This window comes from Nomascus leucogenys, chromosome 20 (genome assembly GCF_006542625.1).
Source record: "Nomascus leucogenys isolate Asia chromosome 20, Asia_NLE_v1, whole genome shotgun sequence".
In the NCBI taxonomy this organism is placed as follows: Eukaryota; Metazoa; Chordata; class Mammalia; order Primates; family Hylobatidae; genus Nomascus; species Nomascus leucogenys.
The window spans coordinates 37465353-37609531 of NC_044400.1; the positions used below are offsets into that span (position 1 = coordinate 37465353).

Genomic DNA, 144179 nt, shown 5'->3' on the forward strand with positions numbered 1-144179 from the left:
GAATTCACACATGGCAAAGCCTTTTCACAGACAGCTACTTTATAGTTTGTATTGTGGGATATTTGATTTTTCACTAAAGGCCTGAATGGGTTCCCAAATGTCCTTTGCAGATTATACAAAAAGAGTGTTTCCAACCAGCTGAATCAAAAAAAAGGTTTAACTCCGTGAGGTAAATCCACACACTGCAAAGCATTAGCACAAATAGGTTCTTTCTAGTTTTTTGAAGGTAATATTCAGTTTTTCACTATAGGCCACAATGGGCTCCCAAATGTCCCTTCATAGATTCTACAGGACGTGGATTTCAAACATGGCTGAATAAAAGAAAGGTTTAACTCTGTGAGATGAATCCACTCATTGCAAAGCGTTTTCACAATAGCTTCCCTCTAGTTTGTGTCATGGAATATTTGGTTTTTCACTATATGCCTAAATGAGTTCCCAAATGTCCATTTGCAGATTCTACAAAGTGTTTCCAATCAACTGAATCAAAAGAAAGGTTTATCTCTGTGAGATGAATCCACACATCACAAAGCGTTTTCAAAGAAAACTTCTTTCTAGTTTTTTCACGTTATATTCTGTTTTTCACCATAGGCCTCAATGGGCTTTCAAATATCCTTCTTAAATTCTACAAACTGAGTGTTTCCAGCATGCTGAATAGAAAGAAAAGTTTAAATCTATGAGCTGAATCCACACATTGTGAAGTGTTTTCACAGATAACTTCTTTATAGTTTTGATTGTGGGATATTCAATTTTTTACTATATACCTCAATGGGCTCCAAAATATACCTTCACAGATTCTACAAAAAAAGTATTTCCAACATGCCAAATCAAAAGAAAGGTTTAACTCTGTAAGATGAAACCACATTGCATAGTGTTTACACAGAGAGCTTTCTTCAAGTTTTTATCATAGGATATTCAGTTTTTGACTATAGGCCTAAAAGGGCTCCTATATGTCCTTTCACAGATTCTATAAAAAGAGGCTTTCCAACCTGCTGAATCAAAAGAAATGTTTAACTCTGTGAGATACATCCACACATCTCGAAGAATGTCCACAGATAGCTTCTTTCTAGTTTTTATCACAGAATATTCAGGTCTTCAATAAAGGCCTCAATGGACTCCCAAATGAATCCACACATTGCAAAGTGTTTTGTCAGATAACTTTTTCTACTTTTTCTTGTGGTATATTTGGTTTTTCACTCTAGGCCTCAATGGGCTCCCATATGTGCCTTGGCATAATCTACAAAAAAAAAGTGTATTCAACCTGTTGAATAAAGAGAAAGTTTTAACTCTGTGAGATGAATCCATACTTCACAGAGCGTTTTTACAGATAGTTTTTTTCTACTTTTTATTGTGGAATACTCAGTTTTTCAGTATAGGCATCAATGGACCCCAAAATGTCCCTTCACAGATTCTATAAGAAGAGTGTTTCCAACATGCTGAATGAAAAGAAAGGTTTATCTAGATTTGACTTATCCACACATGGCAAAGCATTTTCACAGATACATTCTTTCTAGTTTTTATTGTGGGATATTCGGTTTTTCAATATATGCCTCTAAGAGCTTCCAAATATCCCTGCACACATTCTACAACAAGAGTGTTTCCAATCTGCTGAATCAAAATTAAGGTTTACTTCTGTGAGGTGAATCCACACATCACAAAGCATTTCCTCAAATAGATTTTTTTGAGGGTTTTTTTTTGGCAGGGGGCGGAATATTCAGTTTCCCTGCAGGGCTCTATTGGCTCAAAAATGTCCCTTTGCAGATGCTGAATCCTTTGCAACCTGCTGGATCAAAAGAAAGGTATAACTCTTTGAGATGAATCCTCACATCACAATCATTTTCACAAATACCTTCTTTCTAGTTTTTACACAGAATATTTGGTTTATCACTATAGGCCTCTATTGGCTTCCAAATGTCCCTTTGCAGATTCTACAAAAACACTGTTTCATACCTGCTCAATCAAAAGAAAGGTTTAACCCTTTGAGATGATTCCACACATCACAAACTGTTTTCACAGACAGCTTTTTCTAGTATTCATCTGGGGATTTTCGGTTTTTCACTATATGCCTCAAGTGGCTCCTGAATTTCCCTGCACATATTCTAAATAATGAGTATTTTCAACCTACAGAATCAAAAGAATGGCTTACCACTATGAGATGAATTCTCACATTACAAAGCATTTTCAAAAATAGCTTCTTTCTAGTTTTTATCATGAAATATTCAGTTTTTCAATATAGGCCTCCATGGGCTCTCAAATGTCCCTTTGTATATTCTACCAAAAACGTGTGTCCAACCTGCAGAATCAGAACAAAGGTTTAACTCTTTGAGATGTATGGCAAAGCGTTTTCACACACAGCTTTTTTCTGGTTTTTACCGTGGGATATTAGGTTTTTCACTATAGGCCTCAATGGGCTCCCAAAATATCCCTTTGCACATTCTACAAAAAGAATGTTTCCTACCTACTGAATCAAAAGAAAGGTTTACCTCTGTGAGACAAATCCACCTATGGCAAAGCATTTCACAATTCATTTCATTCTACTTCTTAATCACAGGGTATATGATTTATCACTATAGGCCTCAAAGGGCTCGAAAATATCTTTCATACATTTCCAAAGAGAGTGTTTGCAAAGAAATGTGTAACTCTGTAAAATGAATCCACACATTGCAAAGTGTTTTTCACAGATAGTTTCTTTTTAGTTTTTATTGTGGGATATTCAGTTTTTCACTACAGGCCTCAGTGGGCCCCCAATTATCCCTGGGCAGGTTCTACAGTAAAAGTGTTTCCAACCTGCAAATAAAAAGAAAGGTTTAACTTCATTACATGGACCCCACATTCTAAAGTCTTTCCACAGATAGCGTCCTTTTATTTTTTTTTTTGAGGAATATTTGCTTTTTCACCAAAGTCCTCAATGGGCTTTTTTTTTTTTTTTTGAGATGGAGTCTCTCTCTGTCACCCAGGCTGGAGTGCAGTGGCATGATCTTGGCTCACTGCAAGCTCCACCTCTTGGTTTCACGCCATTCTCCTTCCTCAGCCTCCCAAGTAGCTGGTACTATGGGCGCCCACCCCAACGCCCGGTTAATTTTTTGTATTTTTTAGTAGAGATGGGGTTTCACCATGTTAGCCAGGATGGTCTCCATCTCCTGACATCATGATCTCCCTTGGCCTCCCAAAGTGCTGGGGTTACAGGCATGAGCTACCACACCCAGCCCTCAATGGGCTTTTAAATATCCTATTGCAGATTCTACAAAAACAGATTTTCCACCCTGCTGAATCAAAGTAAAGATTCAACTCTGGGAGATGAATGGGTAAATTTCAAAGAGTTTCCACAGATAGTTTCTTTTTAGTTTTCGTGTATGTGTGTGTGTGTGAATATTCGCTTTCACTACAGGCCTCAAGGTTTCTCAAATGTCTCTTCACAGATTCTACAAAAACCGTGTTTCCAGGGTGCTGAATCAAAACAAAGGTTTAACTGTGAGATGAATCCACATATTGCAGAGTGTTCTCACAGAGAGCTTCTTTCTAGTTTTTATCCTGGGATATTCACTTTTTCACTATAGGCCTCAATGGGCTCCCAAATATCTTTCCTAGATTCCACAAAAGAAATGTTTGCGGTGGAGCCAAGATGGCCGAGTAGGAACAGCTCCGGTCTCCAGCTTCCAGCCTGAGCGACACAGAAGATGGGTGATTTCTGCATTTCTGTTTGAGGTACTGGTTTCATCTCACTAGGGAGTGCCAAACAGTGGGTGCAGGACAGTCGGTGAAGCGCACTGTGCACAAGCCGAAGCAGGGTGAGGCATTGCCTCACTCGGGAAGCGCAACGGGTCAGGGAGTTCCCTTTCCTAGTCAAAGAAAGGGGTAACAGACGGCACCTGGAATATTGGGTCAGTCCCACCCTAATACTGCGCTTTTCCAACGGGCCTGGAAAACGGCACACTGGGAGATTGTGTACCACACTTGGCTCAGAGGGTCCTATGCCCATGGAGTCTCGCTGATTGCTAGCACAGCAGTCTGAGATCAAGCTGCAAGGCGGCAGCGAGGCTGGGGGAGGGGCGCCCGCGATTGCCCGGGCATGCTTAGGCAAACAAAGCAGCCAGGAAGCTCGAACTGGGTGGAGCCCACCACAGCTCAAGGAGGCCTGCCTGCCTCTGTAGGCTCCACCTCTGGGGGCAGGGCACAGACAAAAAGTCAGCAGGAACCTCCACAGACTTAAATGTCCCTGTCTGACTGACAGCTTTGAAGAGAGTAGTGGTTATCCCACCACACAGCTGGAGATCTGAGAATGGACAGGCTGCCTCCTAAAGTGGGTCCCTCACCCCTGAGCAGCCTAACTGGGAGGCACCCCCCCAATAGGGACAGACTGACACCTCACTTGGCCGGGTACTCCTCTGAGACAAAACTTCCAGAGGAACTATCAGACAGCTGAATTTGTGGTCTCACGAAAATCCGCTGTTCTGCAGCCATCGCTGCTGACACCCAGCCAAACAGGGTCTGGAGTGGACCTCTAGTAAACTCCGACAGACCTGCAGCTGAGGGTCCTGTCTGGTAGAAGGAAAACTAACAAACAGAAAGGACATCCACACCAAAAACCCATCTGTACATCACCATCATCAAAGACCAAAAGTAGATAAAACCACAAAGATGGGGAAAAAATAGAGCAGAAAAACTGGAAACTCTAAAAAGCAGAGCACCTCTCCTCCTCCAAAGGAATGCAGTTCCTCACCAGCAATGGAACAAAGCTGGATGGAGGATGACTTTGATGAGTTGAGAGAAGAAGGCTTCAGACAATCAAACTACTCTGAGTTATGGGAGGAAATTCAAAACAATAACAAAGAAGTTAAAAACTTTGAAAAAAATTAGAAGAATGGATAACTAGAATAACCAATGGAGAGCAGGGCTTAAAGGAGCTGATGGAGCTGAAAGCCAATTTTCGAGAACTACGTGAAGATTGCAGAAGCCTCAGTAGCAGATGCGATCAACTGGAAGAAAGGGTATCGCTGATGGAAGATGAAATGAATGAAATGAAGTGAGAAGGGAAGTTTAGAGAAAAACGAATAAAAAGAAATGAACAAAGCCTCCAAGAAATTTGGGACTATGTGAAAAGACCAAACCTAAGTCTGATTGGTGTACCTGAAAATAACGAGGAGAATGGAACCAAGTTGGAAAACACTCTGCAAGATATTATCCAGGACAACTTCCCCAATCTAGCAAGGCAGGCCAACATTCAGATTCAGGAAATACAGAGAACGCCAAAAAGATACCCCTTGAGAAGAGCAACTCCAAGACACATAATTGTCAGATTCACCAAAGTTGAAATGAAGGAAAAAATGTTAAGGGCAACAAGAGAGAAAGGTCGGGTTACCCACAAAGGGAAGCTCATCAGACTAACAGCTGATCTCTTGGCAGAAACTCTACAAGCCAGAAGAGAGTGGGGGCCGATATTCAACATTCTTAAAGAAAAGAATTTTCAACCCAGAATTTCATATCCAGCCAAACTAAGCTTCATAAGTGAAGGAGAAATAAAATACTTTACAGACAAGCAAATGCTGAGTGATTTTGTCACCACCAGGCCTGCCCTAAAAGAGCTCCTGAAGGAAGCACTAAACATAGAAAGGAACAACTGGTACCAGCCCCTGCAAAAACATGCCAAATTGTAAAGACCATCAAGGCTAGGAATAAACTGCATCAATTAACAAGCAAAATAACCAACTAATATCATAATGACAGGATCAGATTCACACATAACAATATTAACCTTAAATGTAAATGGGCTAAATGCTCCAATTAAAAGACACAGACTGGCAAACTGGATAAGGAGTCAGGACCCATCAGTGTGCTGTATTCAGGAAACCCATCTCACGTGCAGAGACACACATAGACTCAAAATAAAGGGATGGAGGAAGATCTATCAAGCAAATGGAAAACAAAAAAAGGCAGGGGTTGCAATCCTAGTCTCTGAAAAAATAGACTTTAAACCAACAAAGATCAAAAGAGACAAAGAAGGCCATTACATAATGGTAAAGGGATCAATTCAACAAGAAGAGCTAACTATCCTAAGTATATATGCACCCAATGCAGGAGCACCCAGATTCATAAAGCAAGTCCTTAGTGACCTATAAAGAGACTTAGACTCCCACACAATAATAATGGGCGATTTTAACACCCCACTGTCAACATTAGACAGATCAATGACACAGAAAGTTAACAAGGATATCCAGGAATTAACTCAGCTCTAAACAAAGTGGACCTAATAGACATCTACAGAACTCTCCACCCCAAATCAACAGAATATAAATTTTTTTCAGCCCCACACCACACCTATTCCAAAATTGACCACACAGTTGGAAGTAAAGCTCTCCTGAGCAAATGTAAAAGAACAGAAATTATAACAAACTGTCTCTCAGACCACAGTGCAATCAAACTAGAACTCAGGATTAAGAAACTCACTCAAAACCACTCAACTACATGGAAACTGAACAACCTGCTCCTGAATGACAACAGGGTACACAATGAAATGAAGGCAGAAATAAAGATGTTCTTTGAAACCAACGAGAACAAAGACACAACATACCAGAATCTCTGGGACACATTCAAAGCAGTGTGTAGAGGGAAATTTATAGCACTAAATGCCCACAAGAGAAAGCAGGAAAGATCCAAAATTGACACCCTAACATCACAATTAAAAGAACTAGAAAAGCAAGAGCAAACACATTCAAAAGCTAGCAGAAGGCTAGAAATAACTAAAATCAGAGCAGAACTGAAGGAAATAGAAACACAAAAAACCCTTCAAAAAATTAATGAATCCAGGAGCTGGTTTTTTGAAAAGATTTACAAAATTGATAGACCGCTAGCAAGATTAATAAAGAAGAAAAGAGAGAAGAATCAAATAGATGCAATAAAAAATGAAAAAGGGGATATCACCACCGATCCCACAGAAATACAATCTACCATCAGAGAATACTACAAACACCTCTATGCAAATAAACTAGAAAATCTAGAAGAAATGGATAAATTCCTCAACAAATACACCCTCCCAAGACTAAATCAGGAAGAAGTTGAATCTCTGAATAGACCAATAACAGGTTCTGAAACTGGCAATAATCAATAGCTTACCAACCAAAAGGAGTCCAGGACCTGATGGATTCACAGCCGAATTCTACCAGAAGTACAAGGAGGAACTGGTACCATTCTTTCTGAAACTATTCCAATCGATAGAAAAAGAGGGAATCCTCCCTAACACATTTTATGAAGCCAGCATTGTCCTGATACCAAAGCGTGGCAGAGACATAACCAAAAAAGAGAATTTCAGACCAATATCCCTGATGAACATTGATGCAAAAATCCTCAATAAAATACTGGCAAACCGAATCCAGCAGCACATCAAAAAGCTTATCCACCATAATCAAGTGGGCTTCATCCCTGGGATGCAAGGCTGGTTCAACATACGCAAATCAATGAATGTAATCCAGCATATAAACAGAACCAAGGACAAAAACCACATGATTATCTCCATAGATGCAGAAAAGGCCTTTGACAAAATTCAACAACCCTTCATGCTAAAAACTCTCAATAAATTAGGTATTGATGGGACATATCTCAAAATAATAAGAGCTATCTACGACAAACCCACAGCCAATATCATACTGAATGGGCAAAAACTGGAAGCATTCCCTCTGAAAACTGGCACAAGACAGGGATGCCCTCTCTCACCGCTCCTATTCAACATAGTGCTGGAAGTTCTGGCCAGAGCAATCAGGCAGGAGAAGGAAATAAAGGGTATTCAATTAGGAAAAGAGGAAGTCAAATTGTCGCTGTTTGCAGATGACAGGATTGTATATCTAGAAAACCCCATTGTCTCAGTCCAAAATCTCCTTAAGCTGATTAGCAACTTCAGCAAAGTCTCAGGATACAAAATCAATGTACAAAAATAACAAGCATTCTTGTACACCAATAACAGACAAACAGAGAGCCAAATCATGAGTGAACTCCCATTCACAATTGCTTCAAACAGAATAAAATACCTAGGAATCCAACTTACAAGGGATGTGAAGGACCTCTTCAAGGAGAACTACAAACCACTGCTCAATGAAATAAAAGAGGATATAAAGAAATGGAAGAACATTCCATGCTCATGGGTAGGAAGAATCAATATCGTGAAAATGGCCGTACTGCCCAAGGTAATTTATGGATTCAGTGCCATCCCCATCAAGCTACCAATGACTTTCTTCACAGAATTGGAAAAAACTACTTTAAAGTTCATATGGAACCAAAAAAGAGCCCACATCACCAAGTCAATCGTAAGCCAAAAGAACAAAGCTGGAGGCATCAAGCTACCTGACTTCAAAATTTTATTTCTTTAGTAAGTTTTCTATTTCTTCTTGTATCTGTTGTGGTAAACTTTTTTTTTGAGACATTAATTGGTATAAAATTGTTAATAATGTCCTCTTATTTTCTTTATAATGTTTGTAAGATCTATAGTTGTGTCTACCTTTTCATTCCTAATGTTGGTCAGTTTTGTGTTCTTTCTTTCCTTTTTCTTCTGATCAGTCCTACCAAAGAGTTTTCAATTTTATTAGTTTTTTCAAAAGAGTCAATCTTTTCAGTTTTGTCACTTTTTTCTATTGTAGTTCGTTTTCCATTTCATTAATTTCTGGTCTTATCCTTTTTTCCTTTATTCTACTCTCTTTTAGGTTTAATTTTCTGTTCCCTTTTCAGCTTCTCTTGATGGGTACCCATGTAACTGATTTTTAGTCTTTCTTCTTTTCCAGTTCATGCATTTAAGTTTACATTATTTTCCTCTAAACACAAAACTATATCATATAACTTTTGATATGCCATATTTTCATTACTATTTAGTTCAAAATATTTTCTCACTTCCATTGTGGTCTCTTTTTGACCCATGGATTACCTGGAAGTTTATTATTCTATTTCCAATATTTGGGACTTTCCCATTTTCTTTTGGTTATGTGTTTTTAGTTTAGTCTTATCACCATCAGAAAATATAATCCTGTATGAAGTCAATATTTTGACATTTGTTGAGCCTTGCTTTTTGGCCTAGCATATGGTCTGTTTTGGTAAATGTTCTGCAGGCACTTGAAAATAATGGGTAACTTGAAGTTTCTTGGAGCACTGTTCTACATATGTCACTTCGATTAATTGCATTATTCAAACTTTCTCCTTTTTTTATCATTTACTGAGAGAGGTGTATTGAAACCTCCCACTTAGATAAGCTATGGACATAGAAGTTAAGATCCCAAGAGCCTGATGAGTAAGCAGGAGGCTAAAACATAAAGATAGTTAATCTGATTTGCATTAGGATTTAGTAGAAATTTGGGGGAGATATGAACAACTAGAGAAGAAAGTAGGATATTACCAAACTACATGATGTGGAGAAAAGATTTGTAAAGCAACGGAATATCTAATTACCCCCTTTGATATGTTTTGAGTTTCTACCATGTAAACCCTTCTCTATCTTCCCAAACATTCAGTAAAAGATGCTACCCACTAAGACACATGGTTAAGAGTTTTTTATTTGTTTCTTTTGAGGAAGTCAAGAAAACAACCAAACTCTCTGCTTGGCATAGAACAGAGGCAGCTCCTGCTCTCCGTGTGTGGATCTGTCTCCCCAGGCACTAACAATGTGTTTTAAATGCATATCTGCTTGCATTTACCATGCACAGTAGCATGACTCGGGTGTCAGAAATGCAATGAGACCATGTATAAATTGAAATATGATGGTAGAAGGAGATCAGTGAGAGAGATGCCTATAAGAATGTGATTCTTGTCTCCTTCACTTCCCACAATTCACAGAAATCTTAGGAAGACACTCTCTTCTGGCAGGAGTGGAATGGGGGTTCTGGCTGTCTTACCTAGAGCTTAAAGGTAGAGAGACCCTAGTTGGCATGTGGGTTATACAACACTGCAGTATTGTTATCAGGAGATAACATTGGTAAAGCATCTAGCTCAATAGAGGGTAAATAATCAGTAGTTGCTATTCAAGCTGTCTTCGTATTTTCCCATCTCTCATACTTGCGTTTAGGGCAATGTCTTTTTCAGTTAAGTGACACCTCCCACCACTACCACATGCCTAGTACAGTATAATGGATAAAACGGACACTGAATAAACATGTTTGTTGTTGCCAGATTCCCGAAGTTTTTCAAATATAAGTTTAAGGACTGTGTTACTTATATATTGATACAAAACAAATTACCCCATTACATAGTGGCTTAAAACAACAAACAGTTATTATCTGTCCAGATTTGGGACGAATTAAGCTAGGTGCTTAGGGCTCAGGATCTCTCATGAAGTTGTAGCCAACATGGGGCTGAAGTTATCTGAAGTTTTTCTGGGGTTGGAGTTTCCAAATCTAAGGTGACTCACTCCCATGGCTATTGGCACAAGGCCTCAGTTCCTCACCACCTTTCCATGGGGCTGCTCATGACATAGCAGCTGGCTTCTCTCAGAAGCAGACAGTGAGATTAAGACAAAAGCCCCAGTATTGTTTATAATCCAGACTTGGAGTCACAAACCATCTCTTTCACTTTATTCTCTTCATTAGAAGTAAGTCACTAAGTCTAGCCCATACTAAAAGAGAAGTGAATGAGCTTCCACCTTTTGAAGAAACTGCAGGATCATTCATGGATTCATCTTTAAAACTACTATAGGAATTCAGTGTTTTGCATATGGCAATGTGTTCAGTATATGATATTGTTTGGAGTTTGGATGTGTCCCCAGTCAAATCTCATCTTGAATCATAACTCCCATAATCCCCACGTGTCATGAGAGGGGCCTGGTGAGATGTAATTGAGTCATGGGGGCGGTCACCCCCATGCTGTTCTCATGATAGTGAGCTCTCATGAGATCTGATGGTTTCATAAGGGACTTTTCCCTTTTTGCTCAGCACTTCTCCTTCCTGCCACCATGTGAAGAAGGATGTGTTTGCTTCCCCTTCCACCATGATTGTAAGTGCCCTGAGGCCTCCCCAGCCCTGTGGAACTGTGAGTCAATTAAACCTCTTTCCTTTATAAATGATCCAGGCTTGGGCAGTTCTTTATAGCAGCATGAGAACAGACTAGTATGATACACTTTTGTTAAATAGATCTAAGGAATCTCCTTAGATTGTGACATAATACTTCTGGAAACTTTCTTTCTGGCAACTTTTATCCCTGCCCCCAAAAGATAAAGCAGCATTCAGTGTCCTTTCCAGTTCTAAGACCTCACTTGAGTCCATGACCAACATTCAAATCATTATCTTCTGTGGAGATGGTTCTGTTGGGTTGAATTCTCCCCTTTGACTGCCTACTTGATTCTACAGAAGGAAAATCACTTCATGGGACACCTCTGTGTGTTAAGGTATGCTTGCTGACAGCCTGGTGGCCTGACTGATTGGAGGCATCAACACAGTGTGTCATGTACAGCCATGAAGTGATGTAAGTATGGGGAAAAAGATAGACGACCCCTCACAGTTCAGGGAAGGATGGTGATGGGCTGCTGCTTATGTTGTCAGTAATAGCCACATGCACATTATTCTTGTAGTAATTAGACTTAATTTGTTGAACATTTTCCCCAGCTTTGTCCCAAGGAGGGTTTAAAGTGCTTGATTTTCACAAGTAGTCCTTCCAGCTCATCAACAAATCAATGTCCGGCTGGGTGCAGTGACTCACGCTTGTAATCCCAGCAGTTTGGGAGGCTGGTGGGAGGATTGCTTGAGCCCAGAAGTTTGAGACCAGTCTGGGAAACACAGTGAGACCTCTTCCCTACAAAATATTAAACAATTAGCCAGGCATGGTAGCAAGCACTTATAGTCTCAGATACTCCAAAGGTTGAGGTGGGAGGATCACCTGAGCCCAAGAGATCAAGGCTGCAGTGAGCAGTGATCGCACCACTGCACTTTGAAAAAAATCCTATTTTTAAGCCTTAAGGATCAAGGTGGCAGTGAGCAGTGATCACACCACTGCACTTTGCCTTGGCAACTGGGAGAGACTTTGCCTCAAAAAAAGAAAACAAACAAAAAAAATTTCCTATTTCTAAGCCTTAAAAAGATGACATTTTTAATTATTTTAACTCCATAGTGAAACTTTCTTCTATTACCCTACATTCTATTTTTTATCAAAATTTAGGGAAAACAATTTAGAGAAATGTTTTTATTAAGCAACATAGTTTATAAATGGAGGTAATTTCCCACTGCATAGATACCATGTTTTTTTAAGTTGAGGTTCTTCATGTGTATTTTCTCACTTTCATTAATCTCTTCTTTTTATCTTACATACTTTTTTCTTAGATTTGCCCAGCCAATAACTTCTTGTTTTAAATGTTTCATAAAAAGTATTTGGGAGTATTCATATGAAAATGATGGTTGTTTTCATAATTGTGTCCTTCTTTGTAGGATCCAAATCTAAAAAAATAAAAAATAAATAAAAAGTCATTGGCATGTAAAAACCATTCAGAAAGGTATGTTCTTAGGTAAAATTTCAACCATAAAATAAAATAGCAAATGAATAAATGAAAAAGATTCATGCACATGGGAAAGGCAAACTAAAATTTTAACCCCCAAAGTCCTCTTTCCATGGTTATGGATAATTCCAAAAGCACAACTGTTTAAGAATTATTGGCTAACATTGCTGAAAAATAAGTCCAGATTTTCTCTCTCATCTTGAGTTTGAATAATATTCTCTTATAGGCAAAGGGGTCATGAAACCTGAAATATTATTCATGTTACATTTATGCATATAAAAATCTATTTTGGCAGGACTTCTAAATTTTCTACATGTGTTAATGTGCTGCAGATTAACTCTTTACTTTGCACATGAATAAGTAATTAATTATACAGCTCTGGTTGATACGACAGAATACAAAAGGCACTAGGAAGAAAGCTAAGACTTGCACATAAGAGGCCACTTCTTTCCTTTTCTTCATAAGCAACCATAATATCTAACCTCTATAATGTAAGAGACAGGAGATCTGCTTCCTTTGTCATCGTAAAGGAAAAACAATAAGGAATATCAAGTTTAACATAACCTTTGATTCTGCTATTTCACATCTAGAGCTAGACCCTAAGGAAGTAATCAAGGTTATGCTCAAATAGATAAGAATTCCTTAGAAGACTTTTTATAATAATAAAATAAATATGCAAAAATAACAAAATTGATTAGCTAAATGTTGTTGCATCCATACAATGAAATATTATGCAATGATTAAAACATATTTTAAGAAGAATACTTTGTTATGGAATGAAGTTCATAATATACTATTTGGATGAAAGAATTAGATTAGCAATTAGAACAAAAACACATATATACACACAGATATACATACATACATATATGTGTCATACATTTACAAAGGTGGGATAATTTTGTATAGATATATACAAGAGTGATGTCAGCAAGATGGCAAAATAGGACTTTCCAGTGTTTGTCCCTGTAGAAACATCCATTTGAACAACTATCCATGCACAAAAATATCTTCACAAGAGCTAAAGATTTCAGAGGAGAGATTATAGCACTTGAATGTATTAGAGAAATAAGAAAAGGCTCATTGGGAAGGGTAAGAAGGACAACTTCACGTTACTTCTATCACTCCTCCCCCAAGACTAGGTGGCACAGTAAGTAGAGAGACAGATACTCTCTGCATAGGGTAAAATGAGTGAAGTAAGCACCCAACTTTGCCACAGACCCCAGCACCAGGTCCAGGCCAATGAACATTGGCACCAGGGTGGCACCCACAGACCAAGCTTCCAGGCCCACCTAAACACCAGGCCAGCCCCAACAACCCCAGGCCCTAAGCCAGCCCTAGAAAATTCAGGCTCCAGCCCCACCCAAAACTCCAGACTGGCATCAGTGTCAGGCCACCCCTAAAAGCCCCAGATTCCAGGCCAGAACACATGGACCCAGCGTTTAGGCCTACCCCAGCTCCAGGCCAGCCCTGTGGTCCCTGACTCCAGTGCCCATGGACCTGGCCTCCAGAGCAATACCCATAGACCCAGGCTCCAAGCCCAACCCAGTGCTAGGCTGGCCCCTATGCAACCAGCTCCAGGCCACCCCTCATAACCCCAGGCACCAGGACCACATTGCCAGTTCCAGGCTCCAGACTGGCCCTGTGAACCCAGGCTCTAACCCACCCCAGCTCCAGGCCAGTCCCTGCAGCCCCAGGTAACAGAATCTAGGCCTGCTCCAGCAATTCCAGAGTACAGGCCCACAATAGGAGACCCCAGCACTGGGTTCAACATAGGAGGCCCAGGCTCCATGGGTCCAGGTTCCAGGTCTATCCCAATGGATCCAGGCACCAGGTTCATTCCAGCACCAGGGTGGCTCCTGCAGACTCAGACTGAAGGCTTAACCCCACACATCTACCCCAGGAATCAGGTTGGCCCTCATGGACCCAGACTTTGGTCCTTATTAACACAGGCTCCAGGCCCATTCCAATGGACCCCAACACCAGGCTGGCCCCCATAGACCCAGGCACAAAGCCTATCCACTTGCTGACCCAGGCACCAAGCAAGTTGGCCCAAGAACTCTAGCATAAGTCCACCCATGAGCCCAGCTAGATAGCCCCCTGAGAATCTTTGGACCAGCCAACTGGTAAAGGCTTTCCCTGCCAAAGCCAATCTGTAAAGACTAGAAGAGATGCCCACTTTTTCAAATGTACAGATACCAGGGCATGTCCATAAGGATCACAAATAATCAAGGAAACGTGATACCACCAAAGGAACAAATAAAACACAAGTAACTGTCGCTAATGAAAAACAGCCTAATGAAAAATTCAAAATAATCATCTTGAAGCTAAGTGAGCTACAAGAGAACACAGATAGACAACTAAACAAAATAAGAAAAAGAGTACATAAACAGAATGAAAAGTTCAATAAAGAGATAGAAATCAAAAAAAAGAACCAAACAGAAATTCTAGAGCTAAGGAACATCATAACTAAACTGAAAAATTCAATAAAGAGATTCAACAGCAGACCAAATCAAGCAGAAGAATCAGAGAGCTCAAAGTCTGGTCATTCAAAATTACCCAACCAGAGTAATAGAAAAAAGAATGAAAAAGTGAAGATAGCCTACAGAAATCATAGGTCATCATTAAGTAAACCAATATACACCTTATTTGTGTTCCAGAAGAAGCAGAGAAAGAAGAAAAAAGGGGGAGAAAGCTTATTTAAAGAAAAGCAGCTGAACTTTCCAAATGTGGAGAGGAAGAATAACATGCAGATCCATGAAGCCCAAATAACTCCCAAATATATTAAATACAAACAGATTGCCACCAAGACACATTATAATCAAATTTGTAAAAATCAAAGACAAAAGAAAATTTTGCAAGCAGCAAGAGAAAAGCAAAGAGAAAAAAAGTTCAAGGGAACCCCTATAAGACTATCAGTGTGTTTGTCAGTAGAAACCTTGCAGGCCAAAAGAAATTGAGATGATGTATTCAAAGTGCTAAAAGAAAACAACTGCCTACCAAGAATACTGTATAGCAAGGCTGTCCTTCAGGGACAAGGAGAGGTAAGGACTTTCCCAAAGAGACAAAAGCTGCAGGAGTTCATCATCATTAGATGCACTTTATGAGAAATGCTAATGGGAGTTTTTCAAGTTGAAATGAAAGGACATTAACAATCTGAACACATATGAAAGTATAAAACTTATTGTAAAGGTAATAATAGAGTCAAATTCAGAAAACATTAATACTTTAATGCTGATGCAGCATCATTTTTAACACTAGTGTAAGTTAAAAGACAGAAGTATTAAAATAACTATAACTACAAAAATTTGTTAATGGGTACATGTTATATAAAATACGTGAATTGTGACATCAATAACATAAAATGTAGTGGGAGGAAAAGCTAAATCTCAGTTTTTATATGCAGCAGACAAAGTTGTTTTCAGCTTAAAATAAATAGTTATGTTTTATGTAAGACCCATAGTATCTACAAATAAAAAACCTGTAGTAGATACACAGATGATAAAGAGAAAGCAATCAAAGCATACTATTAGCAAAAAAATCATCAAATCATAAGGGAAAAGAGGAAGAATAGAATGAAGGAACTGTAAAACAGTCGGAAAACAATTCTTTAAATGGCAATACTAAGTCCTTAACTATCAGTAATTACTTTAAATGTAAATGGATTAAATTCTCTAATCAAAAGACAGAGTGAAAAAAATAAGTTATAAGAAATTGCTGCCTATTAAAAAAAAACTCACTTTAGCTTTAAGTATATACATAGACTGAAAGTGAAGGTTTGGAAAGATATTCCATGCAAGTGATAACCAAAAGAGCTGAGGGATGGCTCTACTTAGACAAAGTAGACTTTAAGTCAAAAACTTTCAAAAGAGACAAAGAAGGTCATTATACTAAAGGGCTCAATTCATCAATATGATATAATAATTATAAACATATGTGCACCCACCATCAGAGCACCTAAATATATAAAGAAAATATTAACAGAAATGAAGGGAGAACTAGACAGCAATACAACAGTAGTAGGGGACTTCAATAACCCACTTCCTGTCTGCTCTACAGCTCCCAGCATGAGCGATGCAGAAGACAGGTGATTTCTGCATTTCCATCTGAGGTACCAGGTTCATCTCATGAGGGAGTGCCAGACAGTGAGCACAGGACAGTGGGTGCAGCGCACTGTGCATGAGCTGAAGTAGGGTGAGGCATTGCCTCACTCGGGAAGTGCAAGGGGTCAGGGAGTTCCCTTTCCTAGTCAAAGAAAGGAGTGACAGATGGCACCTGGAAAATCGGGTCCCTCCCACCCTAATACTGCGCTTTTCCAACAGGCTTAAAAAACGGCACACCAGGAGATTATATCCTGCATCTGGATCGGAGGGTCCTACGCCCACAGAGTCTCGCTGATTGCTAACACAGCAATCTGAGATTAAACTGCAAGGCAGCAGCGAGGCTGGGGGAGGGGCGCCTGCCATTACCCAGGCTTGATTAGGTAAACAAAGCAGCTGGGAAGCTCCAACTGGGTGGAGCCCACCACGGCTCAAGGAGGCCTGCCTGCCTCTGTAGGCTCCATCTCTGGGGGCAGAGCACAGACAAACAAAAAGACAGCAGTAACTTCTGCAGACTTAAATGTCCCTGTCTGACAGCTTTGAAGAGAGTAGTTGTTCTCCCAGCACGCAGCTGGAGATCTGAGAACAGGCAGACTGCCTCCTCAAGTGGGTCCCCAAGCAGTCTAACTGGGAGACACCCCCCAGTAGGGGCAGACTGACACCTAACACGGCGGCTACTACTCTGAGACAAAACTTCCAGAAGAACAATCAGGCAGCAGCATTCACGGTTCACAAAAAATCCGCTGTTCTGCAGCCACTGCTGCTGACACCCAGGCAAACAGGGTCTGGAGTGGACCTCTAGCAAAATTCAACAGACCTGCAGCTGAGGGTCCTGTCTGTGAGAAGGAAAACTAACAAACAGAAAGGACATCCACACCAAAAACCCATCTGTACATCACCATCATCAAAGACCAAAAGTAGACAAAACCACAAAGATGGAGAAAAAACAGAGCAGAAAAACTGGAAACTCTAAAATGCAGAGCACCTCTCCTCCTCCAAAGGAATGCAGTTCCTCACCAGCAATGGAACAGAGCTGGATGGAGAATGACTTTGACAAGTTGAGAAAAGAAGGCTTCAGATGATCAAACTACTCTGAGCTACAGGAGGAAATTCAAGCCAAAGGCAAAGAAGTTAAAAATTTTGAAAAAGAATTAGATGGATGTATAACTAGAATAACCAATACAGAGAAGTGCTTAAAGGAGATGACGGAGCTGAAAGCCAAGGCTCAAGAACTACGTGAAGAATGCAGAAGCCCCAGGAGCCAATGCGATCAACTGGAAGAAACGGTAACAGCGACGGAAAATGAAATGAACGAAATGAAGCGAGAAGGGAAGTCTAGAGAAACAAGAATAAAAGGAAATGAACAAAGCCTCCAAGAAATATGGGACCATGTGAAAAGACCAAATCTAAGTCTGACTGGTGTACCTGAAAGTGACAGGGAGAATGGAACCAAGTTGGAAAACACTCTGCAGGATATTATCCAGGAGAACTTCCCCAATCTAGCAAGGCAGGCTAACATTCAGATTCAGGAAATACAGAGAACACCACAAAGATACTCCTCGAGAAGAGCAACTCCAAGACACATAATTGTCACATTCACCAAAGTTGAAATGAAGGAAAAAATGTTAAGAGCAGCCAGAGAAAAAGGTCGGGTTACCCACAAACGGAAGCCCATCAAACTAACAGTGGATCTCTCGGTAGAAACCCTACAAGCCAGAAGAGAGTGGGGGCCTATATTCGACATTCTTAAAGAAAAGAATTTTCAACCCAGAATTTTATATCCAGCCAAACTAAGCTTCATAAGTGAAGGAGAAATAAAATACTTTACACACAAGCAAATGCTGAGAGATTTTGTCACCACCAGGCCTGCCATGAAAGAGCTCCTGAAGGAAGCACTAAACATAGAAAAGAACAAGCGGTACCAGCCACTGCAAAATCATGCCAAATTGTAAAGACCATCAAGGCTAGGAAGAAACTGCATCAACTAACGAGCAAAATAACCAGCTAACATCATAATGACAGGATCAAATTCACACATAACAATATTAACTTTAAATGTAAATGGACTAAATGCTTCAATTAAAAGACACAGACTGGCAAATTGGATAAAGAGTCAAGACCCATCAGTGTGCTGTGTTCAGGAAACCCATTTCATGTGCAGAGACACACAGGCTCAAAATAAAAGGATGGAGGAAGATCTACCAAGCAAATGGAAAACAAAAAAAGGCAGGGGTTGCAATCCTAGTCTCTGATAAAACAGACTTTAAACCAACAAAGATCAAAAGAGACAAAGAAGGCCATTACATAATGGTAAAGGGATCAATTCAACAAGAAGAGCTAACTATCCTAAATATATATGCACCCAATACAGGAGCACCCAGATTCATAAAGCAAGTCCTTAGTGACTTACAAAGAGACTTAGACTCCCACACAGTAATAATGGGAGACTTTAACACCCCACTGTCAACATTAGACAGATCAATGAGACACAAAGTTAACAAGGATATCCAGGAATTGAACTCAGCTCTGCACCAAGCAGACCTAATAGACATCTACAGAACTCTCCAACCCAAATCAACAGAATATACATTTTTTCAGCACCACACCACACCTATTCCAAAATTGACCACATAGTTGGAAGTAAAGCTCTCCTCAGCAAACGTGAAAGAACAGAAATTATAACAACCTGTCTCTCAGACCACAGTGCAATCAAACAAGAACTCAGGATTAAGAAACTCATTCAAAATCACTCAACTAAATGGAAACTCAACAACCTGCTCCTGAATGACTATTGGGTACATAACAAAATGAAGGAGAGAATAAAGATGTTCTTTGAAACCAGCAAGAACAAAGACACAACATACCAGAATCTCTGGGACACATTCAAAGCAGTGTGTAGAGGGAAATTTATAGCACTAAATGCCCACAAGAAAAAGCAGGAAAGATCCAAAATTGACACCCTAACAGCACAATTAAAAGAACTAGAAAAGCAAGAGCAAACACATTAAAAAACTAGCAGAAGGCAAGAAATAACTAAAATCAGAGCAGAACTGAAGGAAATAGAGACAGAAAAAACCCTTCAAAAAATGAATCCAGGAGCTGGTTTTTTGAAAAGATCAACAAAATTCAAAGACTGCTAGCAAGACTAATAAAGAAGAAAAGAGAGAAGAATCAAATGGATGCAATAAAAAATGATAAAGGGGATATCACCACCAATCCCACAGAAATACAAACTACCATCAGAGAATACTACAAACACCTCTATGCAAATAAACTAGAAAATCTAAAAGAAATGGATAAATTCCTCAACACATACACCCTCCCAAGACTAAACCAGGAAGAAGTTGAATCTCTGAATAGACCAATAACAGGCTCTGAAATTGTGGCAATAATCAATAGTTTACCAACCAAAAAGAGTCCAGGACCAGATGGATTCACAGCCGAATTCTACCAGAGGTACAAGGAGGAACTGGTACCATTCCTTCTGAAACTATTCCAATCAATAGAAAGAGAGGGAATCCTCCCTAACTCATTTTATGAGGCCAGCATCATCCTGATACCAAAGCCGGGCAGAGACACAAGCAAAAAAGAGAATTTTAGACCAATATCCTTGATGAACATTGATGCAAATATCCTAAATAAAACACTGGCAAACAGAATCCAGCAGCACATCAAAAAGCTTATCCACCATGATCAAGTGGGCTTCATCCCTGGGATGCAAGGCTGGTTCAACATATGCAAATCAATAAATGTAATCCAGCATATAAACAGAACCAAAGACAAAAGCACATGATTATCTCAATAGATGCAGAAAAGGCCTTTGACAAAATTCAACAGCCCTTCATGCTAAAAACTCTCAATAAATTAGGTATTGATGGGATGTACCTCAAAATAATAAGAACTATCTATGACAAACCCACAGCCAATATCATACTGAATGGGCAAAAACTGGAAGCATTCCCTTTGAAAACCGGCACGAGACAGGGATGCCCTCTCTCACCACTCCTATTCAACATAGTGTTGGAAGTTGTGGCCAGGGCAATTAGGCAGCAGAAGGAAATAAAGAGTATTCAGTTAGGAAAAGAGGAAGTCAAATTGTCCCTGTTTGCAGATGACATAATTGTATATCTAGAAAACCCCATTGTCTCAGCCCAAAATCTCCTCAAGCTGATAAGCAACTTTAGCAAAGTCTCAGGATATAAAATCAATGTACAAAAATCACAAGCATTCTTATACACCAATAACAGACAAACAGAGAGCCAAATCATGAGTGAACTCCCCTTCACAACTGCTTCAAAGAGAATAAAATACCTAGGAATCCAACTTACAAGGGACGTGAAGGACCTCTTCAAGGAGAACTACAAACCACTGCTCAATGAAATAAAAGAGGATACAAACAAATAGAAGAACATTCCACGCTCATGGGTAGGAAGAATCAATATTGTGAAACTGGCCATACTGCCCAAGGTAATTTATAGATTCAATGCCATCTCCATCAAGCTACCAATGACTTTCTTCACAGAATTGGAAAAAACTACTTTAAAGTTCATATGGAACCAAATAGGAGCCCGCATCACCAAGTCAATCCTAAGCCAAAAGAACAAAGCTGGAGGCATCACGCTACCTGACTTCAAACTATGCTACGAGGCTACAGTAAACAAAACAGCATGGTACTGGTACCAAAACAGAGATATAGATCAATGGAACAAAACAGAGCCCTCAGAAATAACACCGCATATCTAAAACTATCTGATCTTTGACAAACCTGACAAAAACAAGAAATGGGGAAAGGATTCCCTATTTAATAAATGGTGCTGGGAAAACTGGCTAGCCATATGTAGAAAGCTGAAACTGGATCCCTTCCTTACACCTTATACAAAAATTAATTCAAGATGGATTAAAGACTTACATGTTAGACCTAAAACCATAAAAACCCTGGAAGAAAACCTAGGCATTACCATTCAGGACATAGGCATGGGCAAGGACTTCATGTCTAAAACACCAAAAGCAATGGCAACAAAAGCCAAAATTGATGAATGGGATCTAATTAAACTAAAGAGCTTCTGCACAGCAAAAGAAACTACCATCAGAGTGAACAGGCAACCTACAAAATGGGAGAAAATTTTCACAACCTACTCATCTGACAAAGGGCTAATATCCAGAATCTACAATGAACTCAAACAAATTTACAAGAAAAAAACAAACAACCCCATCAAAAAGTGGACAAAGGACATGAACAGACACTTCTCAAAAGAAGACATTTATGCAGCCAAAAAACACATGCAAAAATGCTCATCATCACTGGCCATCAGAGAAATGCAAATCAAAACCACAATGAGATACCATCTCACACCAGTTAGAATGGCGATCATTAAAAAGTCAGGAAACAACAGGTGCCAGAGAGGATGTGGAGAAATAGGAACACTTTTACACTGTTGGTGGGACTGTAAACTAGTTCAACCATTATGGAAGTCAGTGTGGCGATTCCTAAGGGATCTAGAACTAGAGATACCATTTGACCCAGCCATCCCATTACTGGGTATATACCCAAAGGATTATAAATCATGCTGCTATAAAGACACATGCACATGTATGTTTATTGCGGCACTATTCACAATAGCAAAGACTTGGAACCAACCCAAATGTCCAACAACGATAGACTGAATTAAGAAAATGTGGCACATATACACCATGGAATACTACGCAGCCATAAAAAATGATGAGTTCATGTCCTTTGTAGGGACATGGATGAAACTGGAAATCATCATTCTCAGTAAACTATCACAAGGTCAAAAAACCAAACACCGCATGTTCTCACTCATAGGTGGGAATTGAACAATGAGAACTCATGGACACAGGAAGGGGAACATCACACTCCAGGGACTATTGTGGGGTGGGGGGAGGGGGGAGGGACAGCATTAGGAGATACACCTAATGCTAAATGATGACTTAATGGGTGCAGCACACCAACATGGCACATGGATACATATGTAACAAACCTGCACATTGTGCACATGTACCCTAAAACTTAAAGTACAATGATTAAAAATAAATAAATAAATGTATATTTACACACACACACACACACAAAATAACCCACTTCCAACAGTGGATAAATCATTCAAATAGAAAATCAACCAGGAAACAGTAGACTTGAACAACATTATAGACCAAATCGACCTAACATAAATAGAGAGCATTTCATCCAACAGCAGCAGAGTATACATTCTTTTCAAGCGCAAGTGAAAGGAAAATAAATCTTGGGGCCCCAAAATCACTAAGCTCGAGGGAAAGTCAAGCTGGGAACCACTTAGGGCAAACCTGCCTCCCATTCTATTCAAAGTCATCCCTCTGCTCACTGAGATAAATGCGTATCTGGCTGCCTCTTTCAGAGAGTCTAATCAGAAACCCAAAAGAATGCAACCATTTGTCTCTTACATATGAACTGAAAGCCTCATCCCTGCTTCTAGATGCCCTGCCTTTGCTTCCAGTTGTCCTGCCTTCCTGGACTGAAACAATGTTCACCTCACATATGTTGACTGATGTCTCATGTCTCCCTAAAATATATAAAACCAAGCTGCACTCTGACCACCTTGGGCACATGTCGTCAGGACATACTGAGGCTGTGTCACAGATGTGCATCCTTAACTTTGGCAAAATAAACTTCCTAAATTGACTGAGACCTGTCACAGATTTTGGGGGTTCACACGTTCATGGAACATTCTCCAGGACAAATCTTACGTTAGGCCACAAAACAAGCCTTAACAAATTCAAGAATACTGAAATCATTTTGAGTAGCCTTTCCAACAACAATAGCTAAATTATAAATTAATAAGAGGAAAACTGGAAAATTCACAAATACGAAGAAATTAAACAACACTTTCCTAAACAGACAATGGATCAAAGAAGAAATCAAAAGGAAAAATTTAAGTTATGTTGAGACAAACAAAAATGGAAACACAATGTACCAAAACTTACGGGATGTAGCAAACACAGTTTTAAAAGGGAATTTTGTAGCAATAAACACCTACATTAAGAAAAAATAAAGACATCAAACAACCTAACTTTATACCTGTTGGAGTAGAAAAAGAACAAAGCCTGAAGTCAACAAAAGGAAGGAAATAATAAATATCAGAGCAAAAATAATGAAATAGAGGATAGAAAAATAAAAAAAAAATCTATGAAACTAAGAGTTGGTTTTTTGAAAAGATAAAATGGATAAACTGTTAGCTAGACTTACTAAGAAAAAAAGAGAGAAAATCGAATTAATAAAATTATAAATCAGTGTGGAGATGTTACAACCGATACCACAGAAACACAAATAATCATATGTGACTACTATGAGCAATAATATGCCAAAAAATTGGATAGCCTAAAAGAAAGAAATGGACCAGTTCATAGTAACAAACAATCTACCTAGACTGACTCATGAAGAAATTCAAAATCTGAACAGTTCAATAATGCATAAGGAAATTGAATCAGTAATCAAAAACCTCCGCAGAAGCAAAAAGCCCAGACCCAGTGGCCTCACTGGTGAATTCTACAAAACATCTAAAGAAAAATTAGGTTGACCATAGTGGCTCATGCCTGTAATCCCAGCACCTTGGGAGGCCAAGGCAGGCGGATCACCTGAGATCAGGAGTTCAAGACCAGCCTGGCCAACATGGCGAAACCCTATCTCTACCAAAAGTACAAAAATTAGCTGGGTGTGGTGGCAGGTGCCTATAATCCCAGCTACTCAGGAGGCTGAGGCAGGAGAATTGCTTCAACCTGGGAGGTGGAGGTTGCAGTAAGCTGAGATTGTGCCATTGCATTCCAGCATGGGTGACAAGAGTGAGACTCTATCTCAAAAAAAAAAAAAGAAAGAAAGAAAAATTAATGCCCATCCTTCTCAAACTCTTTCATAATTGAAGAGGAGAGAACACTTGCAAATTCAGTTTATGAGGCCATTATTAGCCTGATACCAAAGCCAGACAAGGATGCTACAGGAAAAGAAAGTGATAGGCCAATAGCCCTAATAAACACACGTGGAAAATCCTCAGCAAAATACCAGCAAACTGAATCCAACAGTACATTAAAAGGATCATACACCCTGATCAAGGGGGATTCATCCTTGGGATGCAAGGATAGTTAAATATATGCAAATCAATAAATATGATACAATGTATTGACAGGGTAAAAGACAAAAATCATATGATCATCTCAATAGATGCAGAAAAAGAATCTGAAAAATTCAACATTTTTTCATGATAAAAACTCCCAACAAATTAGGCATAGCAGAAATAGACCTCATCATAATAAAGGCCATATATGACAACCCACAGCTAACATCATACTCAGTGATTAAAAGTTGAAAGCTTTTTCTCTGGGATCAGGATCAAGACAAGGATGCCCACTCTCAGCACTTCTATTCAACATAGTACTGAAAGTCCTAGCTAGAGCAATTAAGCAAGTAAAAGAAATAAAATACATCTAAATTGGAAAGGAAAAAGGTAAATTGTCCCTATTTGATGACATGATTATATATATATATATATATATATATATATATATCCCTAAAAACTCCACTAAAAAAAACTGAAAAACTGTTAGAATTAATAAATTCAGCAAATTTGCAGGATACAAAAGCAGCATACAAAAATCAGTAGCATTTCTATGTACTACCAATGAACTATCTGAAAAAGAAATCAAGAAAACAATCCCATTTACAATAGCATCAAAAAATACTTAGGAATAAATTTAACCAAGGAGGTAAAACACCTGTACACTGAAAACCACAAAATAATGATGAAAGAAATTGAATACCACAAATTAATGGAAACATATCTGGTGTTCATGAATTGGAATAATCAATATTGTTAAAATATTCATACTACCAAAAGCAATCTGCAGATTCAGTGTAATCCTTATCAAAATTCCAACAACATTTTTCACAGGAATAGAAAAATCAACCCTAAAATTTGTATAAGACCATAAAACACCTCAAGTACCCTAAGCAATCATGAGCAAAAAGAACAAAGCTGGAGGCATCACACTACCAGATTCCAAAATACACTACAAACCTGTAGTAATTAAAACAGCATGGTACTGGCACAAAAACAGATATATAGATCAATAGAACAGAATAGAGAGCCTAGAAATAAATCCACACATTTACAGTTAATTGTTCTTTGACAAAGGTACCCCAAACACACAACGGGGAAAGGACAACCTTTTCAATAAGCAATGGTGGGGGAACTGGGTATCCACATGCAGAAGAATAAAATTGGACTCTTACCTCATACCATATACAAAAATCAACTCAAAATAGATTAAAGATTTTTGGGCTTGAAACTGTGAAACTACTAGAAGAAAACATCAAGAAAAATCTTCAACATTGGTCTGGGTGATGATATTTTAAATATGATCCCTAAAGCACAGGAAACAATAGCAAAAGTAGACAAATGGGATTCTATCAAACTAATAAGCTTCTATATAGCAAAGAAAACAATCAACAGACTGAAGAGACAACCTATGGGATGAGAGAATATATTTACAAACCATATATAGGTTGAGTATTCTTTACCCAAAATCACTGGGACCAGAAGTATTTCAGATTTTGGATTCATTTTTTGGAATATTTGCATTATGCTTACTGTTTGAGCATCCCAAATCCAAAAGTATAAAATCTGAAATGCCCCAAGCATTTCCTTAGAGCACTGTGTCAGTGCTCAAAAAGGTTTGAATTTTGGAGCATTTCGGATTTTGGATTTTTTTTACTTGAAATGTTCAACCTATATATGATAAACGGCTAATATCCAAAATATATAGGGAACTCAAAAAACTTAATTGCAGCACTATTCACAATAGCAAAGAGTTGGAACCAACCCAAATGTCCAACAACGATAGACTGGATTAAGAAAATGTGGCACATATACACCATGGAATACTATGCAGCCATAAAAAATGATGAATTCATGTCCTTTGTAGGGACATGGATGAAACTGGAAAACATCATTCTCAGTAAACTATCGCAAGGACAAAAAACCAAACACTGCATGTTCTCACTCATAGGTGGGAATTGAACAATGAGAACTCATGGACACAGGAAGGGGAGCATCACACTCCAGGGACTGTTGTGGGGTGGGGGGAGGGCGGAGGGACAGCATTAGGAGATATACCTAATGCTAAATAACGAGTTAATGGGTGCAGCAAAACAACATGGCACATGGATACATATGTAACAAACCTGCACAATGTGCACATGTACCCTAAAACCTAAAGTATAATAATAAAAAATAAAATAAAATAAAATAAAATAAAAAACTTAATAGCAAGAAAACAAACTGATTTTTTTAAATGAGCAAATGACATGAATAAATATTTCTCAAAAGAAGACATCCAAGTGACCAGCTAGTATGTGAAGAAACGCCCATCACTAATCAAAGAAATACAAATTAAAAGTGCAATGAGACATCACCTCACACCTGTTAAAATGGCCAGTACCAAAAAGGCAAAAGACAGCAAATTCTGGCAGGAGATGTACAGCAAAAGGAACCCTTGTTCACTGTTGTGGGAATGTAAATTAGTATAGCCATATTATGGAAAACATTACCAAAGTTCCTTTAAAAATTAAAAATAGAACTACCATATGATCCAGCAATCCCACTTCTTGGTGTACATCCAAAGGAAAGAAATTAATATTGAAGAAATATCTGTACTCCCACATTCACTGCAGCATTTTTCACTATAGCCAAGAAATATAATTCACCTGTGTCCATTGACAGATGAACGGATAAAGAAAATGCAGCGATACGCAAACATACATATGTATGGAATAGTGTTCAGCCTGAAAAGAGGAAATCTTGTCATTCGCAACAACATGGATGAACCTAGAGGACATCATGCTAAGTGAAGTAATCCAGGCACAGAAAGGCAAATACTGCATGAGCTCATTTATATGTAGAATCTGAAAAAATTGAACTCGTGGAAGCAAAGAGTAGAATGGTGGTTGCCAGCGGCTGGGGGAGGGGAGGGTTGAGAAGATGTTGGTGAAATGATACGAAGTTTCAATTAGACACGATGAAAAATTTCTGGAGATCTACTGTAAAGCATTGTGACTGTAGTTAATAATAATGTATTGTATATTTGAAAATTGCTGAGAGTAGATCTTAAATATTCTCATCACAGTTTTAAAATTAAGGCATGCCTTCTACTTATGCCTTTACTATTTTCATAATTAAACTGAGTGGGAAAGCAAATCTAGCTCCCTTCACAGTTGGTTTGGATCAATCTGCAGTTGTGGTTAGCCAAAAATATTTTATTTGGATTTCTCCACACTCCTGCTATACGAAGAATAATGACACAAGAAAATCCTTTTCTTCCCTGATTTTTTAGCTTCCATTTAAGAAATCATCTCAATCAGCAAAAGGAGGGAATCCTTCTATTTTACTTCTACCATTACTACTGCAAATACTAATGTTGCTATTGCAGCTACTGTTAAACAATGAGCATTCACTATGCACTATTCTAAGAACTTTTTGTGTCATTCATACCTCACATAGCCTTAGGAAGTAGCCACTACTATTTTTCCCATTTTTAGATGAGGCACTTGAGGCTCAGAGAGGTTAAGCAACTGGCCCACAGTTACCAAACTGTTCACTGGCAAGAGTGAGGATTTGAACCAGACAGATGACCCCAAGGCCAGGGGTTTCCTAGTCACATTACACTTACACAGGGCAAGATCAATACAGGAATTGGAACAAATCTAGACTTGGTGATAACTCTCCTCATATTCATCACCTACACTTTGGTACAATTTTTTCTTGTTGTAAGGAGGGACAAAGAAGAAAAAGAGAATGGAGAGATTTCTCTTCTCCCCCCAAAAAATGAGAAATGTTTATTAGCTGGTAAAAGTGGTAGAAATGTCAAATAATAATAATGTATATGATATGTTCTGTGTTTGGCTTTATGTAGAAGTTTCCTCTCATTATCCAGTCATGGGGGAGAAAAGAGCACACACTCCAACTCATATGTTTTGCTGCAAATAGATTTCTCTTTTAAAAACAAAACAAGGCCAGGCACGGTGCCTCACACCTGTAATCCCAGCCCTTTGGGAGGGAGAGGCAGGTGGATCACCTGAGGTCAGGCTTTCGAGACCAGCCTGACCAATATGGTGAAGCCCTCTCTCTACTAAAAATACAAAAATTAGCCAGGTGTCAGGGTGTGCACCTGTAGTCCCAGCTACTCAGGAGGCTGAAACAGGAGAATTGCTTTAACCCAGGAGGCAGAGGTTGCAGTGAGCTGAGATCGTGCCACTGCACTCCAGCCTGGGTGACAGAGCAAGACTCCACCTCAAAAAAAAAAATTATATTTCACATGGTAATGAATTTTTCACATGTGATGTAAATGAATTATCCATGATCCATAGTCTCAATCCTAACTGCACATTAGAATAACCTGGAAATAATTTTTTAAATTCCACAGCCCAGGTACCACCCCAGGAGGTCCTGATAAATTGGTCTGGGGTGGGGCCCAGGCAGTGGTATTTTTTAAAAGCTGTCCAAGTGAATCTAATGTGCAGCCAAAGCTGAGAGTACCAGCAACCCAACGATGCTAACAGGCTTTCTCCCCACTTATTAGTTCCATCACTGACTAGCCATGTGACCCCAGTGAAGTTACCTCATGTTCTTAAGCTTGAGCTTCCTCATCTATTAAATGGGGATAATAAGAGGACCAACCAATAAGGATTAATTGAGATAACACAAAAAGCACCTAGAATAGGGTCTGGGACATAGGAGCATTCAAATACTAGCTATTGTGGGGGTGGCAGTGATGATGATGGTGATGATGATGATGATGATGATGTGAACTTTTTTAACCTGAGGTTACAACATATTTCTTGATTCCAGAAAGCAAGCACCATAACTTCAACCCAAACCAGATTTTATCATCTTTGTCACAGGCTCCCTTACCTGGAATAAACCTCTAGGACAAAATATAATTTGTAGCTCATTTTGAGGTAATATGTAGGTTCCATAGAGGGATGCAGTAGTTCATAACTGGAACTACAACATAAAGGAACTCACCTGGGATTAAAATGAATTTTCTCAGGAACTTCTCTGTGGTCTATGACCACTTTCTGGTTGTCTCTATAATTAGTGGGGTCATCAGGGATCCTAAATTTTGCCATCTGAATTTCTGAATCACTCAGTTCAGCATGGGAGATTCTTGCATAACCCAACCTGTAGCAAAAACAGAAATGGTTTGTAAAAGTTTTATTATTATATAGAAATCTAATGAGATCCAAGTTATACCACCTTTGTTATTAAGCCAGTTTCCCACTTCTTACTCTACTCTGTGTATCACAACTGGAATTAACTTAAATTGTTAATCTAAATATTGGCAAAATATTGCTTTTATGATATAAATGAATAAAGAATATGTACATTGATTTAATTAACTATTCTTAGCAATCTTACTTTACTTTTTTTATACTAATGAATATTCTAGCCATACAAATTGCCTCCCACACAATCATGTTTTGAGTTAATAACAGGAATTCTTCAGAATGACAGGGGTGTTTGCCTAAATTCTTTCTTACCTTTAAAAATCCAAATGCCACATGCATATTTTCAGCCAACTTTCAAGTCTAAAATCAAAGATTTTATATATCTGAAAAAATTCCATATCCTGTTTTGGCTTAGAGCCGTCAATTCCTGGGGAAATTCAAAGCACTTTGTAGACATTACGCGAAGAGTTCTTATTTGAGAAGCTCACGTGGAAAACACGGGGAACCATGAACAACAAAAAATTCATTTTATTTCATTACATTGTGCTCTTCCAGAAAAACAGACTTAGGTCAGCTTCAGTCGTTCGTTTATTCAATGAAGCACATATGTATATATATGGAGTGCCTACTACATGCAGGCACTGTTCTGGGTGTTGGGGAATAAGTCGTGAATAAAACGAAGTCCTTGCCCTCATGGAACTTTCATTCTAGTAGGGAAGGATGCATTAAACACATACGTATGTTTACAATCAGTCAGGTAGTGATAGGTAAGTAAGCACTGGGGGAATGCAGTGTAAGGAGGACAGGCAGTGATGAGTAGGAGAGGCTGCTATCTTATGGTGGATGGTCAGGGCATACTTCTGCAATAAAGTGACACTACAGCAAAAAATTCAATGAAGGGAGGTATCAAGCCATGCCGATACTGGAGGAATGGTGTTTAGGGAAGGGGAACAGCAAATGCAAAGGTCCTGAGGTGGAAATATGCTTGGTGTTTTGGGGGCCAAATCCACCATGACCGGAGTGAAGTGCATAAGAGGGAGCATGCAAAGCCTTCCTCACAGGCCACTGTGGGGACCTGTTTTTTGTTGTTGTTGTTGTTGTTGTTGTTGCTGCTTTTTTTTTTTTTATTTTTTGAGAGTGAGATGAGAATCCATCAGAGAGGTTTGAAGCAGAGGTCTGTGACAGCTGCCAGGTAGAGAATCATCTTCAGGGAAAGGGTCAAAGCAGGGAGACAAGTTATGAGGCCACTGCAATAACTTAGGTAAAAGATGATGGGGGCTTGGACCTGAGTGGCAGGAGAAGAGAAGCACTTAAATCAAAGCTTATGCCTGTAACTCCATGCAAAATAGAAACAGAAACCCAGAGCAGGACCAGCAGAAGAAGCAAGTCTGCCCACTGAGAAAGGTAAGCAGAGCTGTGACTGAACATCAGATGTGGCTCTGAGCTGTCAGACAGCTTAATGCATTGTCTGGGCTCAAGTCCTAAATCTTTGCACTTCTGTGTAATTCTAGGTCACTGTCTTTAGTAAATCTAGGTTATTTATTCCCAAATCTCTAAGATCAAAGTTCTAACCCATTTAACAGACACTGCCTTCAAAAATACACCAAAAGCCTTGAAACTGAAGAATCTGACAATCCAAATCTTCCATTAAAACAGAGGATCCCCTATTGTTGTCCAATAAGTATTTATTAAGCACCTACTACCTACTACATGTAGAGCACTGAATTTGGTGATTGAGATGAAAGCTTACAAAATTAGTTTTGTGGACAGAAACTGAAAAACCCTAGTTCCTAACTTCATTAATAAGGAAATTTTTTAAATTACCTTCCTATTTTGTGTTCCCCCCAAAATTCATTTGTTGAAGCTCTAACCCCTAGTGTGGCCGTATTTGGAGACGTGTCTTCTAAGGAAATAATTAAGGTTAAATGAGGTCATAAGTGCAGGGGGTCCTGATCCTAAAGGATTAATGGCTTTATAAGAAGAGACACCAGAGAGCTCACTCTCTCTCTGCAGGCACAACCCAAGGAAAGGCCATGTGGGCACGTGGCAAGAAGACAGTTATCTTCAACCCAAGGGGACAGTCCTCACCAGACACCAACCCTGCTGGCACCTTAATCTTGGTCTTAGAATCTACGGAACTGCAAGAAAATTAATTTCTGCTGTTTAGACCACCCAGTCTATGGTATATTGTTATGTCACAGAGTATTAAATTCATACATAAATAAATATATATTTTATATATACAATATCGTATTTTATATATATACTTTATATATACACATATATGTGTGTATATATACATATATATGTATATATATATTTATATATGTATATAAACTCTGCCTTCCCATTCTCCTAAGGGGAGGTAATAAAGGTTTCAGAGCCCAACAGTGAGCTATTATGGGCACCAGTTACTATAAATACCACTGTTCCTTGGTTCCCATCATTTTTTAAAACTTGAAATTAAACCTATTTCAGCCTATATGAAAAGTCATTTTCTAGAATTTCTGATATCTCATTTAAACAATTGCTTTAACAAATATTTAAACAGAAACAGTGTTTTCAATCTGAGATACTTTACAAAACTCACCCTTCAGCACCTTCTGTCCTACCGTAACACTTTGGAAACACCAAATTATAGTCAAGCTATCTGTTCCGCACTATTTGGGCACGTGATGCACCTTTTAGAGTTTCTGAGTTAGTGGTGTAACCGAAACAGTCTTAGCATCTCGAGGGCCTCCTTGGCCCACCTCAGTAAGCATATGGCTCCATGGAGTTGTCCAAGAACCAGTAAAGGTCACTATTTTACTTAGTAATGTCTAAAGTGCTTACTAAGGATCCACAGATCCTTACATGATCTGTTCTCTTCCCTGCCTGCCCACACACTCTCTCCTTCCCTCCTCAGCCGCCCCTCACCCCACTCCACCCCAACCCTTTCCAGCCCCACTAGACTCACTTTTCCTCAAACATATGCAGCACTCCTGCATTGGGGCTTTTGCACTAGCTCAGCCCTCTACCAGGAAGTATCTTCTGCCAGGAGGCCAAACGGCTCCCTCTTTCCAATCTTGGCTGAAATGTCATCTTCTTAGTAAGACCTACCCAGCTCCCTACTTACAATCGTACCCCACCTCTATATTCTGGAAGCTCCTTCCCCTGCTTAGTTTTTCCCACCACTCTCATCATCTACTAAAATAGATCACCCTGCAATTATTTCTCACGAATTTTGTCCACCCTCCCTCCACCAGCATATGGATCCTTCTCTGTTTTGTTTACCGCTTTATCCCTATTGCCTGGCATCCATTCTGCTAGATCAATACTTGTTGAATGGCAAATGGGGTCTAGAGCAAGAGAAACTAACAATTTGCTTTCACTGGACTGTAACTCATAACTGAACAAGCCATATCCCCACTGGGAGAGGAGTCGAATCCATGATTCTATATCATCCCAGAAAGCAACCATTTTCTCTCATAAATGTAGGCCACAGATCTTAGAAGATAAGGTTACTTAGAGAGTGATTCATTAATGTCAGCCCCTATCTTCAGGCAGGCAATGCCAAGACGCCTTTGGGTGATGAACTGCTCTATATGGAGAAAAGACTAAGGCTCAGAGAAGTCTGTCCTAGGAGCCCACACCAGGGCTCCCCACACTGTCCCCAAGATGGCAGTTAGAGGGCTCAGGTCAAATATCTCCAGACAGATTCTGTCCTAACAGGAGAACCCTTGAGTGTTTCAGAGAAGGTCTCCAGCATGTTCCCTCTGTGGAAGAACTTTGTATGTAGAGGAACCTGTGAATCAACCCACTGTGTACATCATCTACCACCACCTGCCATACTCATATCACTTCTCTCACTCTACTCCAGCCACACTGGCCTCCTTGCTCTTACCCCGCAACATCCAGCATCCTGCTCTCAAACTTTCCCTGCCTCCCCTGCCTGAAGTGCTGTTCCTCAGGGTATGCACAGGTGGGGTCCCTCCTTCCACTTGAGGTGCTGCCCAGAAATCATTCCATCATACCCCACCCACTCTTTATAACCTACCACAGCCACCCCGAGCACACCCTGCCTTCTCACCTGGATTTATTATTTTTCTTTCATCATGCGTATCTCCACCTGTCATAGCCTGTCATTTCTTTTTTTTTTTTTTTTTTTTTTGTGAGACAGTCTTGCGCTGTCGCCCAGGCTGCAATGCAGTGGCGCAATCTCTGCTCACTGCAAGCTCCGCCTCCCAGGTTAACGCCATTCTCTTGCCTCAGCCTCCTGAGTAGCTGGGACTACAGGCGCCCGCCACCACGCCCGGCTAATTTTTTGTATTTTTAGTAGAGATGGGGTTTCACCATGTTAGCCAGGATGGTCTCGATCTCCTGACCTCGTGATCCACCCACCTCGGCCTCCCAAAGTGCTGAGATTACAGGCATGAGCCACCGCACCCGGCCAGCCTGTCATTTCTTATCTGCTTATTTTATGTCTCCTTCCACTGCAATGTAAGTTCTACAACAGTCAAGGATTTTGTTTTTTTCCTATTATATTCCCACTCCCGAGAACAACACCCAGTACATAAAGGGGATTTAGTAAATACTTGTTGGATAAATGAATGAAAGAATGGTTAGTCCCTCTTTTTTGGTATTAAACTGTTCCTTGCTTTATTGATACAAATACTGCCTTCAAAACTGATTTATACAGTTACATATTTGAATTTTAAAATCTCAGCTGCATTATTTTGGATCACATATGTATGTATACAGTCATGTGTCACTTACCGACAAGAATGCATTCTAAGAAATGTGTCATAAGGCGATTTCGCCATTGTGTGGACATCATAGAGCATACTTATACAAGCCTGGATGGTATAGCCTACTACACACCTAAGCTATATGGTATGGCCTATTGCTCCTAGGCTACAAACCTGTACTGCATGTAACCATACTGAATATTGTAGACAACTGTAACACCATGGTAAGTATTTGCGTATCTAAACATAGAAAAGGTACAGTAAAAGTATGATATTATAATCTTATCAACTACCATTGTAGATGTGGTCTGCTGTTGACCAAAAATATCATTAAGCAGCACATGACTGTATGTATCCAAATATGTATTATCCAAGTATATCATACACATGCATATGCATGTGTATGATATATTTGGGTAATATTTTTATGTGGAATGATATTTTTTAAATACAATTTACCTAGAGGTATCACTACAGTATAGTAATGGCCCCATCAAATTAGTTAACTTACCCAGGATTATTGATAAGAAGCTGGCAAGGCTGGAACTCAAGCCCAGGACTTTCTCATCCAATGGTCCATGATGTTTCCACTAAACCATACATTCAAAAATGGTGCCATTCCTCCCATGTGTTGACAGCTACATATTCACCGTGCCTAATAGCCTACACAGTATCCTCTTATATAATTAAGCTTAATTTGCTTAGCTATTTCTACTTTTGTAAATTATGAGACTATGCCTTGAAAAAGATGTTAAACTGTATAGTCAAATCAATGTCTATAAACATTGATTGCCTTTTATAAAAAGCAACAAAAATTAATTGCTTCCTATTGTTTTTCCTTCTCAGACAGACCCAAAAGATCACAGTAATAATAGATTAAAAACAAAATCAAACCCCTGTGCTCACCTGATCAGCCCTCGATACATAATGTATTCACACCATCTGTTGTGATCAGTGCTGTCGATATCCTAATAAAGAGCAGAGAGGAGAATGTTTAAAGCATAAAAAACAAAGCTCAATTCCACATTGCCAAAAACTATGTGAGCTACATGATACATATCTCTTTGTACATGCTGTTTTCCTAGCTCCTACTGATCTTTTTTGGTCCAAATTATTTGCTCATTCTACATATATTTATTGAGCACCTACTATGCGCCCATCTAGCTTCTGTACTACATGCTGAGAAAACAAAGAGGAAGGAGGTCTGGAGAGTGACTTAGGTAAATAAACGATTACAAAATTGCCCCTGACTCCTGGCAGCTTTCCAAGTCTCTCATCCCCAGCAGCACTGACCTCACCTTCATTGGTCATCCTGTACAGTACTTCACACACACTAGCTACGCCATCATGCCACATATCTGTTTCTATGTCTCCATCCTTCCACACCTGCACAGAGGGACCCTTAATCACTTTTGGCCAACCTGGCACTTAGCATAAAACCTGGCGTTGAGCAGGTGTGCCATCTGTGTTTGTTAAATTGAATCATGGAAATAAGAACATTTCGGAGCAATCATGAGTCTCTTTGATATTGAGAGCTTGGGACCAGGGTTATTATTCATCAAAGAAAGAGAATAGAAACATATTCTTTTCTATCATGTGTTGGGAAAACTATAAATATGAGGTGTTTATTCTGAAGACAGAAATCTCCATTTTCTTCTGTTTAAACATCTTATAAATAAAAAATATACCTGATTTTTCACCACTTCTGAATTTTACTATTAACATTTAATTAAAAACACATTTTTAGATCACTAAAAGAATACATCACAATTTTATATAATTATTTTTTTCTTAAGCTTAGTGGTATACACATGGATGTCTATTAATTAATCTTTATTGTTGTTTATAGTACACACATGCATATACCTTTTGTATACATAAAAATTATAACAAATTTTTAAAATTAAATTTAAAATGTTGATGAAGGAAATAAAGAAGCACTCTTCTGGTTTGTCTTGGGAAAATAGAAAACTTTAGTATTGGGAATAATAAACTAAATAAATAAATAATAAATAAATCTATTTAACTATTATTTTGTTTATTAGATTTTTTAAAGGCGCTGTAAGACTTGCAAAAAAATTTTTAAAATAAAGATGCTGTCAAGTTTTAAGACTGCAGAATTTAAATACTCATTTCTTTAAGAGAAAAATCTGTTCATCCAAGCATTAATGATTAAAACTCTTCTCCACATTAATAAACTTCCTCCTAGAGAAAGCAATATAAGAATCCACAACCAATTTTGACACAGCTTTTGATCATGACAGTGGAAACCAAGAGAGGATTAGATGGAAATCAAATCAAAGTCTTCTTCCTTAACACCATGTATCTCCCTCACACACACTCACGTGCACATGCACACACACAATATAAGAATGCCCTATTAGGATGCAATTTTTACATAGACTTGCCAAATTTCATCTTATCTAATATTCCTTTGTGCTTTATAGACCATGTACTTACGCGTTTCTCTTATCTGATTTTCAACATACAGCCAGACACACATAATATATGTCATGTAAGTCTGAGGGCTTTGCAGACGTTATCTTCTATTTCATCCTCAAACAACCCTATGATTTCATAGATACCGCTCTCACCACTTTGCAGATGTGGAACTTGAGGCCCAGAAAGGCTAAGTAACTTTCCCCAAGGTCACACAGCTGGTAAATGCAGCATCATCTAGGCTAGTAAATAATGACAGACCATGAGAAGAGAGAGAGGTCCAGCACCACGGCCCAGACGCCTGTGTGGGGCTATCTTAGACCCTCCTGCCGTAAGTAAGCCATCAGCTGACTGCACAGGAGAACCCAGGCAAGAACAGAAAACCACCCAGTCAACCCAAAGAATCATGAGAATATTCAGTTATTACTGTTTGAAGCCACTACGTTTTGAGGTGGTTTGTTACACAGTGATAAATAACTGATACAGTCTCTGTGATTACACACTTTCCAGGTTTTCCTCTTCTGAACTCTCCTCACTCTCTTTCCTGAAATAATCTGTCTTCTCTTCCTTCACCTACACCCCCAGGATAGCCACATTCAATGTGGCCTCATCGGGGCTTTATTTGGTCTTCCTTTTGCACTGCTCTAATTCTAGCACTCTAATTTGCACTTCTCTAATTACTAGCAATATCACCCACTTCCATGGCTTCAACGCTTCCCTACATGGTGGCCACTCCTTAATCTATAACTCTAGTTCTCACTGCCCTTCTGGATTCCAGATCTGTATATGCACCTGCCTATTGGACATCTCCATTAATGTCCCACAGATGCCTCAAACTCAGCCCAAAACTGAACTCATCTTCTTTGTAAAACATTTCTTCCTTTTGTATTCTCTATAAAAATAAATGTCAGTATCATAATCCCTCTGACCAGACCCAGAAATCAAGGATCCATCTGTGGCTCCAGGGCTAAGTTATACAAGGCAATACAGGCTTTTCCTTGTTCTCTTGGGATACTCACCATTGGAAATCACCTGCAAGGCAGAGAGGAAGCCCAAGTAGCCCATGGTGAGGAACCCGGGTCCCTAGCCCAAAGCACCAATTTGCCACCTGTGAATCATCTACTGAGTAGGTCCTCCAGTCCCTAGTTGAGCCTCCTAGCTGATCCTGCATGGAGCAGACATGAGCTATCCCCATTGAGCCCCGTCCAAACTCCAGATTCGTTAGCAAACAGATGACTGCTGTTGTTTTAACACTCTAATTTCTGCCTACCCAAAAAATGCAGAGACTAACTCATCTTCCTAATATCTGCCTTGCCCTTCTTCCAAAATTATGGTATTTTAGCTGTGAATATGGCCATCAGGACTAAACATTGCACCTCTCAGCTTTCTGTACAGCAAGGTATGGCCATTAGACTAAATTTCTGTCAGTGAAATATAAGTAGAAGTGTTAGAGATCAGTTTCTGGGACTTGCCTTTAGAGGGACTGGCATATGCTCTTGGCCCCTTCTTTATCCCTTCCTCTATCCTGCTAACTAGAACCTAAAGGCTGCTGGTTTGGAAATAGAGGCCTTGTCAAATGGAACCACAAGATAGAACACAGATTCCAAACATCACAGAGTGCCATTCCAGTGCTGATTCACCTGCCCACACTTTTACATAAAGAAATACACTCTCTGTTATTTTCTGTCACATGCAGAAAACTCTCATCATGCCATGCTCTTTCACCTGTCTTCCAAACTCTGTAAATAATGTTACACCCTAAGAAGAGTTAAAGTAGTAAAATCAACATAAGATGGATAAGCTTTTTTCCCTGCAGATATTATCTCAAGACATGAAGCTGAAAACAGAATGAAAGGGACCAAGACATCTGCATAGGGCATAACTAAACATAACAATCATATTTCTCATTCTAAATTAATTCATTTGGCATTATAGTATATATATGTATATGAGTCTCCTGAGAATTTGATTTGTGTGGCAGTTCCCCAGAACATGATTATATTCTGGTGCACTGACAAATTCAAGTGTTTTAGATCTGAAAAGGCAGAGTAATTCAGTGTCGTCTGCTGTGGCCCTGTTGGCTAATTAGCCATTTTTTCTATGTGGCATTTCATTTTGTGTTGTACTCTCAATTCTTTTTTTATTTTTATTTATTTATTATTATTTATTTATTTATTTATTTATTTATTTATTTATTTTATTTACATTTTTTTTGAGACAGAGTCTCGCTCTGTAACCCAGGCTGGAGTGTAGTGGTGCAATCTCAGCTCACTGCAAGCTCCGCCTCCTGGGTTCACGCCATTCTCCTGCCTCAGCCTCCCGAGTAGCTAGGACTACAGGCACCTGCCACCACTCCCGGCTAATTTTTTGTATTTTTAGTAGAGACGGGGTTTCTCCATGTTAGCCAGGATGGTCTCGATCTCCTGACCTCGTGATCTGCCCACCTCAGCCTCCCAAAGTGCTGGGATTACAGGTGTGAGCCACTGCACCCAGCCCCATAATTAACTTTCATAATGTGGCAGATTGTGTTTTCTAAACATGCCTACAACAAAATCTCACTTTCCATTAGTATTCTTATCATGTGGTTTTGATATTCCTCCCATCAAGAGTTCAATGTGATGAGACTTGTGATGACAGTGGAAGTAACAGTATATGACTTACAAGGCTGTGCCACACAAAGCAATACAGACTTTTTCTGGTTCTCTTGGGATATTCACTACTGGAAGCCAGCACCATGCAGGGAGGAAGCCCAAGTAGCCCATGGCGAGGAACCAGGGTCCCAAGCCTAAAGCACAACTTGCAACCTATAAATCATCTATGAAGTAGATCCTCCAGTCCTTGGTTGAGCCACCTAGCTGACCCTGCATGCAACAGAGATGAGCTACCCGCATTGAGCCCTGTCCACGTTGCAGATTCATGAGCAAATAGATGATCGCTGTTGTTTTAAGCTTGCATGTTTTGTGGTGATTTTCTAGGCGCAGTAGATACTCAGACTGCACATTAAATTGTTAGGTGAGGTTGGTTTCTTTAAAAACATGAAAGAAAAAAGTGTTTTACTTAATAAATTAGAAATGCTATTAAGATTATGTTACCTTCACATTGCCATGTTCAGTGAGCTGTAGATAATCTCTGGAGCCAGGTGCTGAAGTGATATATCCCAGAAATATCACTTGATTAGAGCTACTTTTCAGTAGTTTTGAAACAGCAATAGCCTGCAGTTTCCTGTCGAGGTCATCTCTAAAAAATGTAAAAATATGGCCCTTTATTGTATTTGTGAAACAAACTTTAAAGTCTTAGGTACCTAAGTTGCCAAAGATTATCTGCATGTAGTGAACAAGCCCAGAGTCATTCCTACTCGGGCAACTGTCTTAACATTATACAAATGAACAAGACCTAGATACAGCACTTCGAATGAATAGGCTGACAGACATTTGGCTAAGAACATGACCTTTCTTCACAAATCATATAGAGTCAAGTCAATTTAAAGATCTACTCTAAATACAGCATTTGTTCAACTTTTCATCAGAAGAAATTAAATCGCTAATGTGATAACTCACCATCAGTATTACAGCTAAAGAATTAGTAGTTTAAAAAAGTAAAAAGAGCCAGGAATACTGGCAAGATGAAGAATCCTGACATTCACAGAGCCCGTCAGGCTTATGTAACCTATGCTCCTTCAACTGAACTTTTTTTTTTTTTTTGAGACAGAGTCTCACACTGTCACCCGGGCTGGAGTGCAATGGCACAATCTCGGCTCACTGGAACCTCCACCTCCCGGATTCATGCAATTCTCCTGCCTCAGCCTCCTGAGTAGCTGGCATGACAGGTGCACACCACCATGCCCGACTTAATTTTTGTATTTTTAGTAGAGACAGAGTTTTGCATGTTGGGCAGGCTGGTCTTTAACTCCTGGCCTCAAGCAATCCACCCACCTTGTTTCCCAAAGTGCTGGGATTACAGGCATGAGCCACTGTGCCCGGCCCAACTGAACACTTTCTGAAAGCCTCCATGGCTCTCCTGCTCAAACACCAGCTGAACATGGTGTTTTATTATGCTAAGCACTGTAAACCTATAACTGAGATACTTAGGTGGGTACATCAAGCTTCTGGGGAGTCAGTCCGTTTGGGGGGAAATAGAACATCATATTTTACACGATCCAGCCAGGAAAACAGAAACACCCTAGATGTTTCAAACAAAGTGAATTTAATATAGGGAATTGGTTAGCTAGGTGATGGGAAGCCAGATAGGAGTCAATGAAGCAATCAGAGATTAACAACAATAAGAAACCAGTACCACCTCTACAGCCACAGGGAAAACAAGAGGAGGTGATATTATCAGGGTCCAGAAGCCAGCACTGACTAGTGGGAGATGTAGCAATGGAAGAGGCTTCCCAGAGGAGCTGGGACCATACAAAGAAGAGCTGTAGCCACAGAAGAGACTCAGCTCCTCCCAGAGACACCAGAGGAAGCAGAGAGAGAAGGAGAGAAATACACTCGCTTCTCTACTCCCTCCAACCTTGCACTAGTGCCTCCCATTGGCCAAACCTACCCAGAAGCCAGAAGGCAAGGGACTGTGGGAAATGCAGTTCTCTGCAATGCATAGCTGAGAGTAAGAGCAAGGAATGGAGCCCAGAATAGATAGGCAGTAGTCAAACACAGGCATTTACATAGGAAGGTAGCTAATACATGACTGTTAAGGGAGAAAATGACAAAGAAAAATAGAAGATCACCAAGCACTGAGAAGACTGGAGAAACCTTGTTGAGTTAGGATCTCAAGACAGGACTGAGTTGGGTAAAAATAGCTGAGGGCTATTAAAAGATGTCTCAAGAAATAAAAGAGTGAAAAGAATGGCCATTTGTTAAACCCCTTTGCTACTGAATTCTCACAACAGAAGGCAGGCGGTAGCTCTATTTTTGAATGAGGCTAATATGCCTATGGTTATTCTTCATCTCCCCAGCCCACATTCATCCTCTGTGTTTCTCTATGCCCTGGAAGGCTGACCCCTGCAGATTTCATCTCCTGGAGATCCTTCTCTGCTGGTTTCCAGTTAGGTTTGGCCAATTGGAGGCACCCATGGGAGATTAAAAGGTGGGAGAAGAGCAACATTCAGGGATTCCTTCCCCAGTCCCTCTGGCAGTAGCTGCATTCTCTGCCAGGTGGTCCCTTGTCCTGGTTCTGGGTCTCACTGGGCTCTGGGAACACTGTTTTCTCTGCCTGTTCCTTCAGCTGTAAGGCAGGTAACGATTCCCCACTGTTACTAGCGTCTGAGTGCTTCGGCCTCTCTTATTTGTTCCATAGGTCCCTCCAGCATCTTGTTAAGTAGTTCTTTCATTAGGTCTGCAGGGAATTCTGTTCCTTCTGATACCTACAACAAGGATTCAAATCCAGGTCTAGAAAATTCCAAAGCTACTGAATCACAGGCAGTGTTTTCAATCCAATATATTTTAGTAACATCTAACTGGAAGTAATCTGTGAATTTGGTTTTACATTTTCTCAGGAGATAAATCTTACCTAGTGAGAGTAATAAAAGCAAAAAGTATATGTATGTGTACAAGGAAAGAGGGCAAGACAGAAAGAGACAGAGCTCACATATGCTTTATGTTTTCTTATCTGTTAATATTTTGTCAGTCCAATAACCCTATAAAGTAAGCTGGAAAAGAGAATTTTATCCCATTTCCAGAGACACGAGAACTGGAACTTACCAAGGTTAACCTGCAACAGTCACATAGTGTCAGATTATGGATTCTGTGTTCTCTCCTCTTTGTATATGATGCATGTTATAGATTTCTTTAAATGGTGATTAGTGGCTCAGTTAATTACCTAAAATAATATCAATTTTCATTATGGTGTTTGCCTGAGAAACTTCTAAAAAATGCTGCTATTTCCTACTTAGTGGTGGTAAAAGACATATTTGTGCAGTCAGTACTTTTAGAAATCTTGTTGAATCAGCTAATAACATGCACAAGCATTAGGAATTATTCATTCCTAATAGGATTTTCACATTTATATGCCATAATCACTGGAAAACGAAATCTCTAAGTATTTATTCACAGTAAGAATTTGTGTATCTAGTACTGTAGAAAACAAAGACAAATAAAACATGTCGTGATCACGTCACAAATTATTCAAGGGTTAACTTTCCTATGTCGCTTGTTGGGAGGCTACAGCGTCCCGGACAGTACTTCTGGGGAGTGGCTCAGAGCAGTGGTTCCTAAAGCAAGGACTGAGTCTAGCTGTGTGCTTGGGACATGTCAGATGCTTGATTCATGTTTGACAAATGAATTATTTTTTAAGCTGCCCAATATACCTTATACTCATAGTTGTCTGATTTGGTTTAGTAATGGCCAGTGTTAATTGAGCACTTACTACATTCAAGTACTTTGCATGAGGTAATATGGGCACAAGAACCCCATGGAATAGGTAGGACTATTGCACCTGATTTACAGATGAGAAAACTAAAGCTCAAGGTAGTTAAGAAACTCAGCAAAGGATACACAGCTAGTTAATGAATTAGGATGCTAACCGGATTGTCTGATTCCAGGTTCCGGAATCCCATGCTCTTAATCATTAAACTACACTGCCTTCATCCCTGGAGTTATGTATCATCAGTAAGTGTTCACTATTATTGTTACTGCTGTTGTTGTCATTATTATTGAATCAAATGAGCAAGACAGCAAGTAAAGGATATGGTGTTATCCAGAGAGCTTTAAGTAGGTGGTTAACAGAAAGTGAGAAAAGGCAATCCTTCCCTCCTCTTTTCCAAGCACATTCCTAGGGCTCTCTTTTATCTTTCTCTTCCTTTTCAAACCTATTCTTTACATTTTGGGACACATTGGAGAGAGTTAAAGGGGATGGGGAAAAAGGCAAAGGAAAAAAGGGAAGGAGTTCAACCGTTTCTTAGGCTGAGAACTTGCAACCTTTAAACATGAAAGTACCTATGTTTTTTTAAACATAAACCCAATGTTAAGTACAACATAAGGTCATGGGAATGATTTCTGAATGCCTGTACTTGCTACATGAAAACCACTGGGAAAAAAAGAAAGCATTTCTTCAAAGAGCCTTCTTAAGAGATATGAACCATCTATATCATCCATCCTCCAAACACTCTTCTTATTTCTAAGGAGGTAAGCAAGAGTCTGGTTCATAAATGGTTCATATTAATTATATTTGGATGGTTTCTTTATATTATTTATGATCTGACTTATTTAAGAAAATATTCAAATATGTTTTCACAGATTCACATAATAGTGTTAGAAACAGTGAGGTAACCAGGGAAATAAGAGTGGCAGACACACCAATTTGTTTAAATAAAACTTATAGTACGACAATGTTGTTTTCCTAAAGTATGTCACTTTAAAGTTCTGTGGCCTCTTGTGTCATTAATGCAGGCAAAGCTTGCATGTGAATGTCATAGCTCATAGCTCTTTATATTCATGTTTAAATTATTGTGGTTTAGTATGGTCGAGTATAAGTTACATACTTTTATGTTTGCTTTTACAATATATTGCTGGGATTATTCATGATTTATTCAGTACTGTCACCAGTTGTAAATGTTATTCTTTGGGGATAAAACTCACTCCCCACTCTTCATGTTGCTTGTAGAAGGACTTCCTTAGAAAACCATCACTGGCCTCTCTCCCCATTCTTTACTTTTTGGGAGGACTTTTCTAATTCAATAGTCTTGAAATTAACTTCATGTGCTTGTCTCAAATCCTTCTTTTCTACTCTCCTTGGAAGCTGCCAGTTTGCAAACAGGCTGTTTTCCATCGTTTTCTTTCCATCAAGGAGAGAGCTTGCCAGGGCAAGCAGGGTAGGCCCACCATTTAGGGGGAGTCAGGTTCGTGTATATTTTGGTATGTATTCACAAGTCCATATGGGCACTTAAGCCAGGTTGTCCAAATAGGCTTATCAGTATTCAAAGTGATATTTTGATCTCCCTCTTCCAGATTCCTCTGCCTATCTGTTGTTTGTGAAAACATGAGGGAGAGAAGAGATGTCATTTAATAACCTCAAATCCCAACAGTACTTCCATTTGTAGCAGTAATCCTGTAGGGAAAGGGAATTTCTTTTTCTGTTGTCTGGTTTATTGTGTGGTTGCAAGCACTTGCAACCTTGGGTTTGGGGCCGCCTATGCCCTGGCTGTGTGCTTGCTCCTGGTTGGATGGGTTGTCTGACCTCTCTCAGTGTGGTTTCTTTACCTGCAAAATGGGGCTCTAATAGTGCTTACCTTACACAGAGTGAAGAGCAAACACAGTAATGCACTTTGGACAGCCCCTGCACAGGGAATTGACTGTACAGCTCAGTAAATGCAGACTAACACGGCCTGTCCCTACACCAGCACTAATGGCTGCCTGCATCTTAAATGCTTCTGTCTGATTTTTAAAACTAGCAACACAGGGAGAAATACTTTGGGAGGTAAAAAAAGAAGAAAATGAGAAAGGTGATTTCATAGAAATCAAAGTACATTGTTAATAACATTTCTTGGCATTTGTGTAATATTAGGTAGGCCAAAGAAACCCACTCGTGGTTCCCAAAGTGTGTCACGACAAAATCCACCAGCTTGCCCGAAATGTTAACGGTCAATGTGATGGCTGGTGCGATCTCGCCCTCTGGTGACGGAAGAAGGTGATGCTCAGATTTCACAATTGGGTATCTTGACAAAGCCATAATCCTGTATTGGAATGAAAAAAGACATGGGCATCATTGTCAGTCCCACTCTACCATGCACTGGGACTAAGCAAATGCATTAAAAAGGGATGTATCCCACTGCACGCATCCCACCAAGGGACATTCAAAGCAATGTGGCAGAGATTTATATGACAGTCCACTTGTCAGATCATTTCATATGCTAGTTAGCACGTCTCACTGTGTCACTAAGGAAACACCATCAACTCTGTTTTAATAAGTGCTATGGACACACGAAAAGGGCAGCATTAGTAATACAAAAAACCCATTGTATTTGCAGTTACTCCGGCAACACATTTGCATAAACAATTCTAATATTAGTCAACACATATGGGAAGGTACAATCTTGCCAGCTAGGACATGGAGTAACAACTTACAAAATTAGAAATGAAAAACTGTCCTATAGGCATATGAAAAGGCATTCCACCTCACTCTAAGCCACAGAGCTCAGTCCTTAGCAGGCTTCTCTTCCCTAGCTAGACGCATTCTCTGTCACCTTCATGGAGTCTCTGAGACAGGTCTATGTCTATATGATGATAGCTGAAGGTACATCTCCAGCCTGGCGTGTCCTTCTCAGCCCTCCAGGCCATACCCAACCGCCTACTGGGCATGGCTTGACTGTCTTGGGGTATCTCACACTTAGCACAAACCTAAAGCTCTCCTGATGGTTCCCATTCCATTAAAGGGTATCATCTCTTAGCAGGTACTCAGGTCAAAAACATAGACATCACCCTTGATTCTTCCTTCCCCTCCCCTGACATCTAAACTATTGTGAGTTCTGTTGGCTCTATTCTAAAATAGTTCCTGAGTTTGTCCTCTTCTCACTATCTCCACTGTTCCCATTGTCATCTCTCATCTGTGCTATTCCACCTATCATCTCTGCCTCCTGGCTCCCACTCTTGCCCCTGAGAATCTGTTCTTCCAGATCACTATCCTGTTTAAAATCCTCCTGTGGCTTCCAACCACAACTGGATAAAATGGAGCCCTCTAGGATCAGGTACCCATCCTTGACTTCCTTTCTTACCAGTTGCTCTTTGGCTCCCCATACTCCAGGCACACCAAGATGGATCCTGCCTCAGTCTTCACCCTGACTGTTCCCTCAGCCCTTCCCAAGGCTTGTCCTGGGTCCTGCTCACCATGACATCTCCACAGAGACCTTCCTGACCACCCTGCCTCTAGTAGCATTTGCATGGCCGCTGTCCACGCACTTATTCTCCCTCAGTGGTTTCTTTTCTACACAGCACTTATCATGATTGTGAAGTACCTTATTTATTTTTTGTGTGTACATGTTGATTTTCTGTCTTACACTGGAAGGTAAGTTCCATGAGGACAGCATCCAGGCCAGACATGTTTGGTGCTGCAACCTCAGCTCCTAGATTGATTGGTTTATAATGCTGAAGAACTGAAAATATCCAGCCACAGAAAAACCATTTGGAAAATTACAGAATGTGCATATCTCCAGCACCTCCTCATCCCCCAGGAAGCATCACTGGGGCACATTCACCAAAGATATGACAATATCAGCTTGCCACTCCAAGCCTATGCAGCCTAGCCTTTCAGGACTATCTTCAGGATTAATTCTCAAGGTATACTCACCCCCAAGTGTGATACCTTGTGCTTGGACCAAAGTCTGTATAGAAACCCAACTTCTCCCCTAGCCACATGGTTAAGTCATTGTTCCCCATATAGGGCTTAGAAGCATCACTCTCCAAAATTGTTATGAAATCTGCACCTGTTCAGAAAAAAAAAAAGTAGCATACAGTGGTGAATCACAGCAAGGCAAAAAACAATTAGCAACACTTTATTCTTGACCCTTAACCTTGTTTACTTTACTGATAAACCCAAAAACAAAGCAATTTTTAGTGAGTCACTAGAGGGAAGTGGCTCAAATCTGAGCTCTAAAGGAATTTTCCCACGTTTAGAATGCAATTAAAACATGAAACACCTCCAGGAACTACCGAGAAGGATAAAAATTTTCAAATGTGCTCAATATCATTCCCAAAATTTCAAATAATCTTAATGCATTTCTCAAATATCCAATTTATGTTCAGAAACAATAGAATGGTGCACCACAGCATTTTATTCCAGGACAGACAGCTCCATAGTACTGACCCAGAACTAAGCTGACTGGCTTTTTTAGATCTTGGCCAGGTGTGCCTTGGAAGCCTGTAATCAGACTAAAAAAGGGCTAAGGGGCAAAGAAATGTCTTAGTGGTATTACATCCATATAGACACTCAGACATGTCTCAGGAGGCACGCTTATCATTCAGAATAACCAGAACAGGTTAGTCCTTTACTAATCCTGCTCCATACACCCGTAGTTGGTCTAAGAACCAAAAACACTCTCATATTTCAAAGATGCTTCAACAGAATGAGCACCCCAGAGCACTGAAACAAATCAAATTGGCCCTAGGTCTGTTGAAAGCAATTTGCTTCTCAAATCAACCTCCCTCTGACCCATGAAGGGGGCCAGCCCCTCCACACCTGTGGGTATTTCTTGTCAGGTGGGACGAGAGACTGAGAAAAGAAATAAGACACAGAGACGAAGTATAGAGAAAGAACGGTGGGCCCAGGGGACCGGTACTCAGCATATGGAGGACCCGCACCGGCCCCAGTCACTGAGTTCCCTCAGTATTTATTGATTACTATTTTCACTATCTCAGCAAGGGGAATGCAGCAGAAGAACAAGGTGATAGTGGGGAGAAGGTCAGCAGGAAAACATGTGAGCAAAGGAATCTGTGTTACAAATAAGTTCAAGGGAAGGTACTGTGCCCGGAAGTGTAAGTAGGCCAGATTTATGCTTCTCTACACCCAAACATCTCAGTGTAGCAAAGAGTAACAGAGCAGCATTGCTGCCAGCATATCTCGCCTCCAGCCACAGGGCGGTTTTCTCCTATCTCAGAATAGAACGAATGTATAATCGGGTTTTACACCAAGACATTCCATTCCCAGGGACATGCAGGAGATGGAGGCCTTCCTCTTATCTCAACTGCAAGAGGCCTTCCTCTTTTACTAATCCTCCTCAGCACAGACCCTTTACGGGTGTCAGGCTGGGGGACAGTCAGGTCTTTCCCTTCTCATGAGGCCATATCTCAGGCTGTCTCAGTCAGGGGAAACCTTGGACAATACCCAGGTTTTCTTGGGCAGAGGCCCTTGTGGCCTTCCGCCGTGCATTGTGCCCCTGGTTAATCGAGAATGGAAAATGGTGATGACTTTTACCAAGCATAATGCCTGTAAACATATTGTTAACAAGGCACATCCTGCACAGCGCTAGATCCCTTAAACCTTGATTCCATACAGCACATGTTTCTGTAAGCACAGGGTTGGGGCTAAAGTTACAGATTAACAGCATCTCAAGGCAAAACAATTTTCTTAGTACAGATCAAAATGGAGTTTCTTATGTCTTCCTTTTCTACATAGACACATTAACAGTCTGATCTCTCTTTCTTTTCCTTACAACCCATTCTGCCTTTTGATCCAAGTCTTCTGGTCCCCAACAGTGGGTCCCTAGATGACAGAAGCTACTAGCAGGGGCATCCCTAAGAACAACAACACAACATGAATCCCCTGAAGATACTCAGTATGAGGAGTTGCTCAGAATCAACTGAATTGATTGCTCTCAAACAAAGACAGGAGTGGTTACAGAAGCTCAGTCCCCCTGCGGCTGCCTGCCAAAGTAAAGCGTTTTTGAGGTGAGTTTATGACCATCTGCTGGTCATAAATTTAATTTAATACCTGTATTAAGTTATGGCTTATGACCCTGCTGAAAATAAAAGTAACAATAATAGTTTCTCAAAACCTGGAACTAATTCCAGGAAGACTTACCTGTTTCATTGAGCAGGTGAGCTGATCTTTCTAGACTAGACCATCCTTCATTGTCATATCCAAACCTGAAAGGCCAGATGGCAGCAGAGACCTCTTTGGCTGGTGCCTGAGGAATTGTTTTAATAGTAGTTTAGGATGACTGTGAACAATGGCAGTTTCAGTGACCCACTTTTCTTCACTCTTCTCTACCAAAATTCTTATTTCAGCAAAGGAATTTCCTTAGACATTTTCCCACATTTAATCCATGAAAATAAGGAGATATTTGCTATATAGCATTCTCAAATTAGTCTTCTGTGAACTTCTAGCTTAAGTTTGGAAGTTAGGAGGGATGTTTGAAAAGTGAGTTTTGTAATAAGCACTGCTTATAATAGTAAAAAGTTAGAAACAGCCTGGCTGTCCATCAACAGGAAAATGAATAAACAAATGGTGCTATGTGGAATGCAACACTACACAGCCCTAATAAATGAATTAGGGCTACATAGGTCCACAAGAAGGAATCTCAGAAAGATGATTTTAAATTTAAAAAAAAAAGTATGTTGCAAAATACATACATCAGATGTCATTTAGAAAAAAAAATATTGTCTAGGGATCTGTCATATATGGTAACAATAGAAAGGAATTCATGAAAGTGCTAAAAAAAAATCACAATACTCAGGGTAGTGTTTACTCTTGCATGGGAAATGAATCACAAAGAGGGATACGGAGGGGCCTTCAACATATTGAAGAAGTGGTCAGCCTATTCTAACCTAGTTATGAATGATGTAACACCCTTGCTGTACTGGAAAGGTCAAGGCCCAGGAGCACAGCCCCCTTTACGAGGTCCTCTCTTAGGTTGTGAGCGAGTCAGATAATGCACTGCCCAACTCTAAGTATCCATCTCAAATGATTACCTACTAGGGTAGTGGGGGACTCAGGGAGGGAGGTGGCAATGGTTAATGAGTCCAAATAAATCAAAAGAATAAGACCTACTATTTGATAGTACAATAAGGTGACTATAGTCAATAATAATTATATATTTTAAAATAAAGAATGTAATTGAATTCTTTGTAACCCAAAGGATAAATGCCTGAGGGGATGGATATCCCATTCTCCAAAATGTGCTTATTTCACATTGCATGCCTTTATCAAAACATCCCATGCGCCCTAAAAATATGTACACCTACTGTGTACTAACAAAATAATTTAAATAATTTTTAAAATGGTAAAAACAGAAAAAAATCAAATGACTACCTAGCAAAGAAAGCAGAACCATCAACAGAGATTTCAAGAGGCATATTATATTTATCATGCTATCCTTTTTCTTACAACTATTCTTCTGTAATTAATTCTAGATGTCATCACTCCAAAACATGTTATTCCTTCATTCTTTCCAGGAAATGCCACCTCCCTTCATCCAGTTGCTCAAACCAAAAACATAGAAGTCTTGATTCCTTCCTTCTCCTCACCCAACAACATCTACCCTCTCAGCCAGTCCTATCAGTTCTACTTTCAAAATATATTCTAAGTCTATCCATTTATCTCCAACTCTACTTCCATTACACCAGCAAAGATCACCATCATCTGTCTATGAGACAGCTGAAGAAGCCTCAGAACTTATCTCCTTGCATCCATTCGCACCCCTCTATAATCCATTTTTCACAGAGCAGCCAAATTGACATATATCATTTTTCTTCACTCTCCTGCTTGAGACACTACAGTGGCTTCCATTGCAAGTAAAATAAAATCAGCATGAGAATGTAAATTAGTACAATCACAATGGAAAACAGTTTAGAGATTCCTTAAAGAACTAAAAGGAGAACTACCATTTGATCCAGCAATCCCACTACTGGGGATCTACCCAAAAGGAAAGAAGTAATTATGTTAAAAAGACACTTGGACACACATGTTTACAGCAGCACAATTCATAATTGCAAAGATATGGAACCAACTTAAGTGCCTATCGACCAATGACTGGATAAAGAAAATGTAGTATATAAATACACCATGGAATACTACTCAGCCATGGAAAGGAACAAAATAATGTCTTTTGCAGCACCTTGGTTGGGGCTGAATGTCGTTATTCTAAGTGAAGGAACTCGGGAATGGAAAAAGAAATATTATATGTTCTTACTTATAAGTGAGAGCTAAGCTATGAGGATGCAAAGGCATGAGTTATACAATGAACTTTGGGGACTTGGAGGGATGGGTGGGAGGGGGTAAGGGATAAAAGGCTACATCTTGGGGATGGCAGGAAAATGGCAAATAGGAGGCAAAACTAACTTGCAGCTCCCACTTCAACAGAGAGAGCAGCGCATGGAGACCCACATTGTGAATTTTTGCTCCAAGAACTACCACAGGAACATGCCAAGAAAGCCAAGGGAATCCACAGACACTTTGAAGGAAGTGGATTTTTGCTGCAGGGTCCATGGGACAGCCAAGGAACTATGAGTCAGCTTGCCTTCTCAGCTGGGAAGCTTGTAGCCTGGGGCAAGTTCCTAGCCCTGCTCACCGGCTGCCTGGGCATAAACTCAGTGCTGTTGTCGGGGCACAGTTGGAGTGCGACCAGCCTTTCGTGCTGTGGGTTGCATGACAGCTGAGTGAGGCCTGTGGCTGCCGGCTTTCTCCCACTTCCCTGGCAACCTGTGTGAGACAGCAGAGGCAGTGATAATTCTCCTGGAAACATAACTCCGTTGGCCTAGGATCCACACACCCATCTCCCACAACAGCTACAGCCAGCCCAGTCCAACGAGAGTCTGAGCTCAGACACACCTAACCCTGCCCCCACCTGATGGTCTTTCTCTACCGGCCCTGGTAGCTGAAGAAAAAGGACATAATTTTGTGGGAGTACCATGGCCCCACCCACCACCTGATCCTGCCTACACTACCACAGCTGATGTGCTCTTAAAAGTGCCACGCCCTGTCTGGAGGCCAACAAAACCAGCACACTTAACAAAAATACAACCAAGCACCCTCACAGAGTATGCCTCACTCCTCTGCTACCTCGACTGGAGCAAGTGCTGGTATCCATGGCCAAGATATTTGAAGATGGATCACATCATAGGACTCTTTGCAGATACTCCCAAGTACCAGCCCAGAGCCCAGTAGCTCTGCTGGGTAGCTAGATCCAGAAGAGAAATAATCACTGCAGTTCAGCTCTCAGAAAGTCCCATCCCTGGGGAAAAGGGGAGAGCACCACATCAAGGGAGCACCCTGTTGGACAAAAGAATCTGAAGAGCAGCCCTTGAGTCCCAGATCTTCCCTCTGACATAGTCTACACAAATGAGAAGGAACCAGAAAGACAATTCTATTAATATGGCAAAATGAGGTTCTTTAACACCCCCAAAAGATCACACTAGCTCACCAGCAATGGATCCAAACCAAGATAAAATCACTGAATTGCCAGAAAAAGAATTCAGAAGGTCGACTATTAAGCCAATCAAGGAGGCACCAGAAAAAGGTAAAGTCAGACTTAAAGAAATAAAAAAAAAAACGATACAGGATATGAATGGAAAAATCTCCAGTGAAATAGGTAGGATAAATAAAAAACAGTCACAACTTCTAGAAATGGACACGCTTAGAGAAGTGCAAAATGCACTGGAAAATCTCAGCAATAGAATTGAACAAATAGAAGAAAGAACTTCAAAGGTTGAAGACAAGGCTTTCGAATGAACCCAATCCGACAAAGACAAAGGAAAAAGAATTTAAAAGATAAACAAAGCCTCCAAGAAGTTCGGGATTATGTTAAATGACCAAACCTATGAATAATTAGTGTTCCCAAGGAAGAAGAGAAATCTAAAAGTTTGGAAACATATTTGAGGGAATAATTGAGGAGAACTTCCCTAGCCTTGCTAGAGATCTAGACATCCAAATACAAGAAGCTCAAAAAACACTTGGGAAATACATTGCAAAAAGATCACTACCTACGCACATAGTCATCAGGTTATCTAAAATCAAGACAAAAAAAAGAATCTTAAGAGGTATGAGGCAAAAACATCACATAACCTATAAAGAAAAACCTATCAGATTAACAGCAGATTTCTCAGCAAAAACCCTACAAGCTAGAATAGATTAGGGTCCTATCTTTAGCCTCCTTAAACCAAAAAATTATCAGCCAATAATTTTGTAGCCAGCAAGACTAAGCTTTCGTAAATGAAGGATAGTCTTTTACAGACAAACAAATGCTAAGAGAATTTGCCACTACCAAGCCAGCACTACAAGAACTGCTAAAAGGAGCTCTAAATCTTGAAACAAATCCTTGAAATACACCAAAATAGAATCTCCATAAAGCATAAATCTCACAGAACCTAAAAAACAACAACACAATGAAAGAAAACCCAAGGTATTCAGGCAACAAATAGCACAATGAATAGAATAGTACCTCACGTCTCAACACTAACGTTAAATGTAAATGCCCTAAATGCTCCATTTAAAAGACATAGAATGGGTAAGAATTTACCAACCAAGTACCTGCTGTCTTCAAAAGACTCACCTGATACCTAAGGACTCACATAAACTTAAGGTAAAGGGTTGGAAAAGATATTCCATGCAAATGGACACCAAAAGTGAGCAGGAGTTGCTATTTTTATATCAGACAAAACAAACTTTAAAACAACAGCAGTTAAAAAAGGCAAAGAAGGACATTATATAATGATAAAAGGATTAGTCCAACAGGAAAATATCACAACCCTAAATATATACGCACCTAACACTGGAACTCCCAAATTTATAAAACAATTACTACTAGACTTGAGAAATGAGATAGATAGCAGCACAATAACAGTGGGGACTTCAGTACTGCACTGACAGCACTAGAGAGGTCATCAAGACAGAAAGTCAACAAAGAAACACTTAGACAATACCCTAGAACAAATGGACTTAACAGATATTTACAGAACATTCTACCCAACAACTGCAGAATATACATTCTCTTCATCAGCACATGCAACATTCTCCAAGATAGACCATATGATAGGCCATAAAACAAGTCTTCACAAATTTAAGAAAATGAAATTATAGCAAGTACTCTCTCTCAGACCACAATGGAATAAAATTAGAAATCAACCGGGTGCAGTGGCTCATGCCTGTAATCCCAGCACTTTTGGAGGCCAAGGCAGGTGGATCACCTGAGGTCAGGAGTTCAAGACCAGCCAGACCAACAAGAGGCAAAACCCCATCTCTACTAAAAAATACAAAATTTAGCTGGATGTGGTGGTGCATGCCTGTAATCCCAGCTACTTGGGAGGGTGAGGCAGGAGAATCACTTGAACCTGGGAGGCGGAGGTTGCAGTGAGCCAAGATTGTGCCATTGCACTCCAGCCTGGGTGACAAGAGAGAAACTCCATCTCAAAAAAAATAAAAATAAAAATTGGAAGTCAACTTCAGAAGGAACCTTCAAAACCATGCAAATATACAGAAATTAAATAACCTGCTCTTGAATGATCATCGTGTCCACAATGAAATCAAGATGGAAATCTAAAAATTCTTTGAACTGAATGATAATAGTGACACAACCTATCAAAACCTCTGGGATACAGCAAAGGCAGTACTAAGAAGAAAGTTCATAGCATTAAATGCCTATATCAAAAAGTTTGAAACAGCACAAATAGAGAACCTAAGGTCACACCTCAAGGAACTAGAGAAACAAGAACAAACCAAACCCAAACCCAGCAGAAGAAAAGAAATAACAAAAATCAGAGTGGAATTAAATGAGATTGAAACAAACAAACAAAAATACAAAAGATAAATGAAACAAAAAGCTGGCTCTTTGAAAAGATATATAAAATTGATAGACTATTAGTGAGATAACCCAAGTAAAGAATAAGTTTAATTAGAAACAAAACAGAAGATACTACAACAGATACCACAGAAATACAAAAGATCATTCAATGCTACCATGAACACCTCTATGTACATAAACTAGAAAAACTAAAGAAAATGGATAAATTTCTGGAAATATACAGCCCTCCTAGATTAAACCAGGAAGAAATAGAAACTCTGAACAAACCAATGAAAAGCAGCAAGATTGAAATGGCAATTTAAAAGTGGCTAACAAAAAAAAGTCCAGGAACAGACAGATTCACAGCTGAATTCTATCAGACATTCAAAGAAGAATTGGTACCAATCCTATTGATACTATTCCAAAAGATAGAGAAAGAGGGGATCCTTTCTAAATCATTCTATGAAGCCAGTATCACCCTAATACCAAAACTAGCAAAGGACATAACAAAAAAAGAAAACTATAGACCAGTATCTCTGATGAATATAGATGCAAAAATCCTCAACATAATACTAGCAAACTGAATCCACTAGCATATCAAAAAGATAATCCACCATGATCAAGTGGGTTTCATATCAGGGATGCAGGGATGGTTTAACATCAGTAAGTCAATAAATGTGATACACCACATAAACAGAATTTAAAACAAAAATCACATGGTCATCTCAATAGACACAGAAAAAGCAGCTGACAAAATCCAGCGTCCCTTTATGATTAAAACCCTCAGCAAAATAAAAGCCATTTATTATAAACCCACAGCCAACATTATACTGAATAGGGAAAAGTTGAAGGCATTACCCTGAGGCCTGGAACAAGACAAGGATGCCCACTTTCACCATGATACTCAACATACTAGCCAGCACAATGAACAAGAGAAAGAAATAAAGGGTATCAAATTGATAAAGAGGAAGTCAAATTGTCACTGTTTGCAGATGACATAATGGTATACCTGGAAAACCCCAAAGACTCTGCCAAAAAGCTCCTAGAACTGGTAAATGAATTCAGCAAAGTTTCAAGATACAAAATTAGTGTACACAAATTAGTAGCCCTGCTATACACCAACTGTGACCAAAGTGATAATCAAATCAAGAATTCAACCCCTTTTACAATAGCTGAAAAAATAAATAAAATAAAATATTTAGGAATATACTTAACCAAAGAGGTGAAAGACCTCTACAAGGAAAATTACAAAACACTGCTGAAAGAAATCATAGATGACACAAACAAATGCAAAGACATCCATGTTCATGGATGGGTAGAATCAATCTTGTGAAAATAACCCTACTACCAAAAGCAATCTACAAATTCAATGCAATTCCCATTAAAAATACCACCATCATTCTTCACAGAACCAGAAAAAATTCTAAAATTCATACGGAACAGAAAAAAGAGCCTGCATAGCCAAAGCAAGACTAAGTGAAAATAATAAATCAAAGGCATTACATTACCCAACTTCAAAATATACTATAAAGCCCTAGTCACCAAAACAGCATGGTACTGGTATAAAAACAGGCATATAGACCAATGGAACAGAGTAGAGAACCCAGAAATAAAGCCAAATGATTACAGTCAACTGATCTTTGACATCGCCAACAAAAACATAAAGTGGAAAAGGACATTCTATTCAACAAATAGTGCTAGGATAATTGACAAGCCACATGTAGAAGAATAAAACTGGATCCTCATCTCTCACCTTATACAAAAATCAACTCAAGATGGATCAAAGACTTAGATCTAACACCTGAAACCATAAAAATTCTAGAATATGACATTGAAAAAACTCTTTTGATATTGGCTTAGGCAAAGACTTCATGACCAAGAACCCAAAAACAAATGCAACAAAAACAAAGATAAATAGATGGAGCTTAATTAAACTAAAAACTTCTGCACAGCAAAAGAAATAATCAGCAGACTAAACAGACAACCACAAAGTAGGGAGAAATCTTTGCTATCTATACATCTGACAAAGGACTAATATCCAGAATCTACAAGGAACTCAAGCAAATCAGCAAGAAAAAAAAATCCCATCAAAAAGTGGGCTAAGGACATGAATAGACAATTCTCAAAAGAAGATACACAAATGGCCAAAAAACATATGGGAAAATGCTCAACATCACTAATGATCAGGGAAATGCCTGACCAAAAACCACAATGTGATACCACCTTACTCCTGCAAGAATGGCCATAATCAAAAAATCAAAAACTAATAAATGTTGGCATGGATGTAGTGAAAAGGAACACTTTTACACTTTCTGTGGGAAGGTAAACTAGTGCAACCACTATGGAAAACAGTGTCGAGATTCCTTAAAGAACTAAAAATAGATCTACAATTTGATCCAGCAATCACACTCCTGGGTATCTACCCAGAGGAAAAGAAGTCATATGAAAAAGGTACTCACAAATACATGTTTACAGCAGCACAATTTGACCTTTCAAAAATATAGTACCAGCCCAAATGCCCATCAATCAACAAGTGGATAAAGAAAATATGATTATATATGTGTGTGTGTGTGTGTGTGTGTGTGTGTGTGTGTGTGTGTGTAATGGAATACTATTCAGCCATAAAAATGAATAAAATAATGGCATTTGCAACAACCTGGATGGAATTGGAGACCATTACTCTAAGTGAAGTGACTCAGGAATGGAAAACCAAACATTATATATTCTTGCACATAAGTGGGAGCTAAGCTATGAGGATGCAAAGGCATAAGAATGAAACAATGAACTTTGGAGACTCAGGAGGACTGAGGAATAAAAGACTACAAATTGGGTACAGTTAAACTGCTCAGGTGTTGAGTGCACCAAGATCTCAGAAATCACCACTAAGTAACCTATTCACATAACCAAACACCACCCGTTCCCCAAAAACCTATTGAAAAAAAATGTAACCACAAAAAAAAAACTACATATTGGGTACAGTGTACACTGCTTGGGTGACGGGTGCACTGAAATCTCAGAAATCACCTGTAAAGAACTTAACCACATAACCAAAAACCACCTGTCCAAAAACTGTTGACAATGGCTAGGTGTGGTGGCTCACGCCTGTAATCCCAGCACTTTGGGAGGTCAAGGCGGGCAGATAACTTGAGGTCAGGAGTTCGAGACCAGCCTGCCCATCATGGTGAAATCCCATCTCTGCTAAAAATACAAAAATTAGCCAGGCATGGTGGTGTGCGCCTGTAATCCCAGCTGCTCTGGAGGCTGAGGCAAGAGGGTTCGCTTGAACCCAGAAGGCAGAGGTTGCAGGGAACCGAGATCATGCCACTGCATCCCAGCCTGGGTGACAGAGTGAGACTCCATCTAAAACACTAAAAAAAAAACTATTGACATTAAAAATAATACTAATAATAAAATGAAAATAAAAAATAAAAGCAGCACTTCTCACTGTGTTCTACAAGGCCCTGGTATGGCCCTCCCCAGCCTCTCCACGTCATCTTCTACTACTCTTCACAGAGCTTCAGCCATGCCAGTCACCCTGATGTTGCTCAAACACACCAGGTGTGGTTCTCCCTCAGTCCTTTATATGTGTTCCTTCTGCCGACATCCCAGGCCTCACAACTTCTTTCTCAACTTGCAAATTTCATCTCAAATGTCACCTCCTCAGACAGCTTTCTCTAATCCCCCATACCCAGTTAACCTCCATTCTACAATCCTGTTTCCTTCATGGCAGCTTGATCTAAAAGGAGACTATTTCTTTATCTGTTCTCTAAATACTATCATTCTCCCTTACTAGAATGCAAACTCTGGCAAGGCAGGTTCTTGTCCAACTTGTTTATATCTGTATCACTAGCACCAGCTAATAAAGAAACATTCAGTAATCATTAGCCAAATGAATGAATGAGCAAATGACCAAAAGAACAGGTATTAAATCCAATTCAAATAACTCCTTCCAAAAAGAATTCCTGGATCACATTAGGTATCCTTTTCTGATGGACATTATGTTGCAATAATAATGACCGACAGTTAAAGGAGCATGTAATGATGGTCTACTATTATCTACTTGTTAAGAAATAGTTACTTAGTTCTGAATACCTGCCAAGCATTCTGTGAGTTACTGGAAGTACAAAGATCAAGAAGAGAAACATGGTCTATGTTCTCAGTGTAGCTTTTTATTCAAAATGAAAAATGTTCCTGGTAGTACAGATTGCTAAAACTCAAAGTCAACCCTCAACAATTTCTATTTTAACCAAAACTGTAACTCTGACTGCATTATGAAACACACTAGACTTTTTATCAGATCAGATAGAAAGCACAACATTCAATTACTTATTCTTATTTCTGCCCACTGTTCTAAAAGAGAAAAGGATATTAAAACATTTAAAACTGCAGATAGCAAGAGAGGAAAGAAAGAGACAAGAAAAGTTTTACTACCTGTCAAGGCATAAGCTACCCATAATGCGCAAAATCAAGAATTATCTGTAAGAGTTTTCCTAAAGAATCTCACATTGCTGTATTCAGCAATATCTACCAAGAAGTACAGAAAATCCAATATAAAGTAGTTTCTTATTTCATAGCGACATGGTTTGGATCTGTGTCCCCACCAAATCTCATGTTGAATTGTAACCTCTAGTGTTGGAGTTGAGGCCTGGAAGTGACCAGATCATGGGGGTGGAATTCTCATGAATGGTTTAGCACCATACCCTCGGTACTGTTCTCTAATAAATATATAAATAAATAAATAAATAATAAAACACCCCCTTTGGTGGTGTTGTAATAGTGAACGAGTGAGTTCTCATGAGATCTGGTTGTTTTAAAGTGTGTAGCACCTGCCAGGCATGGTGGCTTATGCCTGTAATCCCAGCACTTTGGGAGGCAGGCAGATCACAAGGTCAGGAAATCAAGACCATCCTGGCCAACATGGTGAAACCTGTCTGTACTAAAATATTAAAAAAAAAAAAAAAATTAGCCGGGCGTGGTGACACGCCGCCTATAGTCCCAGCTATTCAGGAGGCTGAGGCAGGGGAATCACTTGAACCCAGTAGGCAGAGGTTGCAGTGAGCCAAGATCGCACCACTGCACTCCAGCCTGGCGGCAGAGTGAGACTCCATCAAAAAAGAAAAAAATGTGTAGCACCTACTCGCTCTCTCTCTCTTGTTCCTGCTCTACCACATAAGATAACTAGCTCCCTGTTTCCCTTTCACCATGATTGCAAGTTTCCTGAGGCCTCCCCAGAAGTAGAGCAGATACCTCCATGCTTCCTGTACAGCCTGTAGAACCGTGGGATAATTAAAATTCTTCTTTATAAATTACCCAGTCTCAAGTATTTCTTTATGGCAGTGCAAGAACAAACTAATACACATAGTTTAGATATGTTAAATCATGAATGGCAGAAATAGCTCCATAAAACAAAAGCATCAACAATTTGCCTCTCGTGTATGGGCCTACCCTATTCCAAGAATCCAACTTCATAAAATAATCCCACTACCTTATCAGTCTGGCACATAAGGGTTAAGGAGATAGGGTCCAGGGCTCTGAAGTCATCAGATCCAGGTTCAATCAGAATGGTAAAGTGTACAAATATATGAACATATATATACCATATAAAATTCTATTTCAAAGTTTTTAATTACTTACCACTTTGCCCAGTTTTCTCTCATAGGCTTTATGCCGTAGTCCTAATCCCAACAATCCCACACCAACAAGCAGCCACAGAACTAAACAGAAGAGAGAAATAATTGGTTTTTTTTTTAATAAATAAAATAAACTAAATTTGCTGACACTGAACTTCAGCGCCTCAGCTCCAGCGCCATGGCACCCTCCAGGAAGTTCTTCACGGGGGAGCTGGAAGATGAACGGGTGGAAGAAGAGTCTTGGGGAGCCCATTGACACTGAACATGACCAAGGTGCCAGCTGACACCGAGGTGGTTTGCTCTCCCCCCACTGCCTATATCGACTTCACCCAGCAGAAGCTAGATCCCAAGATTGCTGTGCCTGCACAGAACGGCTACAAAGTGACTAATGGGGCCTTCACTGGGTAGATCAGCCCTGGCATAATCACAGACTGCGGAGCTACTTGGGTGGTCCTGGGGCACTCAGAGAGAAGGCATGTCTTTGGGTAGTCAGATGAACTGATTGAGCAGAAAGTGGCCCATGCTCTGGCAGAGGGACTTGGAGTAATCGCCTGCATTGGGAAGAAGCTACATGCAAGGGAAGCTGGCATCACTGAGAAGGTTGTTTTTGAGCAGACAAAGGTCATCACAGATAAGGTGAAAGACTGGAGCAAGGTCATCCTGGCTGATAAGCCTGTGTGGGACATTGGTACTAGCAAGACTGCAACACCCCAACAGGCCCAGGAAGTACACAAGAAGCTCCAAGGATGGCTTAAATCCAATGTCTCTGATGCAGTGGCTCAGAGCACCCATATCATTTATGAAGGCTCTGTGACCAGGGTAACCTGCAAGGAGCTGGTCAGCCAGCCTGACGTGGATGGCTTCCTCCTGGGTGGTTCTTCCCTCAAGTCCGAATTCATGGACATCAATGCCAAACAATGAGCCCCACCCATCTTCCATACCCGTCCTACCAAGCCAGGGACTAAGCAGCCCAGAAGCCCAGTAACTGCCCCTCCCCTGCACATGCTTCTGATGGTGTCATCTGCCCTCTTTTGTGGCCTCATCCAAACTGTACCTTCCTTTACTGTTTATATCTTCACCCTGTAATGGTTGGGACCAGGCCAATCCATTCTCCACTTACTATAATGGTTGGAACTAAATGTCACCAAGGTGGCTTCTCCTTGGCTGAGAGGTGGAAGGGGTGGAATTTGCTCCTGGGTCCCCTAGGCCCTAGTGAGGGCAGGAGATAAACCATCCTCTCCCTTCTTACACCGTGAGGCCAAGATCCTCCCATCAGAAGCCAGGAATGCTGCCCTCTTCCATGGTGCCCATTTCTGTGTGTGCTCTGTATGTGAACCACTCATATGGGAGGGAATAAACACACGGCACTAGGGGAAAAAAACACCTAAATTTGTTTTAAAATAACAAGCTTTATAAAATTACTGAATTTATTGGCCAATGATTTTGTGCAGAGGGGAAATGTGTAGTTCTTGGGTTAATTTTCATGTGTGACATGTGTACATCGACAACTCTTTAAACCCAGATTTCAAGAATTTTCCCTAAAAATGTTCCAAGGACCATGAGCTTAAAGTAAAAATAAGTCATAAAACACACAAGAAAACAAGTTTCCATGAGCAGGAAACAAAGGAAAAAAACACCCTGCAGAATCAAGCCAACAAAGAGACAGATGTTGGAACTCTCTGAATCAGAATATAAAACAAGTATGCTTATTATATTTACAAAAATAAAAGAGAGTATTCAAAAGTATGACTAGGGAACATGAGACTAAAATAAATAATCAGAAAATTTTGAAAAGAAATCAAATAGAGTTCTAGAAATAAAAAGATAATTATAATAATTGAAATTAGAAACTCAAAGACAATCAAATTAGATAAAGCTGAACGGAGAATTAGTTCAAGGGGCAGCCCAAAACATAGAGGCAGAAAATATGAAAGAGGTTAACAGCAATGGAAAACAGAATAAGAAAGTCCAACACATATCTAATTGGAGTCAAAAAGAAAGAGAAAGAATGGGAAAGAAGCAATATTTGCAGAAATAATGTTGAGAATTTTCCAGAAATAATAAAAGACACGACTCTTCAGATTCATAAAGCCTGAAGACTACCAAGCAAGATGGAGGAAAAAATCTGCATCCGGATATATCGCAGTGAAACTATGGAACACTAAAACAAAGAAAAATCTTAAGAGCTGCCAAAGAGAAAAGACAGATTATTTTCAAAGGAAAAACAATTACACTGACAGCTGACTTCTCAACAGCAGAAGACAGGAGAATAATATCTTCAGTGTGCTGAGAGAAAAACAACCAACTACTAAAAGAATAGATATTGAAAGTATAATTTCCAAACTAGAAAGAGGAGTGGGGAGGAGAGGCTAAGGAAAAAAAAAAAACCCTAATCAACGAAAAAAAATCAAAAAGAAAAAGGAAAAAACATACCTAGAAAAAGTGGAAAATGAAATAGAAAAGTAACATGATCAAATTAAATAAATATACATTCAGAAATCATGGTAAAAATAGATTAAACCCTTAAAAGACAAAAATTGACATTCTGGAAAACGCAAAACAATGAAAACAGTAAAACATTAGTGGTTGCCAGGGGTTTGGAGGAGGAATAGATGATTAGGTGGGGCACAGGGGATGTTTAGGGCACAGAAAGTATTCTGTATGATACTGCACTGAGGGATCCATGTAATTACACATTTGTCAAAACCCCTAAACTGTACAAAACTAAAAGTGAACCCTAATGTAAACTATGGCCTTTGGGTGACAATGATGTATCAATGTAGGTTCATTTATTATAACAAATGTATCATTCTGGTGAGTAATTTTGATAGTGGGGGGTGCTGTATGTATGTGGGGGCATGAGGCATACGGAAAAATCTCTGCACTTTCCATATAATTTTCCTATGAATCTAAAATTGCTCTAAGAAACTTGTCTTTTAATCACACAAAAATGACTAAATAACTGTAAATAAACTGTTCCAAATGCCTCGATTTGACAAGTGAATTAAAGAATTATGGTTCTTAACAATAACAAAAAAAAGACAAAGACTGTCAGGATTAAAAACAAAAACTGCTAGTTATTTGTTTCAAGGGATATACCAAAACATAAGAAAACACACACAAAAAAATCTCATTTCTCCCTAAGTTTAAATAGAATCTTTTCTTTTCTTTTTTTTTTTTTTTTTTTTTTTTGAGTCAGAGTCTCATTCTGTCATCCATGCTGAAGTGTAGTGGCACCATCACTGCAGCCTTGACCTCCCAGGCTCAAAAGATCCTCCCACTTCGCCCTCGCCTTTCCTAGTAGCTGGGACTACTGGGACTACAGGTGCACCACCACAAATGGCTGATTTTTTAATTTTTTGTAGAGATGGGGTCTCACTACATTGCTTATGCTGGTCTCGAACTCCTGGCCCCAAGCAATCCTCCTGCCTTGGCCTTTCAAAGTGCTGGTATTACAGAAGTGAACCACTGCACCTGGCGAAATATAATCTTTTAAATTAAGATGAAACACATATGAAGGTTTTTATGTAATGGTCTGTTTTGTGATATTTCTTTTGGAAATACATAGAGAACTTATATAGCTTCTTAATTGTTTTTTATATCTTTACACTATAATATTTTGTCTCCTTTGTAAAGCACCAAGTCCTTGAAGGTGGAGACCATTATTCACATGTCTTTATATCCTACTTAACAACTACTTAACACACTATCTGCACATTAAATACATTTTTATTTAATCCAGTCTATTTTAAATGAGTTTACTATATTGAATAGTAAACTAATTTCATGTTTGAGATTTTAGTTCATCAGCATCCCAAACATTAACATAATCTCCCCCAAAAAAGGAAAACAAGAAATGGAGTAAATATTCTCAACCATTAGAACAAATTATTTTGGAAATTCTGCATGTTGAATTCTCTTATCTATGTTAGAAGTAAAATAAAACCAATACAGAGTATTTATGGTGGAAATGGCATGATATCAGAGATTTGCTTTAAAGCACAAAAAAAAGTAGAGAAACAGATGGCAGAATAGGAACAGCTCTGGTCTGCAGCTCCCAGCATGATCGACACAGAAGACATGTGATTTCTGCATTTCCAACTGAGGTACCTGGTTCATCTCACTGGGACTGGTTGCACAGTGGGTGCAGCCCACAGAGGGTGATCTGAAGCAGGGTGTGGCATCACCTCACTGGGAAGTGCAAGGGGTCAGAGGACTTCCCTTTCCTAGCCAAGGAGACCATGACAGACTGTACCTGGAAAAACAGGACACTCCCGCCAAAATACTGTGCTTTTCACATGGTCTTAGCAACCAGCAGAACAGAAGATACCCTCCCATGCCTGGCTTGGTGGGTCCCACACACAGGGAGCCTTGCTCACTGCTAGTGCAGTAGTCTGAGATCAACCCCCGAGGTGCAGCCTGGTTGGGGGAGGGGCATCCGCCATTGCTAAGGCTAGAGTAAGTAAACAAAGCAGCCAGGAAGCTCGAACAGGGTGGAGCCCACCACAGCTCAGCAAGGCCTACTGCCTCTAGGGACTCCATCTCCTTGGGCAGGGCATAGCTGAACAAAAGGCAGCAGAAACTTCTGCAGACTTAAACGTCCCTGTCTGACAGCTCTGAAGAGAGCAGTGGTTCTCCCAGCATGGCATTTGAGCTCTGAGAACAGACAGACTGCCTCCTCACGTAGGTCCCAGACCACCATGTAGCCTAACTGGGAGACACCTCCCAGTAGGGGCTAACAGACACCTCATACAGGTGGGTGCCAATCTAGGACAAAACTTCCAGAGGAAGGATCTGGCAGCAATATTTGCTATTCTGCAATATTTCCTGTTCTGCAGCCTCCGCTGGTGTTACCCAGGCAAACAGGGTCTGGAGTGGACCTCCAGTAAACTCCAACAGACCTGCAGCTGAAGGACCTGACTGTTAGAAGGAAAACTAACAAACAGGAAGGAATAGCATCAGCATCAACAAAAAGGACATCCACACCAAAACTCCATCTGTATGTCACCAACATCAAAGACCAAACGTAAATAAAACCACAAAGATGGGGAGAAAACAGAGCAGAAAAGCCAAAAATTCTAAAAACCAGAGTGCCTCTTCTCCTCCAAAGGATCACAGCTCCTCACCAGCAATGGAACAAAGCTGGACGGAGAATGACTTTGACAAGTTGACAGAAGTAAACTTCAGAAGGTAGGTAATAACAAACTTCTCCAAGCTAAAGGAGCTGGTTCTAACCCATTGCAAGGAAGCTAAAAACCTTGAAAAATGTTAGACGAATGGCTAACTAGAATAAATAGTGTAGAGAAGACCCTAAATGACCTGATGGAGCTGAAAACAATGGCACAAGAACTTCGTGATGCATGCACAAGCTTCAATAGCTGATTCGATCAAGTGGAAGGAGGATATCAGTGATTGAAGATCAAATTAATGAAATAAAGTGAGAAGACAAGTTTAGAGAAAAAAGAGTGAAAAGAAATGAACAAAGCCTCCAAGAACTTTGGAACTATGTGAAAATACCAAATCTAGGTTTGATTGGTGTACCTGAAAGTGACAGTGAGAATGGAACCAAGTTGGAAAACACGCTTCAGGATATTATCCAGAAGAACTTCCCCAACCTAGCAAGGCAGGCCAACATTCAAAGTTAGGAAATACAGAGAACACCACAAAGATACTCCTCAAGAAGAGCAACCCCAAGACACATGATTGTCAGATTCACCAAGGTTGAAATAAAGGAAACAATGTTAAGGGCAGCCAGAGAGAAATGTCGGGTTACCCACAAAGGGAAGCCCATCAGACTAACAGCAGATCTCTTGGCAGAAACCCTACAAGCCAGAAGAGAGTGGGGGCCAATATTCAACATTCTTAAAGAATTTTCAACCCAGAATTTTATATCCAGCCAAACTAAGCTGCATAAGTGAAGGAGAAATAAAATCCTTTACAGACAAGCAAATGCTGAGAGATTTTGTCACCACCAGGCCTGCCCTAAAAGAGCTCCTGAAGGAAGCACTAAACATGGACAGGAACAACCGGCACCTGCAAAAACATGCCAACCAGTACCATGCAAAAACATGCCAAATTGTAAGGACCATCAATGCTATGAAGAAACTGCACCAATTAATGGGCAAATAACCAGCTAACATCATAATGATAGGATCAAATTCACACATAGCAATATTAACCTTAAACGTAAATGGGCTAAATGCCCCAATTAAAAGACACAGACTGGCAAATTGAATAGTCAAGACCCATTAGTGTGCTGTATTCAGGAGACCCATCTCACATGCACACACGTATAGGCTCAAAATAAAGGGATGGAGGAAGATCTACCAAGCAAATGGAAAGCAAAAAAAAAGCAGGGGTTGCAATCCTAGTCTCTGATACAACAGGCTTTAAACCAACAAAGATCAAAAGAGACAAAGAAGGCCATTACATAATAGTAAAGGGATCAATTCAACAAGAAGAGCTAACTATCCTAAATATATATGCACCCAATACAGGAGCACCCAGATTCATAAAGCAAGTCCTTAGAGACCTACAAAGAGACTTAGACTCCCACACAATAATAATAGGAAACTTCAACACCCCACTGTCAATATTAGACAGATCAATGAGACAGAAGGTTAACAAGGATATCCAGGAATTGAACTCAGCTCTGCACCAAGCAGACCTAATAGACATCTACAGAACTCTCCACCCCAAATCAACAGAATATACATTTTTCTCAGAACCACATCACACTTATTCCAAAATTGACCACATAAATGGAAGTAAAGCACTCCTCAGCAAATGTAAAAGAACCAAAATCATAACAAACTGTCTCTTAGACCACAGTGCAATGAAATTAGAACTCAGGATTAAGAAACTCACTCAAAACCACACAACTACATGGAAACTGAACAACCTACTCCTGAATGACTACTGGGTAAATAATGAAATGAAGGCAGAAATAAAGATGTTCTTTGAAACCAATGAGAACAAAGACACAATGTACCAGAATCTCTGGGACATATTTAAAGCAGTGTGTAGAGGGAAATTCATAGCACTAAATGCCCGAAACAGAAAGCAGGAAAGATCTAAAATCGAAACGCTAACATCAAAATTAAAAGAGCTAGAGAAGCAAGAGCCAGGAAATTCAAAAGCTAGCAGAAGGCAAGAAATAACTAAGATCAGAGCAGAACTAAAGGAGATAGAGACACAAAAATCCTTCAAAAAAATCAATGAATCCAGGAGCTTGTTTTTTGAAAAGATCAACAAAATTGATAGACCACTAGCAAAACTAACAAAGAAGAAAAGAGAGAAGAATCAAATAGACATGATAAAAAATGGTAAGGGGATATCACCATCCATCCCACAGAAATACAAACTAGCATCAGAGAATACTACAAACACCTCTATGCAAATAAACTAGAAAATCTAGAAGACATTGATAAATTCCTGTACATATACACCCTCCCAAGACTAAACTAGGAAGAAGTCAAATCTCTGAATAGACCAATAAAAGGCTCTGAAATTGAGGCAGTAATTAATAGCCTACCAACCAAAAAAAGTCCAGGACCAGAAGGATTCACAGCCGAATTCTACCAGAGGTGCAAAGAGGAGCTGATAACATTCCTTCTAAAACTATTCCAATCAATAGAAAAAGAGGGAATCCTCCCTAACTCATTTTATGAGGCCAGCATCATCCTGATACCAAAGCTTGGCAGAGACACAACAAAAAAAAGAGAATTTTAAACCAATATCCCTGATGTACATCACTGCAAAAATCCTCAATAAAATACTGGCAAACCGAATCCAGCAGCACATCAAAAAGCTTATCCACCAAGATCAAGTTGGCTTCATCCCTGGGATGCAAGGTGGGTTCAACATATGCAAACCAATAAACATAATCCATCACACAAACAGAACCAAAGACAAAAACCACATGTTTATCTCAATAGATGCAGAAAAGGCCTTTGACAAAATTCAACAGTGCTTCATGCTAAAAACCCTCAATAAACTAGGTATTAATGGAACATATCTCAAAATAATAAGAGCTCTTTATGACAAACCCACAGCCAATATCATACTGAATGGGCAAAAACTGGAAGCATTCCCTTTGAAAACCAGCACAAGACAAGTATGCCCTCTCTCACCACTCGTATTCAACATAGTGTTGGAAGTTCTGGCCAGGGCAATCAGGCAAGAGAAAGAATAAAGGGTATTCAATTAGGAAAAGAAGAAGTCAAATTGTCCCTGTTTGCAGATGACATGATCGTATATCTAGAAAACCCCATCATCTCAGCCCAAAACCTCCTTAAGCTGATAAGCAACTTCAGCAAAGTCTCAGGATACAAAATCAGTGTGCAAAAACCACAAGCATTTCTATACACGAATAACAGATAAACAGAGAGCCAAATCATGAGTAAACTTCCATTCACAATTGCTACAAAGAGAATAAAATACCTAGGAATCCAACTTAAAAGAGATGTGAAGACCTCTTCAAGGAGAACTACAAAACACTGCTCAATGAAATAAAAGAGGACACAAACAAATGGAAGAATATTCCATGCTCATGGATAGGAAGAATCAATATCATGAAAATGGCCATACTGCTCAAGGTAATTTATAGATTCAGTGCCATCCCCATCAAGCCACAGTGATTTTATTCACAGAATTGGAAAAAACTACTTTAAAGTTCATATAGAAACAAAAAAGAGCCCACATAGTCAAGACAATCCTAAGCAAAAAGAACAAAGCTGGAGGAATCAGGCTACCTGACTTCAAACTATACTACAAGGCTACAGTAACCAAAACAGCATGGTACTCATATCAAAACAGATATATAGACCAAGGGAACAGAACAGAGGCCTGAGAAATAACACCTCACATCTACAACCATCTGATCTTTTACAAACCTGACAAAAACAAGAAATGAGGGAAGGGTTCCCTATTTAATAAATGGTGCTGGGAAAACTGGCTAGCCATATGTAGGAAGCTGAAACTGGATTTCTCCCTTACACCTTGCACAAAAATTAATTCAGGATGGATTAAAGACTTAAATATTAGACCTAAAACCATAAAAGCCCTAGAAGAAAACCTAGGCAATACCATTCAGGACATAGGCATAGACAAAGACTTCATGACTAAAACACCAAAAGCAATGCAACAAAAGCCAAAATTGACAAATGGGATCTAATTAAACTGAAGAGCTTCTGCACAGCAAAAGAAACTACCATCAGAGTGAACAGGCGACCTACAGAATGGGACAAAATGTTTGCAATCTATCCATCTGACAAAGGGCTAATATCCAGAATCTACAAAAATTTATAAGAAAAAAACAACTCCATCAAAAAGTGGGCAAAGGACATGAACAGACACTTCTCAAAAGAAGACATTTATGCAGCCAACAGACACATGAAAAAATGCTCACCATCACTGGCCATTAGAGAAATGCAAATCAAAACCACAATGAGATACCATCTCACACCAGTTAGAATGGCAATCATTAAAAACTCAGGAAACAACAGATGCTGGAGAGGATATGGAGAAATAGGAATGCTTTTATACTGTTGGTAGGAGTGTAAATAAGTTCAACTATTGTGGAAGACAGTACGGTGATTCCTCAAGGATCTAGAACTAGCAATACCATTTGACCCAGCAATCCCATACTGGGTATATACCCAAAGGATTACAAATCATGCTACTATAAAGACAGATGCACACGTATGTTTATTACAGCACTATTCACAATAGCAAAGACTTGGAACCAACCCAAATGTCCATCAATGATAGACTGGATTAAGAAAATGTGGCACATATACACCATGGAATACTATGCAGCCATAAAAAAATGAGTTCATGTCCTTTGCAGGGACATGAATGAAGCTGGAAACCAACATTCTCAGCAAACTATCACAAGGACAACAAACCAAACACTGCATGTTCTCACTCATAGGTGGGAATTGAACAATGAGAACACATGGACACAGGGCGGGGAACATCACACTCCAGGGCCTGCTGTGGGGTGGGGGGAGGGGGGAGGGATAGCATTAGGAGAAATACCTAATGTAAATGACGAGTTGATCGGTCCAGCAAACCAACATGGCACATGTATACCTATGTAACCAACCTGCACATTGTGCACATGTACCCTAGAACTTAAAGTATAATTTTTTTTTTAAAGTAGAGAAGATAGCTGTTAACAACATGTCAAAATGTTGAGAATTGCTGAAACTGGATGAAGGATACATGAGGGATCATTATACTCTTTAACTTCATATGTTTAGAATTTTATATAATTAATTTTTTTAAGAATGTAAAACTATACTTACAAAGTTTCATGTATTTTTCACTCTTTCCGAAAAGCACTTTAGAACTGTTTTTTGTTTGAAGAAGCAAGTCAAGGTTTTTCTTAGAACCAAATAGCATATTCAGCCCAATAATTAACATCACTGTCCCTGTTATAAGAGAAAGAAAGAATATGTTATAGTCTGATCCAAAAATCCTTCCAATGTTGTATTCCAGCAGCTGAGATTTCTTTTAAAGGAACATACCCTGGAAATTCATGTACTGATTTAATTTATCTCAGAACCTAAACAATTACTCTAGTAGTGCTTTTGATAACTGGAAAATATCAGGTAGGGTTCTAGGAATCGTGCTTTAAATGAGAGGACCCCAGCCTTTTCCCGATGCATATTTCTTTGAATTTTTTGAGTATTTCCTAGTTGTTAGGTTGCTGAACGTGTTGGTGACTGACTGTTGATTGGGCAGGGGACAGTGAAGCCTTCTGAGCTCCCATAGGGATGTAATAAGAGCCCTTCCGTGCACCAGGTTGAGGATCACAAGGGAGTATATGTAGGCTGTTAATATGGCAGTGCTTGTTGTGATAAATTCTGCCCCAGGATGTGAGGGCACAGAGGCCTCACAGAGGATGCATGCTGGAACTCACAGCGTGCCAACAGGCCAGCCAATAAACTGGAGCTAAATTGGGATGCACAACAAACTAGCTTACACTTAAAGTTTACTTACTTCATCTAAAACCATACATACTAAGAATGGAAACAGACATATGCTGCCATATGGAAATTAATAAATTAAGGCATTTAAGAAATGTCAAGTAAAAGTCAGAAGCCAAGCAAAAACAGCGGTGTCCAATTTTCCAGGAAATAGCAGGAGGAATCCAGAAAATAAATTTATAGCTAAATTCTGATATAATAAAGATTCTTTTCAACTCGGTTGTATTAAAAGCTACTCTGAATATTACCAACATTTCTTGGCTTTTGTGGCCTCATCAGATAACATCACTCTTATTTTTCTTTAAAGTTCTTAGTTGTATGAAGCTGTAATTATGCACTGTTTCTACAATCCCATAAGTAGTGAGAAGAAACTAAAAAAAAAAAACTCATCGTTCATAAAATTCTAAAGAAACAAACTCATGCATGGAATAGCTCTTACTTTCATTTGTTTTCTTCTCATGGCAGATCCCTAAGCAAGCTGGCATAAGAAAAAAATCAGGGCATTGGACAAGAAAACAAAGCAGGAGAGAGTACACACACCTGAAAGAAATCAGAAGAAATACAAAGTTTGCAAAGCCAAGGTTACCACGGAGGAAATGCAGCAATGTGTTTCTCTCATTAGATGAAAGCTTGAGTATTTACCAGAAGTACCAAATTCTCCAAGTTAATTCAAAAATATTTCATGTAATTTTAAAATATATCTTTCAAACCAGCCTCTCCTGACAGATGTCTAGCTCATGGGGTAGAAAAGCATATGGCAAAATGTACAGAGTAGTTGGATGTCTGTCAGGGCACCAGGGAAACTGTAACAGAACCTAGGGAGATGTAATCCCAGCACCTTGGGAGGCCGAGGCAGGAGAATTGTGTAAGCCCAGGAGTTTGACACCAGCCTGGGCAATAAAGTGAGACCCCATCTCTACAAAAAATAACATAATCAGCCAGGCATGGTGGTGTGCGCCTGGAGACCCAGCTACTTGGGAGCTTGAGGGGAGAGCTCAAGGATACAGGGAGCTATGATTGCACCACTGCACGCCAGCTGGGGCAACAGAACAAGCCCCCGTCTCAAAAAAAAAAAAAAAAAAAAAAAAAAAAAACAGAACCTAAATAGAAGCCTTCACTTCTCTTGAGTAGCACTCACACAACTGTAATTTCTTAAGTATTTGTCTCGTTTTATATATGGTGTTTCCCCCATTCAACTAAAGCTCCAGGTAGGCAAGGACAGTGGGTGTTTTTAATATTTCAGCAGCTGGGAATGGTAGATAAAGTAGACCAGAAGAGTGAGAGGGTGGGAAAGGGGGCAATGATGAGAAATTGATTAATGGATACAGTGTACCCTGTTAGGGTGATGGATACTCTAAATGCCCTGACTTAACAACTATGCAACCTATGCATGTAACAAAATTGCACTTGTACCCCACAAATTTATACAGATTAAAAGGTGAAAAAATAATCTTCAGTATCTGGCACTGTTCCTGGAACATAAGGTACATGATCATTTTTTTTTTCAAAATGTAGACAACCAGTGAAATCGTGTTAATGTTTTTAATGAATAAGTGAACAAATGAACAAGTAGATCCTTTATTAACATGTTTTTTCTCCTCATCTTTCAAACATTTTGTGGAAGTATTTGACATGTTACTTAAGCTAAAATTATATAAACTAAAATGATTCACAACATTCGATTTATGTATGCCTGGTATACACCAATAATTGTATTATTGCCAGAAGCCAATTTTTAAAATATTAAAATTGAACTAAGTTTATGAAATTATAATTTTGGTATGTGAATCAATTTTTAAAATATTAAACTGAGCTAAGTTTATTAAATTATAATTTTGGTATGCAAATTCATAACCACTAAAATGGTAAATATATTTGTTCTATGACTTGGAGATTTACCATTTACGTAACTAAGATATATGAATTTTTTGTTACAAATACGGTAAGTGAAAATAATAGAGTCTAGGTGTGGTGGCTCACACCTGTAATCTTAGCACTTTGGGAAGCCAAGGCAGGAGGATCACTTGAGGCCAGGAGTTCAAGACAAGCCTGTGCAACATAGCAAGACCCCCGTCTCTACAAAAAATTTTTTTAAATTAGTGGAGTATGGTGGCCCACACCTAGTAGACCCAACTACTTGGGAGGCAGAGGTAGAAGGATCGCTTGAGCCCAGGAGCTCAAGGCTGCAGTGAGCTATGATCACACCACTGCCAGAGTAAGACTTCATCTCAAAAAACATTCGTAAATAAAATTCAGGGGAACCCAAAAAAATCACAATCCCTATGTATATTTACGAGCCAACCACTAAAGTGGCAGCATGAGTATCATGATCATACCTTTTCCTAACACATCGTATAACACAAGTGTTACATTGTTTACGCTTTAGTATGGACTGAATCTTTTCACAACTAATTAATTTAAAAGACCTTTGTAGTAATAAGTATTACTGAAATGCGCTGGTAAATTAATACATTTGATTTTAATTTATAATTTAAACATCTTTCCAGGTTTTGTGTTTTAATCAAGAGAGTCTATTTTACTAAGAAAGCTAGATCATCCTGTTTATTTCCACCAGTTACATAAGGTGCTAAATCCTGGTCAGGCCATAAGGATATTTTTGAGCAATTATTTTAATCCAGATCTTTCAAATGTACTCACCCAAAAGCACATCTGATCTTTCTCTAGCGTAGACACCTCCTGGGACAAACTTAAAAGCTGTGCACCAGGCACAGAAAAATATTTCTAGAAGATAAAATATCATGGCAATGGTCATGGTTTTCCCAGGGTTTGTCCCTGAGTTAATAAGGTGTCCAAGTGTTTGAGGCCACATGGACGCAGTAAAGACAGCGAAGACACAGCCAGACACAGCAGCTGCCCATGTGTGCAGGTAAAGGAGCCCCGCAGCTGAAGCTGTTCCTGTTTGTGAGAGAGAGAAACGAATCAGACAGGAAAGCAGTCGAGCTTAGAGGATGACCAATTTATAGCCTTTAGGACCAGAACAGACCTTAGGGGTATACTGATCCAGTCTCCAGACAGATGAGAAAACTAAGGTCTGACAAGGTTAATGTGATTTGCCCAATGTCACACAGCCAGTTATTGTCTCAACTGGAGGTAGAATGTGGATCTAGTAAATCTCAGTTCAGTGCTATTTCTTCAGAAAGGGCAGGAGGAGGGAAAAAGGTATTTTTATGTAATTGCTGTTAAGATCCTAACAGCAATAAAAACTAAAATTATCTGCAATACCAAAAATATGTTCATTGCATTTAACCAATCATATGCAGGACATTACAAAACAGGTAGAGTGTGGTTTCTAGAACGCTTCTGTTAAGGGGCTTCTAAGGAATTTCTGTCCATCTAAATGCTGCCACCTGTCCTACAAGAGGTACATTGACTTTTCCAACCACACAGCCCCAAGAGAAGAGGTAGCATTTGTAGGCTCACTGCTTTAGCAATTCTGCAATCAGTTCATTCATTACCCGACAGCCTGCTAGGTGTCAGGAGCTATGCATTCTGCCTGATCCACAGCAGGCACTCTGTAAATCTTAGTTTATTGAGCCAATGCTGAGGTCACATAACCTTTCCCTCAATTCTTGTGAAATCAGCTTTGAAATTGCACTGCAGGGTCCACTCCATCTTGGGACCATCAATATAACCCCTTTCCATAGAAAATACGGCATTTTTGAAACATTCCAATCCATGTTGTATAATTGGGACCCACCCTTCAAGGGCTCTTCACTACTTTGGCCAAGAACTCCAGAAAGGAGTGGGAAGCAGAAAGTGGCCCCAGTCGGCATCTTAATGCCCCATGGCTCAATAAGTTCATCAATACATTCCATTGCAACATCACAGGGCAATGCCACCTGCCTGACTGCCTATTTCTCCCCACTTCAAAAAGAACATCTCTCAGATGAGCATGAGAACTAGATTCCAAGGTCCTCTACAACCCATGGACTTTAACTCCATAGGGAGATCTTCAAATACCTAGATTCTCAATGGAATTTTTTCATTTTAAAATAAAACAACTGTAATGCCTATTTGCTTTAGAAATTTTAAAAATACAGAACTGAAAAGAAGCAATTAAGGATTGTCTAAGATGGAGATAACCACAGCCAATATTTCTGTGTATTTCTAAGTCATCTTCTGTGTATATAGAGAAGTATTTTTACATAAATGGACTTGTACCACATATTAAAGACTATATGCTGCTTTGTATGAAACATTATATCAGGAACATTTACTAGTGTAAATAATTTTTTTCTAAAACATTTTAATGTACATATAATACTTCACTGGATAAATACACCACAATATAAGTAATCATTTTCCTATTGCCGGCCATTTGTGAAGGTTCCTACGTCAAGCTTTTAAAACAACAGTGTGATGAACATCTTTTTTTGTCAATGACCCCTTACCACATTACCTGTTATTTCCTTAAAGCGGATTCCTAGCAACACAACTCTTATGTTAAGGGGCATAAGTATTTTAAAGTCATGACTTGTGACCAGTTGCTTTCCTGAAAGCAACTTTCAGGAAACCTTATACCCAACTTTCAGGAAACCTAATACCCAACTTTCAGGAAACCTAATACTTGTCTTTGCTTCCTGCAGAAAACTTGCCAAGTCTCGACACCTCTTAAATCCTGCCAAAATTTCACCTTTAATTTGGTAAAAATCTTTACCAAATGTATGTAATAATGCCAAAAATCTTTACCAAATTAAGGTCGAAAATGCTATGACATTTTAAATTGCACTTATTTGACGATTAGTGAGGTTGAATTTTTCTTACTTACGGCTTACAATGACTGTTTTTAAAAGAATGATCCCGAATTTGATATTCTAATCTAAAGATGTTAGAATAATATTGTTCTCTTTGTCTTACTACAGAGAATTATCTAGAGGGAATGAAAACATCTCTCAAATTTATCTTGACTGTTATCATTTTTATTTCTATTTTTAAATAGGCTCTATATTTTAAATCCACCAAAATTGTACTAAGTAGGTTATAAATTCAAAATTACAATTCAAATGCTACAAAAGGAACTTTCTGACCCATAACCCATTTGTTCCCCTTAGTGATGGCAACCAATCCAGCGTAAACACTTACCTTTGCATCCTTCCAGAGATACTCTACACATACAAAGAAATACATATGTGCATGCATTTCCTTTCCTTTTTGTACACCAATGATAGTATATGATATGCACTGTTAGTCACTTTACCTTTTTCACTTAACTGTATTCCTTAACTGCTTTTGTTTGAGCCCTTCCAATAATCTCCCCCAAATCTGTACAACATCAAAGACATCAAGGAGAAGTAATAGTAACTATTTCAATAACAGTTATAACAACTGACATGTAAGTTTTCAATAAATCAAGTTTTCTATATAGTAAAATTATCTGGACACTACAGTACAATGGGGTCCTATCAATGTGTTTACTATATCTAGCCTTTTTAAAAAATAGAACTCTGGCTTTACTAATTTAACCGCTATCAACATTTAAAGCACCTGTATCTTTGCTTGTATGAAATTGTTCAGTCACTGCCATAATTAATTTCATGCTGAGTCTCCAGTTGGGATTGTCAACGTAAACTGTACAATGGGAAAACAGGATTCCTTTGGCCACAACTTGCTTTATTGTGTGGTTTCCAGAGACGAATCACGGTGAAAAGTGGGGACCACCTCCAGATAATTAAGCTTGAGCTCCAACTTATTGCAGGTGAGTAAGTGATCAGAAAGCAAGACGAAGCTGGTGAATTACGGCCCTGCTTTCTTCTACTGCAAGCAGCCTTCTAGAAGCCTTATATCTGCTTCTCTTAGAGTCTTTAAAGCTACTATTTAACACTCCAGAGAGACAGCAAAACTAGATTAGCTTTGACTCTCAAGGATATGACCTTACTTGTCTGGGGAAATAAGTATAAGACAGTAGGTTCACAGCTTTTCTGTTCTTTAACAGTCTATTTCTCTGTGTTCTTCAGGTTAAAATGAAGCCGTTAACTATCTGCCCAATAAGCACTTTGCTTCTACTTTATGAGAAAAGGCATGATATAAATGCTGAACAAACTCTCAATGTATTTCTTTTTCCTTTTCCAAGTTATATGCAGATTAAGAAGCTACTGTATATGCTTAATGCAAACTCAGCACTGACAAACATTCCTGGCCCTTTTCCTGAGGAATCTCACAAACTCTCTGATGAGAAGAAAGATTACTGCTATGTACACACAAACCTCCACAGGCTCCAAATACAATGCCTATCAAAAAATACACAAGCAAGTACAAACAGCTCAACAAGACTGCAACAGTGTGCTCACATAGCTCCAGGAGGAAGAGGGCCTGGCCAACCTCATCGATTTAGCCATGTATCTGGATTACACATACATTTCCATGCAAATGTGATGGCACTTATGGTGTACAGAAATTCACTTGCTATGTTGTCATCCTAAATCTTCTATTACTGATACAGTCTCTCAAACCCACACACAGCATCTAGAGTACCACTCTGAATCACCAACTTAATTAACATGTATTAACAACATCTCATCTCTCCTCAAATAAACCAAATACAGTATTTGCTATAGAATAAAGTGGGTTTTTTTACTTAGATTCAGAAAACCTGACTGTAATCATTAAATACTGCCTTTTAAGGGAAAGGAGGAGGGCTGGCATAATTCTGTTATAGGAAAATAAGTTCAATGCTCCCTCCTCTTCACAAAGACTAGGGGAGAGGGAAGAGGGCAGCCCAAAACATGATTGTCTTCACTGATACTTCTGGGGTCCTAAAGGGTGTAACTGGGAAGAGATGGGTCAGGCCTTTGAGTAAGCAGACATGGACCCCTGGGTGGGATCCATGACATGGATCCAGACATGGAAAGCTGGGAGCTCCACTGTTACACGTAAAGGAGAAAGGGAAATGGAGCTTCATCATGGAGTTCTAAAGGGCATTTTTGAAACACAGAAAAGCAAGGAATCTTGAAGGGTGAAAGAGGTCTGGCAGCTAGCAACATGGCAATGCACAGCCCTCATCTCCTCAGTAAAATCTGCTACTGATGAGAATTACTTAATGGGTTCACTGTATCCATCAGGTGAGGGATAGGCTAAGAACTCTGACTTGACCACTACCCAATCTATGCATCTATACACTGCTGGTGAGAGTGTAGATTAGTCTAACAATTGTGGAAATCAGTGTGGCAATTCCTTAAAACAGAATTACCATTTGACCTAGCAATCCCATTACTGCGTATATACCCAAAGGAATATAAATTGTTCTACCATAAAAACACATGCACGCGTATGTTCATTGCAGCGCTATTCACAGTAGCAAAGACATGGAATCAACCTAAATGCCCATCAATGGTAAACTGGATAAAGAAAATGCGATAATATACACCACAGAATACTATGCAGCTATAAAAAAGAATGAGATCATATCCTTTGCAGGAACACGGATGGAGCTGGAGGCCATTATCCTTAGCAAACTAATGCAGGAACAGAAAACCAAATGCTGCATGTTATCATTAAATGGGAGCTGAATGATGAGAACACATGGACACAAAGAGGGGAACAACAGACACTGGGGTCTACCAGAGGCAGGTAGGAGGAGAGAGAGGATCAGGAAGAATAACGGGTACTAGGCTTATTACCTGAGTAACAAAATAATCTGTACAACAAACCCCCATTGCACGAATTTACTTATATAACAAACCTGCACATGTACCCCTGAACTTAAAAGTTATCAATCATCAATCTCACTTGTAACCCATAAATTTATACAAATAAAATAATATATTTTAATTAAAAGTCAAGAATTTTTATAAATCTGCTACTTAACACATGAGCCTTGTTTATGTATTTTTGAGATTAGGTAGTATTATGGCAGTGTAGTCCAGGAAAGCAGCATAGCCACAGGAGGAGGAGGAGGCGGAGGTAGGAGGAAGCAGGAACTCAGAGCAGGTAGTCACTGGTGACCTTGGTGACATCTGCGTTATAGTTGCTGTTTGCAACAGCCCATTTGGCCACAGTACATATTTGTGTGGTTGTATCTACTTTCAGCCGAGTTGCGCATGTTTGCAAACAAACCGGATAACCAAGCTCAGTGATGTTCTATCTGCAGGTAAATTCCACATACCTGTAACCCACCAGATCAAACCAGTACCACAAAACCACGAACAAGCTGGAAGCATCAATCCACTTGCCAAGCACAGCAGTACTGCACCTCTGTGAAAAAGGACATGCTCTAAGACATGTGACATTAGTAATATTTCATCATCCTGAATATAAAATAGAAATATACCTCCCACCTCTGGGTACATATAAGCGATAATGTGTGTGAAACAACCAGTGCGATCATGAGAGCCCACTGGGAGCCAATATTATACACATTCAGAACAGAGGAGGAATAAAACCTCTGCCATGAGATCAATGATATCTGCCAACTTATCATGTAAGCACAGTAACCAAGCTTTCTCAGACTATTAAAGTACAGTCCATGTTGGTTAGTAACATTTTAAATGATTCTGCCAAGAACAAAAAGCAAAGGTCATTGGAATGGTTTCTATTTAGTTTGCTTTTTTTTCTTTCTTTCCTCTACCTCAATACTGCTCTTGCCTAGAGTCTCTGCCTTCCCAAGACCAGTGTCAGTTTGATAAATAACTGATAGCTGTGTGTCTTTTAAAACAACCACAAACTATTTTATTCTTTTGCTATTTTGGCAAAAGGTTGCAAGAGGAGGAAAAAAGAAATTTAACTAAACTTTAGAAGGAAACCCAGAAACAATAATAGCTAGAACATAGGACTCATTTAAGTAGCTGTCACATAAATTAAGCTCAAAATCATAGCATGCACTACATACTAGGCACTATTTTAAGATTTTCCCCTGTAATTATTATTCATTTAATTCTCATGTGCCTGTAAGATAAATGCTAATATTATCCCCATTTTGCAGAGGAGAATACTGGGGGAAAGAGCACGTAAGTAACCTGCTTGAGGTCATACACAGTAGCCCACATAGGACTAAGAATCTAAAACGGTCCTCAGGCTCTGGGATGAGGCTACTAGCCACATTACTGCCTGCTCCTACCTGTGTAAGAATGACCCTGGGGCTACAGAAGACCAAATATGAGAAGAGGCCATGAAAGACAGTGTGGATCTTTTTCTACTCCCAAATCAACAACAAATATTTTTGAGTGCCCACCATGTGCCAGGCTCCGTGCTAGGTGTTCGGGATGCATGAATGAACAACGATCCCTTTCTCCCATAGAGCTCACATTCCAGTGGGGGAGACATATAATAAACACCATTAATAAATAATGCAGATAGGTCCAGGCACAGTGACTCATGACAGTAATACCAGCACTTTGGGAGGCAAAGGTGGGAGGATCGTTTGAAGTCGGGAGTTTGAGACCAGCCTGGAAAAAATAGTGAGACCTTGCCTCTACAAAAAAAAAAAAAAAAGAAAAAAGTTTTAAGTGAACCAGGTGTAGTGTCACGTGCCTGTAGTCCCAGCTATTCACGATGATGGTCTAATGCAACATTTCTCAAGCTGGTTCTGAGAAACACACCTATTCTGTCAGATATTAAAAATGTTCTAAAGAAGAATTCCATGTTCAAATAACTTTGAGAAACCTCCAAAAGTCTCTAATATGCTGATGTGCATTGTGAAGCACAAAGAAAGGGAGATTGAAACGCACTATTTCCTCAACCTATTTGATGTAGAAGCATTTTCTTTTTCTCAGAGTAACCATTAACATCTCAAGAAACCAGCATCTCACAGAACACAGTTTGGGAAATGCTGGTCTCGTGAGTTGCATTTCTGTCTTCAATGTCTCATTCTAACATACAGGATTAGGAAATGTCTGAAAAGCAAATGCTCATTTTATATATGTGAGAAAGTTTCCCCCGAAGTTTAGTTACATTCTTCTTGTGAGAAAAGCAAGGCCAGAGAGGTAACATGATTGGCCCAGAGTTGAATGGTGAGTCTCCCCTCGCTACCAGGACTCACCATTTACCATTAAAGTTCTTCCTTTACTCTGCCACAAAACTTATGCTTGTTTTCACAGGTAACTTTGGAAACTAAGCTTTAACACATAGGAATAAACTTCTTCCTTCCTCTCTGGCCTTTTGTTCCTTTCTTTCTTCTCTGCCTTCCTCCCAGATATGGAAGAAGATAAAGACTCTAAATGAAATAATATTTTCAAACGTCCTTGTTCAGGACCTGACACAGAGTAAGTAATCAATATTCATTCCTTTTCCCATTCCCTGCCCTCAGGAGACTTAGTGTCTAGACAGGAAGAAAAACATTTTTTAAAATCTGTAATACAGAATATAGAGTTTCTAACAGATACATATGTGTGTGTGTGTGTGTACACATATATAACACATATATAAAAATTGATTGACTCAAAGCATTATAGTATGTGGCATAAAGGAGGATCCCCTGTGATAATAAGAGAATAATTCACAGAGAAAATGTTTGTGCTGGATTTTGAAGGGAGTAGGGCTTGCCAGGACATCAAGGCAGAAAAGCAAGCCCAGGCAGAGGGGGGACTGGAACAGTCTGGCACTTCCAGAGAAGCGCAAGTGGGTTCGACTCAGGTGAAGCAGGAGGATGAGATCAGAAAGCATTTGGAAAGATAAGTAGGGGGGCCACATCCTGCCTCATATGGGAGAATTGGGGGCAGTATTTTCCCCCGGTATTGGGTGGGGAACTGCTGAGAGATTATAAGTAAAGGAGTGGTGGAATCAGATTTGCATTTTACAGAGATCATTCTGGAGCCATGTGGAGAAGATTCTGCTAAAGAGAGACAATTAGGAGACAACAGTAATAGCCTGAATGAAAAAATGGTGAGGACTCTACTAAGGCAGATGTACTTAGGGATAGAGAGGAAGGGGTTAATCTAAGAGAAGTCATAGAACTGAGTTGGAGAAAATGAGGAAGATGGAGAATTCTGTGCGAACTCTTGGTTTCAGGTTTGGATGATGAGGTGGACAGACAAAGTGGACCTGGGCATGGGGGAAGAAGAACATGCGTGGAGGACTAGGAAATACTGAGTTCAGATTTGGACAAGCTGAGGTTGACAAGCCTGTGGGACATGCCCAGATCCCTGCTGGGGAAAGATCCAGTAGGCAGCTGCATGCCTTCAATTGTAAGAATTCAGCACTACAAGAGAGAAAAGATATCGGAGGCAGATCTTTTAAGAAATTCCTCCAATTTTTTTGCAAGAAGAGATGGAGCCAGTTACAAGAGAAAAGATGTGTCAGGAAGAGCAGAGAGAGGGTTAAAAAGGACCAAACACAAGGACCAACACTTGACTCCAGACTACTAACTCCCTGTGTGTCCCACAGCTGGAACAAGAAAGTACCAGAAGATGCAGGGATCTCCTGGGGCTGCCCTCCTTTGCTGAGAATAGAGATCTGTGCCCCAGGCAGCCAATCTAGTCTCCTCAGAGGACTGTGGTCTTGTCCTACTAAATGCCCATAACCATAACCAGAGGGTCTGGAGGAAATGGCCAGGGAATGCTGCTCCTCTCCCACCACTGAGAATGCTCTTCTGTGCAGGCATTCCTCGGGATGCCTATGCTGGAGCTCTGGGAACTTCTTACTTAGCTGTGCGCAACCATTGGGCCTCCCATATCTACTTTTCAGCAATCCTTCTGCACAGCGGAAAAGACCCTTCCAGTGCCCTTCTCTCCAGAGCACACAATAATTTCATGCCACATTCTGATATCTAGGGAGAGTGGGTTTGAAATATCTGGCTAGCACAGACCTAGCTGTCTGACAAAGGAGGCATTGCTTCCTCCAGGCGTAACTGCCAATTTTGTGATTACTTCCAAACCCAAACTCACCCAAATGGGTTAGGATCTGGCCCTGGATGTGGATGCCCACTCACTGCCCATCTGGAAACAAGAGAGACTTCTCCAAAAACCCAGTGGGTGAGGAACACGAGGCTACCAAAAGCAGCCCCTGCCATCAGCCAGTTGGGTCTAGAGCCCATCCCCGTGGCTGCCTCTCCAGTCTTCTTTTCTTCGGGTTTACTGCAGTCACCATCTAGAATTAAAAAATACATATATGGAAAAAGTTTAGTTATATGGAAATTCACGCTCTATATTTAGCAGACTTTTAGCAAGGAAGAAATGGTAATTTGGCTTCAAGAAGCTTACTTCGGAAGACGAGATGAGACATGCAACTACAATACGAAGCTAAACGTGCTGACAGCTATTTAGTGGGAGAGATAATTCCATGCAGGCCAGATAAGGAATGGTTTAAGGGAGAAAAGGCATTTTGGAATTCAACAGGTGAAAATGCAGAAAATTATTTGCTTCATGTGAAGTTAACGCATTGCAGAAAAAGTGTTTGTGTTTGGGAACAAATGTTGTACAAATTGAGTGGAACATTTCCAGTACACAAGCTGCTTCCTCCCAAAGAACAGGGCTCTCATCTCACCCTCTGTGGATGCAGAGTAATATTAGTGCATTGACTGGGCAGCCACTGTGCACCAACCCCTCTTCCAGGCCCTGTATATTAACTTTATATTAACTCATTTAACTTTCACAACTTTATGAGGTAGGCTCTACTATTAATCCTATTTTACAAATTAGAAAACAGGGCCAGGCGCGGTGGCTTGAGCCTGCAATCCCAGCACTTTGGGAGGCCAAGGCGGCTGGATCACCTGAGGTCAGGAGTTTGAGACCAGCCTGGCCAACATGGTGAAACCCTGTCTCTACTAAAAGTACAAAAAAAAAAAAAAAAAAAAAGTTAGCCAGGCACCGTGGCAGACGCCTGTAATCCCAGCTACTCAGGAGGCTGAGTCAGGAGACTTGCTTGAACCTGGGAGGCAGGGGTTGCAGTGCGCCAAGATCGCGACACTGCACTCCAGCCCAGGCAACAAGAGTGAAACTCCATCTCAAAAACAAGAAAACATACCCAGAGAGATCAGGTAGCCTTTCCAAGTTCACACAGCTGGTAAAGATAACCTAGGAACCTGGGATTGGAGCTTGGGCAGTGTAGCTCCTTGGTACTGTTTAGCCAAGAGGTCCAATTCATCACAGCAATGACTTCACACACAAAACTGTAACAACTGGAGAAGATGCCAGCAGGAGGACTTCTTCGTAGAAACAGAGAGAGCCTATTGGGCAGATGCTTTGTGACCCCATCCAGCCCTCTACAGGACAGAAGGAAGGTCTTAGGGTCTGACTGTATGGGTGGCAGTCTAATTTCCTAAGAAAGCTTCTCTGACATTAACAGGATCAGAGTGAGGAGGGGCAGAGCCGAGAGCTATGGGGATGGGATGGAGTGGGAGAGGGCGGTGGTGACAGAAGGGAGGCCAGGGGTCTGGGGGCTCAGCAGAGAGTTTTGAGGAAAAAGAGCCATCTAACTGAATTTGCTGAGTAAAATGCAGTGTATTAAAGTGGGTGACTCCACCCCCACCCATGACCCAACAAATCTCAAAGGAAACTACAAAAAATACTTGGTATGCTCAGATAGGCTGAGAAGTTGCAGGGTGAACAGTCAGTTTTATAAAGGAAGGCACAGAGCAGAAATGGAGGCAGGGACTGCCAGCCAGGAACTGGGTCACATACATTTAAAACAGAGGCCAGATAGAAGAAAAGTCAGGAAATGTAAACAGTACCCTGAAGTTCAGATCTTTATCAGGCTGTACCTGCAAAATGGGCTGCCCAAGTCTCTGCCTCTAGATATGAATGTAAAACATATGCTAGGGGACGAGACCGAATTCTAAGTCACAGGGGTAATTATACAAGCACTTTGTTTGTGAGCCAATACCCTCTGAACTTCCATTAATCTGTGAGATTTCACCTTTTAGTTACAGAAGAACAGTGACTCACTGAGAGTTACACAAAAAGCTAGGAGCAAGTTAACTAGAATCTACTAATACTTCTCCCTTCTTTTTAGAAAAGTCTCGGGTTGGTTTGTAAAACAAACTCCAAGCTGGGCATGTTTCTATCTCAGAGAAGGCTGGCCCCTGGGAGAGACAGGTGATTGGAAAGTCGGTATGCATATGCAAGGTTTCCTTTCTTTTCGAGTCTTAGATTTGGAGCTTCAGACCTCTGGGAAAAAAAACCCAGGGAGTTCCAGTGACAGCTATAGGTCACAGAAACTTTCCTTAATGTTACAGATGTACTGGGGTCAGTGTGGAGGTGGAGAATGGAGAATCCCATCCTAGAGAGCCCTGACCAGGGGAAAGGAGGAGGAAGACAGAGCTGACTGCCAGCTGGGATATGAGGCCTGGTTCTTGTCTCCCACTGCCACAGTGCTACAAACCAGTAATGGTATTTTATTTTCACCCTCTGTCTGTACAGGCAAGGAAAATGTGCCTCCTGCTTAGCAAATAGCCCACTGGCCACACCAATTATTATTTCAGAGGAAGAAAAAGCTGAAATATAGATATAATGCAGAAAGACTACTTTTATAGATTTTCTTTTCAAGATGTGCAACATTCACATAGGAAAGGTAAGCTCTGCAAAAGAGGAAATTCCTAAGTTACTGTATTACCTGTGCCAATACGATCAAGTGTGGCTATGGCACTTAATGTCAGTATCACTTTGTTGGACATCTGATAACTCCAGATTGGGTTTAGTGAAGTATACCATATGCGTAGAACAACAAGAACAATCTGTCCTAAAATGAATCCCCAAATTCTGAGGTACCTGTAAGTGCAAAAGTATTTTTAAACACTTTTTATGTGGACTCAATGTACTATGTCCATCATGAATTTCAGTTTCATAGAATAAGTAGCTGAAATAGTCTTATTGGTAATTTGCAATAATGAATGTGACTTGGCCTCTATATAGCAACTTCAGCAACTTGCTATAATTCTTTAATTTTCAAAACCTTATTGAGATTGATGGCAAGTATTCATGTCCTTGTTTTGGGAAAAGGAAAAAAAGGAGACTTCGACAAGGCCATATGGAAGGTAAGAACTATAACCTGGAACTCCCGGCCCCAGGTTTCCCCTTGGTAACTGGTTATACTTGTTTGTCTATAAGTACATGAAACATTAACCATACCTTTGCAAATGACTTCCTGACCACCAAGTCACAGCTTGCACTATCAGCGAGGAAGACACCCCGAGTGCAAGAACCATCAGTCGAAGTTTGGCATTTGGAGCCTGGAAGGAGGCTATGCTGCCTACAAACAAAATAGGGAGAGCTAAGTATTTCTGGCAAGCATGGATTGGAACTCCGTGATCTGCATTCGATGCATGTTGTCTGATACCATCTTTATACTCAGGAAGACAGAGTTGATGTATAATTTTATATATGTATTTAAAATTTTTATTGAAATACAATTCACATATCATAAAAGTCACCATGTTAAAATATACAATTCAATGGTTTTTAGTATACTCATAAAGTTGTGCAACAATCACCACTATCTAATTCCAGAACAATTTCATCACCCCAAAAAGAAACCCCATCCCTATTAGCAGGTCATTTCTCATTCCCTTCTCTCCACATCCCCTAGCCTCTGGCAACCACTAATCTATTTTCTGTCTCTATGAATTTTTCCTATTCTGGGCACTTCATATTAAATTGTACAATATGTGGCCTTTTGTGACTGCCTTGTTTCCCTTAGCATAACATTTTCAGGGTGCATCCAGGTTGTAGCATGTATCAGTGTTTCATTATTCCTCATATCCATGGCATGTATATACTACATTTTGTTTATCCATGTATCAGTTGATGGGCATTTAGGTTGTTTCCATTTTGTGGATCTCATGAATAATGCTGCTATGAACATTTGTGTACAAGTTTATGTGTGAACAGATGTTACCATTTTTCTTGAGTACATACCAAGGAATAGAGTTGTTAGATCATACAATAACTGCTTCTATCACGCTTTGCCAAAGCAGCTGTGCCATTTTACATTTCTTTTATTTCTACCAGTAATGTGTGAAGGTTCCAATTTCCCCACATCCTTGTCAACACTTATTATTGTCTGCCTTTTTTGATTATAGCCATTCTAGTGGGTCACAAATAATCTAAACTGATAGGAGTATGAACTGGTTTCATAGTTAATTACACAGTAATTAACCTAAAATATATGAGGTGCCAGAGGTGAGATGGCATGTAACGCTCAGATCCTCTCTGTATGTATACAAGAATATCTCAGGACTCTAAAAACAAAGTTGTTTCATGTCCTTAAGAAGTATTTGTAGGGAGTTTTAAGACAAATTGTGGCTTACTTCAGCCTCTGTTAGCAACGACAAAGCTCAATGGTCACCTGGAACAGCATTTAGCAGAGATTGGCCACTTCCTCCTCAACTCTGAGTAATGTTCCCTACCTATTCCATATTTCCAAATATAATTCTACTTCTGCTCAAGGGGATGGGTTTTCATGGAGGAAGAAAGTGAAAAGGGAATAGGAAGCATCAAAATAAAATACAATATCTACCCCAAACTTATTTTATATCACATCCCTTACCGTCACCAGAAGTTACTAGTCCAAAAATGGCCTTAAGTAGTGGAAACTGTCCCAGTAACTACTCAGTCTGTGGATCTATAGGTAAGGCCCATATAGGCAGCACCAAAGGTGACAAGAAAATACCACCTATGAGATCACTCCCATAAAATCAACCTGGAGTGTGACGAGTAAATGAATCTTGCAAGACTCGGAGCTACGGTGGTTCATGTAAGGATACTGTAAGCCAATGCCAGTTGAAATCAATAATTATATACTCAGTTAAGGGTAGGAAACTTCATTTGTTATTTCTGGAGCTGAAAATTTCAAGATCATTTGACATGTCTTTCAATTCCTATGGACACCAACTTTGTAAAGGGCACACTTTTCAGTTTTTACCACTATCCTTCTGAGCCTGAGTTGTTTTAAAAACAAGAGCTCTAGGCCATGAGCAGTGGCTCACACCTATAATCTCAGCATTGTGGGAGGCCAGGGAGAATGGCTTGAGCTCAGGAATTCGAGATTGGCCTGAGCAACACAGCAAGACTTCCTCTTTACTGACACAAAACAAAACAAGAGCTCTATACCTTTGTGGGAATCCGCAGAACTCACTGCTCTGACTCACTGCAATGTCCTGGTGAAATGTCACTAGGCAATGCATGACTGTGAGTATATCTGTAGGATATGTTCCTAGAAGTGGAATTTCTGGTGAAATATGCATATTTGTAATTTTGATAATACTGCTAAATTGTTCTCCGTAGAGGTTGTGCCAATGGATGCTCGCACCAGCAATGTATGAGTGCCTGTTTCCCCGCCCTTACTGCACAGTGCAGTCAGACTGCTCTTTGCCGATCTACTGGTCAAACTATAGATAAACATATCTATATGTGTATAATTTATGATCTATACATTTGATTCCATTTTTAAGAACTAATTGTATTTCCTTTCCAGTGAACTGATCAGATCCTGTGCCCCCTTTTCTATTGAGTTGTTGGTCTCTTTTTATTATTGGTTTGTAGGAACTCTATATATAAGAGAAATTAGCCCTTTGGCTAAAAGGGTTGCAAATATTTTTCCTAGTTTCTTGTTTGACTGCTTACTGTGGTGTTTTTCATCATAATTTTCACATTTCTTGTGAATTATTATTTAACAAACTTTGTTAAATGGTTCCTGAGTGTTATGTCACAGTTGGAAAGAAAAATACAATATATTCAAGAGCTGATCAGTTCTTTAAGGTGTCTTTCCCCTACTCATTGCAGTGATTTTTAAGTCTTTCTAGTCTGTCAAAAGCATTGGAAACGTAAAACACATTGACTCTCAGTCTAGTCTTCCAATTACTAAAGCTCTTCTAAGGTAGCGGTAAGGGAAAGAGAAATCTTTGATTTTTTAAATCCAAGTATTTAGTATTCAAAGAACAGTCTACATAATCTCACTTGATTTTTAACTTAAAAAAACAACTTAAAGAATTCTTTTAAATCTTACCAACAGTGATTATCCTCAGCAGGGTTAGCATCCACTTCTTGTTAGCCAATTTCCAGAAAGGAGTAATTGTTAGGAATATTGGAGAAAGAAATGCTATACTAAAACCTTCAAGCCCAGTGAGTTCTAGTGTTTGCAAAGGAAAGTAATAGATCATCGGTCCCAGGTCATGGTAGAGAGACCAAGAAACATATCCTACAAAAAAAAAAAAAAAAAGTTAAAGAGAGAAAGTGTAACTTCGGCATTGTTTTTAACAATAGCCCTGTCCCTCCACTCCAACCGCTTGGGCTGGTCATTCTTCTTCATGACTCTGGCCTGAACTGGGTTCCAGTTGTCTCCACTGACATTAAACAAAACAAGAGCTCTACACCTGTGTAGGGATCCGCAGAACTCACAGCACTGACTGTGTTGTGCTTAAGAGACTGATGGACAGAAAAGCGATGGCAATTTCCTAGTGAAATGTCACTATGTAACACATGACACTGAGTATATCTGTAGGATATACACCCAGAAGTGAAATTTCTGGTGAAATGTACATATTCTCCCACTCCTCGCATCAGGCCCCCGTAGAGGATGGCTTCCTGCTGCCGTGAGTCTCTCAACATCCCTTGCTTGTTCCTTTCCCTTGCCCATATGGCTGTAGACAGTCTCTTTATTAAGTCCTATTCATTTGGACCATCTGAGTTGAATCTGGCATCCCGTCAGGACCCTGATTGACAAATTTTCTTACCTAAGTTGTCCCCTGTATAATGAAAAATATTGTGAGAGTCCAAAAGGGCAGCAAGCAGCAGGACTCCCTCCTCCAACCCCAGACTACACCCAAAAGCACTTGAGTGAGGCAGCAGTCATTCCCTTGAGTAGACCATTTTCAGTCCAATCCTCATGAGGCAGTGCGGGATAGTGGAATACCCAGATCTGAAGTAAGTTATAGCTCTGCCAACAACTGCTGTATAATCTTGAGCAATAATGATAATTAACACTATGGGCACTTGCCATGCACTAGGGTCTGTGCTAAGTATTGACATGGACCATCTGTCTCATTCCTTATACAGCCCCATATGCTATGAGGTGGGTACTATTTCCACTCCCCTCTTATAAATGCAAAAACTGAGCAAGAACAAAACAACAAACAAAACCCTGAGACTCAGAAACTTAAGTGAGAACCTAAGGTTACACAAGTAGCAAATGTCAGAGTTGCCCTAACTCTAAGCAGCCTGGCTCCAAAGGTAGCCGGTCTAACTACTAGGCGTGGGAACTTTCTACCAACTGACTTTCCAACCTCCCCTTCTAAATCAGCAAAACAGGACTTTCAACCTCTTCACAGTGTTGTTGGGAAGATTAAATGAGATCAAGTGCACTGAGTACCTAGTACCTGAGGTACTTATTGAATGCTAGGCACTGTACATCTCCCAACTTATAGATACAGGCTGAGCCAGAAAAAAATAGTCTGAAGCCCTCCAGAGAATTACCAGCTCCCAGAAAATCAAGTTCTCAGGAAGGCGCCCCACCCAGACCAGAGGGATCTTTGTTTTGTAATGAACCGGGGATTCTAGCAATATCCCAAATGTTTGTCTGGGAACTTTGATTTTATTATTCACACAGCTCTGACAGAATTACACCAATAAAATTGTCCTCGGGATTTTGTAAAGCTGGTGAGACAGCTCATGAGACTCGAGTCTGATGCTTTTCGCCAAATGCCCAAGTGTGCAGCCGACACCAAGGCCACTTGTCCTGGGCCCAGCCCACGGCAGCAGCTGCCGCCCGGTGTTCACCTACAGCTCCTGGGGAAAACGGGTGCCCCTTTCCTTCTGAATTTTAAAGTTCAGCGCTGAACTGTATTAAGTCAAACTTAAAGGCCGCGGGTGGGGGGCTTTGGGGACGGTGCCGGCCGCGCGGGGTTAAGGCCGACTCGAGGGGAATTCGCGCTCCTTGGGCACCATCCCAAGGCTGCTGGGAGCTCGGGCTACGGCGTCTCCCGCGGGCGCCTCGCAGACTCAGCTTGAGGACTTCAATCTAGGTCTTTTCCTTTATTCCCTTCAGTAGGAAAAGTTCCCAGGGGACGATAAGCATCTCCACTCTGGGCACGGAGCGCCCTTTTCCTCCCACCCGAACTCAGCCAACCTGGCCTAGCGCCATGGCTCTGGACAGGGCCCAGGTAGCTGGCACCCGCGACCGCGCGGCGAGGGGCTTCGGCTTACCCAGCAGCGACTCCAACAGGATTTCCCTCCACAGCGAGGGCATCGCCGCGGCGAGGGGCAGCGCTTTCCAGGAAAGCCGTGAGGGCCGGGCCCGCTGCCCTAGCCCTGCGCCCCCAGGTCCACGCCGCCGCGTCCTCCCGGGCCCGCGTCCGCGCCCCTCGTCCCCGCGTCCCCTTGCCAAGTGAGCCCCAACCAGCTGGCCCACTTGCCGAACCGAGGAGGGGTGGGGCCGGTCTGCCCGCCCCTTCCCGACCACACCCAGCCTCGCCTGCCAGAGCCTGGCCAGGCCGGGCGCCACCTATGCGCGTTGCGCCGCCTCGGGCGCCTCTGGTCCCCGCCTTTGCCTCCTTGGCGCGAGCCCCAGCGGCACCCTTGGCCGGCTCAGGGGACATGCGTCTTGCCTCTGACTCTGCTATCGGGCCAGAACCCGGAGCAACCCCGGGGATGCAGCGCTGCCAGAGCCCAGGAGGGAGCGAACAAGTGCAACTCCGGACCAGTGGTGCCCTCGTTTAGACTAGGCCCACGGGGTGTGCTGCGAGGAGAAGGCAGAGAGGAAAGACCGCTGGAGACCCAGATGGGGACCCTGGAGGAGCAGGTCCTGTGCACCGGCTCCAGCGCCCTGGAAGCTTTAGGGGACCACGGGGTGCGAACCCGACCGTGGCGATCTTCAGGCCAGGGCGACGCATCGGAAGCGTGCCGGCAGGTCAAGGGCCACTGCTGGGCCACTCTCAGCTTTGATAGTGAAAATGCAATTTGTTAATTGCCTCCTAGCAAAGGGGCCCAAAATTCCAGCGGCTGCAAGATAGTCTCAGGGGAGAGAAAGTAACTGATGCGAGTGGAAACCCGGCCCTCCCCTAGTTTATGAATAATGATATTTGAAAGTGCTTATCCCTAAAAAGAAGGTGGGAGGCGTTCTGATTAATGTGGAGAGTGAACTAGGCCAGCTATTTCTCGCTCAAATGTATCACACTCCTGGATGTCTTGAACTTGTTTAAGAACCCCTGAAAGCAATTTATTTTAATGCAATTTAATTTCTTAAGAAGAGCTTATTATTTATCAGTTCCAGAAAGTTTGCTCTGAAATTAAACAATGATGGCATGCCCAAAAAGTATTAGAATAACATTAGCAGCAATCATTGCTATTAAGTCCATTGGAGTATTGAGCAAAGAGTTTTTTCTGTTTTGTTGTGTTTGAGACGGAGTCCTGCTCTGTCGCCCAGGCTGGAGTGTGGTGGCATAATCTCGGCTCACTGCAACCTCCGCCTCCTGGGTTCAAGCGATTCTCCTGCCTCAGCCTCCCGCGCAACTGGGACTACAGGCACATGCCACCACGCCCAGCTAATTTTTGTATTTTTAGTAAAGACGGGGTTTCACCATATTGGCCTGGCTGGTCTCAAACTCCTGACCTCATGATCCACCCTCCTTGGCCGCCCAAAGTGCTGGGATTACCAGCGTGAGCCACCACTCCTGACCAAGTAAAGAGTTCTTAATCGGTTAATTACTAGCTCTCTCAATCTCAAGGGTAGATACATAGATTAATGGAATAAAAGTGAGAGACTGGAGATAAAAACCCCCCTTTAGGGTCAAATGAGTTTCACAAACTTGCCAAGACAATTCCACAGGGAAGAGTCTTTTCAAAAAAATGATTCTATGACCACTATCTGTATGCAAAAGAATAAAGTTGGATCCATATTTCACACCATATACAAATATGAACTCGAAATGGATCAAAGACCTAAATGTAAGAGATAAAACTGTAAAACTCTTGGAAGAAAACATCAAAGTAAATCTTCATGATCTTGAATTAGGCAATGGATTCCTATTATATATAAAACGCCAAAGCACAAGCAACAAAAGAAACAATAGATAACTTGGACTTCATTGAAATTAAAAGCTTTTTGCTTCAAAAGACTCCATCAAGAAAGTGAAAAGACAATGTACACAATGAAGTTCTGAGATAAAAGTGCAGAACGTGCAGGTTTGTTACATAGGTATACACATGCCATGGTGGTTTGCTGCACCCATCAACCTGTCATCTACATTAGGTATTTCTCTTAATGCTATCCCTTCCCTAGCCCCCAATCACCCCACAACAGGCCCGGGTGTGTGATGTTCCCTTCCTTGTGGCCCTGTGTTCTCATTGTTCAACTCCCACTTATGAACGAGAACATGAGGTGTTTGGTTTTCTGTTCTTGTGTTAGTTTGCTGAGAATGATGGTTTTCAGCTTCATTCATGTCCCTGAAAAGGACATGAACTCATTCTTTTTCATGGCTGCATAGTATTCTGTGGTGTATATGGGCCACATTTTCTTTAACCAGTCTATCATTCATGGGCATTTTGGGTTGTTCCAAGTCTTTGCTGTTGTTAATAGTGTTGCAATGAACATACATGTGCATGTGTCTTTATAGTAGAATGATTTATAATCCTTTGGGTATATACCCAGTAATGGGATTGCTGGGTCAAATGGTATTTCTGGTTCTAGATCCTTGTGAAACTGCCCCACCGTCTTCCACAATGGTTGAGCTAATTTACACTCCCATCAACAGTGTAAAAGCATTCCTATTTCTCCACATCCTCTCCAGCATTTGGTGTTTCCTGACTTTTTAATGATCACCATTCTAACTGCTGTGAGATGGTATCTCATTGTGGTTTTGATTTGAATTGGGAGAGAATACTTTTAAATCACATCTGTCCCACTACATTTACTTTGATCTCTATTTGCACTAGGGCTTTATTGGCATTCTCCCTTGATCTATTGAAAATGTCCCTCAGTGTTCAGAAGTCCCTGGATAATTTTGTTTAAAAAAATGTAATTTTAGAAATGTTAGAATTCATGGTGGCATTGATTGCTTTTTTAATGAGAAAACAAAGAGGAAGAATTAGATCCTCTCTTCCTACCCTTCTATTATATCTCTGAATTCTTGGAATCCTGCATATATCTGAAGGTCTCTTACAAAACATTCTAGCTATTAGGTACCACTTTCCTCAGTATACAATTTTACACATTTGTAAAACTGGAACATTTGAGATGTTCCAGTGACATCTCAAGTCACACTGGAACGTACTCTCAAATGCTTCATTCTTCTATTATCAGGTTGGAAAATTTGTAGCACATGGGAAGCCCCACAGCGCTCTCTCACCCAGCACATTGCAGATATACACAGCCACAGCTCTCTTCCCTGCTTCCCTCAGAGTTGACCACAAAATCCTTCTCAGAAATAATGACTGGATAAACAAAATGTTGTATGCCCATTCAATGGAATATTATTCAGCCATAAAAAGGAGCAAAGTACTGATATATGCTATAACATATAGAATATATGTTATATGTTATCTTGAATACATTATGCTAAGTGAAAGAAGCCAAACTCCAAAGGTTGCCTGTTGTATCACTCCATCTATGTGAAATGTCTCGAATAGGTAAACCCATAGAGGCAGAAAGAGCATTGGCAGTCACCAGGGGGTCAGGGGAAGGAAGAATGAAAAGTGACTGCTTAAGGGGTTTCTTTTTGGGAGTGATGAGATGTGCTGGAATTAGATTGTGGTGATAGATGCATCATTCTGGGAATATGCCAAAGCCATTCCACCGTACACTTTAAAAGGGTGGCCCGGGCGTGGTGGCTCACACCTGTAATCCCAGCATTTGGGAAGATGGAGGCGGGCGGATCATTTGAGGTCAGGAGTTCCAGACCAGCCTGACCAACATAGTAAAACCCTGTCTCTACTAAAATACAAAAAAAAATTAGCCCGGCCTGGTGCCCGGCGCCTGTCATCTCTGCTACTCGGAAGGCTGAGGCAGAAGAATCGCTTGAATCCAGGAAGCGGAGGTTGCGGTCATCCGAGATCGTGCCACTGCACTCCAGCCTGATCGACAGAGCGAGACTCCCTCTCAAAAATAAATAAAGAAACAAAAATTTTTTAAAAAGTGTGAATTTTATGGGATGTCAATTTTTAAAGGAAGGCACAATTGTTCATAGCAGCATTATTAATAATAGTCAAAAAATGGAAACAACCTGAACGTGCGTCAACTGGTTGATGAATAAACAAAATGTGGAATATCCATGGAGTCTAATATGATTCAGCAATGAAAGGAATGAAGTACTGCTATATACGCTGACATGGATGAACCTTGAAAACATTGTGCTAATTGAAAGAAACTACCTATTGTATGATTCTATTTATATGAAATGTTTGGAACAGACAAATTGATAGTGATGGAGGGTAAATTAGTGGTTGCTTAGGGCTGTGGGGACATGTGGTAGGAAAGGCGACTAATGAGTACAGAGTTTCTTTTAGAGGGAGATGAAAATGTTCTAAAATTAGATCATGACAATGGTCGCACAATGGTTGCACAACTCTGTCAATACATGAAGAACTTTGTGTTGTACATGTTAAATGGTGTTTGAATTATATCTCAATATGGCTATTTTTTAAATGCAATTCATTCTAGTTAAATAGTATTCAAATGCTTTGGTTGGGATTTCAGTCATTTAGTGTCAAGTATTCCCCAACATGTGAAGGACTTCAGTGACTACAGACATCAGACACTGCATTTTCCTTCTTTGTTGCCCATGTTTATTTTCCATGCATGCATAGAAAGCATCTAGCTCAGTGCTGTGTGTGCCTAGCAGGTGCCTTGTAAAGTGTGTTCCTTTACAAAGCTGAGTGCTAGGAAAAACTTTACTTCTACTAAGGATGCAATGTGCCTTCTCCTCCACCCAGAGCTCAGTTTTTGGTTTTAGTGTTGTTGGTTTTATTTATTGCCTCATTAGCCATTTGATCACAACTAAACATAAGGAAGTCTGGAAAATGCGGTCTAGCTGTGGTCCCAGAAAGAGAAAGAAATCAGGTTTTAGTGAGAAGCTATCTATCTCCGCTACAAAAACTGCTTTATATATAGTATTGTTTTGAAATTTATTTATTTATTTATTTATTTTGAGATGGACTTTTGCTCTTGTTGCCCAGGCTGGAGTGCAGTGGCTCCCTCCGCCTCCGGGGTTCAAGTGATTCTCCTGCCTCAGCCTTCCGAGTAGCTGAGTAGTGCCCGCCACCACACTCAGCTAATTGTTGTATTTTTACTAGAGATGAGGTTTCACCATGTTGGTGAGGCTGGTCTCGAGCTCCTGACCTCAGGTGATCCACCTGCCTCAGCCTCCCAAAGCGCTGGGATTATAGGCGTGAGCCACCACACCAGACAAAGTTTTAAGGCACTCAGCACAGCACCTTTGGTATTCACAGTATTCAGGAAATAGTACTTGTATTATTACAAGTATGCCCCCACCCCTAATGTTTTGCCTTGTGACAAGTACATGGTAGGTCTTCAGAACACAACTGGTAATTATATCAACAGCATCTCCATCCTGCACTCACTTTAATTGCCTTTTCTAGCTTTCTACAACTCATTCTGGCTTTTTTCCAACTGTGGAGACAAGAACGGCACTGAGTATGCCAGGAAAAATTTTGTCAGAGGACCCTCCACCCTTCTACAAAGGAATCAAGATGTTTCTGCTGTGTTTGCAATCATTGTTCAGATTTGACAGTTTGTCCCTCAGTGGCACATTATAGGAAAGTTTGTCATGATTTCTAGCACTTTCCTATGTAATTTTTAAGTATAGTTTGAATTACTGTTCCTATAACAGGTTAAATATGAAGCTGCTTTTTAATTTCATTCCTAAATATCATGTCAAATAGGATACTTATAAAGTTGAATAGAATATTCATATAAACTTCTTGCTCTCCATTAAGTTTCACTGCTGTTTAACTACTAATATTATATATTAGTAGGCTGGAGTGCAGTGGTGTGATCTTGGCTCACTGAAACCTCCGCCTCCCACTTTCAAGCAATTCTTGTGCCTCAGCCTCCCAAGTAGCTGGGATTACAGGCACATGCCACCATCCCCAGCTAATTTTTGTATTTTTAGTAGAGATGGGGCTTCACCATGTTGGCCGGGCTGATCTCGAACTCTTTACCTCAAGTGATCTGCCTGCCTTGGCCTCCTAAAGTGCTAGGATTACAGGCATGAGCTACCACGCACAGTCTGATATTACATAATTATTACTCAGAACATATAGGATATGAGTTATCATATGACTGATGAGATAATGCATCATTCAGTTTGACTTGTCTTGTGAGTACATCCATTATACATAAGTTTACTGCTGCCATGTCAATTTTCATATTTACAGTCTGCCTGGTTTTAATTTAATTTTGAAGGCCACTATCTTTTCATTGTTGTTGGAATCTCTTCTTGGACTTCAAGTTACCATTTGCATACTTTTTTTTTCTTTTTTTTTGAGATGGAGTCTCGCTCTGTCACCAGGCTGGAGTGCAATGGCGTGATCTCAGCTCACCATTTGCATGCTTATTTTACATGGAAATGAATGAAGTCCATTATGACACTGCCCACACCTTTCTCTTCCTTCCCTATTTCTTGGAGCGTGAACACATCAAGTTTACTCAGATCATGTTGAGACTACTTTTCTTTTCATCAGAAGACAAGACACAATGCAAAGAAATAATAAACATTTGAGGTGACAGGTATACTAATTACCTTGATTTGATCATTATGCATTGTATACATGTATAGAAATATCACTCTTTATCCCATAAATATGTACAGTTATTACATGTCAGCTAAAAATAAAAGGGGGGGGTGGAGCCAAGATGGCCGAATAGGAACAGCTCTGGTCTACAGCTCCCAGCGTGAGTGACACAGAAGATGGGTGATTTCTGCATTTCTATTTGAGGTACCGGGTTCATCTCACTAAGGAGTGCAAAACAGTGGGTGCAGGACCGTCGGTGCAGTGCACTGTGCGCGAGCCGAAGCAGGGCGAGGCATTGCCTCACTCGGGAAGTGCAAGGGGTCAGGGAGTTCCCTTTCCTAGTCAAAGAAAGGGGTAACAGACGGCACCTGGAATATTGGGTCAGTCCCACCCTAATACTGCGCTTTTCCAATGGGCTTGGAAAACGACACACCAGGAGATTGTGTCCTGCACCTGGCTCGGAGGGTCCTACGCCCACGGAGTCTCACTGATTGCTAGCACAGCAGTCTGAGATCAAACTGCAAGGCAGCAGCCAGGCTGGGGGAGGGGCACCCGCCATTGCCCAGGCTTGCTTGGGTAAACAAAGCAGCCAGGAAGCTCGAACTGGGTGGAGCCCACCACAGCTCAAGGAGGCCTGCCTGCCTCTGTAGGCTCCACCTCTGGGGGCAGGGCAGAGACAAAAAGTCAGCAGGAACATCTACAGACTTAAATGTCCCAGTCTGACAGCTTTGAAGAGAGTAGTGGTTCTCCCAGCACGTAGCTGGAGATCTGAGAACGGGCAGACTGCCTCCTAAAGTGGGTCCATGACCCCCAAGCAGCCTAACTGGGAGGCACCCCCCAGTCGGGACAGACTGACACCTCACTTGGCCAGGTACTCCTCTGAGACAAAACTTCCAGAGGAACTATCAGACATATCAATTTGTGGTCTCACGAAAATCTGCTGTTCTGCAGCCACCGCTGCTGACACCCAGCCAAACAGGGTCTGGAGTGGACCTCTAGCAAACTCCAACAGACCTGCAGCTGAGGGTCCTGTCTGGTAGAAGGAAAACTAACAAACAGAAAGGACATCCACACCAAGAACCCATCTGTACATCACCATCATCAAAGACCAAAAGTAGATAAAACCACAAAGATGGGGAAAAAACAGAGCAGAAAAACTGGAAACTCTAAAAGCAGAGCACCTCTCCTCCTCCAAAGGAACGCAGTCCCTCACCAGAAATGGAACAAAGCTGGACGGAGAATGACTTTGATGAGCTGAGAGAAGAAGGCTTCAGATGATCAAACTACCCCGAGCTACGGGAGGAAATTCAAAACAATGGCAAAGAAGTTAAAAACTTTGAAAAAAAATTAGATGAATGGATAACTAGAATAACCAATGCAGAGAAGGGCTTAAAGGAGCTGATGGAGCTGAAAGCCAAGTTTCGAGAACTATGCGAAGATTGCAGAAGCCTCAGTAGCCGATGCGATCAACTGGAAGAAAGGATATCAGTGATGGAAGATGAAATGAATGAAATGAAGTGAGAAGGGAAGTTTAGAGAAAAAAGAATAAAAAGAAATGAACAAAGCCTCCAAGAAATATGGGACTATGTGAAAAGACCAAACCTACGTCTGAATCGTGTACCTCAAAATGATGGGGAGAATGGAACCAAGTTGGAAAACACTCTGCAAGATATTATCCAGGAGGACTTCCCCAATCTAGCAAGGCAGGCCAACATTCAGATTCAGGAAATACAGAGAACGCCACAAAGAAACTCCTCGAGAAGAGCAACTCCAAGACACACAATTGTCAGATTCACCAAAGTTGAAATGAAGGAAAAAATGTTAAGGGCAGCCAGAGAGAAAAGTCCAGTTACCCACAAAGGGAAGCCCATCAGACTAACAGCTGATCTCTCGGCAGAAACTCTACAAGCCAGAAGAGAGTGGGGGCCTACATTCAACATTCTTAAAATAAGGAATTTTCGGAGGGTGGAGCCAAGATGGCCGAATAGGAACAGCTCCAGTCTCCAGCTCCCAGCCCCAGCGACACAGAAGACGGGTGATTTCTGCATTTCTGCTTGAGGTACCGGTTTCGTCTCACTAGGGAGTGCCTAACAGTGGGTGCAGGACAGTCGGTGAAGCGCACTCTGCGCAAGCCGAAGCAGGGCGAGGCATTGCCTCACTCGGGAAGTGCAAGGGGTCAGGGAGTTCCCTTTCCTAGTCAAAGAAAGGGGAAACAGATGGCACCTGGAATATCGGGTCAGTCCCATCCTAATACTGCGCTTTTCCAACGGGCCTGGAAAACGGCACACTAGGAGATTGTGTCCCGCACCTGGCTCGGAGGGTCCTATGCCCACGGAGTCTCGCTGATTGCTAGCACAGCAGTCTGAGATCAAGCTACAAGGCGGCAGCGAGGCTGGGGGAGGGGTGCCCGCCATTGCCCAGGCTTGCTTAGGTAAACAAAGCAGCCAGGAAGCTCGAACTGGGTGGAGCCCACCACAGCTCAAGGAGGCCTGCCTGCCTCTGTAGGCTCCAACTCTGGGGGCAGGGCACAGACAAACAAAAACTCGGCAAGAACCTCCACAGACTTAATTGTCCCTGTCTGACTGACAGCTTTGAAGAGAGTAGTGGTTCTCCCAGCACGCAGCTGGAGATCTGAGAACGGACAGACTGCCTCCTAAAGTGGGTCCCTCACCCCTGAGCAGCCTAACTGGGAGGCACCCCCCCAGTAGGGACAGACTGACACCTCATTCAACTGGGTACTCCTCTGAGACAAAACTTTCAGAGGAACTATCAGACAGCTGAATTTGTGGTCTCACGAAAATCCGCTGTTCTGCAGCCACCGCTGCTGACACCCAGCCAAACAGGGTCTGGAGTGGACCTCTAGTAAACTCCAACAGACCTGCAGCTGAGGGGCCTGTCTGGTAGAAGGAAAACTAACAAACAGAAAGGACATCCACACCAAAAACCCATCTGTACATCACCATCATCAAAGACAAAAAGTAGATAAAACCACAAAGATTGGGAAAAAACAGACCAAAAAAACTGGAAACTCTAAAAAACAGAGCACCTCTCCTCCTCCAAAGTAATGCAGTTCCTCACCAGCAACGGAACAAAGCTGGATGGAGGATGACTTTGATGAGTTGAGAGAAGAAGGCTTCAGACGATCAAACTACTCTGAGCTACGAGAGGAAATTCAAAACAATAGCAAAGAAGTTAAAAACTTTGAAAAAAAATTAGAAGAATGGATAACTAGAATAACCAATGGAGAGAAGGGCTTAAAGGAGCTGATGGAGCTGAAAGCCAAGTTTCGAGAACTACGCGAAGATTGCAGAAGCCTCAGTAGCAGATGTGATCAACTGGAAGAAAAGGTATCGCTGATGGAAGATGAAATGAATGAAATGAAGAGAGAAGGGAAGTTTAGAGGAAAAAGAATAAAAAGAAATGAACAAAGCCTCCAAGAAATTTGGGACTATGTGAAAAGACCAAACCTACGTCTGACTGGTGTACCTGAAAACGATGGGGAGAATGGAACCAAGTTGGAAAACACTCTGCAAGATATTATCCAGGAGAACTTCCCCAATCTAGCAAGGCAGGCCAGCATTCAGATTCAGGAAATACAGAGAACGATACAAAGATACTCCTCGAGAAGGGCAACTCCAAGACACATTATTGTCAGATTCACCAAAGTTGAAATGAAGGAAAAAATGTTAAGGGCAGCCAGAGAGAAAGGTCGGGTTACCCACAAAGGGAAGCCCATCAGACTAACAGCTGATCTCTCAGCAGAAACTCTACAAGCCAGAAGAGAGTGGGGGCCGATATTCAACATTCTTAAAGAAAAGAATTTTCAACCTAGAATTTCCTATCCCGCCAAACTAAGCTTCATAAGTGAAGGAGAAATAAAATACTTTACAGATAAGCAAACGCTGAGCGATTTTGTCACCACCAGGCCTGCCCTAAAAGAGCTCCTGAAGGAAGCACTAGACATGGAAAGGAACAACCAGTACCAGCCACTGCAAAAACATGCCAAACTGTAAAGACCATCGAGGCTAGGAAGAAACTATAGCAACTAACGAGCAAAATAACCAACTAACATCATAATGACAGGATCAGATTCACACACAACAATATTAACGTTAAATGTAAATGGGCTAAATGCTCCAACCAAAAGACACAGACTGGCAAACTGGATAAGGAGTCAGGACCCATCAGTGTGCTGTATTCAGGAAACCCATCTCACGTGCAGAGACACACATAGACTCAAAATAAAGGGATGGAGGAAGATCTATCAAGCAACTGGAAATCAAAAAAATGCAGGGGTTGCAATCCTAGTCTCTGATAAAATAGACTTTAAACCAACAAAGATCAAAAGAGACAAAGAAGGCCATTACATAATGGTAAAGGGATCAATTCAACAAGAAGAGCTAACTATCCTAAATATATATGCACCCAACACAGGAGCACCCAGATTCATAAAGCAAGTCCTCAGTGACCTACAAAGGGACTTAAACTCCCACAAAATAATAATGGGAGATTTTAACACCCCACTGTCAGCATTAGACAGATCAATGAGACAGAAAGTGAACAAGGATATTCAGAAATTGAACTCAGCTCTACATAAAGTGGACCTAATAGACATCTACAGAACTCTCCACCCCAAGTCAACAGAATATACATTTTTTTCAGCACCACACCACACCTATTCCAAAATTGACCACATAGTTGGAAGTAAAGCTCTCCTCAGCAAATGTAAAAGAACAGAAATTATAACAAACTGTCTCTCAGACCACAGTGCAATCAAACTAGAACTCAGGATTAACAAACTCACTCAAAACCGCTCTACTACATGGAAACTGAACAACCTGCTCCTGAATGACTATTGGGTACATAATGAAATGAAGGCAGAAATAAAGATGTTCTTTGAAACCAACAAGAACAAAGACACAACATACCAGAATCTCTGGGACACATTCAAAGCAGTGTGTAGAGGGAAATTTATAGCACTAAATGCCCACAAGAGAAAGCAGGAAAGATCCAAAATTGACACCCTAACATCACAATTAAAAGAACTAGAAAAGCAAGAGCAAACACATTCAAAAGCTAGCAGAAGGCTAGAAATAACTAAAATCAGAGCAGAACTGAAGGAAATAGAGACACAAAAAAACCCTTCAAAAAATTAATGAATCCAGGAGCTGGTTTTATGAAAGGATCAACAAAATTGATGGACTGCTAGCAAGACGAATAAAGAAAAAAAGAGAGAAGAATCAAATAGATGCAATAAAAAACGAAAAAGGGGATATCACCACTGATCCCACAGAAATACAATCTACCATCAGAGAATACTACAAACACCTCTATGCAAATAAACTAGAAAATCTAGAAGAAATGGATAAATTCCTCGACAAATACACCCTCCCAAGACTAAACCAGGAAGAAGTTGAATCTCTGAATAGACCAATAACAGGTTCTGAAATTGTGGCAATAATCAATAGCTTACCAACCAAAAAGAGTCCAGGACCTGATGGATTCACAGCTGAATTCTACCAGAGGTACAAGGAAGAATTGGTACCATTCCTTCTGAAACTATTCCAATCGATAGAAAAAGAGGGAATCCTCCGTAACACATTTTATGAAGCCAGCATCGTCCTGATACCAAAACCTGGCAGAGACTTAACCAAAAAAGAGAATTTCAGACCAATATCCTTGATGAACATTGATGCAAAAATCCTCAATAAAATATTGGCAAACCAAATCCAGCAGCACATCAAAAAGCTTATCCACCATGATCAAGTGGGCTTCATCCCTGGGATGCAAGGCTGGTTCAACAAATGCAAATCAATAAATGTAATCCAGCATATAAACAGAACCAAAGACAAAAACCACATGATTATCTCAATAGATGCAGAAAAGGCCTTTGACAAAATTCAACAACCCTTCATGCTAAAAACTCTCAATAAATTAGGTATTGATGGGATGTATCTCAAAATAATAAGAGCTATCTACGACAAACCCACAGCCAATATCATACTGAATGGGCAAAAACTGGAAGCATTCCCTCTGAAAACTGGCACAAGACAGGGATGCCCTCTCTCACCACTCCTATTCAACATAGTGCTGGAAGTTCTGGCCAGAGCAATCAGGCAGGAGAAGGAAATAAAGGGTATTCAATTAGGAAAAGAGGAAGTCAAATTGTCCCTGTTTGCAGATGACATGATTGTATATCTAGAAAACCCCATTGTCTCAGCCCAAAATCTCCTTAAGCTGATTAGCAACTTCAGCAAAGTCTCAGGATACAAAATTAATGTACAAAAATCACAAGCATTCTTGTACACCAATCACAGACAAACAGAGAGCCAAATCATGAGTGAACTCCCATTCACAATTGCTTCAAAGAGAATAAAATACCTAGGAATCCAACTTACAAGGGATGTGAAGGACCTCTTCAAGGACAACTACAAACCACTGCTCAATGAAATAAAAGAGGATACAAACAAATGGAAGAACATTCCATGCTCATGGATTGGAAGAATCAATATCGTGAAAATGGCCATACTGCCCAAGGTAATCTATAGATTCAATGCCATCCCCATCAAGCTACCAATGACTTTCTTCACAGAATTGGAAAAAACTACTTTAAAGTTCATATGGAACCAAAAAAGAGCCCGCATCACCAAGTCAATCCTAAGCCAAAAGAACAAAGCTGGAGGCATCACGCTACCTGACTTTAAACTATACTACAAGGCTACAGTAACCAAAACAGCATGGTACTGGTACCACAACAGAGACATAGATCAATGGAACAGAACAGAGCCCTCAGAAATGATGCCGCATAGCTACAACTATCTGATCTTTGACAAACCTGACAAAAACAAGAAATGGGGAAAGGATTCCCTCTTTAATAAATGGTGCTGGGAAAACTGGCTAGCCATATGTAGAAAGCTGCAACTGGATCCCTTCCTTACACCTTATACAAAAATTAATTCAAGATGGATTAAAGACTTATATGTTAGACCTGAAACCATTAAAATGCTACAAGAAAACCTAGGCAATACCATTCAGGACATAGGCATGGGCAAGGACTTCATGTCTAAAACACCAAAAGCAATGGCAACAAAAGCCAAAATCGACAAATGGGATCTCATTAAACTAAAGAGCTTCTGCACAGCAAAAGAAACTATCATCAGAGTGAACAGGCAACCTACAGAATGGGAGAAAATTTTTGCAACCTACTCATCTGACAAAGGGTTAATATCCAGAATCTACAATGAACTCAAACAAATTTACAAGAAAAAAACAAACAACCCCATCAAAAAGTGGGCAGAGGACATGAACAGACACTTCTCAAAAGAAGACATTTATGCAGCCAAAAAACACATGAAGAAATGCTCATCATCACTGGCCATCAGAGAAATGCAAATCAAAACCACAGTGAGATACCATCCCACACCAGTTAGAATGGCCATCATTAAAAAATCAGGAAACAACAGGTGCTGGAGAGGATGTAAAGAAATAGGAACAGTTTTACACTGTTGGGGGGACTGTAAACTAGTTCAACCATTGTGGAAGTCAGTGTGGCGATTCCTCAGGGATCTCGAACTAGAAATACCATTTGACCCAGCCATCCCATTACTGGGTATATACCCAAAGGACTATAAATCATGCTGCTATAAAGACACATGCACACATATGTTTATTGCGGCACTATTCACAATAGCAAAGAGTTGGAACCAACCCAAATGTCCAACAACGATAGACTGGATTAAGAAAATGTGGCACATATACACCATGGAATACTATGCAGCCATAAAAAATGATGAGTTCATGTCCTTTGTAGGGACATGGATGAAACTGGAAAACATCATTCTCAGTAAACTATCGCAAGGACAAAAAACCAAACACCGCATGTTCTCACTCATAGGTGGGAATTGAACAATGAGAACTCATGGACACAGAAAGGGGATCATCACACTCCGGGGACTGTTATGGGGTGGGGGGAGGGCGGAGGGACAGCATTAGGAGATACACCTAATGCTAAATGACGAGTTAATGGGTGCAGGAAATCAACATGGCACATGGATACATATGTAACAAACCTGCACATTGTGCACATGTACCCTAAAACCCTAAAGTATAATTTAAAAAAAATAATAATAAGGAATTTTCAACCCAGAATTTCATATCCACCCAAACTAAGCTTCATAAGTGAAGGAGAAATAAAATACTTTACAGACAAGCAAACACTGAGTGATTTTGTCACCACCAGGCCTGCCCTAAAAGAGCTCCTAAACATGGAAAGGAACAACTGGTACCAGCCACTGCAAAAACATGCTAAATTGTAAAGACCATAGAGGCTAGGAAGAAACTGCATCAACTAACGAGCAAAATAACCAACTAACATCATAATGACAGGACCAAATTCACACATAACAATATTAACTTTAAATGTAAATGGGCTAAATGCTCCAATTAAAAGACACAGACTGATAAATTGGATAAGGAGTCAATACCCATCAGTGTGCTGTATTCAGGAAACCCATCTCACGTGCAGAGACACACATAGACTCAAAATAAAGGGATGGAGGAAGATCTATCATGCAAAGGGAAAACAAAAAAAGGCAGGGGTTGCAATCCTAGTCTCTGATAAAATAGACTTTAAACCAACAAAGATCAAAAGAGACAAAGAAGGCCATTACATAATGGTAAAGGGATCAATTCAACAAGAAGAGCTAACTATCCTAAATATATATGCACCCAACACAGGAGCACCCGGATTCATAAAGCAAGTCCTGAGTGACCTACAAAGGGACTTAAACTCCCACACAATAATAATGGGAGATTTTAACACCCCACTGTCAACATTAGACAAATCAACGAGACAGAAAGTGAACAAGGATATCCAGGAAATGAACTCAGCTCTGCACAAAGTGGACCTAATAGACATCTACAGAACTCTCCACCCCAAATCAACAGAATATACATTTTTTTCAGCACCACACCACACCTATTCCAAAATTGACCACATAGTTGGAAGTAAAGCTCTCCTCAGCAAATGTAAAAGAACAGAAATTATAACAAACTGTCTCTCAGACCACAGTGCAAGCAAACGAGAACTCAAGATTGAGAAACTCACTCAAAACGGCTCAACTACATGGAAACTGAACAATCTGCTCCCGAATGACTACTGGGTACATAATGAAATGAAGGCAGAAATAAAGATGTTCTTTGAAACCAACGAGAACAAAGACACAACATACCAGAATCTCTGGGACACATTCAAAGCAGTGTGTAGAGGGAAATTTACAGCACTAAATGCCCACAAGAGAAAGCAGGAAAGATCCAAAATTGACACCCTAACATCACAATTAAAAGAACTAGAAAAGCAAGAGCAAACACATTCAAAAGCTAGCAGAAGGCTAAAAATAACTCAAATCAGAGGAGAACTAAAGGAAATAGAGACAGAAAAAACCCTTCAAAAAATTAATGAATCCAGGAGCTGGTTTTTTTGAAAAGATGAACAAAATTGATAGACCGCTAGAAAGACTAATAAAGAAGAAAAGAGAGAAGAATCAAATAGATGCAATAAAAAATGAAAAAGGGGATATCACCACTGATCCCACAGAAATACAATCTACCATCAGAGAATACTACAAACACCTCTACGCAAATAAACTAGGAAATCTAGAAGAAATGGATAAATTCCTCGACAAATACACCCTCCCAAGACTAAACAAGGAAGAAGTTGGATCTCTGAATAGACCAATAACAGGTTCTGAAATTGTGGCAATAATCAATAGCTTACCAACCAAAATGAGTCCAGGACCTGATGGATTCACAGCTGAATTCTACCAGAGGTACAAGGAGGAACTGGTACCATTCCTTCTGAAACTATTCCAATCGATAGAAAAAGAGGGAATCCTCCCTAACACATTTTATCAGGCCAGCATTGTCCTGATACCAAAGCCTGGCAGAGACACAACCAAAAAGGAGAATTTCAGACCAATAACCTTGATGAACATTGATGCAAAAATCCTCAATAAAATACTGGCAAACCGAATCCAGCAGTACATCAAAAAGCTTATCCACCATGATCAAGTGGGCTTCATCCCTGGGATGCAAGGCTGGTTCAACAAATGCAAATCAATAAATGTAATCCAGCATATAAACAGAACCAAAGACAAAAACCACATGATTATCTCAATAGATGCAGAAAAGGCCTTTGACAAAATTCAACAACGCTTCATGCTAAAAACTCTCAATAAATTAGGTATTGATGGGACGTATCTCAAAATAATAAGAGCTATCTATGACAAACCCACAGCCAATATCATACTGAATGGGCAAAAACTGGAAGCATTCCCTTTGAAAACTGGCACAAGACAGGGATGCCCTCTCTCACCACTCCTATTCAACATAGTGTTGGAAGTTTTGGCCAGGGCAATCAGGCAGGAGAAGGAAATAAAGGGTATTCAATTAGGAAAAGAGGAAGTCAAATTGTCCCTGTTTGCAGATGACATGATTGTATATCTAGAAAACCCCATTGTCTCAGCCCAAAATCTCCTTAAGCTGATTAGCAACTTCAGCAAAGTCTCAGGATACAAAACCAATGTACAAAAATCACAAGCATTCTTGTACACCAATCACAGACAAACAGAGAGCCAAATCATGAGTGAACTCCCATTCACAATTGCTTCAAAGAGAATAAAATACCTAGGAATCCAACTTACAAGGGATGTGAAGGACCTCTTCAAGGACAACTACAAACCACTGCTCAATGAAATAAAAGAGGATAGAAACAAATGGAAGAACATTCCATGCTCATGGGTTGGAAGAATCAATACCGTGAAAATGGCCATACTGCCCAAGGTAATTTATAGATTCAGTGCCATCCCTATCAAGCTACCAATGACTTTCTTCACAGAATTGGAAAAAACTACTTTAAAGTTCATATGGAACCAAAAAAGAGCCTGCATCACCAAGTCATTCCTAAGCCAAAAGAACAAAGCTGGGGGCATCACACTACCTGACTTCAAACTATACTACAAGGCTACAGTAACCAAAACAGCATGGTACTGGTACCACAACAGAGATATAGATCAATGGAACAGAACAGAGCCCTCAGAAATAATGCCGCATATCTACAACTATCTGATCTTTGACAAACCTGACAAAAACAAGAAATGGGATAAGGATTCCCTATTTAATAAATGGTGCTGGGAAAACTGGCTAGCCATATGTAGAAAGCTGAAACTGGATCCCTCCCTTACACCTTATACAAAAATTAATTCAAGATGGATTAAAGACTTACATGTTAGACCTAAAACCATAAAAACCCTAGAAGAAAGCCTAGGCAATACCATTCAGGACATAGGCGTGGGCAAGGACTTCATGTCTAAAACACCAAAAGCAATGGCAACAAAAGCCAAAATTGACAAATGGGATCTCATTAAACTAAAGATCTTCTGCACAGCAAAAGAAACTACCATCAGAGTGAACAGGCGACCTACAGAATGGGAGAAAATTTTCGCAACCTACTCATCTGACAAAGGGCTAATATCCAGAATCTACAATGAACTCAAACAAATTTACAAGAAAAAAAACAAACAACACCATCAAAAAGTGGGCAAAGGATATGAACAGACACTTCTCAAAAGAAGACATTTATGCAGCCAAAAAACACATGAAGAAATGCTCATCATCACTGGCCATCAGAGAAATGCAAATCAAAACCACAATGAGATACCATCTCACACCAGTTAGAATGGCCATCATTAAAAAGTCAGGAAACAACAGGTGCTGGAGAGGATGTGGAGAAATAGGAACACTTTTACACTGTTGGTGGGACTGTAAACTAGTTCAACCATTGTGGAAGTCAGTGTGGCGATTCCTCAGGGATCTAGAACTAGAAATACCATTTGACCCAGCCATCCAATTACTGGGTATATACCCAAAGGACTATAAATCATGCTGCTATAAAGACACATGCACACGTATGTTTATTGCGGCACTATTCACAATAGCAGAGACTTGGAACCAACCTAAATGTCCAACAACGATAGACTGGATTAAGAAAATGTGGCACATATACACCATGGAATACTATGCAGCCATAAAAAATGATGAGTTCATGTCCTTTGTAGGGACATGGATGAAACTGGAAATCATCATTCTCAGTAAACTATCACAAGGACAAAAAACCAAACACTGCATGTTCTCACTCACAGGTGGGAATTGAACAATGAGAACTCATGGACACAGGAAGGGGAACATCACACTCCAGGGAGTGTTGTGGGGTGGGGGAGGGGGGAGGGACGGCATTAGGAGATATACCTAATGCTAAATTATGAGTTAATGGGTGCAGCAAACCAACATGGCTCATGGATACATATGTAACAAACCTGCACATTGTGCACATGTACCCTAAAACCTAAAGTATAATAATAAAAATAAAATAAAATAAAATAAAATAAAAGGGAAAAAATTGTTTAAAAACATACAAGCATAGGCCAGGCATGGTGGCTCACGCCTGTAATCCCAGCACTTTGGGAGGCTGAGGCAGGCAGATCACTTGAATTCAGTAGTTTGAGAGCAGCCTGGGCAACATGGTGAAACTCCATCTCTACTAAAAATATAAAACTTAGCCAGGAGTGGTGGTACACAACTGTAGTCCCAGCTACTCAGCAGGCTGAGGCACGAGAATCACTTGCACCCAGGAGGTGGAGGGTGCAGTGAGCCTAAATCATACCACTGCACTCTAGCCTAGGCGACAGAGCAAGACCCTGTCTCAAAAAAAAAAAAAAAACAAGAATCTCTACCAGTAGATAATCCCTTTTATCATATAATAAAGACCTTCTGTTCACCTAGAGAAAAATAAAAATCCTCTTCTTTTTTTTCTTTTTGAGACAGGGTCTCACTCTGTCGCCCAGACTAGGGTGCGGTGGCATGGATCACAGCTCACTGCAGCCTGGAACTCCTAGGCTCAAGCAATCTGCCCCCTGTCAGACTCCCAAGTAGCTGAGACTACAGACATGCATCACCACACTTGACTAATTTTTAAAAATTTTTGTAGAGACGGAGTCTCACTATGTCTCGAACTCCTGGGCTCAAGCAATCCTCCTGCCTTGGTCTCTTAAAGTGCTAGGATTGCAGGCATGAGCCTCCATAGCTGGCTTCCTTTTCTTTAAAGAGGTAAAATAAGGGGAACCCCCTTAATACCACTTCAGGCCCTCAATTATGCTCATTAATTTCAAAAACACCTCTGCCACTTTAGGAAGAGCTAAGTTCATATTAATTTAATTTTGGAGGCCACTGTCTTTTCATTGTTGTTGGAATCTCTTCTTGGACCTCAAGTTACCATTTGCATACTTATTTTTTTTTTCTTTTTAAGACGGAGTCTCGCTCTGTCGCCAGGCTGGAATGCAGTGGCACTTCACCTCCACTGAAGCTAAGTTCAGTGACAAAGGTCTATTTCTCCCTTGTATCATGTCTATCGTGGGATGCCTGCAACTGCACTCCATCATGATCCAGGACTCTGGTTGAAGGGGCAGGCTCCACTTGCAGGTCTCATAAGAAGACCACATCTCTTCCTCTCACACTCAGCAAACACCGTGGCCAAGACAACCTCAATGGGGCAGCATCTACACAAAAGAGGCAGGAAGTGTTTTGAACAATAATGCAATCTATTGCAGCCCTCTTTTTTAATAAGAATGTATAGCTCTGTTCTTTTCATGTTAATTTGTAATTGATTAGTAGTTCTTTAATGATCATCTTTGTTTTGGAGGTTTTTTAAGTTAAAAAACCATGTTCTACTGAATAAAAATCTCATGTTCTACTGAAGAACGTATTACAAAACACACAGGTTTCCATTTATAAATATCTGATCAGATACATATGAGGCTGTAACAGAAATTATTCACTGTGAATATATCTAGTTCATTGCTTTTGCTAGTTTCTTTTCTTTTTCTGTTTTTGAGACAGTCTCCCTCTGTCTCCCAGGCCGGAGTGCAGTGGTGTGATCTCAGCTCAATACAGCCTCGACCTCCAGGGCTCAAGCAATAATGATCATCTTTTGTTACCTGCTTTCTTTTTGTCTAATACATTAAGAATATTTTCTCATGTCATTAAATATTCTTCTGCAATGTGACGTTAAAAACAATTTGTTTTTAGAGACGGGGTCTCACTCTGGTGCCTTGGCTGGAGTGCAGTGGCATGATCATAGCTCACTGCAGCCTCGAACTCTTGGACTTAAGCATTCCAAGTAGGCATGCACCACTATGCCTGGCTAACTTTTTAAATTTCTGTAGAGACAGGGTCTCACTATGTTGCCCAGGCTGCTCTCAATTCCTAGGTTCAAGCAATCCTCCTACCTTGGCTTCCCAAAGTGTTGGGATTACAGGCATGAGACACTGTACCCGGCTGCAACGTGACTTATAAATATTAATAGTAATATTATTTCATAACATGATTACATAATTTACTTAACCATTCCCATTTTGAGGGCTATTTAGGTTGTTTTGTTTATGGGAATAGTCAAACAGACTCCCCACCTAGAAAACATGAACACTTTTTTTTTTTGCCACGTAGTTTATTTTAAATAGAGTTTAAAAAGAGAGTTTTGTCTCCAGCAAAAAGTAATGAAATTCTCTAAGGAGCTGATGGTCCTTGGTTCTATTTTAGCTAGAATCTCCAGGGCACTGGGTTTTGCTTAAGATCAGCAGACTCACACCCCAGGTGTTGTCCGAGTTTACTCACCCAGTGCTGTCTGAGTTTACGTTACTTATGCCTGTAATCTCAGCACTTTGGGAGGCTGAGGTGGGCGGGTCACTTGAAGCCAAGAGTTTAAAGACCAGCCTGGCCAACATTGTGAGACCCGCGTCTCTACTAAACATACAAAAATTAGTCAGGAGTGGTGACTCATGCCGATAATCCCAGCCACCCGGGAGGCTGAGGCAGGAAAATCGCTTGAACCCAGGTGGCAGAGGTTGTTGTGAGCCAAGAACATGCTACTGCACTCCAGCCTGGGTGATAAAATGAGACTCTGTCTCAAAAAAAAAAAAAAAAATGCCGAGTGTGGTGGCTCATGCCTGTAATCCTAGCACTTTGGCCAACGTGGTGAAACCCCATCTCTACTAAAAATATAAAAATTAGCCAGGTGTGGTGGCGGGTGCCTGTCATCCCAGCTACTCAGGAGGCTGAGGCAGGAGAATTGCTTGAACTCGGGAGGTGAAGGTTGCAGTGAGCCGAGATTGCACCATTGCACACCAGCCTGGCGACAGAGCGAGATTCTGTTTAAAAAAAAAAAAAAAAAATCAGCAGACTTCCACTCTGACTCTAAAGAAACAAAGGCGTGCACTTTGTCTGCCTCTGTCCACTGAGACAGGTGGGTTTCTTTCCTTGAATGGAAAGAAAGTGGAAGCCCCCTATGGCAGAGGAGGTTAACTATCAACCAAACATCATGTTTATCCTCCATCATCTATAGAGTAGTTCCTGGAGAGGAACTGCCAGCCAGGGGCTGCATTTCTCAGCTCCCCTGGCATCTCCAGGGTCTTGTGTGATTAGTTCTCACCAACTGAATGTGGCCAGAGTCACTGAGTTGTGTCACTTCCAGAGAAGAAGATTTAAAAGTGGTTTTTTTCACCCCTCTTTCCTCTTCTGCTTGTGATAATAAGGCCCTGGGAAAAGGCTGAGCCACAAGAGGAAGGGAGCCCTTGCTGGGAACACTGACTTTGAGCTGTTATGTGTGATTGTCTTAGACCACCGAAATGATGGGGTTTACTTATTACAGAACTAGCATTGCCCAAACTGTGACACTCCCAGCCTCCGTTTTCCTCTGAGAGTGTTAAGAGGGTATAAAAGTTAAAGGGAATCCCATTGAGCATTCATCCTATGCCCCTCTAGGCACAGGAAAGAGAGAAAGAGAATCAAGTTACAAAATGGGAGTTTAATGTTTCAACTAGTTTCTCCTCTAGGAATTGTTATGCTGCCTGAGATGATTATTTGTTCAGTAAACACCATCCAGGGCAATCAGTACAGGCAGGGATCCAGTCTTCCCCACCCCCAGCATTAAAAATGCTCTGTCAGATTTTTAAACAGAGATCGCATGTGAAATCACCATGTTCTTTGAACTGGAACAATGGGGAAGATGACACAACTATGAAGAGGGGGACCTCGGAGATAAACCAACCTGTGTCTGAATCCCAGCTTTACCACTGACTAGCTTGCTCAAGGCTAAACTTCCAGGAGCAATGGCCAAAAACCATGATGCATAACTGATCTGAAAAGATCTCCACTGGCTGCACTGAACACCAGATTCCACAGTTGCCCCACTGCCATGTCAGTGCTAAGAATTCAACTACCCCAAAACTGCTCCAGCCACAAGCACTAAAGCCACCACTGCCCCCGACCTTGCCTTTTCAGCTACTGTTTCTGCCATCACTTCCAAAGAGGGTGGGTCAATATTGGTCTTTTAGGAAGCAGACTCCAAGGCTGGAATTAGAAGTGGAAGAGATTAAGAGGGGAATGCCCATGAAAGACAAAGAGGGAGGGAGCAAGAGTCGGAAGGGAGAAGCTTCAGCTGTGGTATGGATCTGGCACCTTAGAAAGGAGCACGGGAAGGAGAGGACTGGGTAAGAAGAGACTCAGACTGTAGTGACCTCTGCAAACATCTCTGCCAGGCAGCAAGGGAGCCTATTAGAGTATCTGGCACTGGGGAGGAATGGCCCAGCTCCAGTATCCTCTCTGTGCCCATTCATTGACTGGAGCTGCCTAGACAGAACAGAGACTCACAGAATGAATGCTGCAGCAGATGCCAAAGGCTGTCAGTTAATTACACTCCTCACAGCAGGTTCTCTTGAAGGCATAGCTGAGTGGCACAGCTCCATGCTGCCAAAGGAACGCTTGGCATCAATAGATCCTGAGTTGAAGTCTAACTGGTGGAGATTAGACCATGTGTCCTTGCTGCAAGAAAGCCTGGAGAAACAAGTGACTGGCATTTTCAGCACCAAAGCAGAAAAGGTCAAAACAAATGAGTGTCCACTATAGCGTGTAAATCACTGAGCCCCATACCTGGCATACAACAGACAACTGGATGAATGGAATCTGCCATCCTCACTAACCACACTGAGAGAGTGATGGAAGGAGAATAGGTTGTTGCATCAATCTCTCCTGGGTTCACATCTGGACTCCAGCCTTCCAGTGAAATCAGACAAGCTACTTAAACTTTCTGAGCCTCAGTTTCCTCATCTGTAAAGTCTCCTTTGCAGAGTTGTGAGGATTTGAGTCAGGCATCAAATGATTGACCCAGAGTAGGCTCTGAGAAGATAACAGTACTAAAGTTACTTGGTGGTGAGCAGAGTATGGAGCACCAAGATTAGAGTGAAAACTCTGTGAGGGTGAGTACTGCGCTGCACCACACTCATCTTTGATGGTTTGTTTTTTGGGTTTTTTTTTTTTTTGGTTTTTCTTTTTTTTTGAGACCAAGTCCCATTCTGTCACCCAGGTGCTGGAGTGCAGTGGCACAATCTCGGCTCACTGCAACATCCACCTCCCAGGTTCAAGTGATTCTCCTGCCTCAGCCTCCTGAGTAGCTGGGACTACCGGTGCCTGCCACCATGCCTGGCTAATCTTTTTGTATTTTTTTTTTAGTAGACATGGGGTTTCACCATGTTGGTCAGGCGGTTCTTGAACTCCTGACCTCAGGTGATCCATCTGCCTCAGCCTCCCAGAGTGCTGGGTTTACAGGTGTGAGCCACTATGCCTGGCTTCCTCTTTGATGTTCGGATAATCAGTAGCAGAGCATGGCATATACCAGGTGCTCAGCAGATATTTGGTGGGTGCGAATGAATGAATGAATGAATGAATGAATGAATGAACATTGTTTCTTATTGATAGATAACAAAGACAAAGCTGCATAAATCATTTTAGGCTGGGATTTTTGTTCTGCAGACTTGTTCTTCCTAATAATATTCTCCCTTCCCCTTTATTTCTTTTTCTTGCATTCCATCCAATCACTTCAAAGAGCTTAAAGATTATATAGTCAAAAAGTTTATTTTATTCCATTAAGTTATTATTTTTATCGCAGTGAAATTTTTAATTTTATCAAAACAGTTCTAAGAGTCACACAGTAGGGACAAAACTTCTTTCTCCTGGCCCTACCCGTCCCATCCCTAATTCCTATTCTTCAGGGGCAAACATCTTCATAGCTGTTTTTTCAGTGTTCACTTCCATATTGCTTTTTCTTGATTTTTAAATATTTTGACATCATTGTTTTTATTGTAGAAGGTGAAGGGTTAAATCTCTTATAGTGCTTCTCCCCTACAAACACATGCACACAGATATATAACATGCACGCATACCCCCCCACACACACACACCTTCTCCCATTCAATATAGTTGTTTCAATCATTTCTCAAATTTTGATTAAATCAATAATGTGTTTATCATATTAAGATTGCATCACTGCTAATCATGCAGAATGCTGTAATTTTATTTTATTTCTCATCTAATTATTGTGTTCTCTTTAGTTTATAATTGATTTTTTGTTCATTTGTTTGTTTGTTTGTTTACTTAACTGTGAGAATCACAAGCTCATTCCCAAACTATCCTCCAGCCCTGTAAAACCTCAGGACCATCAAGCCCATGAGGTATTCTATCAGCTCCCTTTTTCCCTGAAGTCATCGCTCCTGGTGTTCTCTGCTCTTCTGCTCCCATCTGGGCAATCTGCTTTCCAAGCTTGCTGCAGAGCTGTTGTCCTGAACTTCCCTTCAGCCTCACTGGAGACATTGCTTCATCTCTCTCCTATACTCGACTCCCTCTTTATAGGATCCTATGTCTTCCTCTTGACTGGTTTACTCCAACAGCTTCCTGAGAAAGAGCGCATGGGAAGTAAGTTTTTTTTGAGGCCTTTCATGGCTGCAAATGTCATAATTCTACCCCATGCATGTTAGTACAATCCATTGAGATTGAAAAATTATTAGAATAGGAAACACCCTATTGCAATTATTCATCCCCAGGTTTAGCCAAGCGTGAGAGGAATTCCAAAATAACAGTGACTTGAACGAAATTGAGATTTTATCTCTGTCACATAAAGGTTGCCATAAGTAATCCAGGGCTGGTGCGCTTGCTCCACAGGCATCAAGAGCCTGGGCTCTTTCTATCCGGGTACTCACCATCCTCAACGGGCATCCTTCGTTTCATGGTTCAGGACAGCTGCTTCAGCTTCAGGCTTCACATTCTCAGTCTAACTTACAAGAATAAGAAGAAGGAAGGAGAAGGACAGGAGACCACCCTTTCAGGACATTCCCTAAAAGTTGCATACCTGACTTCTACTTCCAACCCATTGACCAGAATGCACTCATCTGATTGCATGAACAGTCCATCCTTACTTTTACCCTTGTATTTAACCTTATTTTCATGACACCTCCCACAGATTTTATTGTACCTATATGTCTGCATCATTGCTATTATTAGATTTTGAGCATATGGTGTGACATAAACATGCCTCTTAATTTTTATTATATCTTCACTTAGTAACCCAGATGTTGGGTGCCACTAACCATTACTTCTGTTTTGTAGGCTATATTAAGTTTGAAGCACGATATTACCATACTCCCCCAGAAGAAAGTTCACTCCACAAATCATTAATAATTTTTGAAGGTTGGCCTGATGGTCTTCCTGGGGAACTTTGTCCATATTGGTTGTTTGTTTATTTATTTATTTATTTTGAGACAGGATTTCCCTTTGTCACTGAGGCTGTAGTACAGTGGCACAATCTATAGCCCGCTGCAGCCTTGAGCTCCTGGGCTCAGGCTCAAGTGATCCTCCCACCTCAGCCTCCCAAGTAGCTAGAACTACAGGTATGCACCACCACATCCAATTAATTTTTTAAAATTTTGTGTAGAGATGGGGTTTGTATTAGTCTGTTTTCACATACTATAAAGAAGCTACCTGAGACTGGGTAATTTCTAAAGAAAGGAGGTTTAATTGACTCACAGTTCCATTCTGCATGGCTGGGAGTCCTCAGGAAACTTACAATCACGATGGAAGGTGAAGGAGAAGCAAGGCACCTCTTACATGGTGGCAGGAGGAGCAGGGGGAAGTGCCACACTTTTAAAATATCAGCTCTCATGAGAACCCACTCACTATCATGAAGACAACGTGGGGGAACCACCCACATGATCCAATCACCTCCCACCAGGTTCCTCCCTTGACACATGGGGATTACCACTCAAGATGAGATTTGAGTGGGGCCACAGAGACAAACCATGTCAGGGCCTTGCTGTGTTGCCCAAGCAGTGGTGTAATCATACCTCACTGTAACCTTGAATTCCTGGGCTCAAGTGACCCTCCCACCTCAGCCTCCCAAAGTGTGGGGATTACAGGCATGCGTCACCACACCTGGCCAATATTGGCAGCTTTAGGCTTCAGAACTATTTTTATCTTTTTTGGTGGGGAGGTCAAGTAACGTAAAGCAGGGGAGGTGTTTTGTGTTTCCCACATTGCAGAGTAAGGTGGCTTGCATCAAGAGAAGATGAATTCTACATTAATAAAAGGGCAGAGAAGAAAGAAGTTCCTTGGATTAGATTGATTTAGTCATTCCAAAATGTATACATATATCAAAATATCGGCCTGGCATGGTGGCTCACACCTGTAATCCCAGCACTTTGGGAGGCCAAGGCGGGCAGATCACTTGAGGTCAGGAGTTCAAGACCAGCCTGGCCAACATGGTGAAATCTCGTCTCTACTAAAAATACAAAAATTATCTGGGCATGGTGGCATGCACCTGTAATCCCAGCTACTCAGAAAGCTGAGGCAGGAGAATTGCTTGAACCCAAGAGGTGGAGGTTGCAGTGAGCTGAGATCATACTGCTGCACTTCAGCCTGGACAACAGTGCGAGACTCCATCTCAAAAAAAAAAAAAAAAAGAAGAGAAAAAACTATCACTTGTGCACCACCAAAACTATACACAATTTTTACTTGTCAATTAAAAATAAAGGACCAGGCATGGTGGCTTATTCCTGTAATCTCAGTACTTTGAAGACCAAGGCAGGTGGATCACCTGATCCCAGGAATTCAAGACCAGGCGTCTCTACCAAAAATACAACAAATTATCCAGGAGTAATGGTATGCACCTGTGGTCCCAGCTACTCAGGAGGCTGAGGTGGGAGGATCGCTTGAGCCTGGGAGACTGAGGTTACAGTGAGTTGAGACTGCACCATTGCACTCCAACCTGAGTGAGAGAGTGACAACCCATCTCAAAAAATAAAAAATAAAAACTGAAGGAAAAGCAGGGAGGAAGAAGACTCTCAGCAGCATTTGAGCCCATCATTCTGTTTTACGATCCAGCTGCATCTGTGCTCTTTCCATGGTTTGGTTGTTCAATAGTTCCATGGATCCTATTAGTCAATGTATGAGTCAGGGTTCTCCAGACCAATAGAACCAATAGGATGTGTCTGTGAGTATGTGAGTGTCTGTGTGGTGGGGGAGGGGGTGGAGAGAGAGATTTATTATATGAAATTGGCTCATATGATTATGGAAGCTGAAAAGCCCCAAGATCTGCAGTTGCTAAGCTGGAGACCCAGAAGAGCCAATGGTGTAGTTCCAGTCCAAGAGCCAGGAGGCTCAAGACCCAAGACGACCAGATGTTTTGGTTTGAGTCAGAAGACAGAAAAAGACTGACTGCCAGCTCAAAGTGGTCAGGCAGGAAAAGTTCCTTTTTTTATCTGGGGGAAGGCCAGCCTTTTTGTTCTATTCAGGCCTTCAACTGGTTGGAAGAGGGCTACTCACATTTAGGAGGGCAATCTGCTTTACTCAGTCTACTGATTCAGATCTTAGTCTCACCCAAAATCACTCTCACACACAAACCCAGAAATAATATGTAACCAAATATCTGGGCACCCCAAGGCCCAGTTGACATATAAAATTTATCATTACAGTCAGAAAATTCTCCCTTTTGTCCAAGACTGTTTAGTCTGGGTTTTAGTCACTTGAAAACAAAGTAATCCTTGCAGCCAGGTGTGATAGCTCAAACCTGTAATCCCAGCACTTTGGGAGGCCTAGGCTGGAGTACCGCCTGAGCCCAAGAGTTCAGGACCAGCCTGGGTAACATAGTGAGACCTTATATCTAAAAAAAATATAAATTGAAATAATAATAATAATCCTGACATTCATATTCAAAGTCGCTTATTGTATTGCAACAGAGCTTTCTCATTGTGCACATGGCTAGTTTCCCATGCATGTGTGTGTTGCAGGGGGTGATGAGGGCAGAGGATGGGAGGGTAGGGGAGGTTAGAGAGTGATGGCAAAAGGGTATGGAGCTTCTTTGGAGGATGATGAAAGTGTTCCAAAACTGATGATGAATATACAACTCTGTGGATATATGAAAAGCCATTTGTCCTGCAGCAGATATAACATGGTCTCTTAAAAAAGGAGCAGTGATGGCAATTAATATCCCCACAGAGGACCAGACAAGCCATGTTCCTGTAGCAGCAGAGCCAGAAGTGCCAACCAAATTTATCCCTGTGGCCAGGGCCAAGAGGGTTTCTCAATGAGATTAAAGGGCATCAATCACTTTGGTGCCCCCAAAGTAAAAAGGTCTGCTTGTAAAAACATTTTCAATGTAGTAAAAATAAAATACAAGGTTTAAGAAACATTGAGTTCATATCCTAACGTGAACATTAGGTTTTCTTTCACTTATCATCAAGAGCACTATCCTAGCAGATTCTTTTTAAGGTTTACTTAGAAGGCATGTCTAGGAAATCAAAAATCTACATTTAAAAAAAATGTGTGGATCATTCAGCAGTTTCTTGGATATATAATTTTTACTTAGTCATCCTCTGAACATTAACTGTGAGCCCTCCGGGTGAGGGGCCGTCATCATCCCTGAGTGCATAGACATGAGCAAGACATAGTCCCAGCCAGGAGGAGCCCATGGCCCAGAAGTGGAGTCAGCTCAGGTGATCACAGTCCAGCAGGATAAGAGCTGCCTTTGGAAGGGGTTGGGGGCATGATCTGAGGATCTGAGGGCATGGAGGAGAGAGTCGCCTGGGGGCCCCAGAAGCAGAGCTGTGATGGTCTAGTTATGAATGGCGTATTGTGGTGCTCATTTACCTTCCTGAGCCTCCATTTTCCCACCCACAAAGTGAAGCCAGTTAAAGAACGATTGCATCAGTGCACTAACTGGTCTGACTTGAAAGAAACCACAGATCAAATGCAACTTACATCATGCTGTGAGTTAGCTCCCTTGGAAAACTGTGACTCAATGTATAAATTTCCAGAAGGAGTTACCTAAATACAAGAATTCCATTAGTATTATCGAGTTTCTCATTCATTTCTTCATTCAATAAACATTTCTTGAGCATCTACTACCCATGCTTCTGAAACTGAAATACACGACAGGGGTAGGTGGCAGTGTATCAGATGGTATAGACTCAGCAATTCAACATTGCAGATCTTCTTGGAGCATTAGGTTTACTCAGGGTAAGCAATTCATAACATTTTTATGTTAAAACAAGCATGGATATACTACAGAGAAGAATGCAAAATGCATATGAAGTTTTAGGATAAAGCATTTTGAGTTCATAGTAGACTTCTCTGATACGTGTCTTCCAGAATTTGGGGGGAAACTTGTGCATTCTCTGTTGCTATTAATTAAATATCAGTTGTTAAGTATCTTAAAAGATGCAAAATATACATCCCTCCAAAAGTGTATAATCTGAGCTGAAACAGGATATCTAAAACTATAAATCAAATAGATGATACCCATATGTGTCTTTTGAGAAGTATGAGATTACTTCTGTGTCTATGAAGTCATTTTATATCAGATGCCTGACGTGACAGAACTATGAAAAACCAATTCGGGGGCCCCACCAGAGAGAATCTGGAGAAAATGAAATTCATCTGGTTGCTTATTAAAGAAACAGATTCAAGAATAGCAGAAGAAGGGTCCCTGTAAAGTAAAAGCTCACATCCACTCAGGCAGTCAAGGAAGATGGCTTGGATGGATGGAGAGGATCACAAATGGCAGGGATTGGGAGAAGCCCATTCCAGCTGAACAGAGTGACACCGAGAAAAGGAACAAAGTAAAGCAAAGAAAAGTTGTATTTGGGGTTCAAGGATTAATCAGTTGGTCTAAATCAGAAGTTTGATCAAGCATGCCAGCACAGCCTAATGAAGGGACATTGAAACCAAGGACAAAGAATGTGAAATGCACCTGCCATTTAGCACTTGCTCAAATGGAGTTTGCTGAACTAAATGAGCAGGACCAGGCTGATGAGATAATGCACTCCACTGAGCCCTGGCAGGTTACAACCAGTTAGCACCAGAGTCTGCCTTGAAGTGTTTCCAGCCTGCTTGCTCCTCCCTTTCTCTCACCTCCCTGTCTAGTCTCTCCCATTCCAACACACATACAGAAAAAAAAAATGTTGCAATACCACTCTCAACATTAGCTTCAATATACGTAGTTAAGTCCACAAGTAGTCCTGTGTGATGGTTCATCCAGAGGGTGGAGTAATTTGTGCTGGGTGAATAAAGGGGTAGAGAGTTGTGACTGCCCAGTTTTGGGTGTGTGCTATCCTTGCAAGTTTGTCATTTTGGGGTCTTTATAGTTGCTGGATTGTCCATTTACCTTGCGAAGGAACTATGTCTTGACTAATTTAGTTTCCTATGGCTAGCACATAGTGTGGAGGTTTGAGAGAGTCAATACACATAAGAGCCTTCTTCCCCACTCAATCTCTGAACCAACTGAAAGGTATAAAGGAATCAAGCAGATAAAGATGTAAAAATCAGCAGCTTAACTGCTCATAAAAGCTGAAAGGGAGCATGTGGCTTAGGTATGCAACAACAATGGGTGTCCTGATAACTGAACCCAAGAATTAGGCAAACTCACCCACACAGCCACAAGCAGCCCTGGAAAAACCACAGGTCTCACCCACAGATGCAGAGCCTGTATTTCATAACCAACTGCAGAACAGAGTGTGTGCTCTGGAGCAGGCCAATCCCAAAAATGGAAAGGGAGGGGAAAGGCCTGAATGAAGCAGGCCAACAACTTTTTCCCAAACCACCAGTACCTCCTGAGGGAGACTTAAGCCAGTTGGTACGAAAGGCCAGAAGTGTTACCCTAGTAAGTGTCCTTAGGGTCTAAGAGTTTCCCCCAATATGTGGCATCACTAGCCATGCATCTGCTTGGTTGTCTATGTAATGGGGAACTTACTAAGGCCAACTTCAAACAAGGGACCTATTCAGAGAAGGTGTTCAGTTATTCCAGTTGGTCTACTCTCTGCAGATGGAAGCTACAGCACATCTTCTTGTCCCAGGAAGAATCATTTGATCAGCCCCTCTTGGTTATGAAGTGTATTGTCCAGGAGGCATTGGAGGATGATAAAGGGTGTACAAAAGAATCCCAGCACTGTTCGTCTTGGAGATCTCTGGAATGCAAAGCAGGTCATTGGGGAGGGATGGTGTCAATTTGCATAAGGGCCTTTGGGGAAAGAAAGAATGGGGCCCAACACCTGTTTTCACAGATCTGAAAACTTAGAAACTGGCTGGTTGCAATACTGTGGTGACAATAGCATCAAGCTTCCCCAAGAAACAATAAAACTTTGAAATACAAAGTAGATTATAGCAAAAGACTTTTATCTTTTATTTATATTTAAAAACATACATTTCCTAGAAGGTGCCAAATTTTCAGCAACAGAAAAGAAAGTCTACTGATTCAAAGGATGCTTTGGCCAAGTACTGTATATGTTTACATATACATATGTTAATTTGACAATACTGAATCTGTGGTAATCACCACAAATAGGACTATATGAAAATTGCATAGTATAATAGACGTATGTGAGGTTTTAGGCCAATTAATAATATGCATGACATAGCGACTAGTTCAGACATTTAGTCTATTTACTAAAACCAAAATATTCCAACTTAGTAGCACACTTGTAAAAGATAATTACACTAATTACAAATAATTACTGCAAGTTCATTTTTAAATTTTAAAGAGGCTTGATGTGCTGTCTTCTTGGAAACAGCCTAGTGTGTATTCCACATGCATATTAAGTTCATAGAGTTTGTTGATGAAAAAAGTCAAACTCTGTAAAATATTTGAAGAGATTTATACTGAGCCAAATATCAGTGACCTGTGACACAGCCCTCAGCAGCTCCTGAGAACATGTGCTCAAGGTGGTGATCAGGCCACAATTTGGTTTGATACATTTTAGGGAGGCAAATGACATCAATCAATACAAGTAAGATATACATTGGTTTGTTCAGGAAAGGCAGGGCAACTAGAAGCAGAGGGGCTTCCAGATCACAGGTAGGTTCAAACATTTTCTGATTAGCAATTTGTCAAAAGATTTGTTAAGTTACTGTCTAAAGACTTGGAATCGATAGAAAGGAATGTCTGGATTAAGATAAGGGGTTGTGGAGACCACGATTTTGTCATGTAGGGAAAGCCTCCAGGTAGCAAGCTTCAGAGAATAGATTGTAAATGTTTCTTACCAGACTTAAAGAGTCTGTTCTATCAGTACTTCTAAAAAGTGAGGCAGGTATAATGAGGCATGTCTGGCTTCCCCTTCCCATCACGGCCTGAACTAGTTTTTCAGGTTAACTTTGGAATGCTCTTGGCCCAGAGGATGGGTGAATTAAACTGGTTGGAGGGACTTAGAATTTTATTTTTGGTTTACAAGATTTAGAGTTAGAAGGGCTCTTAGAAATTAACTACTTGTTTCCTTCAGTAGATACGCCAGTCCTCTGATTTTATAAATTAGTATGTGATTTACCCAAGGTCAAGTTATTCCAGGAACAAAACCAGACGAGTCTTTTGTTTTCTAGTTTGTACCTTAAAAAGTATATTTTAAAAAAATCTAATTCTGAATTTTTCTATTTTAGACTGACTTTCCATCCACCTGATCTAAATTAAAGTAATTTTTTTGTACAGACAAGAACAGCAGAATGGAACCAGTAAGTCATACAAAATTGTCCTCACACTCTGGCACTTCCTGGGGAACAGAAGAATTACAGTGAGATGTGGCAGGTTTCCTATGGAGCTAATAACCTTTTCAAGGGGTCCCAGCAATGTGCTCACCTGGTCATATGTTTACATAAAATTTTCAAAAGTAAGATATTTTAACAACAATTGGTTCAGACAACAATCTCCTTTCGCTAGAACTTCCTGTCTGTCACATTTGCCTGATGTCTCTGGCATTAGAATGGCTGCAAGCAGTTTTGGGATCCTGCTAAAGAGAAATTGACAGGGGAATGTGCCATTTTAGCAGAAATTTGGAAAGTTGCTTTGGAAAGTTCCAGTAAACCAAGTGAAAAGTGACAGACATTTGACTTATTATTTATTTATTGGTTTATTTATTTATTGGTTTCACCAAGTGAAAAGTGACAGACATCATTTGACTTATTATGTATTTATTTATTGGTTTTGGGTTTTTTTAATTGTGTTTTGTTTTGTTTTGTTTTAGAGACAGGGTCTTGCTGTCACCCAGGCTGGAGTGCCCTAGAGCAATCACAGCTCATTGCAGCCTCAAACTCCTGGGCTCAAGCAACCTGCCCACTGCAGCTTCCCAAGCTAGGACTACAGGCACGTGCCACCATACCTGGCTTTTTATTTTTTGTAGAGGTGTGGTCTCACTGTGTTATCCAGGTTGGTCTCAAACTCCTTGCCTCAAGCAATCCTCCTGCCTCGACCTCCCAAAGTGCTAGGATTATAGGAATGAGCCACCATGCCCAACTTTGTCATATACTTATTAAAGAAGTGGAAGAAAATTCAGGGAAAAAAATGGAATGTGAAGCAAAAGTGGTTATAATAAAGAACGGAATCAAGAGAAAGTCTAGCATTAAGAAGGAAATTATGACCAAAAAATTTCAGATCATAGCACAGAGGAGGAGATATATTTCAAATAGAAGTAATAAATAGGTTTTTGGATTGATTGATAATCCTATTAATGAAAAAGAGCAAACAATGTGAACACACTGGGAAAATATTTAAATTTCTTGCTAATTTAGCATGACACTGCCATCTTAAAAGATAGAAATCATAGTATTCGGCTACAAGGCGGATAGAAGAACAAACTGGGAAATGAATGCTGTCAATGCAAACAGTATTCAATATTAGGCACAGCACAAGAAAACTAGAAAATGTCCTCAGATCTTATGGCTCATAAGTGAATTACAGAGAGTTCCCCAAATTTGACCACAAGCCTCAGAATGTACATGACATTACCTGTGAATTGTGAAGCTCAAGGAAACTCTTCTCAACTGTCAACAGTAAACAAATTTTGAAGAACCATGATAGAGGAAAAGCGAAATGATCTTTCTATTCTCACTATAAAAAATATTGCCTGGCTGGGTGTGGTGGCTCACATCTGTAATCCCAGCACTTTGGGAGGCTGAGGTGGGCAGATCACTTGAGGTCTGGAGTTTGAGACCAGCCTGGCCTCAAACTCATGGTGAAACCCCTTCTCTACTAAAAATACAAAAAATTAGCCAGGCGTGATGGCGTGTGCCTGGAGTCCCAGCTACTCAAAAGGCTGAGGCAGAATCACTTGAACCCGGTAGGCAGAGGTTGCAGTGAGCCAAGATCATGCCATTGCACTCCAGTCTGGGCAACAGAGTGAGACTCCAGTCTCAAAATAAATTGCAAAATCATTTTTATGAAGAGACAAAGAATATTTTTACGTTTAAAGGAAAGATGTGTGTGAGACAGTTAATCTACAAAACACATTTATTTTTCTGTCTTGTGTGGTGTGCATAGTAATTGTCTCCTTTTTGAAATTTGTAACTTGTTGCAATTTTGTTTCTCATTCTAAAATACCTATTCTCTTCCATACTTGATATTATATTTGTAATTTTATATTTTTTCATTTTAAAGAGGAGTCCTAAAATGGGATATGCTACAGTTCCCACAAAAACTTGGACCTGCCTCTGGATGTAAGTTAAAAGGCATTGTATTTACTTAGGAAGAAATTGGGGCCTGTTTTTGCAACCTCGAGGAAGCACTCATTCAGATGCTGACCAGTATGGCCACAGGAACGTTAGTTATACTGCACCATGACCAGCAGGTGGCAGTGAGGTAGAGCAATTCAAAATAATGCCTACATTTGCCATTAAAAATACCAGCAAGATAAAAGACTATTTTTGTATACTGCCTGGTACCAGATGTTTCACTTTGGTGCTTTGGGTTATTTTAGAAGAATGTTATAAGAAAGATATGAACCATAAATATAGCTTCCCTATAGAGCTGAAATGTACCAAAGGAGTTTTACATTTAATAGTACATCAATCTTTACCCATATTTTAATTAATTGGTTTTACTACTGTAAACTAAAAATAAAATTCTAAGCGCCCCCCCACCCCCATTAATCTGAAGGGACCTCTCCTCTCAGCCAAGGGCATTCCAAAATTAACCTGAAAAACTAGTTCAGGGCCAGGTGCGCTCATGCCTGTAATCCTGGCACTTTGGGAGGCCAAGATCAGTTCTTGGTTAGGAGTTTGATACCAGCCTACCCAATAAAGTGAAACTCCATCTTTACCAAAAATACAAAAACTAGCCAGGCCTGGTGGTGCACACCTGTAGTCCCAGCGACTGGAAAGGCTGAGGCAAGAGAATAACCGGGGAGGTCAAGGCTGCAGTGAGCTGAGCTCGTACCACTGTACTCCAACCTGGGCGACTGAGTTAGACTCCATCTCGAAAAAAAAAAAAACACCCTAGTTCAGGTCATGATGGAAGGGAGAGTCAGACATGCCTCATTATACCCTCTTCCCTTCAGAATTCAGGCACTACTGTCCAGCATTAACATTAAAACAGAGATCTTGAGACTTTTTGTAGCAATAAAACACCAAATTCCAGCCTGAATCAAGTATAGCATACGTGACAGATAACAGGCCCTGAAAGAAATCAAAGTGTTTTACCCTAATATATATTTCTTTGACACAGTTTGAAATAGTCCTGCAAAGCTGTATCTTATGGGGAAAATCTACATTCTGTAGAGAATCCCTTTCCCTTTCCAGGTACTTTCCCTGATCCAAGAGAGAATTAATTAAGACTCTGTTACCTTTTTAAGTCTGATAAGAAACATTTACAATCTATTCTCTCTGAAGCCTGCTACCTAGAAGATTCAACTGCATAATAAGAACCTTGGTCTTCACAACCCCTTATCTTAACCCAGACACTCTTTTCTATGGATTCTAGGTCTTTAGATAAACTCTTTAAAGCAATTACCAATCAGAAAATCTTTGAATCAATCTATGACCTAAAAGCACCCCCACCCCCCAACTTCCACTTGTCTCATGTTTCCAGACCAAGCCAATGTACATCTGACATGTATTGATTGATATCTTGTATCCCCCTAAAATGTATAAAATGAAGCTGTCACCTGAACGCCTTAGGCACATGTCATCAGGGCTCCTGAGGCTGGGTCATGGGCACATCCTTAACCTTGGCAAAATAAACTTCTGATACAGGAGATAGAAAGAAATTATTTAGGCAGATAGGGTAAAAGAGTCCTTGATGGAATTTCCCTTTTAACAAAAAGCAGCCCCAAAATCATTCTTTTGTAACAAAGAGCAGCCTGAAAAATCAAGCTGCAGACATAGATAAGCAAGCTGGAAGTTTGCACTGGTGAATGCCAGCAGGTGTTCCAATAGAAAAGGGCTACCCAAGGGCCAGGTATATTCAACATGGAGTCTCCATCTCCCCTTTTCTATTTCACCATGTGTACAGTAAAGAAACAGGCAACATGGCCAGTCAGAGAACACATCTGCAAAATACAAGATTAGGGTGGGGGCAGCCAGATTTTCGTGTGCTATGCAAATGGCACACCTAGGCCTAACCAGTTTTTTGTGCCTTATGCAAATGGCACACCTGGTCCAACCAATATTTCATGCCTTATGTAAATCAAACATCGCCTCCTCAAGCTTATCTATAAAACCCCTCGAATTTCACTGCAGACCAGAAAACCCACTTGGGACCTCTCTCTCTGCAGGACAGAGCTCCTCTCTTTCTTTCATCTATTAAACCTCCACTCTTAACCTCACTCCTTGTGTGTCTGCAACCTTGATTTCCTTGGCATGAGACAACAAACCTCAGGTGTTACCCCAGATGAATGATGTCACTTCACTTTTAAATTGGTTGAGACTTATCTAATGCTTTCTGGTTTACACATCATGAAACCATGCTTCACAGTTTACTCCAAAAAGGTGTCTTCTGCCTCATTTTTCTGTGGGATAAGCCATTATTTCTCCACCTAAGAAGAGTCTCTTCTTTTTTTTTTTTTAGCACAATACAGCAATTTATTTACATGCTTAAAGTGAATACAGAGGGAAATAAAGATCACAAAATTATACATACTACAACAGTGTGTCGTATGTTAGATGGTATAAATGAATACACCAGGATGGTGTTTAACTAAAGATAAAACGCAACACTCACTGATTTGCTGCTTCAACACAACACGCTTTTATACAGATTTAAAAGGTGTCAACATTAGTAGCTGCAAAGTCAATTCTTGCATGTGATTTTAGCTTAAGAGATGTCAGAAAACAAATCTAAAATACCAGTTTTGGGTATTCTCAAGATATTCAGAACAAGAAAAATCCTATAATACATAGAGAGTCCAGATGTGTGAAGAGCCTCTTTTAATCTTGAAAAGCAAATATTAGTTTGCAGGGTCTGTTACACGCAAAACTAAAAGAATTTCATGCTGATAAAGAACAACCAACATAATCATAACAACAACTAGGGCCAGTGGATAGTAGAAAGATTATGATCAATTAAACCCAGGGTCCATTCCAATGCTGATACTCGAGATCCTTGGAAAAACTATTAGTAATAAGAGTGAATACAGCAATAGGGCCATGTAGGGCTATGTAGAATTAGGCATAGTTCCAAGTTCTGCATATTATTTTATTAACCTTAATAGTCCTCGGCTGGGCGCGGTGGCTCACATCTGTAATCCCACCACCCTGGGAGGCCAAGGCGGGCTGATCACCTGAGGTCAGAAGTTCAAGACCAGCCTGACCAACATGGAGAAACCACGTCTCTACTAAAAATACAAAATTAGCCGGGCGTGATGGCGCATGCCTGTAATCCCAGATACTCAGAAGGCTGAGGCAGGAAAATCACTTGAACCCAGGAGGCAGAGGTTGCGGTGAGCCGAGATCACGCCATTGCACTCCAGCCTGGGCAACAAGAGTGAAACTCCATCTCAAAAAAAAAAAAAAAAATACTCAATCCCATGAGGTGGCGCTATTATTATTGTTGCTTTCAGATGAGAAAACTGGGCCAGAGAGAGGTTAAGTAACTTACGTAAGGTCACAGAGTAAGTAACAGAGCTGGGCTTTGGATCTAGGCAGCCAGGCTCAAGAACTAGGGCAATTCACCACCATGCTATAACTTTTGCTATAAATCCAGTCTTATTTTCTCCTTTCCCAAGAGAACATCTTTATAAAGCAATCAGTAGGACATACCCCAAGAACAGCAATATTGCAATATTCTAGTCTTTTAACAATGATAAAAGGGATGCGGCTATTAAGTTTGATTCCTTCATGCTAAGAATACTGCATTCATTGTACAAGACTGAAGGAGAAAGAACTCAGCTTCACTCACTTTTCTCTTGTAGTGACTGACCAAGGCAGCTGCCAGCTTTACAACTCCACTTGGATCTCACAAAGATGTCTTATTCCACTCACCCCTCAGGTTATCCAGAGCCTCTACTTTTCTGGCTCTTAAATTCTTTGAAAGAATAGAATGAATTCACTTCCCTACCACTCTCTCTTCAGCCCTCAACCCAGCTTCTGCCCCTTCTACTCCCGGGAAGGTGATCTCAGCGAGGCCACCAAGAACCTTCAGTCAGCCAAACTCACCTCTTCTAGGCCCTTCCCTTGGCATCCATGACCCTTCTCCCTCTGGCTCTCCTCCTGCATCTCTGTCCTTTCTTCCTTTGTCTCATTTGCTGATTCTTTTTCCTCTACCCATGCCTTCCCCTCCCTCCCCTCCTTTTCCCGCACCATTCTCTTCTCTCCTACACCTTTCCCTGCTCCTCTCATCCTTCCTGCCTCAGCTGTCCCTTAGAGGCTGATGATTCCCAACATTCTCTTATTCCAGTTGCTGTTCTATGTTTTCATCTTATATCTCCCCCTGTCCATTATACGTCTCACTTTGGATGTCTCACTCAAAATGTCCAAAATATTGTCTTCTGCCCACTGACTGCATTTTCTTCCATCCTTTGTTTCAGCTAAGGGCATCATCATTCACCAAGGCTGGCAATCCCAGCACCATCTTGCACCCCTTCCCTTCCCTTCCCTCAAATCCATTTGGTCAATGAGTGGTGGTGACTCTTCCTCTAATATGTTTTCAGTCCTTATGCCTCCTCTTCTCCATTTCCACTGCCGCTATCCTGGCTCAGTCTCCTATTCATCCATATTAGCTCTGAGCAATAGCATTTCCTAACTTGTCCATCAGCCTATGCTCATCACTCCCGCACCCACCCCTGCCTGCAAGTTCCATCCTGTTACACTGATCTTCCTGAAAGAAAGACTGATGATATCATTCCCCTACTTTAAGATCTTTGGTAGCTTCCTTAAATGACCTTCCATGTTCCCTAGAATGTCATCTTAAGGACTGCTATAGTCCATTCTGACTTGTGTTTCTAAGCTCACCTCTGGCCATAACACCCCCCTCCACTCCCTCACCTAGGCATCTGATACTTTATACCACATATGAGCACTTTTGCCACACATCTGGACAAGGGAAAGAACATAAGCTTGTTAGGCAGGCAACTTAGGAGTCAATATCTAACTCCACAACTTCTATGTATGTGAGTTTAGAACAATCTGTCTGTGCCTCGGTTTCTTTGTCTGCAAAATGGCTACAATGACATTTTTCTAACAAGGATGCTTATTCACCAAACAAACATTTCTAAACAAATAGTGTGTTTAGAACTCTTTAAATATTAGCTCATTTTCTCTATGTCTACTTCTCCTCACCTTTGTCAATGTAATTCTCTCTTACCTGAGCAGAAGCCCACTTCAAAGCCAAGTTCAAAATTATTTGTGACATTGGTGAAGCCTCTCCCAGCCCTCAAGGCAAGGCTGCACACACTCTCCTCAGTAGTTGGAACCAGTATCACGTAGTGTATTTTATTACCTTTCTGATGTATCTGTTTCCTCCTATAGGCTCTTTGCAAGTAAAAGTAGTAAAAGTAAAAAAGTAACAGTAGTCTCTTATATATCTTTGCATCTTACACATCTAAATAGGCACATAAATACACTGAAGAGGAAAAAATTACAGTGTTATCTATTGTTACCAAGACTTTCTGACCCAGCGTGATTCTCTGGAAATTAATTATAAATATGTTTTGTGTTTAAGTGTCCCGGACATTTTCAAATTTCCTTTCATATTTTGCTAAATAACGTCCTGCCTTTGTTACAGGAAAGGGGTCCAGATCCAGACCCCAAGAGAGAGTTCTTGGATCTCATGCAAGAAAGAACTCAGGGCAAGTCCTCTGTGCAAAGTGAAAGCTAGTTTATAAGAAAGTAAAGGAATAAAAGAATGGCTACTCCATAGACAGAGCAACCCCAAGGGCAGCTGTTTGCCCATTTTTATTGTTATTTCTTGATGATATGCTAAACAAGAGGTGGATTATTCATGTCCCTCCTTTTGAGATCATGTAGGGTAACTTCCTGACGTTGCTGTGGCATTTGTGAACTGTCATGGCACTGGTGGGAGTGTAGCAGTGAGGATGACCAGAAGTCACTCTCTTCACCATTTTGGTTTTGGTGGGTTTTGGCTGTCTCCTTTACTGCAAACTATTTTATCAGGTTTTATGTTTTGTGCTGTTTTATCAGGTTTTGTATTTTGTGCTGACCTCCTATCTCATCCTGTGACTTAGAATGCCTTAACCACCTGGGAATGCAGCCCAATAGGTTTCAGCCTCATCTCACCCAGCTCCTATTTAAGATGGAGTTGCTGTGGTTCACATGCCTCTGACACCTTGATAACAATAAAGCCTTATTAATTTGACTTTTCTTCTAGAGAAGATAGGCTTTAAATTCACTATGTTCGTATTTTTGAATATCTGTGTCAGAAAACAGTTGGTGATCTAGTTAGCTAGAAAATAGCCATTATTTATGTTTGTGTATTATTTTGAATAGTTTTGCATTAATGATGTTTAATTATACTTGTTTATGCCACTATTACACACATTTCTGTTTCTGTTACTTTTTTTTCTGTCTCTCCCCACTAGAATGGACATATTCAAAGATGCAGGAATCTTGTCTACTGTATTCACTGTTGTGTCCCTAGAGTTTAAAATAATGTTTAAATAAGATTTGTTAGCTAGAAGATGAAGAAATGAATGTATACTATATTTTAATTTTTAATAGAATATAAATTACGAAAATGTAAAACATTGTGCATAACACTCTACCAAATAAATTAGTCGAATTATAACTTGATGGTCTAATATTTGTAGATATCTCCATTTGTATGACCAACTAACACCTCAAGACTTTTTTTTTTTTTTTTTTTTTTTGAGATGTAGTCTCACTCTTGTTGCCCAGGCTAGAGTGCAGTGGCATGATCTTGGCTCGCTGCAACCTCTGCCTCCTGGGTTTAAGTGATTCTTTTGCATCAGCCTCCCAAGTAGCTGGGATTACAGGCACCTGCCATCATACCTGGCTAATTTTTGTATTTTTAGTAGAGACGGGGTTTCCCCATGTTCGAGTCCCCCAGATCTCGAACTCCTGGCCTCAGGTGATCTGCCTGCCTTGGCCTCCCGAAGTGCTGGGATTACAGGCATGAGCTACCACGCCAGGCCTACAAGACCTCGTATCTTAATGTCTTTGCGTGTCTAACCCGCATCCTACAGCCAAACCTTCTCCACACTCCTTTAGATCCACATTCCACTCCTATTCCTTTCCTTTTTTGAAGACAATTTTGTTTCTTTCCTTACTCAGAAGGTAAGCCCACCTGATGAGATCCTTTTCAACGTCCCTCATTCTATTTCAACTTTGTTTCAAACTTGTCGTTAACTTTATTCAAGGTTCCCTTTCCATGCCTCACACTATTTCGTGTCTGTACATTTTCTATTTTCCTATAATTCTCTTTCCAGCTCTACATGCCTGGATCTTACTCATCCTTCACAGCCTGACATAGAAACCATGCTCTCCGTGAAGCCTTCTTGGATTTCTCCAGCGAGAAGAAACCCATCCCTCCTGTGACTTTCGTCAGCACTTTATGTGCACTTCCTGTAGGACATCCTAAAAAATGAGGCCATTTTATGCAAAGTATTGTAGGCATTGGGAAGGTTAACAGATGGTTCCAGCCTTTGAGGAGTTTGCTATCTAGGAGTGTAGTCCAAGAAACAGCTATGAAGAAGTATGCGAGAATGTTTGAGAGCCCTTGTTAGAATATAATGCAGCAAAGCAGGTCTTTGGTTTTTTTCATGTTTATATTCCACAGAGTATTGTATAGATCCATGACTGAATAAATGCATATTTCAAGATTATTTAAGAAATTCTCACTTTTGGCTGCACACAGTGGCTCACACCTGTAATCCCTGCACTTTGGGAGGCTACGGTGGGTGGATCACTTGAGGTCAGGCGTTTGAGACCAGCCTGGCCAACATGGTAAAACCCCATCTCTACTAAAAATACAAAAATTAGCCAGGTGTGGTGGCGCATGCCTATAGTCCCAGCTACTAGGTAGGCTGAGGCAGGAGGATCGTCTGAACCAGGTGGTAGAGCTAAGATTGAGAAACTACACTCCAACTTAGGCAACAGAGTGAGAAGAGGGGAGGAAAGAAGGAAGGAAGGAAAGAAGGAAGGAAGGAAGGAAGGAAGGAAGGAAGGAAGGAAGGAAGAGAGAAAAAGAAAGAGAGAGACAGACAGAGAGGGAGGGAGGGAGGGGAAAGGAGAAGGGAGGGAGGAAGGAGAAGGGAAGGAAGGGAGGAAAGAGGAAGGAAGGAAGGAAAGGAGAGGAGAGGAGAGGAGAGGAAAGGAGAGGAGAGGAGAGGAGAGGAAAGGAAAGGAAAGGAAAGGAAGGAAAGGAAAGGAAAGGAAAGGAAAGGAAGGAAAGGAAAGGAAAGGAAAGGAAAGGAAAGGAAAGGAAAGGAAAGGAAAGGAAAGGAAAGGAAAAAGAAAAGAAAATTCTGGCTTTTTGCACTAAAAGTGCTTACCTGTCCTTCACATAACACTATCCAGAGAGGAAACCCTTCACTGTTATGCCCAGAAAAGGTAAGTATCCCTATGATCAGTCAGCAGATACAGAAGAGAAAGCTTTACGCTAAAAAAAGACATTGTGCGTGTGTGTGTGCATGTGTGTGTGTGCGTGCGTGCATGTGTGTGTGTGTGTGTGTGTTTTAATTAGCCTGGAAGAAATGAGGCCTGGAGCAGAAAAGGGAATGAGGTAAAGGACATGATAGTTAAGATGTACTAATGTTAGAGGCACCCTAACCAGAATGACTCCATCTGGATAAAGGCCAAATAAAGCCAAACCTGCTGGGTGACATTCCCAGGAAGTCAGGCACTGTTGGTCACAAGATGGTTATGGTTGAAGGAATGAGTTAACGATGCTAACTAAATATGACCCAGAACTTAAGGAAACGTCCTGACATTTTAAGAACAAAGAGCATTCTTAGTTTAAGAATAACTTTCACTTTAAAAATAATAGTACACCCATAAATTCTTGCTGAAATCAATAGTGACACAAGAGACGAACAATCCTAATAGCCTGTCACAAGCTGATCACAAGCCTTTGTAATAAAGCACATTATTCTTAGACTTAATATCCTATGTAAGCAAGCATTATGTTTGAGGTACAGGTGCTCCTCCCCTTGCTTTATGAGGATGCCTTCCTTGCTCTGTAATACAAGCAGTCTCTACTAAACTATCTTAACTTCACTGCATTCTGTGACTCACCCTGAATTCTTTCCTACGCAAGATCCAAGAACCCACTCCTGAGATCTGAGATGAGACCCCTTTTTCAGTAACACTGAGACCTGGAGAACAATGAAGAACAGGAAGATAGTTATTTTCCATAAGAAAGAAAGAAGAGAGAGAGAGAAGAGAAGGAGAGGGGAGGGAAGGAGAGAGGAGAGGACAGAAGGGTAGCTAAGAAAAGAAGCCAGAATTTACCCCATAAAGCAAGGCTGAGAAAAGGTACCTTTCTGGGAGGAATGCATTGTTGCTGTGCCTGTCAGAAGCTAACTAGAAGTTGTGGGTTTTTTTCGAATGAAGAAGATAAGTGGTTTTTAAAAAAAATGCTTTCCGAATATATGCTACAAGATGAACAAACCTCAAAAAAATCACACTAAGTGAAAGAAGCCAGTCACAAAAGGCCACATGTTGCATGATTCTACTCACGTTAAATGTACGTAGAATAGGCCAGAATAGGAAAATCCATAGAGACAATACTGCTAATGGGTATGTGGTTTCTTCCGGGGGTGATAAAAATATTCTAGAATTAGTGTTGATGGGCGCGCTACTTTGTGAATATAATAGAAAAAAAAGAAACACTGAAATGTATAGTTTAAGGTGAATTTATGGTGTGTAAATTATATTTCAATGGGGCTGTGCTTTTTTTTAGAGTAAAAGTGAATAATGTTTAACATCTCTAAAAGAAAATTTCCAAATATTTACAGAATGCAAAATATGAATGTCCCTGCCATAAAAACATCTCTTACGTCAATAAGAAAACATAAATAAAAATATGCAAATAACATAATCCTGAATTCTACATAAGAGAAACGTATTTGTATTAAGTATGAAAATATGATAAAATTCAAATGAACTGCTAAATAATTTGGAATTATAATTACATACTATTTTTCACCTACCAAATTGGCAAAAGCTTAAATAATATTGGTGATAAGTGGATGAAACAAACACGGTCTTATACTGGGGAGTATAAAGTGGCACAATTTTTATGAAAAAATATTTGAGAAGAATTAAAATTATTAACTACATTCCAATGAATTTCCACTTACAATTGATTTTAAAAATACTGCGCTAGGATAAAAGGCCATATGCGCCTTTATAAATGAGAGTCTTAAAATATGTAAGGATATTAAGGAATGTTTCCTTGCATGTAAAAAGAACAAGTTACGAATAGTTTGTACTGAATGATCTGCATTTTATTTTAAATAAAGAAATATGTATTAAAATTAGATGCACAATAAAGTGTCAATCTAAACAAATATCGGGGTAGTAAGATTATAAGTAATTTTCTTTAGTTACTTAAAGTATAATTTAAAAAAAGAAATGTAGCATCATTTTTGAAATGAAAAAGTAAGTAGGGGCTGTGCTTTTTAAAAAACTATTTCCTTTTTTTTGTTTTTTTTGTTTGTTTGTTTTTGAGAGAGTGTCTCACTCTGTCACCCAGGCTGGAGTATAGTGGTGCGATTATGGCCCACTACAGCCTCGACCTCCCCAGGCTCAAACGATCCTTCCACCTCAGCCTCTCTAGCAAGTGGAACTACAAATGCATGACATCAAGCCAGACCATTACTTTTGCATTTCTTTCTTTCTTTTTTTTTTTTATAGTAGAGATGGTATTTTACCATGTTCCCCAGGCTGGTCTTGAACTCCTAGGCTCAAGTGATCCTCCTGCCTTGGTTTCCCAAAGTGCAGAGATTACAGGCATGCACCACTGCCCCTGGCTGATTTTTTTCCTTTTTGCTTGAGAAACCATGCTTAAATCCTATGGAGATTTGTTCACTAGTTTGTATTTGTTTGTTTTTAATTGAACTGTTAGGTGATCTTTAGTGATCATTAGATGGTCTTTAAAAAAAGCAACAATTGGTGTAAGTATGACTTCTTTTCTCAAGGAGTTTACAATCTGCTTTGATAATGGATAATTCATTCACATGCAAAATGGTAAATAATACAAGAGTTAAACAGTACAGGAGATGACAAAAGGCACCACAGAAATACCTCTATTAATAAAGAGGGTATTTCTAACAATGTTACTAGCTGTCCAAAATACTGGGTACAACCTAAAAGTTCAATATTAGGAATGATTAAATTATGGTACATCCCTCCAAATGGAAAAAATATTTGAGGGAATTTGGAATACATGTAGTATGGGAAAACACTCAAGATATTATTATACCATAATGGTCAAAGAAGGTACAAAACTATTTACAAAGTACAATCTCCACTTTATCAAATATATGCATGTATAAGTAGAGAAAAGACTAGAAGGAAATGCTCAAAATATGAACAGAAGTAGAATTACAGGCTTTAAGAAACTTTTTTATACGAGCCTGTGGTACTTTAATTTACATTTTTAAAAATTTATATTTCAAACAGAAAATACAAGCATATAATAAGGAATATGAAAGGTATAAATCAATATGCAGTTTAAAAAAAATTCTCTCCCATTACTGTCCCTGCCCCAGAGGCAACCACAGTTATAGGCTTCTTGTGTGTGCTTGAAGTAGTCTATGTACGTACAAGCCCGCAAGACCTCCAACCACATTTGGGTTGTGGTTTCCAGGGTGAGCAGTCATCCCGGGAAAGAAGAGATTATTTTTCCTAGCTTCCTACCTTCCCCACAAATTCACTCTAAGAGGATCGTAATGAGACAGGAGAATAGGATTGGGAGACCAGGGAACATAAGGACTTCCTAGAACTAAATCAAATGGAAACATTTCAGGTACCAAAGGAAATATCCTCTCCATTTACACAGGGCCTATGCTGAGTAAATGACTTTGTAACTTTACTTCATCCTTTTCGTTTACATAGGGCATACACCAAGTAACCAATGGAAACCTCTAGAGGTTATTTAAACCCAAAAAAATTCTGTAACAAGGCTCTTGAGCCCCTATGTTCGGGCCCGCCCCCACCCCCCATGGAGTATGCTTTCATTTTCAGTAAATGCCTGCTTTTGTTGTTTCATTCTTTCCTTGTTTTGTCTGTGCATTTTGTCCAGTTCTTTGTTCGAGATGCCAAGAACCTGGACACCCTCAACTGGTAACAGTAGCATTTGTCTTCCCACAATAAAAAGGCCTGTCCTGATATTTTGGGACTTCTGTGGTCTTGCAAGTTTTCTCCATGTTGCTCCCTAATCCTCTGACTGAAGTTTTCATGCACCAGTGAAGATAAAAGGCTAGACATTAAGTTTGGGGTGAGCTGAGCACTGCAAACTTATTCGAGCTGCCTGCACAGAGGTGGATCAAATGGCTGTTAACCAATAACCAGTGCCCTACTCTCTTGTCCCTCTGACCCAAGCTTTAGTCATTTACATGCCCACTTCGGGGTTTTTGCTTATCCACCTATTCTCTTAATTTTTTTCACTAAATTAGCTAATTTTTCTTCTAAAATAAGTATTTTAAAGGAAATTTTTATATTACAAAGTAGTTTTTTCATATTAGTTTTTTAAATATATAACTTTTTAAATTCTTTTAAAAACCCTTGAGTCCTTGGATTGAACTCAGCTCAAGGAATCCTCCTGTCTCAGCCTCCTGTGTAGCTGGGACTACTGGCACACACCACTGTGCCTGGCTTTTACAGTAGTTTTCGAATTCACATTGGAATATCACTATCAACATTTTAAAATGTGTCTGTATACCCAGCGGTCATATTTGAAATATTTAACAACCCAGAATGGCAGAGGCAACATGAACAAGCAGTAGGGCTCTGTTGGTTCTTCCTGCCTGGGGGTCAGCCTGCACTGCCCATGTAAAATCACCCCCTGTATGCCACCAGTGTTGCACCTAACATATTTTAGAAACCCTGCTAGAATCCATGCTACTTTCTTTTGTGAAATTAATCTTCCTAAAATACAAATCTGATGTTGCTTTCCTGATCGAACATTGTCAATGCCAACTGCTCCACATTGCTCAGAGATGAAAGTTCTTTTTTTTTTTTTTTTTTTGAGACAGAGTCTTGCTCTGTCACCCAGGCTGGAGTGCAGTGGCCCGATCTCGGCTCACTGCAAGCTCCACCTCCCGGGTTCACGCCATTCTCCTGCCTCAGCCTCTCCAAGTAGCTGGGACTACAGGCGCCCACCACCACGCCCGGCTAATTTTTTTGTATTTTTAGTAGAGACGGGGTTTCACCATGGTCTCGATCTCTTGACCTCGTGATCCGCCCGCCTCGGCCTCCCAAAGTGCTGGGATTACAAGCGTGAGCCACCGCGCCCAGCGAGATGAAAGTTCAAACCCCTTCACTTGGCATTTAAAGCTTCTTAATTTGACTACAGCCTACCTTTCCTTTATTATGTAGTGGCTATTTATATATAGAACATCTGTTATGTGTCTTTCCAGCTTTATCTCCTACTGTTGCCTTTAACGTATCTTAAACCCTAGCCATGCTTAAATCCCAGAACACATCCTACTCCTCATCTCTGTTCTTCTGCTCATACTATTCTATTCCTCCCTGCTATAGCACCCTTCCACATTCAGCCAGCTGCATCTGTCAAAATCCTACATAAACTTCAGGACTCAGCTCAGATGACTTCTCTTCCATGAAACCATCCCACACACTTCTGGACCAGAAATAGTCTCTCCCTCCTCTTTCCTCCTATAGCCTTTGGCCATCTACAAAGTATTAAAGCATTATCAGAGTTACATTCATGCCTGACTTCACTTCCTTGCAAAAACGAATATGTTCCCAAAAGTGATCTCTTCCCCATCCAGCATCTAGCTTACCCCCTTGCCTCATTTAATCATGTTTCTTGAACTAATATGAACAGTCTCCTAGCAACAGCCCTGCCTATCCTACAGTATCTCACATTTTACAAATGGAAATTAGCCCTAGGAACATACATTTATTGGGTTGTTGCTTGTGCAAAGATACCTGCACTGGATATTTTTCCAAAACTTTGCAACTGCTTTTCAGGCCACCGTGTTTTGTTGTTCCATTGGGTTGCATATGTGACTAGATAGATTATTTCAAAAGACAAGGGAAGGAAAGTGTTGGAAATTGAAAGATTCATAAGTCTTATCTGCGCCAACAAGTTGCAACTAGCATTCCATGTAAAAGATGCCAAGAGAAGGAGTCCCTTGTGAGTCAACCATGGTGCCCATAAAAACAAGGGGAAAACATTTCCAGATGCTTGGGCCCTAGGAAACTACACCGTCATTCTCTCTTAATTTCTGATACAGCTGGAAAGACCGTAAACTGTATTGTATGTCCATTTCTTGGGCTTTTACCCTAGGTATTTTTAATCTTTACCCTTTGTATTTTCTTTCCCAGTTAAACTTTTACCAGCTAAACACTATGAAACTCGCCTGTAATTAGGTCCTGAATTAGGCCTCAATAAATGGATATGGCATTTATTCGGAACTTCTTAGATATGCACCTGCCTTATAAGGGAAAAAAATCCAAAAACTCATAGGAAGAACAACATAAGCAAAACTACCATGCCTTCTTAAAGTGTCAACCTCTTTGAAGAGATCTCTAGGTGGGAAACAGCTCTGAGTTTCATTTTCCCTTAAGATTCTTCCACTTTGATTCCTATGACACCAACTCCAGCAGCTGCCAAGGCCTGCTTGTTCTTTCTTTAAGGACCTGGTTTATGCATATCCAAGAGACATTTCCTTACCCTTTAACACATTTAAGACAGGAAAGAACTTTCAAAAAGCCTTTGTAAAATGCCAAGGGGCATACAGAGGAAGTAAATATAGACAACACAAGAAATAGTTTGGGTAAGTAGTTCTCAGCCAGTGCTCCTTTAGGGGGCATTTGTCAATGTCTGGAGACATTTTTGACTGTAACAGCTGGGAAGTACTACTGGTTTCCAGTGAGTACAGCATCCCATGTCTCCCTGCTATAGTACCTGCAGCAGAGCCCCTGCTAGCCCTCTGACAATGCTCAGAACAGACCCCTGCAACAAAGAATTATGTCAATAGTAATGAGGTTGAGAATCCCCGGTCAGTTTATGTGATTCCTAACTCTAGGGAGCCACTTTCTGAGTCCCAGCCCTATCTTATTCTAATTGCCATCTGAGACAACTACATCCTGGCTCCAAAGGCCTGGGACCTCTTTTTTCTTGGCTCTTAACCTGTCCCCACATGAAGGGTATCTTGTAATGACGTCCTTCTCATAACCCCTCCCCTAGTCACCCTCATCTCTCTCTGCTGAAGACCAGAAAAGGAACATCCTCCTGATGTTACTAATCTACACATTTTCCATGCAATTCTGGGATACAGGCCCCTTGCCTAGTTGATGATGCCATGAATAATCTCACCTTTCAGGTATGACCTCACTCCTTACACTAATGACTGTGGCTTTACCCTCCTATCCAACAGCATAAACACACATTATGCAAAACAATGACAACACCCACTTAACACCAATGCTGCATATACGGCCCCAGGTGAATCATTCAGATATAAGCCCCCTCCAACATCAACAGTTCTTGCAGCTGACGAACTGTGGCCCAGATATTGTCATGGAGAGGAAGAGTCATTCAACAAATCCTGGCGCTGAGCCCTGTGCTTGGTGGCAGAGATAGCACCATGGAATAAGATAGATGCAGACTATACTATATAGATGAATCGATAAACTGGCAATTATAATGAACTATATGCCAGGCCCAATGCTGTCTGTTTTATGTCATAATCTCAATGATGATAATTATCCTGCAAGTTAGGTACTTTAAAGTTGAGAAAATAGGGTTTGGCGGTTAGAAACCTTTCCCCAGTCACACTTTTCTTAAGTTATGGAAGTTCAACTTCGTATCTATTTTATCCCTCCTGGGATATATCAAGAGGCATTTTTAGAGCCCAAGCCCCATATTCTCTTCTGCCCCCTTCTGGTTAGCACAAATTTTATATCCTACAGGAAGAAAAGTGAGAGTGAAAGAAAGATGCTGATTCATATTTCTCCCTGCTCCCCCAGCAAATGCATTGGCTCATTTGCCTTGTGGAATAATTGATTATTTGTACTGCAGATTGTATCACAAAGGAGGGATTGGAGATCTTCTCCCGCATGGACCTCCATCTGCTATCCACTTTGTTGGAGTCAAATAAAATATAGAGACAAATCTCTAAATCTAAAATATTTATTGGGAAGTAACAATTACAATTCAGGGCAGATGCACAGACCAGGTGGTCTTCGGTATGTCTAAAGAACAAAGAGAAGGTTGGAAGTTTTATTAGAAAGACAACTGTTACATATTGTTTTGAAAAAAAAACTCTCACTGACGCTAAAGAAGCTTCTGGGAGCTGGGCAGCTCTGAATGGTGAGTGACAGTAGTAGTCTTACTGTCATGGCAGTTTGTTTAGGCAGCTACTAGGTAAAATTGATCACAGGGTTACAGAAGGCCATTTCATCAGCTGGGCTTGTGGAAAATTTAAATCTTGGAGCAGGTACTCTATGCCCCAAGTACTTTTCACCCAGCCCCTCAACTCTGATTTAGTTGGTCATATGGTTTGGTTCTGTGTCCCCACCCAAATCTCATCTTGAATTGTAAACCTCACGTGTCAAGGGAGGGACCTGGTGGGAGATGGCTGGATCGTGGTGGCAGTTTCCCTCATGCTCTTCTTGTGATAGTGAGAGAGTTCTCATGAGATCTGATGGTTTTATAAGGAGTTCTTCCCGCTTCACTCGCTGTTGCTCTCCTGCCGCCATGTGAAGAAGGTGCCTGGTTCCCCTTCTGCCATGATTGTAAGTTTCCTAAGGCCTCCCCAGCCATGAGGAGCTGTGAGTCAATTAAAGTTGCTTCCTTTATAAATTACTTAGTCTTGGATATTTCTTTATAGCAGTGTGAAAATGGACTAATACAGTTGGGTATGACAAGAATGATTCAATTTAT

At 40.5% G+C, this 144179-nt stretch overlaps 1 protein-coding gene and 1 pseudogene across 2 annotated transcripts; one reads left to right on the top strand and one right to left on the bottom strand.

The window, feature by feature from the left end:
* Positions 1–12123: 12123 nt before the first annotated feature.
* CWH43 (cell wall biogenesis 43 C-terminal homolog) lies at positions 12124–92113 on the bottom strand. Of its 2 annotated transcripts, none has more exons than XM_030801220.1 (16): positions 91901–92113; positions 89706–89897; positions 86831–86951; positions 86316–86470; positions 83651–83852; positions 79936–80024; positions 74472–74729; positions 71130–71255; positions 60824–60903; positions 49495–49600; positions 47266–47401; positions 45506–45655; positions 40077–40221; positions 35452–35513; positions 29616–29771; positions 12124–12389 (listed from the first exon to the last, which is right to left on the bottom strand). In XM_030801220.1, exons 1-16 carry the CDS (start codon positions 91941–91943, stop codon positions 12311–12313), a joined length of 2100 nt encoding a protein of 699 aa, XP_030657080.1. In that variant the 5' UTR covers positions 91944–92113; the 3' UTR covers positions 12124–12310. The 2 variants fall into 2 exon arrangements, with proteins under 2 accessions (XP_030657080.1, XP_030657081.1); XM_030801221.1 differs by lacking the exon at positions 91901–92113 and adding an exon at positions 91588–91734.
* On the top strand, positions 60968–61740 carry LOC100603141 (annotated as a pseudogene).
* Positions 92114–144179: the final 52066 nt, after the last annotated feature.

Coding starts and splice junctions, on each gene's coding strand:
- CWH43 (XM_030801220.1), bottom strand. CDS start 91,943: ATGCCCTCGCTGTGGAGGGAAATCCTGTTGGAGTCGCTGCTGG. Junction 86,952..89,705: donor GCTGAGGATAATCACTGTTG/GTAAGATTTAAA, acceptor TTTTGTTTGTAG/GCAGCATAGCCTCCTTCCAG. Junction 71,256..74,471: donor AAGATCAGATGTGCTTTTGG/GTGAGTACATTT, acceptor CTCTTATAACAG/GGACAGTGATGTTAATTATT.